The sequence below is a fragment of the Hibiscus syriacus genome, unplaced genomic scaffold (genome assembly GCF_006381635.1).
Source record: "Hibiscus syriacus cultivar Baekdansim isolate YM2019G1 unplaced genomic scaffold, ASM638163v2 tig00110819_pilon, whole genome shotgun sequence".
Taxonomy (NCBI): domain Eukaryota; kingdom Viridiplantae; phylum Streptophyta; class Magnoliopsida; order Malvales; family Malvaceae; genus Hibiscus; species Hibiscus syriacus.
Genome location: NW_024062875.1, coordinates 376,738 through 494,123, shown reverse-complemented (window position 1 = coordinate 494,123; position 117,386 = coordinate 376,738). Strand labels below are relative to the sequence as shown.

Below are 117,386 nucleotides of genomic sequence, written 5' to 3'. Positions count from 1 at the left end.
CCTATTTAGGTTTAATCTTTAGCCACCTTTTTAGGATTTGAAACTTAGAGTATACAAGAAATTATTGAATTATATTTAAATGATCGTTTTAGTTATTAAACTTTTAAATATTATAAAATAATCCCTACAATATTTTAATAATTATTAAAATTTGATAAATTTAATAAATATTTTATAACAATTCGAAAAATTTTAATAATCATCTTATAATAATTTGATAATATATAATGCTTATTTTTATAATTTGAGAAATTTAATTACCATTTTATAACAGTTTGAGAAGTTTAACGCACAGGCAATCATTTTAATATAATTTAGTCGACTTTACCCAAAATTTAAAAATTTGGATAGTCTTGTTTACCTAATTAATAATTAAGAAAAACATCTACTTACATACCTCGTTGCGTGTTTCTATATGCTTCTGTTTGTTAGTTTTTCTTCAATTTTTCAGATCTTATTAGAGTTCATTTTTGCTCTGTGGTTTTCGTTCGTAGATTTAGCTCTGTTGTTGTAGTAGCAGCGGGAAATTAGTTTCTTTTAGAGAATCTTGACCGAATTGCTTTCTGATCTATTATTTTGGACTTTCTCAGTATTCTGGTTCTTGAAAATTATAGGATCTTGAGATTATTTAAGAAATCTTACTGAAAAAGTTCATGTTTTGAGTAAGGCTTTAAGTTGATGACGTCTTAAACTTCTATAGAATTTGTTATTTACTTGAAAAGTAGTTTGCTTTGAGTAGGATCTGGATCTATTTTCTACTTTGCTTTGAGTAGGATTTACTGGATATGTATTTTTCATTGTCCTAGACTCCTAGTATCTTATATCATTATCGATATTTCAAATTGAGTATAACTGTTACAAAGATTTATAAATTTTGTTGTGGTTTTACCACTTGATTTCTAGCTGTTGGCCTAAAGTTAAGTAAAATAATGTTAATTTATCTTGAAATACTATTAAGTCACCAACTAGGCTCTTAGTACCCTCAATTCTCTAGCGTTTTATTGGTGCATCTTCTGTCTTCTTTGGATTCCTTTTTCATAGTTCCTCATAGCTTCGACTACAGATGATTACTTGAGGTCATGTCCTTCTTTAGATCCCATAGGGCGTATAGGTGATAACTCCGTAAAAAGGTCATATTTGGACATTTTCACTTAAGTTATTCACTGACTAAGAGCCCATTTAGGATCATATAGAGCATTTAGGAGCATATAGTTGCATGTGGTGAAATTATATTTGCCGCAGCATTTTATTTTGTAATCAGTGTGCTTTATGGGGAAGGTGTTTTCTAGTGATGTGCAGGATTTGGGAGCAAGGAAAAGCAAAAGGGAAATGTTGTGACATAAGGAGACTGCTGAGCAAAATGCAAATGCCGAACCAGTTGGCATTTCGAGAGTGATTAAAACGAGAGAAAAATATTTTTAGTAAGAGCCAGCTGTCACGGCATAAAAAAGTGCTTTATGCAATCAGCATTAAAGGAGGGTCCAATTACCATCTTTAAAACAAAACCCTAGGTTCATTATCCCCTATAAATAGAAGATGAAGCCTGACTTTTTAAAAGAGATTAGAGATTTTTGACAGCCGCCAAGAGCCTAAAAATTCGGAGAAAAAGTTATCTCTTTCCGTCAATCGTTTTTGCCGTGGCATTCCTCCGTTGACATGCTATAGGGAGGGCGAACTAGGCATCCGATAGGAGCTAGATCGCTGGGACTGTTCGTGGTGGCCGAAGGAAGCTCCGGCAGTGCATGTCGAAGGCTTTTCCTCATTCCCTTTGCTCTTTTTCGTTATTTATTATTTGGGTTGTAAGGAACGAATTAACTTGCTTTGTGCTTGCTTATTTCGAACCCCACCATGAACTAATCCTATTTGGTGGGAGTTTATTTGGATATTTAAGATTTGCTTTAATGAATGATTGTTTTCTATGTTATAATCTGTTGCTTATGAATTTTAATGCCTTAAGGTTGTAGGAGCTATGAGAGTAGCCATTCCTTAGGTGATTACTTAGTGTTCGAGAGAATGCCTAAGTATCATATCCTTAGTATTCGAGAGAAACTAGGGAGGAACCACATAAACAAGGGGTTCTAGATAGTAACTAGGCCTAATCCACCTTAGAGATAAGGCTAGGATTTCATTCGACTAAAAGGAGTGTGATAGCGATAGGTTAGATGTTAATGTGCCGTAAAAAGGTATTGCCGAGACATATCATGTTATCTGGACCAATAGGATCCCTGCAATAGCTAACACCAATTGATTTTCCAAGGCATCTTCAATCTGTCGAGTCCCTTAACTAGAGATAACATAGGGCACCCTTAGTAAACTATGTCAGGCAGTTAAGGCATAGAAGTAAAACTATTCTGAGAAGTGGACTTAGATTTTCCTAGGTAACTCCCATCACTCATTCCCATAGTAGTTTGTCGTGTGAGGAGTCTAAAGTTCTTATAAGCAATCCAGTATTTACAGTTTATTTTGCCTTTACATTTTATTTGATCGTACTACACACAATCCATTTGCCACAACATATTCATCTGCTACCACATTGCCATCGTTCCATTTCCATATCAATTCATTTGCCACATCATCATCATTTGTATATATACCATCTCTAACTTTACTTAGGTGACAGAGTAAAGTGTCGTGACAAACTTATTTGATTTCCCCCAATCCCTGTGGAGAACGAACTCACTCATCACTTATTACTTGTTCGATTGTGCATACTTGCACACATATCCGCACCATTTATAGTACTCACAAACAGCGGACAAGTTTTTAGCGCCGTTGCCGGGGATTGGCAACTGGAAGTTAAATTATTTTTTCATAGCATTATTATTTTACTTGTTTATTTATTTATTTTTTTTTAAAATAGTTTTAATTTTATTTTCCTTATATTTTTTAGGTTTTTTTGCGGTGTATGACCAGAAGACATTTGGACGAGCCATTAGAACCGGTTGAACCTGAGATCGAGAGGCTCTTTAGGAGAATAAGACGTGATCAACGTGCAAATATGTATCAAATCAGAAATCAAGGCATTGGTCATGAGGATGATCAGAATGTCGGGGCAATTCCAAATGATGGGAATGCAGCCAGACCTCGTGCCATTCGTGATCACTTAAACCCGATCTTAGATGATTTAAATCCTGGAATTGTGGCACCAGAAATTCAGGTAGCCCACTTCGAGCTTAAACCTGTCATGTTCAATATGTTGAACTCCATAGGCAATTTGGGGGCATGCCAAATGAAGATGCCAAGCAGACATTCGTAACTTCTTGGAGGTTTGTGATTCCTTTTGCAAACAATGAGTGCACGAAGATGTCTTGAAATTAAAGCTATTTCCGTATTCTCTGCGTGACCGAGCAAGGTCTGGTTGAGTGGCGTTCCAGCGGGTTCAATGGAGTCTTGGACTAATCTGTGCAAAAAATTTTTGCGCGGTATAGTCCTCCGAACATGAACACCCAACTGAGGAACGACATTGCTTCCTTTCGTCAGGCTGATGACGAATCAATGTATGAGTGCTGGGACCGATATAAAGCTTGCTTCGTAAGTGTTTGAATCATGGTTTTCAAGATTGGACGCAAGTGGTGATGTTCTACAATAGAGTTAATGCACCCACGAGGATGATGTTAGATGCCTCGGCAAATGGGACGTTACTTGACAAATCACCAGGCATTTGACATTCTGGATCGGATTACCAAACGATTATCAATTTTCATCCATAAGGCTTGGACTTGGGCGAAACACATAGAGCTTTCGCTAGATTCCAAAGATACGGTGTCCGCCCAACTTGCTGCTATCACGAACATGTTGAAGAATTTGCAAAGGCCAAATAAGGTGAGAGAAGTGAAGGCAACCCATTCAGCATGTTTATTATGCCACGGCAATCACAATGAGAGTGACTGCCTGACCATCAAGAATCCATCAACTTTGTAGGCAACTTGAACCGAGGCAACAATAACCCCTATTCCAACACATATAATCTTGGATGGCGTCAACATCTAAACTTTTCGTGGGGAAATCAAGGAACCATCACTATTCATCAACCAACTCGGCAACCAAATTTCAATGACTCCCAGAGATTTCAATCGAATATGTCATGGCATAATTCTCACAAAGGAGGGCCATCTTCATCAAACACCAGTTCTTTGGAGGCCACAATGCAAGAGTTTAGTGCAACAACAAAGACAATGCTGCAAGATCATACGACCTCCATCAAAAATCAAGGAGCCCTGCTTCAGAGCCATAGTTCGTCATAAGGGCGCTGGAGAGTCAGGTTGGTCAAATTGCCGCGACATTACAAGAACGCAGACCAGGACATCAACTGAGTGACACTGAAGTCACAAAACCTCATGGAAAAGAACAGTGCAGTGCTAACTCTCCTAAGTGATACATAAATTATCGTCGAAGATAAGTTTAGGGGAAGACCGAAGGATGATTCACCCCTGTAATCGTGCAAGTTGAGCAATAAGTGTTGGAAGAAGCACCAGAGAAAGAGTACAAGGCTAAGGATTTGTCAAGTAAGAAACTGAGGGGGCAAATAAAAATGCCAAGGCAACTTCTGTTCGCACCCCGTCAGTACAAGAAGCCCGACCCCCACCTCTTTTTCCGCAAAGACTAAAGAAGCATAACGAAGATATCCAGTTTAATAAGTTCGTTGACATTCTGAGTCAACTTCAAATCAATGTTCCTTTTTTGGAAGCCATGGAACAAATGCCCATTTATGCTAAATTTCTTAAGGAGATTGTTACTAAGAAAAGAAAGGTTGAGCAGTACGAGACAATTGCCACAGCAAAAGAATTTTGCTCTTCCTTAAGCAAGCTGCCACCGAAGAGACATGATCCGAGTAGTTTTCATCCCATGTTCGATAGGAGACAAATTTGTTGGGAAGGCACTCTGGACCTTGGCTCGAGTGTAAACTTGATGCCTAAATCAGTTTTATCATCCCACATCTGTTTTGCAATTAGCCGATCGTTCACATGTGCGTCCTGAAGGGCGAATTAAAGATGTCATCGTGCGGGTTGACAAATTCATTTTTCCTGTCGATTTTTAATTCTGTACTGTGAGGTTGACGCCACAGCACCCATCATCTTGGGGAGACACTTCCTAGCTATCGGTCGTATTCTCATCGACTGTGAGAGGGGCGAGCTGATCATACGAGTGGCCGATCAACATGTCACTGTGAATGTCTTCCGATCTCTCAAGTACATGGATGATTCTGAAGAATACCAGAGCATTTTAGAAGTGGATACAGTAATCACGAAAGAAGCATATCAATTTTGCCAGGACAATTTCATTCAGCTCGAACCTGATGAGGGGCTAATCGAAGACTTAAAGGTTGGAGAACCTAATGATTTTCTATCTGATGACATAAGGCTAGCTTCCTCAAAGCTAACCCAGGTACGCGCTTTGAACCTCTTAATTTTGAAGAGTTTGTTCCTCCCAAACCGTCATTATAGCTGCACCTACCCTAGAACTTAAGAATTTACCACGGCATCTTAAATATGCTTATATGGGTAATAATGAAACTTTGCCTGTGATTATTTTCCTCTGCCCTTACTCCTAACCAAGAATCGAGTTTGTTAAGTGTTTTGTCACAATATAAGAAAGCGTTAGGTTGGACGATGATAGATCTCAAGGGAATAAGTCAACAATTTGCATGCATAAAATCCTGCTGGAAGAATGCCACGGCAATCCATAGAGCCGCAGCGGAGATTAAACCCAATCATGAAACAAGTTATGATGAAAGAGATTCTTAAATGGCTTGACGCTGGAGTGATTTACCCTATTTGGATAGTTCTTGGGCGAGTCCCGTTCAATGTGTGCCTAAAAAGGGAGGCATGACCGTGGTAACAAGCGAGGACAACGAATTGATACCTACTCGCACAGTCACCGGGTGGCGGATTTGCATGGACTACCGCAAGCTCAACAAGGCCACCAAGAAGGATCACTTCCCTTTTCCATTCATCGATCAAATGCTGGATCGACTTGCTGACAATGCATTTATTGTTTCTTGGACGGATACTCGGGGTACAATCAGAATGCCATCGCATCGGAGGACCAAGAGAAGACAACATTCACATGTCCCTATGGCACTTATGCTTTTCGGAGAATGCCTTTTGGACTCTGTAATGCCCCGGCAACTTTTCAGCGCTGCATGCAAGCCATATTTTCAGACATGGTTGAGGACTTTCTGGAAATTTTATGGACGATTTTTCAGTTTCTGGATATGATTTTCAAAAATGCCTTGGCAATTTGACGAAGGTACTGAAGTGATGCGAGGAGGCTGATCTCGTGCTGAACTGGAAAAATACCACTTCATGGTGACCGAGGGCATTGTTCTTAGCCATAAAATTTTTGCAAAGGGCATTGAGGCGGACAAATCAAAGATCGAGGTAATCGAGAAGTTACCCCCACCAAATTATGTCAGGGCATTAGGAGTTTCCTTGGACATGCTGGATTTTATCGGAGATCATCAAGGACTTCTCCACAATATCCAAGCCCTTGTGCACCTGCTGCAACAGAACCAACCCATTCGTGTTCGATCAAAAATGCCATGGCGCATTCAAAGAGCTGAAGCAAATACTTACCTCTATACCGATCGTGGTTCCCCCAGATTGGACGGCACCGTTCAAATTGATGTGTGATGCAAGTGATTTTACCGTGGGAGCTGTACTTGGGCAACGTAGAGGTAAATTTTTTCATGTTATATATTATGCTAGCCGTACCTTGAATGAGGCACAATTGAACTATACTACCACTGAGAAAGAATTACTTGTCGTGGTATTGCATTTGACAAGTTTAGGCCATATTTGATAGGGACCAAAGTCATTGTTCACACTGATCACTCAGCTATAAAATATTTAGTGAAGAAAGATGCCAAGCCTAGACTTATTAGGTGGATATTACTATTGCAGGAATTTGACTTAGAGGTAATAGATAGGAAAGGTACTGATAACCAGGTTGCAGATCATTTATCTAGGCTATAGAACATTTAAGAATGCCATGACATTTTCGATATTAAAGAAGAATTCCCTGATGAGAAAATTTTATATGCCACGACAATTCCGTGGTACGCTGACCTTGTCAATTTTCTTGTTAGTGGTGTTTTTCCTTATGAACTAAACAGCCAGGGCAAGAAGAAGTTTCTGCATGATGCCAAGTTTTATTTTTGGGACAAACCATACCAGTTCAAGCAATGTGCCGATCAAATGATTTGACGATGTGTCCCCGAAGAGGAGCAACGTGATATCTTATATCATTGCCACACCGCAACCTGTGGAGGGCATTTTGGAGGTGCAAGGACTGCTGCAAAGGTCCTCCAATCAGGCTCCTATTGGCCATCACTATTTAAGGATGCCCACGCATTTTGTAAAGCGTGCGACGGATGCCAGTGCACTGGAAACATTTCCAGACGAAACGAAATGCCGCTGCAAAATATTTTGGAGATAAAACTCTTTGATGTTTGGGGCATTGATTTCATAGGACCGTTCCCATCTTCTTTTGGAGACTTATACATTTGCTTGCTGTGGATTACGTCTCAAAGTGGGTTGAAGCGATTGCCACCGAGGAATGACTCTAAGACGGTGCTCAAGTTCCTTCATAAGAATATCTTTACTCGATTTGGAGTTCCGAGAGCTATCATCAGTGATGAGGGCCCACTTTGATAACAAGCTAATTTCAAAGGCATTACAGAAATACGAAGTGCGACATAAAATTACCACAGCATATTACCCATAAACAAATGGGCAAGCTGAAGTGTCCAACCATGAAGTCAAGTAGATTCTCGAGAAGGTGGTGAACCCTCGAAGGAAATATTGGTCCCCAAAACTCGATGAAACGCTCTGGGCATACCAGACGACATTTAAAACACCTTTGGGAATGTCGCCCTGCAAGATGGTATATGGAAAAGCCTGTCACCTGCCAGTTGAGCTAGAACACAAGGCATACTGGGCAATCAAGAAGCTAAACTTCGACGCGCAACTTACTGGGGAAAAACGACTGCTCGATCTGAACGAAATGGAAGAGTTTCGAGCGCAAGCATATGAAAATACCAAGCTCTACAAGGAAAAAACAAAGAAGTGGCATGACAAAATGCTTTTGCCACGGTATTTTCATGTTGGCCAGAAAGTGCTCTTGTTTAACTCTAGGCTCAAACTCTTCCCTGGAAAACTGAAGTTACGATGGTCGGGACCATTCGAAGTCCACCATGTTTACCCGTATGGTGCTGTTGATATCAAGAACATGGACGATGGGTCCATCTTTAAAGTTAATGGCCAGCACCTGAAGGCTTACCAAGAAGTCCCACCATTGCGTGACAAGACTGCACTTCTCTTGCATGAAGTTGATACTGGCCCAACATCTTAAGGATGCCGTGACATTTTAGTTTTACTCCTATGCATAAATAAATGGTTATTTTGTTATTGTTTTTATTCAGTTTCCTTTTAATTTACTATTTTATTTTTCTTTGTAAGGTTAGGTTCCATCCAAATTTCAACCGTACCAGCATCAAATCATGAACAGTCCAGCTCCACACAATTTCAAAAGCGCACACGTCGTACGACCGTCGCACCACCACAAGCGTAAAGTCAAGGTACCTTGCATTGTATTGCATGTCATAACATGTAGTTTAATTTTCAATAGTTTTTTAAGCATTGAGGACAATGCTTCTCTCAAGTTTGGGGGAGGTAGGGTTCTTAAATCATTGCATGATAGTATTAGTAGAATGAATATGCCATGACATTAGTAAGTGGTTGAATGGGTTTCTGGAATAAATTAATGATGTCCGATGATGATGAACTCTTGATGGATAGGATTGAATGTACATGACTGTTGAGGATGACAGAACCAACTCTAAGACTTGTTTCTTGAAACCCTTGAATACACGATTGTATGTTTTTCATGCTTAAGAAACTTAAAATTTTTTATAAGAGAATTCTTGCATGTCTTGGCATAAACGATAAAAACCCACTCTGTTATTAAAAAAAGAAAAAAGAATGAAGTTGTGAATAAATGCTTCGGCATATCTGTAGAAGGACACTCCGCTATGCCATGGCATTGCCTGGAAACTACAAATAAATAAAAGGCTGGGGTATATGAGTGAATGAAAGTAGTCACGGGATGACTCTATCTGACTAACTTGAGGGTGGAAGGTATGCTCCCTTTCACCTAGAGTGTGGGATGGTAGGTGTGATGGGCTAACTCCCTTCGTAGCAGGAATAAAAAAAGAAAAAAAATCAATATGGGAGTAAACTCGTAAATGTCGTGGCAAAACAAAGAAGCGTAGGAATTTTTAGGTTTGTTAAGCATGGACTGGATACAAACACACACACACACACAAAGAATCTTGCCCTAGGGGACAGTACTTGATTTCTCAAACTAGTCTAGCATGTTGAAGCCAAATGTTCTGAGGGCTGAAATTTTATCCCATATAACTATTCTGCTTCTGAACTTGCCATGGTATTTTTATTTTACTTAATACTATCAATTGCTTGAGGATAAGCAATAGCTTAAGTTTGGGGGTGTGATAACTCCGTAAAAAGGTCATATTTGGGACCTTTTCACTTAAGTTATTAACTGACTAAGAGCCCATTTAGGATCATATAGATGCATTTAGGAGCATATAGTTGCATGTGGTGAAATTATGTTTGTCGCGGCATTTTATTTTGTAATCAATGTTGCTTTATTGGGAAGGTGTTTTTCTGGTGATGTGCAGGATTTGGGAGCAAGGAAAAGTAAAAGGGAAATGTCGTGACATAAGGAGACTGCTGAGCAAAATGCAAATGCCGAACCAGATGGCATTTTAAGAACGATTAAAACGAGAGAAAAATATTTTTAGTAAGAGTCAACTGTCACAGTATAAAAAAGTGCTTTCTGCAATCAACATTAAAGGAGGGGCCAATTACCATCTTTAACACAAAACCCTAGGTTCATTATCCCCTATAAATAAAAGATGAAGCCTGACTTTTTAAAAGAGATTTGGAGATTTTAGACAGCCGCCAAGAGCCTAAAAATTCGGAGAAAAGTTCTCTCTTTTTCCCATCAATCATTTTTGCCGTGGCATTCCTCCGTTGACAAGCTAGGGAGTGGCGAACTAGGCATCCGAGAGGAGCTAGATCGCTGGGACTGTTCGTGGTGGCTGAGGGAAGCTCTGGCAGTGGACGTCAAAGGCTTTTCCTCATTCCCTTTGCTCTTTGCTTTCGTTATTTATTATTTGGGTTGTAAGAAATGAATTAACTTGCTTTGTGCTTGCTTATTCGAACCCCATTATGAACTAATCCTATTTGGTGGGAGTTTACTTTGGATATTTAAGATTTACTTTAATGAATGATTGTTTTTCTATGTTATAATCTGTTTTGCTTATGAATTTTAATGCCTTAAGGTTATAGGAGCTATGAAAGTAGCCATTCCTTAGGTAATTACTTAGTGTTCGAGAGAATGCCTAAGTAGCATATCCTTAGTATTCGAGAGAAACTAGGGAGGAACCACATAAGCAAGGGTTCTAGATAGTAACTAGGCCTAATCCACCTTAGAGATAAGGCTAGGATTTCATTCGACTAAAAGGAGTTGTGCATGAGCGATAGGTTAGATGTTAATGCTGCCGCAAAAAGGTATTGCCAAGACATATCCTTATCTGGACCAAAAGGATCCCTGCAGTAGCTAACGCTAATCGGTTTGCCAAGGCATCTTCAATCTGTCGAGTCCCTTAACTAGAGATAGCATAGGGAACCCTTAGTAAACTCTGTCGGGCAGTTAAGGCATAGAAGTAAAACCATTCTGAGAAATGGACTTAGATTTTCCTAGGTAACTCCCATCATCATTCCCATAGTAGCTTGTCGTGTGAGGAGTCTAAAGTTCTTATAAGCAAATCCAGTATTTACAGTTTATTTTGCCTTTACATTTTTATTTGATCGCACTACACACAATCCATTTTGCCACAACATATTCATCTGCTACCACATTGCCATCGTTCCATTTCCATATCATCCATTCATTTTGCCATCATCATCATTTGTATATATACCATCTCTAACTTTACTTAGGTGACAGAGTAAAGTGTCGTGACAAACTTATTTGATTTCCTCCAATCCCTATGGAGAACGATACTCACTTATCACTTTATTACTTGTTCGATTGTGTATACTTGCACACATATATCCACACCATTTATAGTACTCACACACAGCGGACAATAGGGGAGGGCTCGAGAGTGGTGTCAAGGAGACTAGACTTAGAGTTTGTTCGTTGAATGTAGGCACATTAAATGCTAGGGCTGGAGACTGACGTACTTAGTAATAGGAAAACAGATTTGCATGTATTCAGAGACTAAGTGGAAAAGGCTAGTGCCAGAGAGTAGTAATGGGTACAAGTGTGGTATTCAGGCGTAGATAATGCTAGAATTGAGTGGGTATCTTGGTATCCTCTAGGCTCAAGGAAAATGTAGTTGAAGTTTGTAGATCCGGGATAGGATCATGATGATTAAGGTTATTATAGAAGCGAAGTGGTGAATGTTCTTTCAGTGTACGATCCACACATTGGCCTAGGGGAGGGGGAGAAACATTGCTTCTGGTATCAGTTAGCTGATGTACTTAGGAGCATTCGGAGGACCAAGAGTTTTCATAGGGGGAGACTTCAATGGCCATGTAGGTAGTGCAACCGACGGTATAACGATGTTCATGGGGGTTTCGGTTTTGGTAGTAGGAACGAGGAGTGGCGTATGTTGCTTGAATTTGCTACTGTACACGATATGGTGGTCACTAACTCCTGCTTTAACAAGAGAGATGTGAACTTGATTACGTTCCATAGCGAGGGACATTGTACCCAAATCGACTACATCCTGGTTCGAAATCGGGATCGATGGGCTTGCATTGACTGTAAAGTGTTCCCTGAAGAGGCATGTACATCACAACACAAATTTTTGGTTTTGGTGTTCCACGTACGCCACGGGTGGAGCACTCATAGGAGGGTTAAACTTGGTAAACCTAGGATCCTTTGGAAGAACTTACATGGAGCAACAGTTGATGACTTTAGCAGTAAGGTTTTGTCTAATACATGTTTTGGAACTAAAAACTCAAATAATACAGATATGTTATGGAAAATATGGCAAATTCCATCAGAGAGGTGGGCAAAAACACCTTTGGGTTGTCGAAGTCCAAACTAAGGTGAAGACAAAGCAAACTTGCTTCAAGGAGTTTCTACAATGCAATGACGACGAAGAAAGATCGAGAGCTAAACAAAGATACAAGGAGGTAAAGTGGGAAGCCAAGAAAACAATGTCTAAAGCAAAGAATAAGGCATTAGGTTTATTAAGGACAACAATGGTGTTCTTTTAGTGAAAGATCATGATATTAAGAGGGTGTGGGGTAGTTACTTCTTTAGCTTATTTAATGACGGTGTCTCTCCCTATATAGATAGTAACGTTGATGGGTCAGCCAACCATCACACTGCGAACAATAACTGCCCTACAAGTAGGATTGGGTTTGAGGAAGTCAAAATGGCTCTTAGAAAGATGGGGAGGGATAAAGCTGTCGGTCCAGATCAAATTCCTATCACTGTGTGGTTTGCCCTAGGAGAAGAGGGAGTTAAGTGGTTGACCAATATCTTTAATATTATTTTAGAGACTGCCAAGATGCCAGAGGAGTGGAGAGAGTTTATGGTGATATCAATCTATAAGAATAAAGGAGATCCCCAACGTTGTGGCAACTACAGAGGTATTAAACTATTCAGCCATATCATTTTACTAGGTTGAGACATGTTACTAGGGTTTCGGAAAATCAATTTGGCTTTATGCCAGACAGGTCTACTACGGAGGCGATTCATCTACTTCGATGGCTTATGGAGAAATACAAGGGAAAATAGAGATCTTCACATGGCGTTCATTGACATTGAGAAGGCGTATGAAAGCGTTCCCCGCGATACAATCTGAAAGACCTTGGAAACGAGACGGATCTCAGGTGCTTATATCGGGGCGATTCGTGATATTTACTGTAGATCTAATATTTACGTCAGGACTACAATTGGCGACACCGAGGCATTCCCGGTGGAAATCAGACTCCACCATTGGTCGGCTTTTAGCCCTTGCATCTTCGCCTTGATTATGGACGACATCTATTGTGCGACACCAGACGATGTTCCATGGTGTATGCTTTTCGCTGATGACATTGTCCTAGTTGCTGAAACAAAAATTGAGCTGAATAGTAGACTGGCTGCCTGGAAGACTGCTTTGGAAGAAAAAGGTCTAAGGATCAATATTGAAAAGACATAATATTTATGTTCAAACTTCAGTGAGAACCAAAATGATGAAGATGTAGAAGTATGCATAGAAGGCACATTATCCCCTCAAGTAATGTTTCAAGTACCTAGGGTCTATGATACATAAAGATGGGGGTGTAGATGAAGACGTTACACATCGTATAAATACGGGATGGCTAAAGTGGAGGGATGCTACTGGAGTTTTGTGTGACAAAAAGGTGCCTCTAAACCTTAAGGGAAAATTTTATAGAATGGCAATAAGACCAGAGCTACTGTATGGTTCAGAATGTTGGGCAATCAAGAAGGATTACGTAAGGAGGATGGAGGCCGTTGAAATGAGAATGCTTCGATGGGCATGTGGTAGGACTCTGTGGGACATGACACTAAACTCTGCTATTAGGATGTCCTTGGGGGGTGGTGCCTGTATCCGAAAAATTGAGGGAGAGAAGACTACGGTGGTTTGGGCATGTCTTTAGGTGACAACTGTCGGATGCGGTCAGGAGGGTAGATCGATTACAATCGACGGTGCCAGGAGGAGAGGACGACCAAGGCGGAAGTGGGAAGACTGTTTGAGATCTGATTTGAAGGATTTAGCCATTACCGAGGACATGACCACTGATAGGAAAGTATGGAGACTTAAGACCATGGTAGCCGACTAGTGCGGGTCATATACATAGGGTGTAACATCCATGTCTTCTTTTAAAATGACTTTGTAATAATTTTCATGACTTCTACTTTATATACGTTTCTATCATTAGAATTTATAAAGGCTTAGAACTAGAGTAGCGGAGTAGAGTTGCCTTAGGCTTTCACCCATTTAACTTTATTCATTCTCGTAGCTTGCTATCGTTGACTATTGTGTATCCTTCTCTTCAGGTTTTCTCTTTTTAAATTTAGTCGGGTCTTACTTTTCTGTCTATATACAGAGATTTTTACACAGTGATTGATTTGCAGGGATTAATTCCCATTATAGACGCGCATATGAAGACTGCATATGAAGACTGTTCAACTATGTATTTATTTATTTACTTATACATGCATTGCATTTTATCTTTTTTTTTAATTTTCTGACTGCCGGAGGTCTTCCACGGAAGCTGCTCTCAATCCTAGCGTTGGGGGCAACCTACTACCATACCTCCCCTTATCCCATTGCATATGAGAATATGATTTTGTTGTTGTTGTTGTAATGAGAATGAACCAAAACACAATTTAAAAACACAAAATTTTTATTTAGATTAAAATGAAACAATATCTGATGATGATCTGAAACTTTGACATCTAAATACCAAGTTGATAATACGCACGGAAGCTGTTCTTTAAGACATAATATTATTCATAAAAAACAAAGTCAAAAATCTCAAAGATTACTCTGCCTTGGTCGGTTGCCATGATTGGTACCTTGTCCAATCTCTGACCTGGATTAAGTGCATGCCCTTTAGAATGGTAGATAAACTCACTACCCTTCCCAGATAAGTTTTCCTTGTGCTCAACCCATACCTCTTTGGTTTCAACATCAAAGCTGCAAAACACAATTTTTTTAATAATTTAAGCACCTAGTCATAAGGCAACATGGTGAAAACGGACTTGCCTCGTCACCGGTGTGATCGGTTATGCAGTGAAGCCTACCATGCCATTCCGGTGGCACCTGAGAAGCATCATAACGATCTTTTTTTGCATATTCGACCCACCTGTGCCTTCCTACAAATGCCATTAATAGTATGCGTCAGTAATAAACATAAATTAGAGACAATGATACCTTGTAAGGTACATTCATAGAGTCAGTGTTTACTGCTGTGAAGGGGAATTTTTTGTAGATTCCAAGTATTTAAAAGCTTAAGCGCCAAAATTCAAATAATTCAATTTTCCTTCTAGCATTCTCAACATGTACATATAAAAAAGAGAGGAAATATGACCAATTTGTGTATCTCCAAGCTTCTCATAATACTTATTGCCGAATTTATCAACACCCACAAGTGTTGCCCCTATGCCGTGGACTTTGGTTTGCCTGGATCAATCAATCGATCAAATTACTATCACAGATGAAATTGATGATAATGATGAATATATCCAAAATAAATTCAGACTTGTGCATTTTTTAGATGTAAGAAAAAGTGATACAGAACTCCGGAGGTTTGAAGAGCTGGAAGAATAAAAAAAATCCTTATATATATATTGTGTGTGTGTATATATAGAGAGAGTGGTAAAAATAGGAACAATGAAAAAATATATATATATATATATATATACTGCAACTAATCTATAGGAAAGATGCGTGCAAGACCATATGAGAATGAAAGCCCCATATAGCTTGTCCTCGTAATTAGAAATAACACAGTAAGCAGGTTAACTATCAAATATTAAGAGAACATAAGCTTCAAAAAAACAAGTGCATCTTTTTTTTTCCCAAAAAAAAAATGGACTGCAAATATCATTGTACTCCAGTTTGACTACTTCCTGGAACCAATAGAAGATATCTACACTAGATAGCCTTCCCTCACAATTATACACCGTCGTATTCATTTGCTACTGTAAAGGATAAAGAAAGTATTTATCATAAAAATTGCATATGCCATTCATGCCCCACTGGTTACAACTCACAAGCAATGCTTTCTTGACTTTGCATGAACAAACATGTCTTGTGAGATCAGAAAATCAAAGAGATTAATTAGAATTCATGAGTTTTGTCATGAAAATGCCATGCATAACTCTAGAGTCTAGACAGAAAAAAGTGAGACTAAGGTTGATATGAAGAACAATGGACAGCCCAATATGTCCAACTCAAGGACAATGAAACTGCAACAGAAGAAGAATGATGCTAGTTAACTTGCCAATATAGACATGGACAACATAAATGCAGTTGTGTAAAGAGCCAAAAACACCCTAAGATGTCACTTTCTTTGAAACACCACCAGAGCGTTCTAAAATCATAGAAGAACTCAAGGGTTCCAGCTCATGTCCTTGTAATGGGAAAAGTAGAATTGATCTAATTTCTTGAGGCTTCATGGATGGATGAAAGTAACATGTCCTTGCAAGTTATATAAATACAGAAGGTTTATATGAAGATGATTAACAAGAGAATGTGTCTAGCTAAAGGACAATGAAACTGCAACAGAAGAAGAATGATGCCTGTTCTGCAGATTAACATGCCAATATAGATAATATAAATATAATGTAGTATGGGAGCAAAGGCAACATGATATGTCACTTTCAATGAAACACCACCAAAGCAAATGTCTCTAAATACAGCGTGTCAAACTCACAGAAGAGCTAAAGAGTTTCAGCTCATGTCTTTGAGGTGGGGAAGTCAGAATTTGTCTAATTTCTTGATGCTGAACAGGATGGACGAAAACATCATGAGATGTAAGATAAAGTACTGAAGGTTAAAGAGCAGACACTGGAAAATGCTGCAAACATATTTTATCATTCTCACAAGGTTCCAAAGTGCAAAGGGACAAAATAACGTTAAGTGTCTGGACCTGATCGTATTTAATAGTAACAGATGAAATAGTGAATCATAGTTAAAAAGCAGCAAAAACCATGGCAACTTCTGTATTGCCATTGAACAAAGTTCACTAAAAACTGAGCATAACGCTCTTCGCCTAACTTGAATTCAGGTCAGTGTTCAAAACCTCAACATCACCAATAAAACTACAAAGGGAAAAATCATTTCATCCAGTCATAAGTGCAGTACCATCGATTAGACCAAGGGAGCCGGGGTTAATTCTTAATATTCTAAAATCTCCAGAGCTAAAAGAAAATCATCCAGTCATAAGTGCAGTACCATCGATTTATAACAGTTGGATGAGTGAAAATATATAGTTGAGACTGACTCTTTTTTTTTCTTCAGTGAATATCTTCTCATTTCATATTATTAATCTCAGACATCTATTTTCACATATCAAACGGTTCTAAATATGTGTAAAACTAAAAAAGTTTTACATTGTATAACAGAATCATATCCCAATTAATGAGTTAGGATCCACTTACACAATGTAAAACTCTTTAGTTTTACATAAATATAATTAAAAACTTACATAAAATTTATTAAATGAACTCAAAAATTTTATGTTGTTTGTTCTTAAAAAAATTATTATTAAAATCTTGTTAGATGAAGTTTAAATTGAATCTTTTGTATATTTAAAATAAATTAAGAGTTCATTTATCTAGTTATGCAAACGAACCGAACGAACACGAAGCAGGTTACGAGGGTATATTTATGTTCGTTCGTTTAACTTTAATCAAACAGATGAACGAACACGAAGAACTAGACGAACAAAATTTCTTGTGTGTACATTCATTAAGAATTTTAGCTTGTTCATTTTCGTTCGTGAACATGATAAACGAACACAAACGAACGAACATAAAATTAATAGAGTGTATATTTGATACGAGCTTTTTATTTTCGAATAATTTTAGGATTTATATTTTTTTAATTGATTTTAGTATTTTTATTTGATTTTAAAACTATTTGGGTTTAAAAATAGTAATGAGTTTAATGTTAAAATTTATTATGTCTTAATATTTCAAACGTATCTATAGATTGAGTTGAATATAAACAAACAAACATAAATGAACGAATGTAAAAGATCATAAATGAACAAACATGAACAAACGGATTATCGAACGTTCACAAACGTAAATGAACAAACAAATCATTTATTCGTGTTCGTTTATTTAATTAAACGAACAAAATATTATTCAAGCTCGTTCGTTTAATAAGTAAACTAATATATACAACTTTCCGCCAAAACCGTTCAAATGATTCGTTGAACATTCGATTCGTTTACATGCCTACATTTATCTATCATATAGAAAAAAATATTATATATATATTTTAATAGACGAATTTATGAAATACTCATCTTACTAATATATATGTGGTTATTTTACTTTTATAATTAATAAAAATAATTTAAATTATGCAATTAAGACGATTTATCTAACATTAATTAACATATATTTTTTAGTTAAAAAAATTTAGGGGTTGTTTGTTTACTTCAGAATGATTAAACGTTAAATGATTTAAATGCTGAATGATTCAGAGGCTCTGAATGTAATATGTTGTTTGATAACTGATTCTGAATGATTCAGAATGTACTTCTATGATGAATCATTCAACACTATTTTGCTGAATCAGTCAACACTAAATCATTCAGAGGTACAAAACAAACGCACTGAATATTAAACGATTCAGTATTCAACACTGAATGATTCTATTAAAAGACAAACAAACATTCCTTAATCTTTTTACCATGATTTATGAAATTATTTTTTTTACCGGAGTGTATGAAATAATAAACGGTATATAAATAGTAACTGAGGAAGGTGTTGACTCAACTTTAAAATTTGAAACCACATGGACAAGAAACGGCCCACCACGCTATACGTGGATTATACTGATTGGTGAAGATGACAGGCATTACGTCAAACAAATGAGCTAAAAGACGAGTGAAACAGTTGCAAATGATGGGATAAATCCATTAAACATACTGGACAAGTCTCAAATTTGGTTGAAGCTCTGATAAATTTGATTACAAATTCATAGTTAAATCTCTCCTCCTCGAGAAAATAAGACCGAATCAGGTTTCTCTTCTTTTTTTCATTGTCGGTTCCCTTTTCCATCGCCGAGTTTCTTTCAACTCGGTACTGATTCTTCTTCTTTTTCTTATTTTTTTCGTATTCCTCTTATCAAATAAAATTATTGATTTCGGAAGTTCATATTTGATTGTCTTGTTGGAGAGAAAGGAATTTCAGGGGAAATAATTTGAATTCCCCTTTTGTTTTGTGTTGACTGAAATAGGGATTTTTTTTTAGCATGATGTTATGTTTGAATGAACGGAGTTGTATTCTTTTGGATACAGTGATAATTTTACTCTTTTTTTGTGACAACTTCACTTGATCTCAGTGCGTGTATACCTTTTATTTTATTTTATCACAAATTATATGTTTTGCTTTCCTTTTACCTCTTATTAGATAGAAATTATTGATATCGAAAGTTCCTGTATTGGATTTGTTTTGGCTCCGAAGGAAGGAATTTTCATGTAAAACAGTTGATTTTTCCCCTTTCCGTTTTGTACTTTTGTTTTGATTAGAAAATGGGTTATTCATTGAGCATGATGCTATGTTAGAATTAGTAAAGTTCCACTGGTTTGGATATAGAGTATATAATTTTTATGGTAAAATTTCTTTTCTTTTTATAATTTCATTTGTTATGGGTGCTTATGCTTATTTCATACGATCTAAACTCTTTAAAAGAGTAAGACTACTCAATTAGATATAGTTTATTGATTTTCCTCTATTGAATATTGTTGTGTGGTGATCAGGTAGAGCAAAATGATGAGGCTGCGAACATATGCTGGTCTCAGTTTTGTATCGACTCTAGCAGTTATATATCATGCATTCAACAGTAGAGGCCAGTTTTATCCTGCTATGGTTTATTTATCAACCTCTAAGATCAGCTTAGTGTTGCTTCTCACATGGGCCTTGCAGTTATGTGCGTCTTGTGGCAATTAACCAACGAGTATTCCTTGGGTCTCTTCGTGAAGCTGAGGTTGAGAGGTTGAACGAACAGTCATGGAGAGAGGTCATGGAGATCCTCTTCGCAATCACCATCTTTCGGCAGGAATTCTCAGTTTCATTTCTTGCAATGGTTACGGCTTTATTGTTAATCAAGGCTTTGCACTGGCTGGCACAGAAGAGAGTCGAGTACATTGAAACAACCCCTTCTGTTCCGAAGTTAGCTCATGTTCGAATAGTTTCCTTTCTGGGTTTTCTTCTTCTTCTCGATTCACTGTTTTATACAGCTCTATCAAATTTCTGATCCAACTCGACAAGCTTCAGTGTCCATCTTATTTGCTTTTGAGTAAGTTTTTAATTTAAGAACTTCTCTTCTTTTTTGTGATTATCAGTTGAAAGTTTTCTAAATTCATTAGTGCTTGTCATGCTTTATGATTCATCATTCAAAATGATTTTGTGTTTTAGATTATTAAATGGATTGGCTGCAATGAGCTCATGGCTTGAAGTCATACTTTAAATATGTCATTTACATTGGAAGTTAAATGATAAATGAAGTTGACAGTGGAAAGGTCCACTACAAATCGAACTAGTCAAGTTGCTGGAAGAAAAAGGGTTGTTAAAAATCTATTCTTTGTTTTACAGCAATTTACATAAATATTTGATTATCTTTACCCTACCCCCTTGTTCTTTCAACTGATATGTGTTCATCATCATATTTTCTAGTTTATCTATTTTTTTCTCCGGATTCATATTTGCTTTTTCGGTTTTAGGTATATGATATTGGCCACGACAACAGTGTCAACTTTTGTAAAATATGTTTTCTATGTAAGTGACATGCTTATGGAAGGACAATGGGAGAAAAAGGCTGTATATACCTTCTACTTGGAGCTCGTCCGAGATTTGCTTCACTTATCTATGTATTTGTGCTTCTTTCTTGTGATTTTCATGTAAGTAAGCTATTTATTTTTACTTTCTGTGTGATAACATATATGTTATATTATTCTTGTGCTTAATTTTTGACTGCTGGATAATCTCTAAAACGTTTTGGCTCACTTGAAGTGAAGTCTAAATGCATGTTAAAGCTATTTTATAAGCAGTGCTGCTTTTTTACTTTTTGATAGTATGCTGCACTTTGTGTTAGTTGTTATCATGCTTTAGACCTGCTTCAGTTATCTTGATCTTAAAATTAGGTTTTGAAGTTGGAAGGTAGAATTAGACATGTGGTTTCTCTACATATAGAGATGCGTTGGGCTGATTTCACAACAAACTAGGCTAAAATCTTGATAGCGAATTATATTTTTTAAGATAGTTTTACTGATTCTAAACTTGGTCCTGTATGATGGAGAAACAATGCAATCTTATCTTCATCCCATTAGATTTTACATGGTTTCCAGAATTGCTTTAGACTTGACATTTGGTACTCAACATTGTATAGGCAAGTGTTATAGGTTATATCCGCTTTATGATTGTTTTGTATCCTTGAGACAATAGTCTGGTAGAATATAAGCAATTGAGATATTTCCATCTGGCATAAATATATCCAGTTATTTGTTCTGCCTTCCATCCTGAATTTTCTGATACATGAGTGGGGTATTACCAAAACTTGTTTGGCTTCAATTACATTTGGCTGTCATGACACAAAAAACAGTTTCTGATCCTAGTATGTCTAATGTAGTTGTCGTGAGAACCAAGAATGAAGTGCAGGTATTGAGAATGGACATAGAAGGATAAATGTAATAAAAAAAGAGGGACAAAACTTAAAAGAGGGATCCTTTTGTCTTCTCCAAAATCTCAGATCTCTTTAATTCTTTCTCAGATATATTCATGGTATGGATGTTGATCTTGATTGATTTCTGCAGGAACTATGGTGTACCTCTGCACTTAATACGGGAGCTTTATGAGACATTTAGAAATTTTAAAATTCGGGTCGGAGATTACTTGCGTTATAGAAAGATCACCTCAAACATGAATGATAGATTCCCAGATGCAACCCCTGAAGAACTCACTGCGTGAGTCAAATAGTTTTATTTTTACGATTTTTTAAAAATATAATTTTTCAGTTGCAATGAGATTTTCAATTCATGGTTCTTATTCTTACCTGCTTACTGATTTGTATGAACAGAAGTGATGCAACCTGTATTATATGTCGTGAAGAGATGACCTCAGCAAAAAAGTTAATCTGTGGACATCTTTTCCATGTACACTGCCTTCGATCATGGCTTGAGAGGCAGCATACCTGTCCTACCTGCAGAGCACTGGTTGTACCATCCGAAAACGGAACAAGTTCATCTGAAGAGCAACGTGGAGCTCGGTCAGATGCTCGTCAACAAGGTAATCTCATTGTAACATCATCTATGATAAAATGAACTCTTTCTTTAAAGCATTGCTATGTTGATGACAATCTATACTCGTGTATGCCAACTGGTCTGCTATTTGGTTTTGAGATAATAGGGATCATGATGAATAAATTGCCCTACTTTCTGAAAGTTTGTTGCTTTCTTCTAGGTGTCGGATAAAGCTTGAAGCCTTCAAAAATTTCCATCTCTTATCAGTTTGAAATTCAGTTATTTAGTTGCTATAACTTATGCTTTGTTGAACTGCATCTAAGCTAGCTTAGGTATGTTCCTCCTGAAACAATGTGTGAAAATGCAGAATGTGCAATGGTATTGCCCATTCACCCTTAGTGTGTTGCATTACTTGAGGAAAATGAAGGCTTTCCCTCCCAATCCTATCTTGAATATGTTTCCCTGTTTTATCCCAAAATTTTTCTGGATAACCTGTTCCCTATCCCAGTTATTACATGCCACATATACGATTTGTATCACATAAAAGCTCTTAAGGTGATTTGAGTTGCAAAGAATTTTGGATGTGGAGAATAAGTATTACTTTGTTTGGTTGTGGTCTTTCACATTTTTGCAGCTAATGAAACTGACTTCGTGGTCTGAAAAGGAGGCTAATTGTTTAAAGTGGAACAGGGTCCAGCACAAGTTCTGCTACACAAGGTACTGGTGTTGACGTGGCCACTGATAATTTGACCCGCCATCAGGCCAGGCTTCAGGCTGCTGCTGCTGCTGCGTCAATTTATGAAAAATCCTATGTTTATCCCTCTGCAAACGCTATGGTTTGGTAGGTAGTTTTATGCTTGTATTTTTTTATATCTGTCAATGACATTTGCAGTTTCCTTATTTTGCCAGCTTTATAGTCTCACCTCCTTTCCGATGTGATTTTTTATCATGTGCGAATTACTTTGCGTTAATTATCAATTATTGCAATTTCAAAGAATTTATTTAAATCCGAGGACCAGAGAAAAGTTGTGTGTGTGAGATCATTATTGAAGTGGCAACACTTTTCTTTAAATCCTATATTTAAATAAATAAATAATATAAATAATAGATGTTAATCAATTGCATTGAGACCTTTTACGTGAGCTGAAAAGTGAAATGTCTTTTGCTAAGAGAAAGGGAGCACTTTAAATACATGCAGATCACAGAACATTTTGAATATGAGTGCTATGTTTTAGAAGCTTTAAAGTGATTCATTTGTTTATGGGACTCTCTAGACCTTCAAGGTCGGTACACCCATATCTGCTCTGCTCTGCTTTCTTTTCTTTTTCTTTTTGTTTCCAAAATCTGCTCTGCTTTCTAATTCTCATATTGATACACTCTTTTGTTACGTGATCTGCCTTTGGTGCAATTGCATTGGCTTTCCAATACCAACTGGTGATATATGTTACAATTTTGTGCATGGTACATGCAGGTCTCCAGGAAATGCTGTACTTCCCGGGGCTTCTGCTCCATTGGCTGATTCCATGAAGTTGGAATCTAGTGGGGAAAGCACATCCATTGGACAACAACAGTTTGCCATTCCTGGTGGACAGGCAAACTTACCCTTTCCGCAGTTCCCACACTGCGTTTTTGTTCCTATCCAGTTACCTGGTGCCAATGGAAACCCAGAAGGGTCAGGGAGTAATCAAAATATTTCAGATTCCCAGTTGGAGGCTCAGAAAAAGATTATCCAGCAGCAGATTGAGGTATTATTTTTGTAATGTACTAGTACTATTCTTGCTTTCCCTATACAATTGTGTTTAACTATTTTAGAAAACATTCTCTTATTTCTTGTGCCCTACCAACGAATATACACGTATTTTTCTAGCTTGGGACTTCAGTATACTATTTATGTCCATAAAATTTTGGGATCAAGATGAGAGACTTGGAGTGCATGTCTTACATGGAATGCAGCACAACATGACATTTTGATTTATCCATGACTAGTTTGTGAATAACCACCAACTAATTGTAGTAGGATTGAGAGGTTCCATTTTTTAATTGTTTCTTTCTGTTGCATCGAGCGTCTTCTTTTCTAGTCAAAACTACTTTAACATTTAAAACTAAAATTTATGAACCGACTCGCACTGTTCCTATTTATCCTTTTTGTTTTTGAACATTTCCCCCTACCTGAATAGGTGCTCCAACACCAGCTCCAAATACTACAGACGCAAAAGCCAAAAACTGAGGCAAGCTCGGACGTCGGTCTCGTAGCTTCATCAGATTGTAAAGGAAAGGCCGTTGCATCTTCTTCTTCTGAAGAGTGAAGAGGGTACGTGGTTCTTGCACAACTCCAGCTTATTTGAACTAGTGTAGTAGTGATCTTAACCCGCAACATAGAGCTTATTGAATGCTTCGGAAGTTTACTCATAACTTAAGTGCCAAGTTACCTCTTTCTTGTTTTCTTATCTTTCTAGCTTGTCATACCTTCATAACCTTTCTTTTTACATTGCATAATCATTTTAAGACGACCGTTACTATTTATCAAATGATGATTGTAAAAGAGGGAACTTTAGATCTGAAAAAATAGATGTTCAGAACCCAAGGAGCCTTCCTAGTGGTAAAGGGAACCTCATGTGACCCGGGTTCTAGCAGCTTTGTCTTACGTTTGCGTGAGATTTGTCAAATTTTGAAGTTGGGCACAGATACCATCGTGTAAATGCAATCATATTAGAATGATAAAAAGAAAAAAAATTGATAGTAAAAAATGGTGGAGAGTTGTATTGGTGTAAGAAAACAGCTGGTAGTTCCACCACACTAATAGTAAGTAGCATTCGCATCTTCCTTGTCTACGGTTTGATCTCTGCCTTCCTCAATTTGAAAGTAAAATAAAATTGAATATATTCTTCCATTCCCAACAATTTCGAGGGTCTGAGTTCGAGAGAATCAATTATTAGTAGAGTTTATTCTCTACCCTTTTCAGTTAACTTAAGCAAACTTGGCAAATAAACTATAGATAAGGACCAGAACCTAATCAACACTTTAAAAATGTACTACTCACACTTCGGTTGGAAAAAAATAATAGTTAATTAAAAGAAAGAGAAGCTTTAATAATTGTTAGGGTGTAATATGATTTTAGAAAAATTAAAATGAGAAATGTACATACAGTTTTATTTATATATTTAATTCAATAAATTTTAATTATATTACTACTTTATTATATATTAATCAAAACAGGTAAGGAATAGACAAAGAAAAGTAGTTTTTTAGCGTAATAAACGCCATTTTGGTTTTTTCTTCATTAGAAGCTGCCGAATTCAAAAAAAGAAATAAAGTATGGTAAGAAGCAAATGAAGTTATTTTTAGAATTCTCAATATAACATATCAAAGGCAAAAATAAATGAATTTTATTATAAATATTACAATAAAAATGACAAAAGCCTATTATCTTCAATATCCATATAGTATGCGTGTAAAATTTCTTATAAATCTAACCCTTCCCACCACCTCTTCAAGTGAAGTAACCAAAAGAGTTTCAAACAGAGCTTATATGGAAATAATGAAGCAGAGCTCCTGTTTACAACTAGCTCTAACACACACACCCCTCTCCCTCTTATCCACCCACCCATTTATATCCTATTTTGACGAAATCAAAAAGAAAATTACACTACATCTTATTGACTACTAGCATCAGGCGTTACATCATTAAACTTTTGAAAAGAAAGTGTGCAAGAATTTCACATTCCTATGTCAAATTTGTCTAGGCACAAAAAGCGTGGGATGAGAGGAGCAAACCTTAAGCCAGCCAGATTGTTATTTCTGCAAATATCTATCCCTTTTTCTTTTTGTAGCAACTTCCATGTCAAATTAATGTCATCCCTATCTTGCAAACTTGGTCAAATAAATAAATAAAAGCAGGATTAGGGGGTCAACTAATCGCCGTCATCTGTTATCAAGGCAAATGAGAAAGGTCTGAACTTGTATCCATCACCATGGTAGAATTTATTTTGAAATTCTACCCAGTGTAGACGCAAGGCGTGAAGGAAAGTGCTAAGGGTCTCCATCAAGAGTAGGATGAAAGCAGTTGCAAAGGCAAAAACTGCCAGCCCGACTATGATGTTGTCATACCTGTAATAATCAGTACTCAGGTCATTACCAAATTAGCTATCAGAGAGTAAACAAGTATCAGATAAGAGAACAGTGACCGTGCTTATACACATTATGCACATCAAAACATAGCACGTAATATTATTGCGGTTCCAATTCCATGCAAAATAGTATTGCTGTCCAATGATATACTGACCAAGGCTGCAACTAAAGAGTTTATTGTGAAGTTATTCAGCTGAAGCACAAAAACCATGATTGGCTTGACTGAGCAGCAACCAGTGCCAATGTGCAATAGCTTGAAATTTGTTGTATTGTATCGTACAATAAACAACTACTACAGTATCCTGATTCTTTTTAATTTATGGCCCTATACAATAAGAATGTAAATGAGACACGTGTGCTCATGTAGCGTTTTGGCCCGGGAAAGAAGTTGAATTAGGCCCAGAAAAGAATGTAAACCTCGAGCCGAATTTTGAGCCTCAAATTTTAAGACAAACTCAAGCTTCTTACAGCATCAGTTTTGCTCAGTTGTACTATACAGTGGTTTACTTTACTTTCCCTTTGCCTTGGGGTGGGGGATCATAGTGGTTTACTTTAATTGTCATGCATCCAGAACCGGAATATATAAACCATAAACTAGCAAGAGAACAGGAACAAATGGAAAGGAGTTACAACATACACAAGACGCATGCACCATTTAGAAAATTAAAAGAACTCACCCCCAGGAAAGTAGTAGGACTTTATCATAGAAAACTGTCGATAATTCAGAGTGTGCCAAGCCGTAATGTATTAGAAGCAGACATTAACTTGACATTTATTTAAGAAACAGTGGATAACATTTAAACTGAGAAAACCATAGGTCTACCTTAAAGTCCAAAGCCGAAGATATGATGCAGTGTGGAGACGGCACCTAGAACAAACTCAATGGAATGTATCATTTGGTGCACAAAAACCTCACTAAAGTTGAAATCCTCGTGATGTTCCCGTGCAGAATCAGGTTCCACATCAGGATCAAACTCAGAGGAGATAAGCATGCCATAGTTACGAACTTGAAATCTCTAAAACATATTGAAGGAAATATCTCACATAACTAACAAGATACTCATGTGAACTCTTCTAAATTTATTCTAGAAATCTGAGATGAGAGAGAGAACTAAGAACAAAAAGTCGTCTAGTGCAATAACTAAGCACAAGAAGCATCCAAAAATGATTTAAACATGCAAAAAGGAAACTAAGAATTCTTAGTTGTCATCATTGGGCCCCAAATTAGAAGCCTTCCATCATACCTTGGAAAAGAAGAACAGGAAATACCAATTATATAATAGAATAAGAAGAGACTATTACACAATTATTGGTTCCCATGCGATACATGAAAATTTAAAATAAGGCACTTGATTATCCAAAACTCCACATCATAGCCACATAGGCAACTCTAATCAAAGTTGAAGTAAGAGTTATTCAAATAATTTCTTTTCTGAAATAGACTTTTCGATATAATTTATAACTCAGTTAATGTTGGACCAGATGCTAGCACAGCTGGAAAGAGTTACGATAATCCAAATATTTGGCACAAAAAATTATGCTCAAGGAGCATATCGAACCTATGTTACAGCAGATGTAATGTATAGTCTTACAACATGATCCACATAGATTAAAATGTTTACAATTTGATTACCATTCTTATACACAATTCTTCACTCATTTACGTTTAAACCATTATGTAGGGGGAGGATGTAACATCCTAAATACCGGGTAAGTGACCAAATTATAAAATTTTAGAATTTGGGGACAAAAGTAGAAAAGTTGAATAGTTTAATGATTTATGTAGAGATATTTCCTGAAAGTTGTTAGTAATTATTAAATGAAGTGAAGGGTAAAACGGTCATTTGACTTAGAAATTAATTTAAAATGGGATTGATAAGGATATCAGGATAAGATGAAGGAGATATTTTCTCTAAAGCTTCTCTTCATCTTCTTTCTTTCTTCTTCACCGTGAACCCTGAAGGCAAAGGTGAGTTTCTTTGTTAGTTAATTATTTGTTGATTTTATAGTTGGGTTTTGATCATTAGATGATAACTAAGCTTAAGAAAAGCTTAAGTTATCTTAAAATCAAAAGATAAAGGAGTTAGGGAAGATTAAAGATTTGGAGTTTTTGAGTGAAATCTTGAAATAGAGTTGATAAGTTGAATTTGAAGTTAAATTTGATTTGTCATCAACTTAATTAAGAAATATGAAGTGATAGAATTGAATTTAGAGTATATTGAAAATTGGGTATGATTATTGATTTTATATGGAGAATATGATTTGAGGTTTGAGATGTAATGAGTAGAAATTGGTTTAAGTATGTATATTTGAATTAAGAATATGAAAGGGAATGAAACATGAAGAATTGAAGTTGGAAATAGTGAATTTTCGTGCATGAATAGTGATTTCTGGGCAGGTGCATCGATACACTATAAGTATGTACCGATGCACTAAGACAAATTTTGAAGGTGCATCGATACATTAAGGAGTGCATCGATGCATGGGAATTTCGAAGCTATTTTGTATATCGATGCACCCTTAGTGCATCGATACACCCTTAAAGGAAAAATGAAATTTTGGTTCATTAAATTAGCCTAAGTTATTAATACCAAGTTATAAGGTTTAGGCTTTTGATAATTGTCTCGGAAATTATGTTTATGTAGATATTGAGCCTAAACAAGTTCCGGAACAATCAAAGAGTTAAGATCGAATCAAAGTAAGGCTAAGGTAAGTGCATATGCATAGCATGATTATAGTAGTATATTCCGTTCTAGACTTGTGATAAGTCTAGATTTAATACTTTGATATATGATTCATTTCATATTATGAAACATGATATGAGTTCATACCATATAGATTATGTGATATGAATATGCAGGAAAAGTTATATGAGTTATGTGATAAAGGTATGGAAATGATATCTCTATGAGATACACTAGGTGATTCTTATGTATGTATGAATACATGAAAATGGGTATATGTTATTATATGTGACATGACCTATATGATTACATGATATGAAATAAAAGAGTTACGAGTTATATGCATATGAGATATATGTTTACACGTACATGTGATATGTGACAGAAGAAAATGAACATGTGATTATAAGAGAAATAATATGAATACAAAAATGTTATAAATGATAATGCCCATGTTATGTGATATGAGAGCTAGTGGTATAGTTGGCATGCCAAGAGTCGAGGGTTTACCTATGTTCTACGGAACATATGGACAGAATTACCTATGTCTTTTGGGACATATGGACAGTATACCTATGTTCTAAGGAACATATGGACAATTTACCTAGGTTCTTCGGGACCTATGGACAGTTGCCGAGGTTCTGTATGACCTATGGATAGGTCCTTCGGGACATTTGTACGAGCTGTGGTGACAGCATAGTGGTGCACAACCTCAATGTACTCACATAACTTAAGTTCTCAAAGTGTACATGGGCTAATACATAGACTTTAAAGAGAGTAAATAAATCGATTGATATGATATGATGTGTGTTCTGTTGTGAAATGATATATGTATTCCATGATATGTATATAAATGTTTAGTATATGTTTATATGATAAAAAGAATTAGTGACATGTGTACATGGGTTAATAAGAGATAATAACAAATACACTATATGTGATATGTATATGTTTTGGTGATATGAAATATGTTACATGAATTATATGATGGTATATGTATATGTATGCATTTTAATATATGAAATGTTCTAAAATTTTATTATATGTTTTATATGCCTCACTAAGTCAACGACTTAGCGTGTGATTGTTTCACGCGTAGGTTTTGAGAAGAGGAAGATTGATAAAAGTTGTGCAAGACAGGTCATTTCCTCCTTTCCAATGATCAGAAAAGAAATGTATAGTATGTATTTTGTAAGAATGATAATGGTTGGCATGTAAACAAAGTCAATAAATTAAGTATTTATGCTCTGATTGAGTTTTATAATGTTTCTAACATATTTATGTAAATGTAACTGTATAGCGATGAAAGGTTATATTTTTATGAATTTATATGTATTTTTACGAAAGTTACTGTAGCAGTGCATCGATACACAATTTATATTTGAATTTTTTTCACTGTTCATGGTATTGTTCATGGTACTATTCATACCGTATAGTATTGTTCACAAATACGTTTTTTTCTTAAATTTTTATAATAAACCATAATTTAATAGAATACTATTGTATTTTCTCAATATAAGTTCAAATGTTTTGCTATCTTACCAGAATATTGTTTCAAAAAGTCAATGTGACATCTCGGACTCGTATTCGGGATGGATACGGGTTGGGGTGTTACAGAGGATGTACCTATTGAGAAAAAAAATATTACAGGATGAGAAGATAAGTCAAAAGTCCACATGACATGCAAGCCATTCAGTTCGACACTCTGGTTAGCTCATTTTAGAGAGGCTTTTTTCAGGACAACGTAATCTTCAAAATAAACTAGCTGGGTAATAGGTATTATAAAAAATAAATGTTAGTCATAGAGGCTATTACGCACATTAGCAAAATTGCTCTAAGAAAGAAAAATCAGCAACAGAGTACCTCAGAATGAAGCTTCTTCAAAATAAAAGGTTTAGGAAAAAGCATCCACGGAACTGCAACTAATGCCAAAAGTAGCAACACAATCTGTGGTACAAACTGATACCTAACAACAAGATGCAAAGTAAATTTCAGTTCCATCATATAAAGAAAGCAAGTGGAAAACAGGGTATAAGTCGGAGGAAGAAAAACAGACATAATATCCAGGGAGTTGTGAAAAAAGTGTGCATTGAAATAACTTTTTATGATTCCTAGGTTCATCTGGGCCACACCCAGCAAAATTGACATCTTTTTTTTAAGAGAGTTAAGGAAAGGTAACTCTGAACGACTTCCACGCCAACTCGGATCCACACCAAATGGGTATGGATCTCGAAATTTGATTAAACCGGCAGAGTGCGCATCGCTGAAACAAAAAATATAACAGTGCAGTAACAAAATTAATTGAATAAAAAGAATGCTCATCCTTGTACACGAGAGATTGTTATTCGACCCGATGGTTTAAGCTAGTATGTGCAAACCGAACTAGTCTCCCTTTGTTAACACATTAAAGTTACAACCAAGATATATGCACATAACTAAGAAATACCAATGCAGGGTTGAAAAATATAAAAAATACATGAAATAAACCTAATTGATCTTATCATAAATGAACATAAAGAAGATCAGCAAAGGTTGATTCAATTGAGCAGTCCCAAAGTATAAAAAATAAATTTTCTTTCACCTGCACTGCAAAGGTGACTACAAATACTATCAACTCATACTTGCATAAAGAAAGAAATAGAAAACGACTGAGAAATCAAGAAAAGGTTTACATCCAAAATCGCAGTTATGAAAATTAAAAAAGACGTGCTTCCAAAAAAAATGTCAGTACAAAAGAAGACATCAGACGAAATAGAACATATTTTATCTTTCCTAGTTAGTAATGAGATCTAAAAGTAGCAATATGAACCTGCAGGTAGCATCTCAGCACTTGTAAGCAGAACCACCAAATATGTGGAAGGGAACAGTGAATAATTCATTGTAAATCAACCCACAATAATTGAAAAAAGTGATATTAAAAGGAGTACGTAACGCCCCCCAAATAGCATCTCCATAGAGTTTCCAAGTTTCTGTAAGGTATCAAATGCATAAATTAGATTAGTATACGTGCTACAGATAAATTTTGGCCGGGGCTACAGGTGACAAGAGAACTATAACCATTTTGTAGGAAAATCAAAGAGCATGAAATGTTATCCTATTAAGAAATGTAAATTACTGAAAGCATCTATAAATAAACTAAGCATGCCGACAAATGAAAGAAAAAAAGATATAATCATCACACCCGAGTCCACATTAACTTATTAGTGTAATCACATCAATCCCATTCCAATTTCCTTTCTCACTTTGAATCAGATGCTTTGCTATTTCACTAAAGAGTAAAATGAAATCTTATTATCTTCTGTTTTTCCGAGATCCAGACCTAACAGGATTCTTGATAGGTAGTTTGACCGATAGGCAACAATAATAGGAGAAAATGATATTGTGCAAAATCAGTAAAACACTAAACAGAACAGAGGAAAGCAACAGAAATGTGGGAAATCCATTTCGAAGATATTCATAAACCTGTATTTCAGATTTTTTTTTTTACTGATCAGACCAGGTTCTACAATATGACATTATCTATGGGTCAGTTCAACTATTCAAATCGTCACTGAAGTAGGAATTAGTAATTAACTATAAAATGCAAATGTGTGTCAGCGTTAAAGTCTCACTAAAATGCTCCAATAAGAAATCCTACACTAAGAACATTATCCTGTCCAGTATTCCTACCATAACCATAACAGTTTCTGTATTATACACATAAAACATTGCCTGTTAGTTTCAACTCTAAACATGATATGTTTTGCCCACATGCCTGAGTGCTGAGTCGGCTTTCTCGAGCTATGAGGACCAATGCTCCTAATAACAAGCATATTCCGTGACCCCAACCGCCAAACATCACCTCAAAAAGAAATGGAAAAGTAATAACAGTGTAAACTGCAGGATTTGCCTCCTGATATCTAGCAACAGTGTAAAATGTTCTCATGTTAGTATTCTGATTACAAGTAAAAAATTCAACTCTAATACATATAAACAGTTTATCCTAAAAACACTATGGTTTATTAAACTGATCAAGAATAAATGAAGATCAGCAGTCAGGAAACAGAGGAGACACTTCACCTTTGAGATATTAAAGTGCCATTAGATAAATATTTTAACACCTAGCTTTGTGGTTAGGAAGCAAACCATGTTAGCCAAGGAACAGAAGGTGTCATCCACCACCACCCCCCCACCCCCAACAAAAAAAAGAAAAAGAAAAAAGAAAAAGCATCTTATATTTTACCATCTAAAACATTAAAGCAGCAAAGAGTAAAGCTAGAACTCACCCATATGCATCAACAATCTCCTGATATGCATTTGTGAAATGGTTGGTTCTGAAATATGTAGGAGGTGATTCTACAGCGTCCATCACATAAAAAATTATACCAACTTGCGAATTGCTATCAACTGTTGCCCGTTGCAGTGCTTCTTGAACCTGTAAGAAAAAGAAACCTATTTCCTCAATTCTAAGGCCACAAAGCTCTAACAGAAGATCAAGAGGGAAAAGAAAAAAAATGAAAAATGTTAGTTACAAAGAAATTGGATTTAGAATGATGATGCATAAAAGATACCTTAGCTTGTGCAAATATAGGGCACAATCCTTCCCCAACAAGACATTTCTTTGTAACATCGAAATTCAACATATTCAGTGTATCATACACAGCTTTCCCCCTTCGTACCTAATTTAAAACAAAACAGAAATCACAAGGGTCTTAGTTGATAATAATACAATATCAAATTTATCCTACTTATAGGATTTTCATATGCTAGCTAAGTAGTTTTGCATGTCGAGATGTTCATTGTCCCAGCAGAGGAAACAAATATACAAGACATGGTGCACTCACTAGTACATCTTACCATGCTCATCCATCGTGTTAGATGGTATCCAATTGAAGTCAGAGCTTTATTTTTTATGGCGAATACCGGCATCCAATGTGACCTCTAATTCAGAAAGATGTGACAAGACCTGTGACAAAAAAGCAAAATTTTAACCAGAAGAATACAGATTTCTATAATTCCAACTAATAACAAACATGTAAGAGATATTGATAGGCAAGTGAAAAGGTAAAAAGAGCCAAATTAAATTAAAGTTTGCATTTTCTCTTAGATATTCCAGAACAAAAGAATCAATATATTTATATATAACAGTTGGGTCATCTCCTCAAAGGATCAAGAATATTCATTTAAGGCTTGATTGTGAAGATGCATACTTGTGCTTCATATTTTCATCTGGAAAAACAAAATAGTTAACCTCCACGATGCTGTACTTACTTCTTTAGTTATTTGCCTTTGTTTACTGAAGTCATCAGGAACAGGATAGCAATTAGCTCCAAATGCTTCACAAATTTTCAAAATCTTTATTCTTTCCCATTCTCCGGAGAAAAAAAACTACAAACACTGTTTTCTCTACCTGCAAAGATGAATAGAAATGGAAAATTGTAAAGTTGATATCAATAATGCATCAATGTAGCTAGCAAAAAGAAATACAATAAACCTCTTTGGATGTAGAAAATACAGATAAAAAATTTACCAAATAACACAACTTCCAAATGAAAAGATAACTGAAATAAGATTTAGCAACACAATAGGTGATTATGAGTAGGAAAATGAAACCTTTTCAGCTGATAAAGGATCCATGATCTCTTCACCAACCGGTGCCTGATTGAAAAGCATATTGCCTCTGGTAGCTCGAAATAAGATCCTCTCAAATCTAAGAGCCTTGGATTTACAAATAATCCCGCTGATGAATCTCAACCCAGATTGGTCTGCAGTCCTCATTTCCTGTACGATGAATAATCATATAGTAGATGGAACCATAAAATAGGCTTGAAAAAAAAGTAATTAATCACAGGGTCAACAATTACCTGTTCAATTAATGATGATGCCTCATCATAACTATGATTAGAGTGTACATTCTCACTTAATTCCCTTTCCTCAGCAACTGCATGGTTATTACTAGACACAATAAAACTACCTGCCTGGAATTTGAGAAATATGTATCAGAAGGCATTCAATATTCAACACAAAAATTTGGTTACCTAAATCTTCCATAAATATGGCATCCAGAATGTAAACTGAAAAGAGTTTACACATATTTGACAAGGTTACATATAAATAGGATCATCAAAGAGCTTAATTTCTTGTAAACAATGACTTGAGTACAAACATGTTATAAAGTTTACAACTATGCACTGACACACAATGGATTTCGAAATTCAACCATATGGTGGAATAATTAAGATTAAATGGCATATAATAGAGGCAGAAAAGAAAAACCCTCAGATGACTGTTAGCAGTGAAGATGGGATAGAAATCATTAAAAAAAAATTGCAATAATGCTATGTTACTCTGTCAATTGTTTCCTGTTGAAGTACCTATGTTCGAAACCCATTTTGAACATATATATATGTACATGGGTATGGGGATATGACCTTTTAAGTATCCTCCAAATACATGCAAAATTTTATAATGTACTTGAATCTGATGCTCACACCCAAATTCAAGTAACATGAATAATTGGTAACAACAAAAGAAATATAAACATATAAGAAGAAATGAGTCAGAAATTCACCTTTAGCAAAACTATCTTGAACTCCCGGAGCTCATTGTATGTTTGTCGAAGTTTTTCACTGTTGGAGTTCATTTCAATTAGCTCATTTTCATGCTCGGCAAGTTGGATCTGAAATTGTAACAAAAACAAATTTGATAATCCTTATTCCAGAAAAGACCAGTAATACTTGCATTAACTATTATTGCATTCAATAGATTAGCAATTTATGTAACTGCTGGAATAACAGGAAAAAAAACACAAAGCAAGTCAAAGTTGGGAAGGAATAATTATGTAATGGGAGGAGTAGATAAAATGAACCTCTAATTCCTCTAAGTCCACATCCAGCTTCACAACAGGGTGTATTGAGGATGGTAGACCAGCTTTAACAATTTGATCTTTGAAAAACTGTAGCTTCCTTGACATTTCTCCACAACGCTTCACCTGTTAAGACCTCTGAGGAATTAAAGGTGGAAAAAGAGAGAGGGAGTTTATTAAAATAATTTTTTTTCAAGTCAAAGTGTGGTCTTTTGTAATTCTGTTATCTTTAGTAGTGATAGTTAATAGCGAGCGTTTAATTTATTACAAATCGATAACATTAGTAATCGATTATTTAATTTTGAAATTTTAGTAGGAAAAAAAACAATAACTTAAATCAAACATTAATTATCATTTGTATAATTTTTTTTAATTTCGAGTTATTTGAGTTAACTTAAATTAGTGAGTCAATTTTCAAATTTGAACCAATTTTAGATTTTACCAATTGAAAAAATAAATCCAAACTTCAAAATGACGTCGTCTTCATCTTTAGTTCATTAATTTGACTATTTTGTTATTTAATTTCTAGTTTCCTTACTTCTTCAATTACTCGTTCATTTTAAATTCATTTTATCAGATTCAAATCATATGCTCATAAACTATTGTAGAATACTTATGTAGTTTCAATTCTTCTTTCTTAAAACATATTTCCTTTTTTTTTTAATTTAGTCTCACAAATTTGCATGATTTCTTCATTTCTTTAATTTCTCGTTCGTTTTAAGTTCATTTTGACTAAATTTGAGCCTCATGCGCCTCTAAAACTATAGAATATATACGTAACTTCAAGCAATAATTTTTCTCTTTTTCATTTTAGTTCTTTAACTTTGTATTTTTATTCAATTTAGTCCTTCAATTGTAACTTTTTGCAAATTATTTCTTCCTATCAATTTCATGACTCCTTTATTCTCTCATTAATGTTTTGTCCTCTAAATATATTTTTTAATAAAAAATATATTATAAATATATTTTATAATTTTAGATGATATTTGATTTATTAAAAATTACAAATCATACATACACATGTGAAAAAGAATATGAAGAAATCTACGTGCACATCTTATACGGTTAGAGAAAATGATTTAATTTGGAATTAATTAGAATTATAATATTATAAATAGTTATAATTAAATTTGAACAAAAACTCAAAAAAATTCTAGTCGACTCGACTCAGTTTGAAAAATAAAATAAAATTTGAATAATAAAATATGATTCGTCAACTAAACTAACTTAAAAAAATTTTTACTCAACTTGATCAAATATTAACCTCTACCCTCATACGCTAAAATAAAAATAAGATAAAAATATTGGACAATGAAAAAAAATTATAGAAGACTTTAAAAAATAATATTTGTTTTATTTTTTAATGTGATATAAAATACATATGAAGGTGCTTATTTATCGACTTGCAAAAATACTAAATTTTAGGATCAACCAAAGAAGCCTCTTCTAACTAAATTTAAAAATAATGAAGTAAATTTTAATTTATCTAAATATTTAATAATAATAAAATAAATAATAAATCTAATCTTAAACAATCTAAAATTCATAATAAACCATCTTAGATTAAATTTAATTATAAATAAAAAAATTAAAAGTTCATAATATTTAAAAAAAACTCCCTATTATACTCCTTTTTTTTAATTTTTGTATGTATTGTCTTTATTAAAGTAGACATAATTCGAGCTCTCAACGTTGAATTGAGATATTTTAGATATGTTAAAAAAGAAACAATTAATAATCGTTCGATTCATAAAAAGACATTGCTAACCAAAAATACTTGAATCTCAATCAAAATTGTCATAAATTAATTGATATTTCAATCTTAAAAAAATTATCCAAATTTTACCCACTCATGCACCTATCTCATATTCAACCTATAATTATATCGTCATAGACTTGAAAACGACTCATGTCATGCCTACAACTAAGATTTCACAGTGACGATACAAGATTTGACTTTGACAATATGTCAAATTCTTCTCATCATCACACAATTATAGGCCTTAATTAAACCCGACCTAATAATGAGCTTAAAATGTTGTATCGTCATCATTTCTACGAAATTCGAGTGTAGTTATATTCGGATTTGCTCTAAAAAAACTTATTTTAGACATTAATCTAAATTAAAGAGATAATTTGGGTAAAAATCCTATTTTTAGTAACTTAATTAATTAAATTAATATCTTTTAATCGTATAGATCGTCTGGCACGGTAAGTATACAGCCAAAACCCTACAAAAAGAGTCTAAACTATCTCCTTCTTCTTCTTCTTCTATTTTTTAATATAAGTCTTCAAAAGCTAGCCTTCGCCATTGTTGTCAGGATCCGAAGCTGAAAAATTAATGGCTACGGCAACTTGCATTATACGGTCCCCTGCGGTCCTATTCTCCTGTAAAGGGATAGTATCCGATCAGAAAACAGCGTCTCCCTTTCAAATTCCCCAATCTTCAGTGAACCGCCGTAGTTTCACCACTCTTTTCGCTTCCCTCTACGACGGAAACAACATCAACGACGAAAGTAATAAGATCACAGAGGGTGTTGGCTTGGAGAAGCTTTTCGATGATTCCCAGTACGACGGTGTTTCAAAAGACTCCCCATTGCTTCCCAGTATGAAAATCCCCGTTGTCGTTTTTCTTTTTAGTATTTGTATTTTATTTTTAAATTTTGGCATTTCACTTCCTTTTCTTCAGGACCACTTACTTCATCCCAGTCATCCAATACAATCTCTGACCTTCGCGTTGCATCTCAGGTGGTTACTTTTTAGTTTTTCTTTTTAAAGGCAAGTGATCGAAACGAACAAAAATGAGTTTAGATATTATTTAGAAAAAATTAGTCGGTAATTATAAAAATTAAATTACGATAATAATTGAGTGACTAAATGGATACGTTACCGTTTTTATTTATTTAACTATGACGACTACTTCTCTATATTTGATTTTTTAACTTGCAGAATGGGACGTTATATTTTTAATTATAGAATTATAAATTTTATTTCAGTGAAATTGTTTGATTAATTTATGTTGAATCTTGAAAGGGAGTTAGCGGCGCCTACAGCGAAGCAGCTGCTGAGAAGGCCTATCCGAATTGTGAACCTGTTCCTTGGGATCAACTTGATGCTGTTTTTGATGTAATTACTTGAACTCCTTTTTTTTTCCTTTTTTTTTCTCATTGATAAATATTTAGTTTCCATGTTAGAATTTAGAAAACGAGGCTCTTTTTGAAATTGTAGGCATATTTGATTAGTCTTCACTAACAACTGGTTTTAATTAGGCTGTTGAAAAGGGGTTAGTGGATAGAGCAGTATTACCAATCGAGAAATCCTTAGGTGGCAGTATTCATCGAAATTACGACCTTTTGCTCCGCCATAGCTTGCACATTGTTGAGGAAGTTAAGCTTGCAGTCCATCATTGCTTAGTAGCCAATCACGGTGTTAGAGTCGAGGACTTAAAAAGGGTTCTTAGTCATCCTCAAGTATGATTAGAGATGTATCGAGGGGAGCCGACGAGGGTAATGCCCCTGAAAATTTTAAATGTTAATATATTTTAAATATTTTTCTTGTATTTTCTGTTGATAATCTATTTTCGTCCCTTAATATAAAATTATGCTTGTTTGTGTTACTTGTTTACTAAGTTTCTTCTTGTTTTCAATTTTATTTATTTTATCTCCATCGTATTTCAGGCTCTTGCTCAGTGTGAATACACTTTAACAAAGATAGGGTTGAGTAGAGAAGCAATTGAAGGTGAGTTTTGATTTGAGCATAGATATTACTATGACATGATACTATTTTACAGTGATATGTCAGTATTATTGTTAGTATTTTAATAGTGAGTGACCAAAAAAAAAATAAAGATGTAGTTTAGTGACGATTCTAAAAAAATAGTTGGGTGACTAAAATGATACTAAAAATAGTTGGATTACTTTCTGAATTTGACTGGTTTAATGCCTTTATCCGCAGCACGTGGCCTCCGAGAAACTAAAAGATACACAAGCTGTCGCAAGTTCCACGGCTGCATATGGACTGAACATTCTTGCTGAAGATATTGGGGTTTATGTCTTCATATTTGTTTTGTGCTGGATTTGTCAGAACGTTGACATCTGGCGCGCTTCCTTTTTTTGACAGGATGATTCTGATAATGTTACTCGATTTCTGACGCTGGCCAGGGAACCCATTATTCCTGGAGTGGAGAAGCCATTCAAGGTAAGCCTTTGAACAACAATACCATTTGCAGTCGAAGTACTTGGTCATAGTTTTTCCTTTTCCATGCTGCATTTATGAATCATTGTACTCTATGAATTTTCTATTAATGCTATTCATTTGCAGACTAGTATAATTTTCTCACTTGAGGATGTACCCGGTGTTCTTTTCAAGGCACTTGCTGTTTTTGCCCTTCGGCAGATCAACCTTACAAAGGTTTTTTATAAATATAAATTCTCTGTAGAATTTTCAAGTTACTTTGCAAAATTACATTTGAAAGGGTGTATTAAAATACTTTATTTATTTGTTACCATTGTTCAGATTGAAAGCCGTCCCTTGAGAAACCAGCCTTTCAGAGCATCTGATGATAGCAATGATGGTTCAAAGTAATTTTAGTAAAATTGATTAATTATATACATCGTTTTTTTACTTCTTACTACCAACCATTTGGGTTGCTTAAACGGACTTCAAGTTAATTGTGTCAATTTGTTCTATTAGATATTTTGACTACCGTTTATGTGGACTTCGAAGCATCCATGGCTGGAGAGCACAGGATGCCCTAAGACATCTGAAGGTATATTGCTCCGCCTCTTCCATAACCATTCGGAAGCACTAGTTTTTAGATATCTAACAGTATGTTTGAAATCTATAGTTGGTTACCAGTCAAGATTAGGGCCGAAAATGGGACGAGTCGAGCTCGAGTATTATTGAGACTCGAAATCTCGCTAGCTTAAAATTGACGAGTTTGACTTGAACTCAAAATAAAAAATTGAAGCACAATTCGGACCAAAAAAACTTGAACTCGAAACATTCTTAGACTTAGTTGGGTTGAATCTCGAACTCAAACTCGGTTCAAACTTGAGCACGAACATGAACCTTATACTATATTTAAAAATATCACATATAAATGTTTTTATTATCAATGATTTAATTTAAAAAAGTAAATCTTTAATATATTATTTTTTGAGTTATTTGTGAGTTTTTCAAGTCGGGTATTAAATAACTCACTTAAAACAAGATTGTTAGATATTTAATCGAGTCGAGTCGAGTGTTGACCGAACTTAGATCGAATCAAATTCGGATAACTTACGATCTGTCTTGTCTCATTTACGGTCTTAGTCTAGATTCAAGCCTTGGGCAACTTCTTCCTCCTCCCCTTGAAACAAGGTTGTTAGATATCTAACAAAATGTTCCCTGGGCAGGAGTTTGCAACTTTCTTGCGTGTTCTAGGGAGCTATCCAGTGGATACTACCGTGCTATGAAGAAGTAGTGGATCATGGTAAGTTTTCAATGTTAAAAAACAAGTATCGACAGTTAGATTGATGGCAAGCTTCAACTTATTTACAATGATTTTGTGGCAGAATGTTGTTAGATCATTACCATTTTGTATAAGTAACTTTTTAGAATTAATTTCAGAGCTTTAATCAAGTGCCTGACTAAAATTAGGTTGTTTGGATTAATGACGTCAGTAATTAGATAATTGTTAAGGGACGTTTTTCTTACCTTGCAACCCATTGTTAATAATATTAAGTTGAGGTGAAACATTTGCTTTACGTATATATATATATGTAACTAACTGCAAGTTACTTTTTTTTTCCAACAGCAGGAGTGAGTGATTCGTTTCCTTTTAAAATTTGAGAATGTTATTATCAGTGGTCTTGTATTCGAGCAGTTGTGTCTGCAGAGGTATGTGCATTGTTAATAAATTATTTAAACAAATACTACTTTATAATCATCCCAAGATATTAAAAGAAAATTGAGAATTATTTTACTTTTAGTTTTTAGCCGGCTGTATTCATTCCCATATGTTTGGTTCATGTAGATTTAGACAATTTTGAACATGATATAAAATTATGATACGAATATTATTGTAATAAGCATACTGTGTTTCTGAGTAAATATGATTATGATACGAGACAAAATACAGTGCAATGGATCTGAAGTTTTTTTCCCCATTTTTTTTCGATTTCAACAATTAAACCAAATGCAAGCCATCAGTGTCTGAATCTTATAACTAATTCTTAATTCCTAAATTTATCTTCAATGAAGTTCGGACAGCTAATCATGGGTAATTAGGATTGAGTAAACCCCAAATTAATTTAAAAAAATCATTTTTTTATTTAACTCAATGTTAAAAATATTCTCTGTGGCTTGACTAGTAGAAAATTTAAACAAAGTTTGAATTTTAAATTAGATTCGAATAATTTAAAATATTTTATAATTAGTGTTGATTTTTGAGTCGAACGGTTGACTTTATATATATATATATATATATATGATTATAGAAAATCTTTTAAATTTAAATCAAATAGTATCATAACATTATAAATATTTATAAGTAAACTTAAATAAAAATTCAAACAACTTAACTTAAATTTTATAGACTTGAATTACATAAATTTAGTTCTACTAAAATTATCAAATAAAAATTAAATTATAAAATAACATTCTTCAATTAGACTAATTCAAAAAAATTGACTCTATCAAACACTGACGCTTATGCATAAACACTTAGAGCGCACAAAAGCTAGCCAATGAGCCACTCCCGAGATGCTTGCAGATGCAATCATAAGAAAGTTGGATTCGGGTGGGAAGTCGTGGAAAAACTTATCCAACTGCCATTTATGAAACCATATTTGACACACCCGAGTCCGATTAATGACGCTATACCTTACCGTAAATCATTCTTGTTAGCATTTAGCAGGGGATAAAGAGATGGCCATACTTAAGCAGGCAGCTTAATAGAAAAACCATGGAATCCAAATCCAAACTTACATTGTTAAAAGATAAAATGTCTGATCCTATAAGCACAAGTTGAGGCCATGACACTCGCATTTTACATATCCACATAAAAGGAAAAGAAAAAGAAAACATGCCGCCACCGGTGTTCAGACGTTCGTAACTAAACTTTCACGAACATCACAACAAAAAGACGGTTTGAGTACTTGATCTCTGTCCAAATGTGAGAAACCTCAGTTAGAGATATTAAGATAAGAAAACATGGCATCAATGCAATTTTGATAAAATATATATTTGGCATGCCTCTTGGTTGCCTATTTCTGTGGCTTCTTCCACAACACGCCAATCTTCTTCAGCATGTTCCCGTTTTTCTTCTTTATCAACTCGTCATCCGAATCTTCGGTGTAAGGCGAGCTAACCTTTCCCTTAACTGGATTATAATTGTTATCCAGTGAACCAGTTCTCTCCATGAACCTCCCATTATTACCTGCCGAAAACATTGCAGCAGCTGCTTCTGCAGCCTTGCGCCACTGGTCAGATTGCACCTTTAACCTTCTCAGCTCTGCTTCCATCTCGGAATTGGCAGTCTGAGCAGCCTCGAGCTGTTCAGCCACCCTGGCAACTCTCCTGCTATTCTTATCAGACTCCTCCATTGCAAGCCCAAGCTTCATAATTGCTTCTCGCTCGGCAGCCCTTGCCTCATCTAGCTCAGTAGACACTTTATCATTTGTTTTACCTTTGTCCATGTCCCTTTTACTGATTTCCAACCTGAGCATCTCATTCTCCTCTGATATTTGAAGTTCAGTCTCCTTATCCATCATATTTGCCTTCAGATTAACAATAGCTTCATTCAATAACTTCAGCTGGTTTTCAATTTCTGATTTTCGTTGGCGTGACAGGTTTTTATCGAGTTTCATGCGAAGTTCGTCATTTTCCTCTGAGATACACTGCAACTCAGTTTCCTTATCCATCATGTTTGCCTTCAAGTCAGCAATAGCATTGTTTGCTTTCTCTAGTTCAGCTAACAGCTCGGCCTCTTTCGAGCTTGCTTCAGATTTTATCTGCTCAACCAGTTCATGAGCACTTTTTATCTTTGCGGTGCTTTGGGTTTCTTCTGCATGGCATTTAGTCTCAGCAGTTTCGAGAGCAGATGTTAGACGTGCCACCTCAGACTTCAAAGAAAAAATCTCTGCTTCAAGCTGGCGAGATTCCGCGGGTTTCTCATTTTCTCCAGCTTGATGCTCAGCAGCAATACAGTTGACATCAAACTCGGTAGAGAGACTGCCACCAGCACGAATCATTTCTGCCTTCAGTTTGTGAACAAGTCCTTCGAGTGAAAAAACACGTTTCCTCGATTGTTCTAATTCAAAAGCAATGGAGCTGTAAGCTTCAACGGCCTTCATGCCTTCCGACCTAAGTGCTTCAACAGTCTTTTTCGCAGCTTCTAGTTGTAACAGAGTTTCATTTGCGAATGCTTGGGTCTGAGCTTCCGATTCCTGGCTATCCTTCAACTGTTTTTTCATGTTCTCTACAAGAGAATGAGTTTCGACCAGGATTCCTTTCAAGCTCTGGAGCTCCGAATGTGCTGATTCTGCTCGCTTGGTCTGTGCAGCCTCGGATTCAGCCGACATTTCAAGCTGATCCTTAAGTCGTTGAATCTCGTTCACTGCTGAGACCAAAGCAGCTGAGTCAAGAGACTGCTGCCTCTGTATAGCTTCAAGCTCTGACTGCCATGCTTGATCTTGTTCTTGTGAGACCTTATGGAGCTCATCTACATGAGTTTCCTCGGAACCAGATAGCTTGAGAAGCTGCTTTTGGGACTCATCGAGCTTCTCAGACAAGTCCAACAATTGCTTCTTGGACTCTTCAGCATCTTGCTCAACTTGCTTCCTGGATGTTTCAGACGAACTTAGCTGATCCTTTGCCTTCTTTAGTTCTTCTTGAAGCTGTGAATTCTGTTCTTCCAATTCGGATATTCTGCTTAGGCGCTTCTTCCAAAGCAAGAACAGACGATAAGATTAGTTATTAAAAACACCAATGTTTAATGGACGCTAATGCACGTCTCGTCTGCAAGTAATTTGGAAAGAATCACTCTTAAGGAATTATAAAAACCTCTTTCTCAGCCACCAACAATAATTGCCATATCAATCCTAACCATCACCCTAATAGATGCTTAGAGAACAAACTTGATGCAAGATATCGAAGAACAAAGCAAACCATTATTCTTCTTCAAAATGGATTGGAATTTAACGGTAGAACTGATCGGAACTTCAAAAGTAAGGGTTGGTAAGCACTTATGATGCAAAGCTTTCTAAGGTTCAGCAGTGTCAGATAATATTTGTATACCATTCCCTACTTTGCATACCTCAGCGGCCGGGCTTCTAGGTGAACGACGTTCAACAACTTTAGGACTTTTCTCTTTTGAAGTTCTACTGGTTGAACTTGAGTTCAATACAGCTTCGGTCTCTAATGTGGTTGGTTTGAGTTGACGAACAGCTCGATGAGCGCCCCTTTGTGGCAGTTCCGAAGATCCATTTCTGCTAAACAACGGTTACCCCATGATTTGGTACAGATGAAAAAAAACACAATAACACTCGAAGACTTCAATAATAAACTCAACAGGCCTCCAGTTTAGAGGATATATTTCTTTAAGCACTTGTGTAGGAATTTTTATTATTATTTAAATTACACTAATAAGTAATACAAATTCAACATCATATCCCCTGTAATGGCAAAACCTTACTGCATATTAGTTCTAAAATGGGATAGAAGATCCCTTGTTCCAATTTTCAATTATACTCCCCACCTTCTTAAACCTAAACAAAATTACTAAAGCTTTAAATTTACTCTCTTTTGTTCCTTCTGAAACAAGCAGATTACCGAGAATATACTACACAACGGAACAGATTAGGTAATGGTCTCAAACAGATCACGAACCACAAGTTTTCTTTTGGAAGGATGAAGCACTTACAGCATTTTCTAGTCCCATTAAGGAGCTTGACTTATTCTATCATTAAGGTACAAAACAAACAAAACGGTAACCCGACAATATGGCCCTTAATAGTATCTACAAGATAAAAATCCGAAATATCATACAACCGGGAAAGATATTCCCTGAATGTGCATTATATCAATGCATTGCTGTAAAAGATCGAGCCACCGGTTAAGCTTAATTTTCAAGAATAACCGCACAAATGCATCAGCCGAAACTCACTAAGAAGCTTCTAACAAGTGAAGAATGAGCATTCATAAAGACAATAGAATTTAGAAGTTACCTTGCTTTAGGAGTCTGCATAATTTAAAGAATCTTGTCCCTACAGAAAGTTAAAAGGAAAATAAACAAGTGAAGCTTATTTATCCTACACCACTTCAATGCTTCCCTGCCCCACGCCTGCAATGGATCGGAAAATTGTCACGAGCCGAGGCAGAAGAATTCAATGCGAATGTGGGTGAAAAAGAAAAGAAAATTTAATGAGCTCATATGAAAGGCAAGTGCTCCTTATCATCATCATATATGAAACTACAATGGCTAAAAAATATAAGGCAAAGCATGAGCTATCCTCTAATGTACCCGACAGTAATAGCTACCCTTCATCTTTACCGCATTTAATGCTACCCAAAACCCTTACTTTTGTTTATGGTCCATGGGACCCTACAGCTAAAGGGGATGGTAACAGTCAAATTTATCTAGAAGTACCCTTTTTTTAATGATTCTTAACATTAAAAAAGAGGGTTATTATTGTAATCAAGCAAGTGAACTTTCTTCCTCCATTGTTGCCGTGAAATGGGGAGATGAAATGTAAAGACAAAGCGTGGGAGTTGAAATTTTAGAACATAGGAGAAAAATGATTCCAAATGCCAGTCAAACCTTTTTGATTATCTAGCGTCAAAAACACAATAGTGAATATTAACTCGTATGTTTCGCAGGAAAATATTTTCTGGGAAAATTCTTTTTTCAGCTAAGAATAGTTTAAACTGCTTCCAAGCACCCTCAAAACAAGATCTACAGCAGCTTATGGAACAAAGTAAAGTTCACCCATTTTTCTAAATACTAACAAAAGAAAAAAAAAAAGACTGAAAAGACCGAAAAGGAAAACCTTTCTGAGATTCGATTTCCTTTATACAAGTCTTAAGAAAAAAGAATAATGTCTGCAAGGCTGCCATTACAAAGCTCCTGAATTGAACACAGAGCTCAGCTTAGTTACTTTCCAGCCATACAATGAACCTTTTTTCATCAGTTTCAAAGCAAAAAAAAGGCCAAAAGCAACATTATTATCCAAAAGAACGTGAGAAGAAAACAACACAAACAATAAACCCTCACTTGAAACATAAAATGCCGAAAAAAAATGGGGAATTGTCTTTTTCCTTCAAAGCATTTTCTCGGGAACCCGAAGAAGAATAAAACGAGAACATTAAAAGGTAAAGGAAAGCTTACCAAGTGTAGCAAAGTAACAACTAGTAAAAGCAATTGAAATGCCGAAATGGGTTAAGTTTCAAAGCTCTGTTAAAATATTTGTGCTAATAAAGGAGAATGGGAACGGGGTACTTCTGCGGTGCTACGCCTACAAAACAGTTAATATACGGTGTGATCGGTTAAATAAATGATCGGTTAAAATTTAAACCGTTTATGTTATATTATTTAACTGAAAATATTATAAAGTATAATAATATATTAAGTAGCGCTTATATAATGTAATAGGTAACGCTTATATTGACCTGTTTTATAAGTAAATCGGTATATTTATACCGATAATATTATAAATTTATCTATTACATTATAATATATTGAAAGTGTCTATACTTTTTTTATAAAAAGTATCGATACTTTTTTTAAAGTTATGTAATTTATGTTTCAATTTTTTAATAGAATTTCATGTTTTCCACCTACAATATTAATTTAATAATTTCATTTGCACAAAAAATTATTTGATTATTTTGATATTTTATAAAATAATATATAGAATTTAAATTTAACAATATTAACTAAAGATAATAATAAATATGTAATATATATGTTTATTGTTTTTAATTTAATGATAATATATACCGTAACATAAAAAATAAATCATTAGATATATATAATTACTAAATTGATATCTTAAAACTCACTCAAAAGATAACTTTAAATTAATGTTTTCACAGTGAAATAAGTATGAACACTTTTATAAAAATGATAGATACTTTACAATATAAGCACTACCTATTACATTATATAAACGCTACCTATTAGTCTATTACATTATATAAGCGCTACCTATTACATCATATTTTTACCTATTATATTGAAAGTGTTCATACTTTTTATAAAAAGAATCGATACTTTTTTTAAAGTTATGTAATTTATGTTTCAATTTTTTTTAATAGTGTTTCATGCTTTCCACCTACAATATTAATTTAATAATTTCATTTACACAAAAAATTATTTGATTGTTTTGATATTTTATAAAATATTATTTAGATTTTAAATTTAACAATATTAACCAAAGATAATAATAAATATGTAATATATATGTTTATTGTTTTCAATTTAATAATAATATATACTGTAACGTAAAAAATAAATCATTAGACGCCTATAATTACTAAATTAATATCTTAAAACTCACTTAAAAGATAACCTTAAATTAATGTTTTCCACAGTGAAAAAAATATAGACACTTTTATAAAAAGAATAGATACTTTACAATATAAGCACTACCTATTACATTATATAAACGCTACCTATTACATTATATAAGCGCTACCTATTACATCATATTTTTACCTATTATATTGAAAGTGTTCATACTTTTTATAAAAAGGATCGATACTTTTTTTAAATTTATGTAATTTATGTTTCAATTTTTTTTAATAGTGTTTCATGTTTTCCACCTACAATATTAATTTAATAATTTCATTTACACAAAAAATTATTTGATTATTTTGATATTTTATAAAATAATATTAATTTGGGTCGATACTTGTTACATTGTTAATTTACCTATTACATTATAATTATTGGTTTTGATGTTTTTTGGGTCGATACTTGTAGTTATTGTACATACCTAAATATGTACTGCGAATTTAATGTTGTACCCACCCTTTAACTACTGAACGACTGAAACATGTTCAAAATGAACCTTTGCTTACATCTCCATCAACTCCTGGACCACTGAACTTGCACAACAAAATTTTTGCCATGGATAATACTGATGTAGGCAATGTTAAGCCAACCGAGGAATGCCATGAAGTACATAATGTTGATGAATCTGACAGATTGGTTGGTCAGCTCTTCTGTTCACGTGATCAAGCTTGGTACTTTTACAAGGGATTCGCACGAGAACATGGGTTTAGTGCACGTAAGGGAACAACACGGCTTGACATGAAAGGGAATGTGAAGACACAATAATTTTGTTGTTCCAAAGAAGGGTTTCGAGTATCAAAAGTCAATACTGTTGATCGTCAACGTGCTCATACGCCAGTCACAAGAACAGGATGTAAGGTTAGAGTCGTAGTTACAGCAACAAATACAAACGATCAGTGGGTTATAAGTAAGTCTGATCAGAAACATAATCAAGCATTGTGCACACCTGCTATGACACCATTTATGTGTTCTAATAGAGCTGTAAGTAAGGCTGATATCGATGAGGCAACAATATTGAAAGAGGTCGGTGTTGGCACGTCACAAGTAATGAACTATTTAACGCAGCAGGCAGGGGGCTATCATAATGTTGGATTTACACATAAAGACCTCTACAATGCACTTCAAAGAGGTAAAGCAAAGGAAATCGTCGATGGGGATGTGAATGCGCTTATTGCCTACTTTGATTATAAGAAACATGATGATCCCGAGTTTTTTATGACATACTCGGTAGACGAATCGGGGGCATTGTATAATCTTATTTGGTCGGATTCTACATCGAGATCGGATTACACATGATTCGGTGATGTAATTACGTTCGACACAACGTACAAAGATAATTTGTATGGTCGACCAATTATGCCTATTGTTGGTGTCAATCATCACCATAACACAATTGTGTTTGCCACTGCCATAATCGCTGACGAGACGTCTCAATCTTTCGAGTGGGTGCTACAGAATATTTTAGAAGCCATGATGAATAAATCACCTATTTCACTTGTCACCGATGGGGATAGGGCAATTCAGAGGGCTATCAAATCTGTTATCCCTTATGCTAAGCACATATTATGTTCTTGGCATCTTTCTCGCAATGCACAAGCTAACATTGGTGACCTAAAGTTTACAGCAGCATTCTCAAAATGCATGGCTTCCTGGTGGACAACCAAGGAATTTGATATTCAATGGCGTTCGGTTGTTTCAGAATTCAACGTCTAAAAGCATCCATGGGTGATTGAGAAGGGAAATACACGACACTTATGGGCACAAGCATATCTAACCGGTCATTTATTTGCCAATATTCGCTTAACACAAAGGTACGAGTCTATGAATACTTCACTAGCTATTGCACTGAAACACAAGAAGACATATTTAGATGTTGTTCGTGCAATTGAAGATGGAATTAGTAGAATGCGTATGAACGAGTTGAAAGCGGATTACTTAAGTTCCCATACGAAGCCCTTCCAGATCACAAAACTGGTCGACCTTGAAAGCCATACCGCTGCGATTTTTACCCGCGAATCTTTTCGTGTGTTCCAAGATGAACTTATACGGGAGACATTGTATCGGATTGAGACAGAGATTAAGTCCTTATCAGATGAATGTCAACATTATATTTTGTCAAAGTACGCAGAAAAAAAAAGGAAATTTGAAATTAGTTTTGATTCTCGTACGAAAACTCTAATTTGCTCCTTCAAAAAATCGAGACCGTTGGACTTCCGTGTCGCCATCAACTTCACATTTTGAAGCACTTGGACTACACATTTTTGCTCGGGACTTTGATTCAAAATAGGTGGACTAATGATGCGAAGGCTTCTGCACCCAGTTATGTTGATTTGAATGTGTCTCCAGAAGTGATGCAAATGGCAAGGTTCGCTGCTCTACGTTCAACGTCAAGTAGGTTATGCTACATTGCATCAAAGACAGACGAGTCTTTCAAAACTGCAAGAGATGAGATGAAAAAACTAATAGAAGAATTAGAAAACTCGTTTGGTTTAAATGATTCAGTCAACCAGAGCATTGTAGTAAACAACGTTCGTGACCCTCAACGAAAACAACGCAAGCGAAAAGAAGTGCCGAAGAACAAGGTCGAGAAGAAAATTAGGCGATGTGGGTACTGCAACGGTGAGGGACATAACAAACTAACATGTCCTCAAGTCAAGCTCAGTTTGAGTACAAGCACACAGCCTACATCAACTGATTTTTTCGAAGACGGAATGGAATGACAACGATCTCCATCGTAAGTATCAACATGACTCCTATTGTGTATAAGAAATATGTACATATAAATATTTTAAATGAAGGAAGAAAAACCGCGTTACTTAAAATTAGCGACACAATATTAAAAAGTGTCGATATAGGTTGTAGACCTATTCGCTCATAAAATCGGTATATTTATACCAGTTATATTACAAAATTATCTATTACATTATAATTCTGGGTTCCGATGTGTAAATGTCGACACTTTTTGACAAGGTATCGACACATTTTTCTTTCATTCTGGACATAAAGTACCGACACAATATTAAAAAGTATCGACATAGGTTGTAGACCTATTCGCTAATAAAACCGGTATACTTATACCGGTTATATTACAAAATTATCTAGTACATTATAATTCTGGACATAAAGTACCGACACAAAATTAAAAAGTGTCGATATAAGTTGTAGACCTATTCGCTCATAAAACCGGTATATTTATACCGGTTATATTACAAAATTATCTATTACATTATAATTCTGGGTTCCGATGTGTAAATGTCGATACTTTTTGACAAGGTATCGACACATTTTTCTTCCATTCTGGACATAAAGTACCGACACAATATTAAAAAGTGTCGACATAGGTTGTAGACCTATTCGCTAATAAAACAGGTATACTTATACCGGTTATATTACAAAATTATCTAGTACATTATAATTCTGGACATAAAGTACCGACACAATATTAAAAAGTGTCGATATAGGTTGTAGACCTATTCGCTCATAAAACCGATATATTTATACCGGTTATATTACAAAATTATCTATTACATTATAATTATGGGTTCCGATGTGTAAATGTCGATACTTTTTGACAAGGTATCGACACATTTTTCTTCCATTCTGGACATAAAGTACCGACACAATATTAAAAAGTGTCGATATAGGTTGTAGACCTATTCACTCATAAAATCGGTATATTTATACCGGTTATATTACAAAATTATCTATTACATTATAATTCTGGGTTCCGATGTGTAAATATCGACACTTTTTGACAAGATATCGACACATTTTTCTTCCATTCTGGACATAAAGTACCGACACAATATTAAAAAGTGTGAAAACTTTGTTGTGGATATCATGAAAAATAATGATATAGTAATATGTTTCGATACATTTGCAAGCAGATGTAAAATACATTAATAACTAGTATTGATATTTCAACAATCCTCAAATGTATATGTATACAGAGAAGTAAATATGGAATAATTAATGAAAATATACACACAATATAATCACACCAAAATATACATACACAAGAATGTTCAAATAATGTACCGACAAACGAAATTAATCCGATGAAAAAGGGTTATTTCTAACGAAGTCCGGAACATTAGAGGCCTTCAACAAATTTTCCAAATACTCTCGTATGTTTCCGCCTTTTTCTGAGGACATACATAAATAATTTCAATTATCAAACTAATGAGGTGCAATTTTACTAACAATAAACTAAATTCGCATAAGCATGAATAAATTTGTGTCATACCTAGAGCATTGTCGTTCGAATGGGAAGCAGCGTCAAAGGTATGTGGACATATGTAATTGTATTTCTATATAAACACATAAGTTGTTAAAATAATCAATGTCTGAACACCTGTTCAACTGGAAAAACATATTGCATAAATGCAACTTACCGGATTATAAATCATTTTTTCCATTGAATCATCGACCAAAAGTGTATTTAGCTCGTTAAAATCTGGACACGTGTTCCAAACATCATTGAGATCTTTACAGTAGGTAACAGTATCGTATGTTTTGCATTTTGCTTGATCCTGTTCACAAACAGTCGAACATAAATATGTAGGAATCATAGACAACGAAAAGTCAGCAAACTGTAATGACATTCATCTTACCAACACGAATAGAAAATGCTCAGAAAATAAAGGTAGTTTCTCAAGTACACGGTCGACGTTATGCCTGAGATTGTAATCAAGTTTGAATGTTAACATTCAAATATATATTAACGATTTTGACTACAGTAATTCAATTGCTCCAAACATGTTCTAACCTCAACTTTAAAGACCAAAGGGCAACAACAAAATTGTCGACACAAAATTGCATAAATTCAAATAATCCTGTTCTGAGGACAACATCTACAACATGAAGAAAATGAGATTAATGTTCTACGCTTATATGTTAAAATAATGGATACAAAAGAATAGAATTAAAACCTGCAGGCCGTCTTGGGATATAGGCAAGGACACCATTGAGATCAAAAATTAAAAGTTTTCTTGAAGGCGGCGTTGCAGACACGATATACTTGTTTGGATCATCATCATCATTGTCGTCGTCATCGTCATCTTCATCGTTAGCTTTATCTTCATTGACCGCTTGGTTGTCAATATATGTTAAAAGAAAATAAAATACAGTTCAGAACGTGTAAATGTTTAGAAACATAAATAATGAATTACCTAACTCGTTTGATGTCGTTGACGTAATTCGTCACGCAACATGGAGACTTTACGTTGCAATGATGAAATATCATATCGCATTCCACTCACAAGGGAATCAATATGCTCCCGAAAATTGACCATGTATTCCATCACGGTCTTAATTGTGACATCCTCTGTAACTGGAGCTTCTTCCATCATTGCGTCTCCACTTGGTTGCTCTTCTTCATGGCCAATGGGGTCCATTTCCTCCCTCTCTTGATCTAATCCGACATCCTTGACACGCTTCCAACCGAGTTTTTCAACAAAATCATATCCCGCTTTTTTAATAAATACCATGTCAATCTTGCGGGTTAATCGAACAGGGGCGTCATGCGAAAAATCAATTTCCTTCTTCTTCAACAGATGGGTTATGACACATCCATATGGTAGTGCAGTAGAAATTGTTGCTCCCTTTGTGACCATATATACAATTGTATTAAATATGAGTTTTGCAATGTTTGGAGCCGTTTTGGATTTGGATTTATACTTTGCTATCCACCAATAATCGATGTCTCGAAGCGTTGAATGTTTTCCCCCACTAGGCCAGATATACCATGTGAGCATTTTGTGAAACACTCTCAACTCTACATCGAGGTGAATTGGGCTATTTCTAGCAACCCGTTTAATTGTAGACCAATCTACACCATTTTCATCTGAATCCCCTTTATTCGCTACACCTAAACCCTCCGCAATAGTTTCCGGAGATATATATATATATATCCTTCCCCATGACATGTGTATTAATTCCTATTATATTAGTCTTATTAGGCTCCTGCTGTAAGGAAGCATTGTTGTAGAAGACTCTAACTAGGTTGGGATAATATCTTGGTTCTACACCAAGGAATTCAAGCCAACCCCAAAATGTAAATGTGGATTTAAAACTAAATGCATATTTATCATCAAACAAGAAACCCAGGTCAATGACACGTTCGGGACGAATCTTCCATACTTTAAAACTCGTCTGCCATCTTTGTTTCTCTATATCGGATCTAAAGTTCAGAGTTTCGAAGGACCTGATTTCCTCAGAAGAATCGTTTGTTTCAGAAGGAGGTTATGGTTGAGAAGAACTGGGTTGAGAAGAGCTTTGAGAAAGACCGCGCTTCTGACGTTGACGTTTTGGAGCCATTTTGGTTGGATGCTATTACAATGGAACACAAACACATTCAGGAAAAAAAACTCCAATATAGAAATCAATCAAACCCATAAAATATCGATAAATTTACCTGAATATCTGATCGTCACTGTTATGATAACGCTAGTATTCTTTGGAGAGGAAGAGTTATCTTCTGTCTGCTTGTCTTTATGTTTAGGGTTTTTCAATTTTAGAGTACTATATATAATGAATGGTGGAAAAACACTTGATATTTAAATTAGTATCGACAAAACATTAAACAGAGTCGATACATTATTTAGACCTATTCTCTCATAAAACCGGTATACTTGTACCTGTTAGATTGAAAAATTACCTAATATATTATACTTATGGGTTTAGATGTTTATGGGATCGATACTTTTTATATATGGATCGACACTTTATGGTTGCACCCTGTTTGCCATTCAATCTGGACCAAAAATATCGACACAAACTACAAAAGTGTCGACACATTATTTAGACCTATTCTCTCATAAAACCGGTATACTTGTACTGGTTAGATTGAAAAATTACCTATTACATTATACTTATGGGTTTCAATGTTTATGGGATCGACACTTTTTATATATGGATCGACATTTTATTGTTGCCCCCTTTCCATTCATTCTGGGCCAAAAATATCGACACAAACTAAAAAAGTGTCGAAACATTATTTAGACCAATTCTCTCATAAAACCGGTATACTTGTACCGGTTAGATTGAAAAATTACCTATTACATTATACTTATGGGTTTCGATGTTTATCGGATCGACACTTTTTATATATGGATCGACACTTTATTGTTGCACCCTGTTTGCCATTCATTCTTGACCAAAAATATCGACAAAAACTACAAAAGTGTCGATACATTATTTAGACCTATTCTCTCATAAAACTGGTATACTTGTACCGGTTAGATTGAAAAATTACCTATTACATTATACTTATGGGTTTTGATGTTTATCGGATCGACACTTTTTATATATGGATCGACACTTTATTGTTGCACCCTGTTTGCCATTCATTCTGGACCAAAAATATCGACACAAACTACAAAAGTGTCGATACATTATTTAGACTTATTCTCTCATAAAACCGGTATACTTGTACTGATTAGATTGAAAAATTACCTATTACATTATACTTTTGGGTTTCGATGTTTATGGGATCGACACTCTTTATATATGGATCGACACTTTATGGTTGCACCCTGTTTGCCATTCATTCTGGACCAAAAATATCGACACAAACTACAAAAGTGTCGATACATTATTTAGACATATTCTCTCATAAAACCGGTATACTTGTACCGATTAGATTGAAAAATTACCTATTACATTATACTTTTGGGTTTCGATGTTTATGGGATCGACACTCTTTATATATGGATCGACACTTTATGGTTGTACCCTGTTTGCCATATTGTAAATTTACCTTTTACTTTAAAGTGAATTTTGTAGTTATTGTACATACCCTCAATATATATGGAATGACCATTCATTCTCACACATGATGACAATTATGATGACATTTGGTATAATACAGACAACAATCTCCATATATCGTAAGTATCAACATGACCCTTAATGTGTATAAGAAACATGTACAACAACATACTGCTAACTTTTCTCATCTCATTCATAATTATATTCACATACAAAATTATAAATCGTATACAAAATTATAAATCTTATACAAAATTAACCCTACATTTACATCATTGCATCCTTTTGTTATTCTTATGTATCATGACAGCTTTTGTTATCTCCTATCTTCGTTGATTTTGATTGTGGCTTACGAGATCGTTTAAATTCGCGATCGATCCCACTCTCCAACAACCTATATTCAAATTGTCAGAACGTTATGTATTGTAAACTACAGCATTCAATCTACGACTTTTAACAATTTTACCACAAACGAATTTTTCTTTCCGCTTACAAAATCACCAGTTGCCCCTGTAGAACCGATCGATTCCATCCACATTATCACATACATGCCACAATCATGTCTGTTACAAAATTTGAAAACCACACATGTCAATTATGATGAATACTGCATAAATTAAGCTTTCTATTTGTGATAACATCTCATACCCATTCAATTGCTTATTCTTCTTATGCTCTACAAATTTGAAATTTTTCAAGGGATACTTTCCTAGAGATCCACAGGATTCAACCCAAATGCGTTTCTTATTATAAAAATCTAATATTTTAATCTGCATTAAAATAGAAGAAGTTATGATCCAAAAAAATTATGCATTATAATTTACATAATGTCCTTTCATACATACATACATACCAATCTCTTAGCATCCTTCACTCTCTGTTTAGCTGCTTCAGTTGTAAACATACTATCATATATTGTTGCAACACGATCTACCATATCCAACACCAACAGATACCAATGTGAATTATGGTAGTTTATTGTGATCATGATATGCAACAAATTTCACACCCAATTTGACAAAATTCAACATTCTATATCCGAAAACATCATTTGCAATTGGTATGGTGTCTTACCTTCTCACAGTCGGTGAATTTCACATAGTTATTCAATATGGGACCCTAGAAGGTAGCAATACTCTCAACACTTTCTTTGCTGTTGGCATCCAACGCCTGCTGCTGCAATTACGCAACAAACATTATTAATTTACCGTCTATAACACTACTTATCTCCATTTATTAATTTAACTCACCGCTAAGTGGTATGGAAGGTAGCCAATCCTCCGGAGTGACTTCTGAGAATCGTAGCATACTGTCAAGGCGAGCAAATCAATAACCTAACAAAATTAATTACACAATCAGAACATATTCAAAAAGTTTTAACATTTTCTACTTTCTACTTACCACACCGCCAACTCATTCCGTAGGCTTCAACGTTGCAACGTCGTATACACTAGCGAATTGATTTCCCATTGAGATTACAGAATATCTGTATGAATCATTAGGATTAATATTTTATCATGAAATATTTAAATATAACTCACAAAGCAATATATTTCACTTACTCCGATTCTAACTCACTATTCCATAAATAATCACAAATTGCAGCTTCGATGTCATCAATTCCGCTTGGAATATCCGCTTTTTCAACCTACAATTTTGCATACAAATTTTTGTCACAACAACATAATAAAAATCAAATTAAGTTTTCTTTTATTCAACTTACCTTCTGCTTCTTCTTTTGGGGTGCAGGACATTCCGAATCAAATCTGCTGATATAACACTCTCCGGTGTATAAACGACATTGACTTCCTTCCTCCTCATTTCTTCCATCTCTTCTTCTTCCTCCTCCTTCTTTTCTTCTTCATATTTTTTCAGTTCATCGTATTTTTTTTCTACATAGCTCTTCATCTCTTTTATTTCACCCTTCAATTGATCTCCTTCATCCAAGTATTTATCAACCACCCCCTTCACCCCCGTAAGTTCACTCCTCAATTCCACAACCTCCTTCACCACTCCCTCAAATTTTTCACCCGTCACCATCTTAATATCACCCTTTAACACCCCAACTTCTTTCACCACTTCACCCCTCAACACCTCTACTTCCTTCACCACTCCATCTATTTTTCCTTCCACTACCCCCTTATGCCTCTCAAGTGTATCTTCGACTCTCTCACGTTTCTCTTCGACTCTTGATTATCTTTGCATGATATCAAATTGGTTTTTTTTGATATCAGCCAATTCAGACATCAAAATGTCGAAGTTACTATGTTTTCCCTCACCGTCATCCCACTCACCGTCATCCCCTGATACAACCATCTGTCATTTCTTCGCCTCTGCCTCCACTGCTTCCTCTACATCCTTTCCAATAACCTTCAAAATTAAATTACAATATTAAGACATTGATTATATTCTTAATATTATTTAATTACATTTATTACCCTTTCTTGCTTCTTCGCTCTATCCAACTTCAACTTCACCATCACTCTAACCACCTCTTCCTTCCCCCATGCACGGATGCGTGCCACTTCGGTTCTTTCATAAGCCGGCACTGCCTCACAGCCTGACCAAAAATCGAACAGTGCAACCTGCATTTATAATAAAATTTATATTTTTATATAAAAACACAAAAAAGTTCTTCAACTTATTTACCTCTAAGATTGCTATGCACCCTTTGAGGTATCTCTGGCTGCCCTTTTTAAAGGTGATTATTGATTCAATCAATCTCGAATGGATATATTCAGCCCAATTGAATTCACCCTTCAAGCCTTCATCGCAAATGAGCTTCATATGTTCCTTGTTCGTTGACGTATGACCCGTTGGACAAAGAAATATACCGACAAGGTATAATAGAACTTTGGCCTTCAGCTCATTCCCAACGTAAGATCTACTTTTTATTTCCTCTTCAATTTCAGCATATGTCACCTTCTGCTTCAAACTATATTTGGAGGCAAGTGCTTTCCAGTCCTTACTCTTACAGACTTCTACAACACTTTTGCCTTCATTTTCTACCCCCAATACGGCTGCAGCACATGGGATCCCGAGAGGAAATGAAAAATCACCATACTTAGCAATACATTGTCTGACATCAAATTGCGCCATCAAGGATCGACATAATTCCCTCCGAATAGGTCGATCCCTTACTCCTACCAACGATCCAAAACTTATTTCTCCCAGCACATTCAACTGACCATTCTCCTTAAGGTGTTTAATTAATGAATTCACCTTTTTAATGTTGTATCTTGTCGACACTTCCTACATTTTTTAACAATATATAATGTTATATTTCTTATATATTTTGTATCAACGTATTTAGAAGTTTAATGAATACCTTATTTTCATGTGCTTTCCTCCGTTCTTTGTATTCTTTACTATCATTCCTTGACTGTGTGATGTAAGGTTCCTTTTCAACATCACTCATTGAATTCCATTTGGACCTCACATCTTTTGTCACCTAATATTAAACATAAACGTTTCTTAATCTATACATTAACACTAAATACTACTCAATGTCAATTTCATTTTACATACCGAACCGCTCTGTGTGCCATCTTCCTTCATCCTTTTGCATTCGACCATATTGTCAACATTTAAAATTTATAATCAATTTAAAGTTTATCGATACTTTAATCCAATTACCATTTCAACAATAATAACAAAAAGACATTGATACTTACTAGAAGTACATATATCCACCCTTTGGTTGCTTTCGAGTCTTGGCCTCAATTTCAAAGTCATATGCGCCACCAACAATTTTTTCACCCATTGACTCCATTTTTCCTTCATATATCAGTTTACGCAAATCAAATCAAATACTTGTTACATACACTTTATTCAATATAGAAATATAGATAACTACTCTTGTGGTAAAACGGTTTTCTTCAAAAGAATTTGAATGACCACTACAAAATGTGTCAGAACATTTATACAACCTATAATATCATTTTTTACCTATAATATTTAATAAAAGTATTGACATTTATATTTTACCTTGAATATCACTTTCTACCTGTAATCTTTCTCAAATGCTTCTTTACTCTAAAACCCCAAACAACACATAAAAACCCTATTTCCTATTACTGTAATAATTTAAAACTAGGGTTTTGACAACATACTTTTCGATTCGACTGCAGCAACAAACAAACGAACTTCGCTTTAGAAACGCCTTCTGATATGCAGCAACAATTACGCTTCGATTTCAAAAACTTGTCCGTTCTATCTATTTTCAGAGGATATTTAGTTATGGCCTTTATATTTTCATCGGATATGTTATTTATATTTAATCGATACAAATACAAAAGTATCGATACTTTTATGTCAGGTGTCGATACTTTCGAAATGATATTTACCTATTTCTTTGAAAGTGTCGATAATTTATTACACGTACTTACGAAAGTATCGACACTTTCAATATATCTGGTATCGTTTTATCGGTTTTATCATTTTGGTATCGATTTTATCATATTTTTACCTGTTATATCGTTGTGGATCGATATATTTTTTTAAAGTATCGACACATTATAGGCGCTAAAACTGCTTCTCTTTTAAATTCACAAAGTGTCGATCCTTATATAAAGTATCGACACTTTCAATATATCCGGTAACGTTTTACGGGTTTTATCATTTTGATACCGGTTTTATCATATTTTTACCTGATATATCGTTTTGGATCGATACATTTTTTAAAAGTATCGACACTTTATAGGATTTAAAACTGATTCTCTTTTAAATTTACGAAGTGTCGATCCTTATATTAAAGTACCGACACTTTAAATGTATCCGGTAGCGCTTTACCGGTTTTATCATTTCAATACCGGTTTTGTCATAGTTTTACATGTTATATCGTTTTGGATCGACACATTTTTAATTTGGATAGACACGAACCGACAAGTTAAGTTTACCGGTTGCATAATTTTTTAATATTTCTTCATGACTTAGACCTACTACATTATTATTAGTCAACATTTCCGATAACGCTAAACTAAATTTATTAAATATATTTTAATGTATCTAGTAATACTATATATTAATCGTATATTAATCCGTCTTTCCTGAGACAATCAACTGGAAATGGATGTTCAAACTTCAAATCAAAAGGCTGTGTCTTTTTTCCTGTTTTATTTTTCAGGGTTAGTAGAGTGTTGAGTCTTCTTTGCTTTGCTAATTTTCTTCGGCGCGGAACCCGAGGGATCGTTGTTTCACTGCCTTTTAGTTTATTAGTCTATGTTTTTGTTTGTTTGTTTTCGTAGCTGGTAGATCATAGGTGCAGTTTCTTTTTAACAGTGGACGAAAAAAGAGAAGTAGTGGACGTATCAATAAACAAATGGAAAAATTGATGGAGATAGATAGTGTGTGCTCGACGAAAGGATGTAAATAAGATAAAATAAATCATGAGTTCGAATTTGAATTTAGTTAAATTTAAAAATATTTTAAGTTTATTTTTTTTAAAATTTGAGTAGGGTTTTATTTTTTATTTTAAATTTAAAATTTGATAATTTTAAATTTATGAATTTTCGAATCAAATTAAACTTAACTTTAGATCTTTCGAATCGAGTCGAGTTCAATAATCCTTGAACTCGACCCCACTCGTTTTACAACCCTAAAACCCATGTCCCCAAGCAAATTATAGGTGGTATGCTGGTTCTCATATGATTATTTATATAATCATGTATCTCAACGCTTATTGTATGCGTTTGTTTTGAAAATAATTTCTTCTTAATTTTTAATTTTTTTTTCTTTCACTTTAATTCAATTCAACTTTAAAAATTTTGATTTATTTCTACAATATTAGTAGAAGACGTGTTTTATAAAAAGAAAATCTTTTCAAAAGCATTTCATGAAAAATATCTTTATTTTATATAATATAAAAAGATATTAATTCGAGAAATAATTTAAAATGGATATTTAAAAATTTTAAACATTAATTTACTTTAGTTTCAGCGAAACGGATATCGAGCCCGATTCGTTAATTGGTATGTGCAGTTATACGTTTTTGTTCGGTGAAACGGATATCGAGCCCAATGCGTTCTCATATCCCACGATTAAGGTTGTCAATTCTTCAACCCTCTACATTTTACCTTCGTGCACTACTTGATTTCTAAAATATTACAGCATTTTAAATTATAATAGAATTGTGTTTAAGATATAATTTACAAAATGAAATTGATTAATTTATTCTACGATGTATTTTAGATGTTTCAGTGACAATTGTTAGCCCTGCTTTTCTCTTTCTTAAAATACACATATTTTATAGACACGATTATTTCAACAAGTCTTTTGAAAAAATATAATATTACATCGAGATCTTTATTAAATACTATATTTAAATATGATGGAAATCAAAAGCAATTCAAATATAGATATTAAATACTTTTGTTCCTATCGAAATTCGTACGATGTTAAATCTAACACCTGGAATAATTCTCTTCTTAGAAATTTAAGATATCTATAATAGTTTAATCTTATCAACTGGTATTATATATCAAATTATTATGTATAATTAAATAGTTATAAATGTTGATAAGGTTGATCTGTCTAAACAACAGCCGCTCCTATGAAGGGTTGAAGTTTTTGGCAAATGGCCAGCAATCATATAACTGCACATGCCAATTAACGCTAATCAATTCCACTACTACTCACTACCAACTGAACCGTAACACGTAAATTCCACCTGTACAAACAGACAACCCAATCTTTTCAATTTCAAATCTCAGCAATTTCTTCGTTAAGAAGGAATATGATGAATGTATTAAGTGTTAATTCTATTAATTATTATTAACATATTTAAAATTTTCAAAAATTAAATTATCATAATTTAAGAATAAGTAAAAATTTTAATTGAAATATTTATAATAGTTTTTAATATGTGTATCAATGGTAAAATTATTATGTTTATTTATAAATTAACAGATTAGACATATCTGAATATTATATTTTAGATTTTATTTTGATAAATCATGTTCAGCATATGTCTTACTTAGTATTGCAATTAACTAGGAAGCATATATTCAAAAAATGAATGAGAGAGCTCACATGGGCTTTGACAATATCCCATCATCACTCATGCAATTCCCCAGTAACTTTCAAACTGTTCATATTTCAGCTGGTAGCTTCACGAAAACTATACACAGCATAATATAACAACTCCTAAAGTCAAGCAAAAAATCTTCTAATAATTCCATATAATTATATTATAAAATACATGAAAATCTAAGGGTGTTTCTGTGATTCCAAACCATGACGGACACGTGTAAGAAACCCAAAGCGATTAGCATCCTTAAAGACCGTAACATACCCATCAACCCATGTAAGAAAAAAAACACCTGCATCTAGAACAGATCCATTTCATTGCATTAACTCGTAAGCAGCTTCTCTCAGTAGAAAAAAAAATCCCAGAAAAAATGAGGTCAAGCAACCATTTGATAGGGTTACTGAATTTCATGACATTTTTGCTGTCGGTAGTTATATTGGGCGGCGGAATATGGCTGAGCAGCCGAGCCAACAACACCGATTGTCTCAAGTTCCTACAGTGGCCGTTGATAGTGATAGGAGCCTCCATCATGGTGGTTTCCTTGGCGGGTTTCGCCGGCGCGTGTTACAGGAACACCTTCTTGATGTGGTTCTACCTCTTCGTGATGTTCTTCGTCATTGCGGCGCTCATCGGGTTCATAATTTTTGCTTACGCAGTCACTGACAAAGGGTCGGGGCGGCCGGTGATGAACAAAGGATACTTGGAGTATTACCTGCCGGATTACTCGGGTTGGCTCAAAGACCGAGTGGTGGACGAGGGGTATTGGGCTAAGATTAGCTCATGCATAAGGGATTCCAAAACTTGTAGCAAGATGGGAAGATCCTTTAACGGCGTCCCTGAAACTTATGATATGTTTTCCATTAGGAAGCTTTCTCCTATTGAGGTATGCAATTCTTTCCTCGAATTTTATTACATGGTTTACCATATTTACTGGTTTGATCACAAGTAGATCCATTTAAGGGTATGATTTTTTGTTAATAGAATAAAATAAACGGTAACGGATGAATGATTTTATCTTGGTCGAATTTATATAATTTTAAAAAATAATTTATCGAATATATATATTTTATAAAATAAAAAAAAATTATTAATAAAAGTGTGAATCATATATTTAATATATGAAAATTTTAATTATAAAAAACAATCTCCCCATTAATATTCTTCGATTTATTCTAAAAAATAAACTATATCATTTAAAAGAAAATTTAAATTTGAGTCAACTCGGTGTCACTAGCAGTGCCCAGTACAGCTCTGCCAGATTAATCTAGGCGACCTCCACTGCGGTTGATGGGTTGGACCACTCAAAATTTTTTCTCTTTTTTTCTGAAATTGTTTATTTTTTGTAAATTTGTAAATTATTATTATTTGCAATTTTGATAATTGTATAAATAAAATTGGGTGGACCACAATGGACGGTTGCTGATTTGACGAACCCAATAATTATGTCTCTGTATCACAAATGGGCACATCTTATTTTAATTTTGGAATTTCGAAAATAAAAAGTCCCAAAATGGCGTCGGTTCACTTATTATATCTGATAATGCATAAAGGCACGCCGTACTTTACTGCTATTTTATATTAATAATTAAATTAAAAAATTAATATTTATTGTTAAATAATCTAATAAAATTAGAAATTTTGTAAAAGTTGGATGATACAAATCATGTCTTGCTTTATCCTTAATTGATTGCCTTTTGTAGGTTCATCTCCTTTTCTTTTGTTTTTTTATAATTATTTTATTCTTGTCTGCTTCCTGAATCCTAAAGCTAGAAAGATGAAAGAAAAACAAATGTGGGAATTATTTCATTTTCTCGGATGCCAAACAGATTCCTACAATTTAATTAATTGCCGAATATTTTTACCAAAATTTATGGAATGATTCCAGCTATGCTCCTTCAAGACTTCACATGCATACAAAACCTTTTTTTCTATTTTGGTGGTGGTTGGTGAGGGACTATTTATAGGGTGAATATTTGATCTATTTGAGTTAAAATATTTTAAATTAATTAAGTTTACTATTCTTATTTAATGATTTAATTAAAAAACTATTTAAATTTTTATTTAAACTAAATATTTATAATATTATGATACTAATTGATTTTAATTTAAACGGTTTTATATAATTATATATATAGAAAGATAGTTTAAACTCGAGTCTAACTTAAAAATTAATCATCTAATAACTAAAAATTTTAAGTTTAAGTTTTATTTTATAATTAAAAGTTTATTTGAATTTTTTTGGGTCGAATTAAATTTATGAAATTATGAGTCAAGCTTTAATATTGAGTTAAACTGAAAATTTTGATTTTTTCGACTCAAATTTTACTATATGTTACCATTAACGCAAAATATTAGTGTTTAAGTAATTAATGAAAGCCAAAACTTCTTAATTGTAGTCCGGTTGCTGCAAGCCACCTACCGACTGTGGCTATGTCTATGTCAACGAGACGCTGTGGAACCCAGGCGGTGGGCTGGTTGGGTCGGACCTTGACTGCTCACGGTGGAGCAACGACCAACAGATGTTGTGCTACCAATGTGACTCGTGCAAAGCTGGGGTGCTCGGCAGCCTCAGGAAAAGCTGGAGGAAAGTCTCGGTAATCAACATCGTCGTGCTTATCCTCCTTGTCATCTTTTATGTCGTTGGCTGCGCTGCTTTCCGAAACAACAAGAAGATAGATAACGATGAACCGTACGGCCATGCGAGTATGACAAAGGCACAACCAAGTCGGATCCACCTTTAGAAAACATGGTTACAGTTAAAAGACATGTAATGGAAGCTTTACCTCTGTTGAGGATATCTGTACTGTTTTTAGGGTTTTTGCATACCTTTTGTGAATGGAACAATTGCAACTTAAATTTGGTTTTAATTTTTTCTTATCTTTCGGTGCTAGAATACGGGAAAAAATCTAAATTTTGGAGTCATCTTAACGTCATCTTTGGTATTTTTAGGTGATAATTTTTTTATAATTTAATAAAATGTTATATATATAATACATGTTAAGTTAATAATGTTATTGTATAATTTATATGATAAATGATATATTTTAATCACTTTTGATATGAAAATATGTTTACGTGCTTATTCAAATATGAAATATATATTGAAGTTAATGTGTATATGTTTGACATGTCTAAATGATTGAGATGATATTAAATTATAAACTATTAATTTTTTTAAAAGTGATTTAATTATAAGAATAAATGAAGATGATGTAAATTGTACGAGTATGATTATGTAACAATTATATTGTTATTGTACCTAAACGATGTTACAATATTCAAAAAGTTATATTATATTATGACTGAAAATATATTCAATAAATAATTGTAAACTCATATTTATGAGAGATAATTGAATATTTTTTTGATAAAATTATCTAAAATTTTAATAATTATTATTATTTTTAAATTAAACAAGCCCTCATTTAAAAAAAAAAATATTAAATTCTTAAAAACAATTTTAAAAAATCAATCAAAACGTTTATCATGTCATAATTTATTGTGAAACACTATATCATTATAATTACGATGAATGATAATTTATATTGGTCAGAAATTTATATACATGTATATATTAAGCACGAAACAAATGACCTCGGTGGTTAAAAGATTTGTTGTTATCATTTGAGGTTCTGAATTAAATATCGCTTATATTGAGATATAAGTATTCATCGTAAAAAAGTTAAATTTTTTTTAAATAAATATTTTGAGAAAAACGATATGATTTGAACCATTTTTTTATATTAAGCTTTCTTTATTTGGGAAAGGAGCCGTCTGATTCGAAGTTGGCACTGAGAACAAAAATATGTACCTCAAACAAGTAAAATGTACATCAAAATGATCGAACCTTATTTAATCCTAAATATAAAGAATATTATATTAAACAGATATCGTGATTTGAAACATTATTGTTATTATTTATTTAAATACCATGGGATTCTTTTTAGAAAAAAAAGGAAGGTATCATATTTAGATGCAGATCCAGTCCATTAATATACAACATTAAGATTCCAGTCAGTCCACAAATTAAATAAATCACAACGGAAGAAAACTCAAATTAAATAACTTACGTTAATTTCTAAAATATTAGATTCTTTTATATTTTATATTTTATTGGTAATCTATTTTTCCTTTGATAAGGTGGTGATCTCTATCTAATTGGATATTAAATTTATTTAATTGAATTGAAATAAAGACTAAATTGATAGAATGTATAAATATTAAGGAGCAAATGAATAATTATACTATTTTTTAATAGTCACGTCATCAAATGTTAGCGGCAAGTGTTTTGATTGAAACACTTAAATAACCAGATGATCTGATTGATAAAATCTCAAAATCGATGGTTAAAATGAAAAGAATCAACAATAAAGTGGTCGTGTGAATAGTTTACCCTATATAATATTAAACACGTAATCGCAGTTATTTTGAAGAGGTTGAGTGACATAAGCTCCGTCTATCTAGTAAGGCTCTTAATTTACAACACTGTGGTATTTGATTAAAGATTTTAGGTAGGAAGGTGGTATTTGATTCAGAGTTTCCTGCGCTTTGCTCACATTTTCAAAGTTGAACTCATGCTTGTTTCTCTACACAATTAGCCTACCGCGCGTGCCCCACGAGTACAACGCATTGCATTATCCAAAACATGTTCATGACCCTAATTTAAATCTTACTGGGCCTTCAACCGATGTGAATTTACCGTTTTCTGCACTGGTTTGAGTCATTGAAATTTAGGAAAAGGGGCATGAATTTAGACGACGGACAATTGAGGTTGCATTTAGTCAGTGTTTGAATGAAAAAATACTAGTGACACTGGCAGTCTAAGTCTTAATGGAAAACTGGGTTGAAACCAATGACCCCGCTGGTTTGGTTCAACTTCCACTAGTTTTTGTAGGTCATTAAGACCATTTTGTTGATAATCAGTTGGTTTTGCCTTAAAGGAATAGATTGGCTTTGCATTAATAATTACGCAAGTTTCGGGGCATCCCCAAATACGTTGGATAAGGATTTAATAACTTGGGCTTCAATTCAAGAGGCTGCTATGTTGAACCATTCAATGAACCATCAATGCCGTATAACATAAGTGCACTACTTAGTCACAACCATTTATTACTTCATTCTTCTCTGATTGAACATCTAAATTATTATAATAATGAAAGTATATACCAAATTAATACTTATTCGCTAGATAATTTAATGTCTTTTATTTTCTTTCAAAAGATGGAAATAAGCATTTTCCAGCATATATGTGATTACGAAATGACTTCCTTTTTCTTTGCGTGTGGTTTGAAATTAACGAATGACTCCAGGAAAATAGGAGAGGAACTTGGAAAATTTGTTTTCTTTCTAGAAAAATACCGTTTACTCTTAAGTTATGCGGGTCGGTATAGAAATTTTATACCAAGAAAATAAACAAATTTTTCATTAGCTTTTTTTAGGACAGAAGAAATAGTAACATAGTATATTATATATTTCTATAAGAAGTAATATTTTATATAAACTAGGATATTTTTGAACCCTACATAATAATTAAAAAGAAATATGATTAGTTTAGTAATAATTACATTTTTTTAATTACAATAAATTATTTTTGTGGAGGGTTTAACATCGGGTAAGAGTTTTTGATTCGATATATCCCATTTATATCTTTAGATGATTTAAATATAGTGACATATTATAGTTTAAATATAAATTTCAAAAAACTATAAAATTTTAATATAGTTTAGTTAAGGGTCAGGATTGAATTATGAGGGATGTAAATTATTTAATTTTAAAATAAATAGAATCTTAAAAATAAATGAAACCATAAAAATTAAGAGATCAAAGGTTTTATTTCACTAATTTTAGAATTTAAGGTCTTAAAAGTAATTAAATCAAATAAATTTAAGGTCAAGACTTAATTCCACTAATTTTAAAACTGATAGTGTCTTAAGAATCAGTTATACAAAAAAATTAAGAAAAATGAAGATTTAATTGTAATGGTTTCAGGACTATTAGTGACTTAAAAAATAATTATATCATCAAAGTTTGGAGGGATACAACCTCTCAGTTATAATGTGAATCTGATCCTTCATTAAGTAGTTATGTACTAAACTTTTATATACGAAATTTGGTGTTAAAATAACCTTCCAACACTCAAATATCATAAGTTTTTTATTTTAAAATTTAAATGATATCACAAATTAATGTTTTCGTTAAATTTTTAAAGATATATTAATAATGGTTTTTTTATCAGAAGGTTAATTTAATGATTAAAATAAAAAATAAATAAAAATTAATAATTAATGGTATATTTTATCTTCTATTCTTTAGGGGCGTTTGGTTCACGGAATGTAACATTACTATGAGAATGTTGCATTACCTTGTTTGGTTTGTTTAGCATGAATATAAGATTATATTGTTTGATTGTAAGAATATAAGATTCTTTGGTCGTATATTTTATCAAATTATTCTTATGATATATGTTTTTTAAAGTTAAAATTTAATATTAATTTATAAATATTTGAATGAAAATTTATAAAAATATTTTAATCGTTATACTATCTAACTTTTGAGAAAAAATACATTTAATATATAATTAATATAATTAGTATATTAAATTCATATTTTTAAATAATGTTCATAAGTATCATATCTATTTATATAAAATGTAGTATAATATGAAAAAAATACTATGATATTGAGTGGGTAAAGATATTTTTTTTCAATATATAAGATCCATTTTTAATAACTAAAAGTTAAATATTATTTTAAATAATTATATTTTTACTATGATATTTTTTCATCCCATAAAATTATAAATAGTAAAAATATTGAATATTGAATATTAAAAATAAAAAATATTTTAATTATTAAATTTATTAATATTTTAGTAAATCAAACTCTTGGTATATTATTATTACATTTATAATTTCGAGTAAAGTACAAAAAAATAAGAATTGAGAAGGATTATTATAAAAAAGAATCCATTAATCAAAGGGTATTTTTATTCAAAGTGGTATAAATTATATAATACCTAAGAATTTGGAAGTAATGACATTTTCACCATTTGAAAAAAAATATTATTGAGAAAATAATATTTTCTGTGAACTAAACATAAAAATATAATTTCGAAAAAAAATTATCGTGAACCAAACGCACAGGTTATATATATCTTAAGATATGGTTATATATATCTTAAGATATGTAAAGGGGAAAATAATAATTTAACTTTAAAGAATCAAAATATTTGCAATCGGTCAAATTAAAACACGGCAAAGCGGCCAGCAGACAGACAGCAATGTTAAGTTACGTCAGGTTCCATGTAACATGATATCATCGCTTTGCCTAATTCCACTATAAATAATACCCTTTCTATCCGAGAATAAACCCTCCACAAGTATTAATTGACATCCACACCAAATCTCGTCACTTCTATTCATTTCCGAAAAGCCTTAAAACCCTCATGTTTAAGATGGAATATGAACCAACCCCTACATCTTCTCCAGTATCACTTTCTCCGAATTCTTCGATTTCACTGTCATCGTCTCCTCCTCCTCCTCCTCCTCCTCAGGTTGTTATCAGCCCCTGCGCCGCTTGCAAGATTTTGAGGAGAAGGTGTGCTGATAAATGTGTGTTGGCACCTTATTTTCCTCCCACTGAACCAGCCAAATTCACCATTGCTCATCGTGTGTTCGGTGCTAGCAACATTATCAAGTTACTGCAGGTAGTAGTTTCTTTGTCACATAGTGTGAAAATGCTAAGAGGCTTGCTTTTGGTTAACGCGTTGACAAATACGGCAAAAATATAATAATGAAAAAGTTACCATTTTAGTGATTTTTTATTATTTAAATCTTATAAACATCGTATGTCGAATTTAAATTTAAATAACCCCTTTCTCGAGTTTAATTTTTGAGTTTGAATTTCGATACTTAATAGCTTTTATTTCCCACCTACAACCTCACTACTTTGAAACAGCAATTTGGGAAGAAAGTTGAATGTGGAGATGACCCTACTCTCGCAGCATAGTGAAACGGATTGATTTTAGTTGATAGTAATTGTAGACTTCCCATTCATAGTCAACGTTGAAAAATTTTCAGGAACTTCCCGAGTCTCAGAGGACCGACGCGGTAAGCAGCATGGTATATGAGGCGAATGCGAGGATCCGAGATACGGTTTACGGTAGCGCGGGGGCGATTTGCCAACTGCAGAAGCAAATCAACGAGCTCCAAGCACAACTAGCCAAAGCTCAAGCAGAAGTAACCAACATGCAATTGCAACAAGCAAACCTCGCCGCTATGCTCTGCATGGAGATGGCGCAATCGGCGTCTCCTCAACCAAGTTCCCTGCAATCTATGGATATTTTGATCACCAGCACCAACCCCACCCTTATGGAAGACAACAACAACTTTGGGTCACTATGGGAACCACTTTGGGCGTAACTTGCTGCTTAAAATACTAATCTCCCATGAAAACTCTCCTAAGGGGAAGTTGAAGGATTAATAAGTTTAACTTAGTATTAGGGTTAAATATAATTATGGGGAAATTAATGTCATATTAGGGATGTAAAATCTCTTTTGTCAAAGCTAAAATAGGAAACAGAGATATGAGGTGAAATTATGTACTTCAAATTTATTTTTCATTATAAATTGAATATATTTTAATTCACTTAAAAGTTCAAATTCAAGTAATTGTATATGCAGTGTATGTTAGGAAAATAAACCGAGTACAAGTAATTTCCCTATAACCAGATTAGTGAGAATGCGAAATAAAAGCGGAAAAATAATACCCGAAAATTGATAACGGAGTTCAGCCAATTGTGCTTACGTCTCCGGGCTGCTGCAGATCTTTTACTAAGAGAGAAAATTTACAGGTGTTTACAAAACACTCACTACTCACAAGAAAGCTCTCTAGTATAGGAAGAAAGAAATGTTTTGGGATGATTTTGAAGCTAAATGGGTAAGGGTATTTATAGTAGAAACTTAGGGACTAATATTTGAAAATACCCTAAAGTGCAACGACTAAAGTGAATTTACCCATTCCTATTTTCAACAAACATCTACCAAAATTTTACCAAACTTTGAAAAACATTTTTCAAAGAAACATTTACCAAACTTTGAAAAAAAACATTTTCCAAAGTTGGTTGCCAAACTTTGAAACTTTTAACAATCTCCCACTTGAAGACTGATTTTAATATGTCTTCACACATCGATCAATGCAGCAGCATGTCTGGTCTTGTTATTCTAGCATGCCAACTGAAGTTGAACACAACTTCAGTTTGTCCGTAGTCACCGTCTTTGTCAACATGTCTGCCGGATTTTGAGCTCCACTAATCTTTTCAAGTTTCAAAATCCCATCTTCCAGAAGAGACCGGATAAAATGATATCTCAATTGTATGTGCTTTGTCCTGGAATGAAAAGACGGATTCTTTGCTAGATGGATAGCACTTTGACTGTCGCAATACAAGATATTGTTTTCTTGTTTCTTGCCTAACTCTTCCAAGAAACTTTGGAGCCAAACCATCTCCTTGCTGGCTTCCGTAACAGCGACATATTCTGCTTCAGTTGTGGAGAGAGCAACTATCTTCTGTAGTTGAGAAACCCAACTCACTGCAGTTCCTCCTAGAGTATAGACATACCCTGTAGTGCTCCTTCTGATGTCAACATTTCCGGCTAAGTCAGCATCTACATAGCCTGTCAGTATCGTATCTCCACCTTTGAAACAAAGTGCTTTGTTTTGTGGTACCTCGCAGATATCTGAGGATCCATTTGACTGCTTCCCAGTGTATTTTGCCTGGATTATTCATGTACCTGCTAACAGCTCCCACTGCTTGAGCAATATCTGGTCTGGTACAAACCATGGCATACATCAGACTTCCAATTGCTGAGGCATACGGCACCTTCACCATGTGTGCACGTTCTTCCTCCGTCTTTGGTGACTGTTCTTTGGAGAGTCTGAAATGAACACCTAAAGGTGTACTTACTGGTTTAGCATCTTGCATGTTGAACCTGGAGAGTACTTTGTTGATGTACTCAGCCTGTGATAACATCAAAGTCCCCGACTTTGTGTCTCTCTTGATCCTCATCCCAAGAATCTGCTTTGCAGCGCCCAGATCCTTCATAGCAAACTGCTTCGACAATTTTTGCTTTAAGTGTATAATCTCTTGCATGTTTGAGCCTGCAACGAGCATGTCATCAACGTACAATAATAAAATAATGAAGCTGTTGTCAAACCTCTTGATGTAACAACAATGATCTGCTTGGCATCTGGTAAAACCACTACTACCCATGAAACTATCGAACTTCTTGTACCACTGTCTAGGAGCTTGTTTTAAACCATACAAGCTCTTCTTCAACCTGCATACCAAGTTTTTCTTGCCTGCCTCTATGAAGCCTTCTGGCTGCCTCATATAGATTTCTTCCTCCAAATCACCATGAAGGAAAGCTGTCTTTACATCTAAATGCTCAAGATGTAAATTTTCTGCAGCTACAATTTTCAACACCAGTCTGATTGTAGACAGTTTCACGACTGGAGAGAAAATTTCATTGTAATCAATACCTTCTTTTTGCTGAAAGCCTTTGACAACCAATCTTGCTTTGTAACGTTTGCTCCTATCGTGCTCTTCTTTGATCCTGTAAATCCACTTGTTATGGAGCGCTCTCTTGCCTGATGGTAATTCAGCTAATTCCCACGTCTGATTTGACATAAGCGAGTCCATCTCATCTTTCATGGAAGACTCCCACTTGACTGAATCCTCCACTTGCATTGCTTCATCATAACACTCTGGTTCACCATTGTCAGTCAGCAACAAGTAGTGTAAAGAAGGTGAATACCGTTGGGTTGGTTTAGGAATTCTGGAGGAGCGTCTCAGTTCTGGTGTGCCTGGTTCTTCCTCTTGAACTGCTTCAGGACTGATCTGAACATCATTTTTAGAAATCTCCTCGAACTCAGCAAATTCCTTTGTTTCAGCCTCGATATTACTTGATTCTACGGTTGACCTGTCTTTGTACATCACATTTTCATTGAAAATGACGTTTCTGCTTCTGATGATCTTTCGATTTTCGTAGTCCCAAAACCGGTAACCGAACTCATCACCGCCATAACCAACAAAGGCACATTTGTTGGACTTAGCATCAAGCTTACTTCTTTCAGCAGAGTCTATGTGTACATAAGAAATACAACCAAACACTCTTAAGTGTGAAAGGTTTATTTCTTTCTTGCTCCAAACTTTCTCTGGTATTCTGCCATCCAAAGGAACTGAGGGCCCACGGTTGATCAAGTAAGCTGCAGTGTTGATTGCTTCAGCCCATAGAAATTTGGGCAAGCCGGCATGTATCCTTATACTTATGGCACGTTCATTCAGAGTTCTGTTCATGCGCTCTGCTACACCATTATATTGCGGTGTCTTGGGAACTGTTGTCTCCATCTTGATCCCATTGTTTGCGCAGAAATCTCTGAATCTACTGTCTCTGTACTCTCCTCCATTGTCAGACCTCAACCGCTTGACTTTCAAACCAGTCTCATTTTCCACCATGGCCTTCCATTTTCTGAAGATATCGAAGACTTCTGATTTCTTCTTCAGAAAATAAACCCACACCTTCCTTGTTGAATCATCGATGAAGGTGACATAATATAGTGAGCCTGCAAGAGATGGAACTGGGGATGGTCCCCATACATCAGTATGAACCAATTCTAACCTTTCTATCTTGGGTGTCTTGCCAATCTTTGCAAAACTGACTTTCTTTTGTTTGCCAAAGATGCAATCCTCGCATAGTCCGACATCTACATTCTTTAGATCCGGCAGCTTCCCTTTTGACAAAAGTGTCTTCATCCCTTTCTCGCTCATATGGCCAAGCCTTTGGTGCCATAGGTTTGATTTTCCATCAGCATCTGCTACTGCAATGATATTCTCTAAATTTGAGGTTACATAGAGAGTACCAGTCTTCTTACCACGAGCAATGACGAGTGCTCCTTTGGTAATCTTCCATTCACAGCCTGAAAAGGTTGTGCTATATCCTTCTCCATCAAGCTGTCCAACAGAAATCAGATTTCTTTTGAGGCCAGGAATATATCTCACTCCTGTCAGCTTCCAGGTGGTCTGGTTTGGCAACTTTAGTCGGATGTCTCCTTTTCCGACGATCTTTAAGGTTTCATCATCAGCAAGATGAACATTCCCAAAATCACCACTGACATAGTTCTCCATGATTTCTTGGCATGGGGTGGAGTGGAAAGATGCCCCTGAATCCAAGATCCATGATTCAATCGGACTGTTGACGCTTAGAATCATGGCATCACCTGTCTCCTCTGTCACGTTGGCAGATTCCTGTGCACCGGTATCTTTCTTCAGTGCTCGGCAATCTCTTTTAAAGTGACCTTTCTTGCCACAATTATAACAGGTAAAATCTTGCTTTCCCGTTCTAGATTTTTCCCTTCTGGATTTTGATCTGCCACGATTTGAATATCTTTCTGAAGTTCTTCCTCTAGACTCCGTGTGCAAGGCTGAGGAGGTTGATGCTTCACCCGATTCTTTCCGTCGAATTTCTTCACTCAGTACCAGATCCCGAACATCGTCGAATTTTAATTTGCTGTTTCCCGACGAACTGCTGACTGCTGTAACAGTAGCATTCCAACTGTCTGGTAGAGATGATAAGAGAATTAAAGCTCGAACTTCATCATCGAACTCAATTTCCACTGAACTCAACTGGGTTGTGATTGTGTTGAGTTCATTTAGGTGTTGTGCCACCGATGCCCCTTCCGTCATCCGCAAATTGAATAATCGCCTCATCAAATGAACTTTGTTTGAGGCCGATGGCTTCTCATACATACTGGAGAGAGCCGCCATAAGACCCGCCGTGGTCTTTTCCTTTGCTATGTTGAAAGCAACATTTCGGGACAACGTCAGTCGGATGACTCCGAGGGCTTGTCGGTCGAGAAGAGCCCAGTCTTCATTCTTCATGCCCTCTGGTTGCTTTCCTGAGAGAGGTTGATAAAGATTTTTCTGGTACAGAAAATCTTCAATCTGCATCTTCCAAAAGCCAAAGTCCGCACCATCGAACTTTTCAATTTTCACCTTCCCTTCGTCTGCAGCCATCGCTTCCACTCGAATCTGGCTTCTTTTGGATCGTTTCTGACAATTCTTGCGAACCACCGTGTATTAGAACACCACCATCGACAAACTCGTATCGCCGACCGAAATTTCACTATTCACGAAATTCACTATTCACGTGAATAGTAATGAATAGTAACCTCGCAGAAAAATTGACAAAATTCAACCAAAAGCTCTGATTACCAGTTGTTAGGAAAATAAACCGAGTACAAGTAATTTCCCTATAACCAGATTAGTGAGAATGCGAAATAAAAGCGGAAAAATAATACCCGAAAATTGATAACGGAGTTCAGCCAATTGTGCTTACGTCTCCGGGCTGCTGCAGATCTTTTACTAAGAGAGAAAATTTACAGGTGTTTACAAAACACTCACTACTCACAAGAAAGCTCTCTAGTATAGGAAGAAAGAAATGTTTTGGGATGATTTTGAAGCTAAATGGGTAAGGGTATTTATAGTAGAAACTTAGGGACTAATATTTGAAAATACCCTAAAGTGCAACGACTAAAGTGAATTTACCCATTCCTATTTTCAACAAACATCTACCAAAATTTTACCAAACTTTGAAAAACATTTTTCAAAGAAACATTTACCAAACTTTGAAAAAAACATTTTCCAAAGTTGGTTGCCAAACTTTGAAACTTTTAACAGTGTATAAGTATGTTGTATAATCATCTTAGATTTAAAAATATTATTATTTTATCAATCCATTTCTTTACTTTGTTTAATTTTCAGTATACACTTTAAATGACTAAAAACATGGATAGAAAATGTGCGAATTAAATTAATTGATTAACGTTTAATTGGGAGCAATATTAGTAATTTTCTACCATCATTTTTGGCCTTTTTCAATACTATTAAAAGACTAAATAATGGAACTGTCGTCGTCAAGATGTCGTGTTGCTCTTCCATACTTCCAAGTACTTTTTTTCTTCCAAATATTTGAATTGGAAATCGACCTTGATTAATATTAAATTCTTTTATTTAATTGTAGATATATATGAAAAGTTATTGTATAGTAGTTTATTTCATTAAATTATCTTTAATTACGGTAAGATAAATAAACCATTACTTATTCAATAAAATAATATTGAATCAAACATACTAATCCAATATCAAAAAATTAAATTCGATTAATAGTATAAGATTATCGATTAAAGAATATTAAAAGTCTGTCTAATACAGTAAGAAATTTATTTTAATCTCTCTATTATTGAAAGGATATATATTTGTAAAAGAGATATTTTAGTCTAAAATGTTAATCTAGCATTAGTTGAACTGAAATATTGAATATATATATTAAGTGAACTGATTATTCTCGAAAAAAGAATAATATAGTCTATATATATTTTAAAAGTGAAAACATAAAAATTGTTATTAATTATTAAGGATTGATTCAAGTGGTAAGCTGCTTGATATCGTTTAAGCAATATCTCCAGTTTGAGTCATTGTGTATGCAGAAAATCCCTGTTGGGAGGCTCACCCGCCAAAACTAGGTGTGCGATACAGGTCGGTCCGGATTAATCAAAATGAAACCTTTGAACCTGGAAGATAACAAAAAAATTGTGATTAAGATCATTTTAGTGCGTATGCAATTGTGATTATTTTTTTTCAACAATAAATTTAATGTTATAAATTAAAATGTTTTTTTATAAAACATATATAACCTAACATAAATTATTGATATATTACAAAAATTACTAATACAAATTACCCTATTTAAACTCTGCTAACTATTTACACATGCAGCTTAAAAAAACATGGCATACAAAAGATCATTGTTAATCAAGATTAATAGCGAGTTTTGATCATGATTAGATGTGCATTCTGTTTTAAACCTTTTGAACAGTCATAAAGGCAAATGGACAAAGAAGCACATAACAACTCACGTGCTAATGCTTTTGATTTTGCATCGTTCCTCCATATATGGACAAAGAAGTACATCACTACACACGTGCTAATGTTTTATCTTCGCTTTTTTTTGGTTCCAAAATAAGATTTTTTTTATATAAAAAAACACTAAAAACCTACTCATAAATTTAAATTTTACAAAAAAATTTAAGATTAAAATATGTTCCAATCCTCAACAGTATCTATAAATTTAAAAATTAATCATTTTACCTTTTCAAATTAAAAAATACATATTAAAATGTCAAAACCATTAAAATTTATGTGTTAAATTCAGATTCATTTAGCATGAACCAAGTGGTCTCCGTGACAAAAGAATAGTTGTTATTTCTTAAGGATCCAAATTCGAACACCATAGATGTCAGAGGTATGGGCGTTCAATGTCGAGGTTGAGAGCTATCTTTGAACATATATTGTCTTATTCTTAGCCCAAATTAATAAAAAAAAATCAGTTCATTTCACATCATATTGTTTTATTACATGCTTATCAAGTCAGTATTTTTATTTCAAAATATTATATTAACGAGTTTAATAGAAAAAAATCTAAGAATATTATCAACCGGGCTAAATATAGTTAAATATAAAAATAGAGAAACTAAATTAACTAATGTACACAGTAAAAGAACTTAAACCATATTTTATCCTCAATTAATGTACATTTAATGCCAAGAAAATTACTTCCTAGTCAATAAAAAAAACCTCAAAATTTTCATTAAAAAAAAGATAGTAATTGAGCCATCCTTTTTCCTAAACGCGTTTTTGGAATGATAATCCAATTACAAATGATGTGCTTCCCACATGAATTGATGATCGTCAAGGCTACAACACATTTTGTGATTTTGTGTGCAACAAAGGGGAGAAGGAAGAGCTTTATTTTTCACCCCCAACATGCCATTATTTTCAAGGGAACATTGTGTGTTCCTTTTGACTAAAAAATATCCTCTTTTGTTTCAATATCTAACCCTTTTCTTTTCAAACAAGGTGGGAGTGTATGTCAAAGGATAACCCACAAATTCCATGACAACAACTCTTCAAGATGACTACTCGTTTTTGTTCGTATGACAACAAATTTAAGAAGATTGCATGGAGGAAAATACAATGCTATGTGGACCTCTTGTGCTTCTTAGACCCTTTCTACAATAAGCATGTGCTTGTGCTTCCAATCTTTGTTAAATCCATTGCTAGATTATGGACATATTCAATATTTTGAAAGAAAAAAATACATTTGGAGAATTATATACTTATATTTAATTCGAAATGTAATTTCAATATGATTAATGTTAAAAGGTAAATGTTAAATTATGGCTTTGAGCCTTTAGTTTTACTCAATCTTCGATTTGAGCATAGTAGAGGGACCAAAATTAGATAGTAAAACTAAAGAAAAATGGAGTGAGACAATTTGTATCTTATTTTTTAATAATATAAGGTGATTACAAGGTAGTATATGTTCATAATCTTTATTAATCATTAACAACACACATCTTCCAAATACAATTGCTCAAACTAAGGACCTCAAGAGAGATCAACACTTCTTTTAATCATTGAGACCACCCAATTAGTTCACTTTGTATCTTGTTATATATATATTTAAAGACAAATATAATATGCACGTTTCAATAGCATGCATGATGCATGTGATGGAATTTTGAGATTAATTATAGGATGAATGCCCTGCCGAATTAAAGGGCACTTGACCAATGCTCAATGCACAAAAAAGTACACGCACAAAGTTCCAAAGTGATAGAGAGCATATTGTTGTGGTTGGTAATGAGTCATTAGCTTAATTCAATGGGATAATGACATATGTACTTTGACAAGCTACATGTGTAGTTTTCTCGGCTGTTGGTGAACTACCTCACGGCACCAGCACCGGCAAGCCAGCATATACGTTGGCTATATACCCTCGCTAATGTAATACGACAAAAACTAGGTTCGTTATGGGGCGTGCTGCGTGAGCTCTGCCGTGCTCAAAAGGTGCATGCAAAAGGGACCTATTTGAATTTTTATTGGTACTAAAGGTAATCTTTAGGCTAGTTCAAACAAAACTTTATGTTAGGATTATATAACTTTTGACTTTTGAGACACAACTACCCCTGGATATCAAGCCAAATGTTATGGATGCGAGTATGTTTAAATTTGTTGATTAAAAAAATTTGAGTTGTGATAAAAAAATTTTGTTGAATAGTCGTCATGAGATCATGTTTATGGGAGCCCGAGTGAGAGAAGCCAAGTTTCGTCCCCTTTCTCTAACCATGAGTATTGGTTTTCATATTGACTCTTAGTGATGATGTTAGGCTTAGGATTATGATGACTACTTGTATGATGACATGACAAATAGATATAATCCACTAACAGTAGTTTTGACTCCACCAGATCACGTGAACCTATTAAAGGTCATATCAAAGGATTGTAGTTGTTCGTGATATGAGGGCTTCAAGGAACTTCAAGGATATTAAGCTACAAAGGCTATAGAGCTCTGGAGAACATAAAGCTACACAGATTATGGAATTCCAGAGGACATAAAATTTTGGAGGCTTTAAAGAGCTCTAGAGGCCTCAACGCTCAACGAGTGAAGGAATATGACAACGAAAGTGTTCCTTCCGAAATAAGCACAACAAAAATAATTTAAAATATAAACAAAGAACAAACTAAAATTATCATTAATCCTTATAATATTTTACTTAAATTAATCAATTAATAAATCAATGTTAATAATTTATTTGTTCAGAATCCTTTTTGAGAAAAATTCGTCCTTAATCTTTTGAAAACATTCTCTTATTTATAGGCTGACTTTAAGCTTGAATGAGAAAAACATTCTCTTATTTATAGATTGACTTTATATATGTGAATATTTTAGTATATGTTACTGAAATTATAATGATTACTATTGATTTCCATCCGTTTTCTGAGCTAATTACAGTGATTTATTGATTGTTAATTAACTGATTGAAGATAATTGTTGAGTTAATCGATTGACTGAATCGGCCAAGAGGGGGTGAATTGGCAATAAAAATTTAGGTGGAAGCTTTTGCAGAAAATTGAAAGAAATTGCACAGCGATTTAGAGTGGTTCGACTTTATCAACCAAAGTCTACGTCCACTACCTTAGCTATCCACACTAAGGATTTTCCAACAAATTCACTAATTTGTTCTTTCTTTTGAGGCCAAAGAGATAACCTTACAACTCCCTCAAGAATATACCCCAATTCTTGAGAACACTCTTTTCTCAAAGAGAAATACAAATTTACAAACTTACAAGAAAAACCTCACAAGGCAAATATGTTTGCACAATTCTAGAACAAAGAAAGAACACTCAAGAATAAATACAATTGAGCACAATAAGTATTCTTGAAAGGAAAATGAATATTGAATGAAAAATAGGCTTGAAATGCTCAAACTTGAGGTTTGTTGCTTTCTCTTTGATTCTCTCTTGATTCTAATTGCTTGATGTTTCTTGTTGTTGATCAATGGCTTCTAAGCTTGCTTAAATACACCTTGAATCACTTCTGAACGTTGGGGATGATTAGAGAAAATAATATAGCCGTTTTAGTGTGAAAACAATTAATAAAACAATTTGGAGCGTGGGGGGAATCGGTACCCCCTATGGGGAATCGGTTCCCTAAGTGTAAAATTCAAATATTTCGACTGTTATACAAGTGGGGAATCGGTACCCCCTGGGGGGGAATCGGTTCCCTCCGAGCATACTGGAATTCTCGGAGCCAAACCATTCAGGGGGGAATTGGTACCCCCTTGGGGGGGAATCGGTTCCCTCTGAGCAATCTGGAATTTTTGGCTTTGAAATGGTTCGAAATACTTTGTAAAATTATTTTGAAATTGTTTTAAGATTAAAACTTAATTTTACACTTGAGTAAGGATTAAAAATGATTTTTGAAAGATTTGGAGTAATGTTTTGATATTCGAATAGTTATATCGAATATACTTAGAAAATTATTTGGAAAATCTTAAAATTCATTTAACTTAATTTATTATATCAAAATATCAAAATGTTTTCAACAATCTCCCCCTTTTTGATATAACAAAACATTTTAGTAATTTTAAGATTTTGAAATCAAGTTTTGAAATTACTCCCCCTTACAAATTACTCCCCCTTACTTTAACACTTCTCCCATTTATCATTTAAAACACATTTAACACTTCTCCCCCTTTTTGTTAAATCAAAAAGTCATTTTAAAGAATTAAACAAGATTTTGAAATCATTTAGCCAATTGATTATATTTTAAGCTGCTAAGATCACAAGCAAGAGAAACGTTAGCCATTAGTTTCATAATCATTATTCATAGTTAATGTGAAATGGCAAAATTGGTCATATATCTAATCATGAAGTAAATGATGCAATAATGAATAAATTTAATCACACCAAATAGATAATTTCTAACCGTTCATAAATCCAAACAAATTCAAAGCCAATCAATCCATAAATTCAAACATTCCAAAATATTCAAAAAGTTAAAACAATAAGTTTGGAGTTCAAAGCAAAACATAGAATCACATATCAGGATCAGGAGGAGGAAAACAAGCTCGCATAGCGGCCATTTCGTGAGTGAGGTCATTAATATGCGCGTTGGTTGCTTCGTTGTTTGCACGTATCTCCCAAAGAATTTTTAATTGTTGAGCTCCCATTATGGATAAGTGGGACTCTATAGAAGTAAAGCGCGAATCCATGGTAGCATATCGGAAATCGAATGTCTCCATAAAGGATTGAAAATATGGAGGCATTTGATGCGTTTGTTGTGCTTGCTCCTCAGGCTGCTCCTCGAGTTGCTCAGACTCATCTTCGGCTTCATCGATGTCTCGCATTAATTGCTCAAGCTCGAGATCTTCGTCAGCTTCGGGTGGAGCTTGTGAAGAACTAGCTCCCAGAGTATTTGCAGAAGATCGAACCCATTCATTGGTTTCCTTATCCTTAATTCATCCCGCTCTCGTTAAGGAAAGAAGGTTAATTTGTTTCTTAAGGGGAAAAACGACATCTAGACCGACTCTAAGCCCAGCTTTGGAAAACAGATTACTCAAAATACAACCGTAAACAAGAGATGAACATAGTTTCTTGTTAGGAACAAGATTTACGGTTTCAACAATTTTAGCAAAAATAATCTGAGGTAGGTTAATTTTAATATTGTTTTCGAAACAATGTAACCACCAAAGATATAAGGCTCTAAGACTAGAATAACGACCTCCGGATGGTCGAAACCACCAAGAAATCATTAGATGAAGAAAATGTCCATGAAGGTCTAAGACACTTGTACTATCCCTTCTTTTATAACGAGATCCTAAAACTTGTTTTTCATTTGAAATACCATCATTATCTAATCCGAATGTATTGGCTATGTAAGCCGAGTCAATATATAAGAATTGTCCTAGGAGGTAGGAACGAATTCCTATGGTTTCGGTTTCAGTTTGGTTTTTAACACAAACGACATTAGAATAGAAAATACGAATAAGTTGATGGTAAACGATGGGTTCAAGGTCAAAGAGTTTACCAAATTTCCACTTTTGTAAAAGAGGAAGATATTTAAAATTGACAGCTAACATAGCTTGACGAGAAGGAATACGTTCTTCCCGGATTTTGTAAGAGTCGAAATATTGATAATACCAAAAACGATGATTTCTAGGACCAGGATGATTGAAACACGAATTTTGGATAGTCAAGTTAGGATCAATGGGATTAGGATTAGAAATTGGAATAAGAGGAGGATTTGGAGGTGGATTTGGTTGACGGTGTGAGCGACTAGATGATGACCTAGCACGTTTAGGATTGGACATGGTTTAGGAAATCGGAATAGAATTGATAACCTGCAATTTAGAAAACACATGTATGCAATTCAATCAATCCAAAAACTCAATTAAATCCTCAATATTTCAAGGTTCTCTAAATCAATCCTAATGGGCAAAGTTTTTGAAAAACTTTTGAAAAATATGGTTTGAGAAACAATATATGTATAGTTTTCATAATAACAACATAATTTAATCAAAACACAATAATTTGAAAATTAACATTTTTTTTAATTTCAAAAATTTAAAAAAAAAATTGGAAAATTCTTGTGTTTTTGATGAAATTGGTTGTAATATCTAGTTTCTAATCATTAAACAATCAATGCCCGATCTAAATTTCATCCTAGAACTAATTAAAACAAGTCCTATGTTCAAAATCAAGAAAATAGGGAATTTAGAAAATTTTACCTTGAAAGATGAGATTAAGTGGATTTTGATGTTGTTTGCACGATTTTAATGATGATTTCAAGTTTAGGAGATGATATTTGAAGTGAATTCCGATTAAAATTGATGATTTGAGGCAAAAATGGAGATAGGGAGAGAGTTGAGAGGGAACAGCGGAAGAGAAAGGAGAGAATTTTTGAGGATTTTGAAGGGTTCTGCCGTGTATAACCAGAACCCCAGGGGGGGTATCGATTCCCCCTATGGGGGAAATCGATTCCCTATGCACTAAAATGCTAAAATCCGATTTTAAACACTCAAAATGCTAAATTGATTTCCTTTAGTGGTATTGGCAACTCATATATTGAAAATTAATCATGTTCAAACAATTAAATTAATCTTTAAACGATATTTGAACATAAAATTAATTTTTCATCAAGAATCATAAACTCCCCCTAACTAATAGCAAGAACGCAATCAAAGATTATTATTATAAGCAATTTTCAATATTTATTAAAAGTGCTAAAATTATTTTAAACACTAAGTGAAGATAGGTCAGTTAAACCTAATTCTCTCCTAAGTGTCCAAAATCTTTCCTTATCTAAGGGTTTTGTAAAAATATCCGCTAATTGGTGCAAAGTATCAACAAATTCTAGAGCTACATCTTTCTTAGCGACATGGTCTCTAATGAAGTGATGTCTAATTTCAATATGTTTAGTTCTAGAGTGTTGGATGAGATTTTTAGTGAGACAAATAGCACTAGTATTGTCACACTTGATAGGAATAATACTTACTTCAATTCCATAATCTAAAAGTTATTATTTCATCCATAAAACTTGTGCACAACAACTACCAGCTGAAATGTATTCTGCTTTAGTGGTAGATAATGCAACACAATTTTGTTTCTTTAAAAACCAAGAAATTAACATATTTCCAAGGAATTGGCAAGTACCGGAGGTGCTTTTCCTATCTAATTTGCATCCTCCATAATCCGCATCTGAGAAGGCATGCAATCTAAAGCTAGAGTCTCTAGGATACCAAAGTCCTATACTAGGAGTGTCCTTAAGGTATCTAAAGATCCTCTTAACAGCTAGTAAATGTGATTCTTTAGGACATGATTGAAACCTAGCACACAAGCAAACACTAAACATAATATCAGGTCTACTTGCGGTTAGATAAAACAATGAACCAATCATGGATCTATATAATTTAACATCCACACATTTACCTCCTTCATCCAAGTCAAGCTTTATAGAAGAACTCATTGGAGTGGCATAAGGTTTCCCATTTTCCAATCCAAATTTCTTGAGCATATCCTTGACGTACTTAGCTTGATTGATGAAGATGCCATCTTTTCTTTGCTTGATTTGGAGTCCCAAGAAATATGAGAGCTCCCCCATCATGCTCATCTCGAACTCACTTTGCATTAGCTTAGAAAATTCTTGGCAAAGAACATCATTAGTAGAACCAAATATTATATCATCAACATAAATTTGAACTACTAATAAATCTTTACCTTTTCTCTTTAAAAACAATGTAGTGTCAATCTTTCCTTTTGAAAAACCTTTTTCAATTAAAAAATTTGACAATCTTTCATACCAAGCTCTAGGAGCTTGCTTTAAACCATAAAGAGCTTTTGTCAATTTTAAAACATGATCCGAAAAATTTGAATCTTCAAAACCTGGAGGTTGTTCCACATACACTTCTTCTTTTATAAAACCATTTAAAAATGCACTTTTAACATCCATTTGATATAATTTAAATTCATTGAAACATGCAAATGCTAATAACATTCTAATTGCTTCCATCCTAGCTACGGGAGCGTATGTTTCATCATAGTCTATGACTTCTTCTTGAGAATAGCCTTGAGCAACAAGTCTAGCCTTGTTCCTCACTATATTAACACTTTCATCAAGCTTATTTCTAAATACCCATCTAGTACCTACAGTAGTTTTATTACTAGGCCTTTCAACTAATGTCCATACTTTACTTCTCTCAAATTGATTTAATTCTTCTTGCATAACCATAATCCAATGTTCATCTTTTAATGCTTCTTTGATGTTCTTAGGCTCTATGCATGAAATAAATGCAACATAATTACAAATATTTCTAAGAGAAGATCGAGTAGTTACCCCTTTAGATGTATCACCTATAATTTCACCATCCTTGACATAGTTGTACTCTCTTGGATAAGATACTTCCCTTTCTTCAATGATTGGATTCTCAAGAGGATCATGAGTTTCCTCATTTTTCGTTTCTTCCTTTGATGATGGTTCTCCAACGTCATGTCTAACGTCATTTGTATTTATAACACCTACATCATCATTCACACAAGAATCCTTCCTCGAAAGGGGATTATCATCGAAAACAACATGTATAGACTCTTCTGCAACTAAAGTTCTTTTATTAAATACACGATAAGCTTTAGAATTTAAAGAATAACCTAGAAAAATTACTTCATCACTTTTAGCATCAAATTTGCCAAGGTTTTCTTTATCGTTGTTTAAAACAAAACATTTACATCCAAAAGGATGAAAATAACTAATGTTAGGCTTTTTATTTTTGAAAATTTCATATGGAGTTTTCTTTAAAATTGGCCTAATCATTAATCGATTTACAACATAACAAGCGGTATTTGTGGCTTCCGCCCAAAAATATTTTGGCAAATTATTTTCACAAAGCATGGTTCTAGCCATTTCTTCTAAAGTTCGGTTTTTCCTCTCAACAACTCCATTTTGTTGAGGGGTTCTAGGTGCTGAAAAATTATGGCTAATACCGTTAGAGTTACAAAATTCAGTAAATCCAAGATTTTCAAATTCAGTTCCATGATCACTCCTAACACTAGTTATAGAGTAACATTTTTCATTTTGGATTACTTTTGAAAACGTGATGAATTGTTCTAATACTTCATCTTTAGTACTTAAAAATAGAACCCAAGTATATCTAGAATAGTCATCTACCAAGACAAATGCATATTGTTTTCCACCCAAGCTAGTAGTTCTAGTTGGCCCAAAAAGATCTAAATGGATCAATTGTAAAACTCTACTAGTTGATACATCATTAATGGATTTAAAAGAAACTCGCTTTTGTTTTCCTTTAGCACAAGCATCACAGATTTTATCATTATCAAATTTAAGCTTAGGCAACCCTCTTACTAGGTCTCCTTGAATTAATCGTTGCAAAACACTCATACTAGCATGTCCTAGTCTCCTATGCCATAACCAACTATCATGCTCATCCTTAGCAACTAGACATAAATTAGTCATATCAAAAGAATCTAAATGCACCATGTATATGTTTCCTATTCTATGACCAACAAGCATAATCCGATTAGATGCAATGTCTATGACTTTACAACCATTAATTTCAAATAAGACATTGAATCCTTTATCACATAATTGACTAATACTCAATAGATTATGCTTTAATCCATTCACATATAAAACATTTTTAATTTGTATGGAAGAGGTATTGCCTATTGTACCAATACCTTCAATGTGACCTTTTGAATTGTCTCCAAAAGTCACTTCTCCTCCATTTTTGGCGTTAAGCTCAATGAACCGACTTTTGTCTCCGGTCATGTGTCTTGAGCATCCACTATCAAGGTACCATGAATTTGAATTTGTTTCCCGTGCCTTGTAGCAATTCTCATTTCCCTACAAACATAGATTAATTTTTTATTTTTGGTACCCAAATTCTTTTGGGTCCATATTCATTAGTTTCCAAAATCCTAGTCCCCTTAGGTATCCATTTGTGTAGGATATTTTTATCTTTAGTAGTAATGAGTTCTTTAGGAACCCACATACTTCTAACGATTTTTCCATTAGAGTTTCTTTGGGGACCTCTATGATTGTAGTTTCTAAAACTTTTTCTAACAAAGTTTGATTTTGAATTTCCACATTTTTCAAAATGTTTTGTTCCAACTTTATCAAAAGAAGTTTTAAGATCATCAATTTTCTTTTGATGATCATCATTGATCTTTGAAAGTAAATTTTGCAAATCTAAATTTTTCTTTTCAAATTCTTCTAGTTTGATTTGTAAATCTTTGATTTTACTTTCAAGATCGTTGTTGGTTTTGGATATGAGTTTGTTTTCATTTTTCAATTTTGAAACATCATTTTTATATTTTAAAAATAATTTCTCATAATCTGAAGCCAACCCATTATATTCCTCTAATAACTCATCATAGGATAAATCATAAAAATCGGATGAGTTAGAGGTTACCTTAGAATCTTCCCCGAATGCCATCAAGCACAAGTTAGCTACTTCTTGTTCCTCTTCATCGGAACTGTCTTCATCGCTCCATGTAGCCACATGAGCCATGTGCTTATTCTTTGATTGGCCCTTTTTCTTCAATTGTGGGCAATCATATTTGACATGCCCTGGCTTTTTGCATTCATAGCAAATGATTGGGTCATTCTCTTTCGGTTCATTTTTGAGGCATTCATTTCGTTTGAATTTTCTTCCTCGATAAGGTCTCATCATTTTTCTGAACCGTTTGGCAAACAATGCAATTTCCTCATCATCGTCATTTGAATCACTCTCATCTTTTGTGGATTTGAGAGCAACTCCAATGTTTTTCTTCTTCTCATTCTCCTTTGGTGTCTCGTCAATCTTGTCGAGTTCCACCTCATCTTCGAGCATCATTTCATGAGTGAGGAGTGACCCAATTAGCTCTTCAAGAGTTAAGGACGTTAAATCCTTAGACTCGATGATTGCCATCTTCTTTGATTGCCACGATTTTGGGAGAGAGTAGACTAACTTCCTCACAAGCTTTTCATTTGAAATGATCTCTCCATATGATTTGAGACCATTGACAATCGTTGAAAATCTATCCGTCATAGCTTTGATATATTCATTAGGTTTCATCCTGAAATTTTCATAGCTATGCGTTAGAATACTAATTTTAGATTTCTTTACCTTATCGGTACCTTCATTAGTGACTTGAAGTTTGTCACATATTTCTTTGGTGGTTGTACACGATGAAACTCTTCCGTATTCATCTGGTTCAAGAGCACAAAAAATGATATGGATGACTTTGGAGCTGAGCTGGAACATTCTTGTCTCTCCTTCACTCCATAACCTTGGATGAGTGAGAGGTTTGATGTATCATTCTTCTACGGCATTCCATGCTCCCATGTCACTTGCTTGAATGAAGTACATCATTTTTTTCTTCCAATAGGCATAGTTAGCTCCATTGAAGAAAGGATGCTTGTTGACGGGCATCGAATCGAGACCGGAGTCGAAGTTTGAAGCGGAGGCCATTGATGACTTTGATTATCGATATAACTCTTCCCGAATCGACTCAAGAGGTGATTAAACCTTCAAATGAGTTAGGCTCTGATGCCAATTGTTGAGTTAATCGATTGACTGAATCGGCCAAGAGGGGGTGAATTGGCAATAAAATTTAGGTGGAAACTTTTGCAGAAAATTGAAAGAAATTGCACAGCGATTTAGAGTGGTTCGACTTTATCAACCAAAGTCTACGTCCACTACCTTAGCTATCCACACTAAGGATTTTCCAACAAATTCACTAATTGTTCTTTCTTTTGAGGCCAAAGAGATAACCTTACAACTCCCTCAAGAATATACCCCAATTCTTGAGAACACTCTTTTCTCAAAGAGAAATACAAATTTGCAAACTTACAAGAAAAACCTCACAAGGAAAATATGTTTGCACAATTCTAGAACAAAGAAAGAACACTCAAGAATAAATACAATTGAGCACAATAAGTGTTCTTGAAAGCAAAATGAATATTGAATGAAAATAGGCTTAAAATGCTCAAACTTGAGGTTTGATGCTTTCTCTTTGATTCTCTCTTGATTCTAATTGCTTGATGTTTCTTGTTGTTGATCAATGGCTTCTAAGCTTGCTTAAATACACCTTGAATCACTTCTGAACGTTGAAGATGATTAGAGAAAATAATATAGCCGTTTTAGTGTGAAAACAATTAATAAAACAGTTTGGAGCATGGGGGAATCGGTACCCCCTATGGGGAATCGGTTCCCTAAGTGTAAAATTCAAATATTTCGACCGTTATACAAGGGGGAATCGGTACCCCCTGGGGGGGAATCAGTTCCCTCCGAGCATACTGGAATTCTCGGAGCCAAACCATTCAGGGGGAATCGGTACCCCTTGGGGGGAATCGGTTCCCTCTGAGCAATCTGGAATTTTTGGCTTTGAAATGGTTCGAAATACTTTGTAAAATTATTTTGAAATTGTTTTAAGATTAAAACTTAATTTTACACTTGAGTAAGGATTAAAAATGATTTTTGAAAGATTTGAAGTAATGTTTTGATATTCGAATAGTTATATCGAATATACTTAGAAAATTATTTGGAAAATCTTAAAATTCATTTAACTTAATTTTTTATATCGAAATATCAAAATGTTTTCAACAATAATCGATTAATTGTAATTAATGAGAGTTTTTTTTATCATTTTTGCTTTCTTTGCCAACTTATAAATAATGATCATTCGACTCATTTCAATCCATCTAAAACAAATTTTCTTCTCTACAAAGCTTTCTGAAAAGTTTTTCTCATATTCTTTGTTTTCTTAAAAAGTTTCAAGAAGAGCAATATCACTTACTTGTACTTCAGTTTTTTGGTATACAAATTTTAAAAGATCGTGTTAATATCAAAGGACAATGTTCATTCGAAGATCGTGTTAATATCAAAGGACAAATTTTCTACCTTGTTACATCTCGTTGAGTTGTAGAGTTATTGTCCATTAGTTATTGTAATGGCCAAAGGATAAGGGGTAGTCACTTGAATACCATCATCAACCCATTGTGGTGTTAAAAAACTGAGGGTACTACAACTGTCAAACAAAATGTTTAATGGTCAGCCTTGAATGGTTCCATGAATTCTCAATGTATTATGGCCTAAACAACAAGTAATATTATTCATAGATATTTCTATGCTCTCATCTTCTTGTAACAATCGTTGATCTGAATCATTGGGTAAGGTTTCTGAAGGTATATCAGTCTCATCCTCAATCATCATGTTTAAATGTCTTTTCTTACACTGATGGTCTGGAACAAATTTCTCCCCACACTTAAAACATAAGTTATTATGTCTTTATAGTCTATGAGGTTCTGTTTTGGTGGTGGAATACCTGGACCCTTTTATTATAATGGTGGTGGATTTGATTTAGAAGTAGATAGTGGGTTTGGGTAGGGTGGGTTTCTAAAAGATGGTCACACTCGTTTATCTTCAAATTCGACAGATAACTCATACAATTTAGTTTTCCTGTATGCCTCAGAAAATGTCTTAGGGTCTAGAGCCTTAACTCTATGTTTAATGTCTTCTCTTAACCCGCTGATATAAAGAAAGACAACGAATTCTTCACCTAAAGTGGGGTTTTGTAAGAGCATGTGAGGTTGTAGTTCTTCAAATCTCTCCTGGAACTCCTCAATTGACCCCTTCTACACTAATTTTGTAAACTCCTCTACTATATCAGCAAAGGATCTATCACTGAACCTATGAAAAGGTCTGCCTCAAACTCATGCCATGTCACATGATGCTTCTACATGATGTAGCCATTAAACCAAATTTCTACCTTACCAGTAAATACATCGTGGCCACCTCCACTTTTTGATCATCAGAAATACTACAGAGAGAAAATTACTTAAGACATTTTTGTATCCACCCTCATGGATTAACTCCTTCAAAAAAAAGTAGCTCAATCTTGGGTCTATGCCACATCGTTCCCGAGGTGTTAAAAGAACCCCTCGTACCTCTTTTATTCTCATCTAGGCCAATTATATTGGTTCTAACATCACTGTTCTCACCCATTTGATTATCATGTTTAAAACTAGTCATATGAATAGGCAAATCATCCGGTTTAGACTTTAGAATCTCAGGTTCATCAGGTTTATAAATAAACCTGGACTTATCATTAATCACTGTGACCTTTACAGGTTGCTTTCTATCCGTTTTAGAAGTATTAAGAGTCTGTACCTGGTCATTAGCATACTAGTTCTGATCGTCGTTTTTGCCAGACAGAATCTTCAAGAGTTCCTCCACATACCCTTGATTTGTGGCCATTATGGATTCCAACGAAGTAATACGATTTTCCTGGTTCTCCCACTATTTATGAGTTTTAGTTTCATCTTGGGATTGTTTGACCAAGGTCGTTAAATCCTCAAGCTATTTTTGTAGTGCAACAAAGTCAGGTGTTTCAGACATGAATTGATTTTTCTTTGGCATTCCAAACGTTGATTGTCAGGAAAAATTGACTCTGGATACCAATTGTTATGGTTGCAAGAGATTAGAGAAACATAGAAAAAAGAAAGTAGAATGAAGAAGAAGATAAAGAGATGAAGGAATCGGAATTTCATTCAAAATATGCATTCCATTAGTGTCGTTTTATTTGTTAACAATAGTACTAGGAAATCATTATGTGTGTTTTCAACAAGAATTGGGCTTCATGTTTGGGCTAGCTGCATGACTATTGGAATTAAATCTGTCCGTGCTTCTCACGTGCCATATAAGTTTAATTCCCAATTTCCTCTTTCAATACCAAACCCTTGCCTCTCTATCCCCCAATTCTTCATCCCTCGTGCTTCTCCTCCTACTGTGACACTATACTGTCTTCTTCTCTCATATTTTCCGTCACTTTGACGAGAAAATTTATCCCAAGTTAAAGAAAACCTACTTACCCAATGAATAACCCCGACCTATACGAAGCCAAAGGCAAAGGCATCCAAACTGACGACGAAGGCATCCAAACTAACGACGAAGGCTTCCAAACTGACGACGAAGGCATCCAAACTGACGACGAAGGCATCCAAACTGACGACGAAGGCAAAGAAGAGCTCAAATCAGTCCTCAGTCTCCAACATCAACTATTAATGGAGGCCAAAACGTTAAACTCCGACCTCGACTTAGCTTTCCAACTCCAAATGCAAGAAGCCGTGACCGCTTCTCTTTCAGTTCCCGACTCTTCCACTTCCCTCGACGCCACCGTTTCGCCTCCTCCCGAAACGGATTTCGACTACGTGACGCTCATGCTCGAGGACATAGCCAGGTACGAGATGGAACGCAGAGACATGGAAGAAAGCGAGGAAGCGATGAAGAAGTTCAAGAACGACATGAACCGTTCGATTCATGATCAAAACTTCGCGAGATACATCATGAATGTCCCCGAAGAAGAATGGAGAGATTACGGGGACTACTACGAGAGACCGTTCGACGGGAATGTTGATGAAGCTAGGCACGAGGGTTTTAGAGTTTATGTTAAAGGGTTGGTGAGTGAAGAGAGGATGAGGGAAATGAAAGTTATGGTGGGGGGCGTTGGAGTTGCCATTTATGATTTTTGGAACAATTTGGTTTTGGAAGTGAGGAAGAAATTGGAGGGCGCGGAGTTCATGAGCGGTGAAATGGCTGGAGTCGAGGCTGTGATTCATGGGCTTAATGCGGCCTTGAGTTTGGACTTGAAAAGGGTCACTCTTTTTGTTGATGATTTCATGGTTCATCAATATGTAAGTTTCACAATATCATGCTTTTCTTCAAGTTCTCTTCATATGCCTTTGGTGTTTGTTTCATTGCTTCAATGTGCATGCTTCTTTTATAGCATTGTTAATGATTTCTTTTGTTGGTTTCTTATATACAAGATTTCAAAGACATTGGGATGACTAATTGCAAGAATCAAGTAGGCCATAGTACCATTTATAGTCTTCATTTATCTTTTGTTTTGGTTGGTATAGCTTTGATATATCACTTGTTACATTGCTTTTATCGTATGGGTCCTGATATGGTAGCTTTGGTATATCACTTGTTGCATTGATTTTATCGTATGGATCTTCACATGCAAGGACGGACGTTGGATTTTATATTAGGGATGCGAACTTAAAAAGTTATATTAGAGATGTAGGGGGTGCAGAATTAAAAAAATTTAGGGGGTGTGAAATTAGATTATCAATAGAAAATACAAGAAAATACTGCACCCCGTGGTCCATCCCTGCTGATATGGTATGGCTTTGGTATATCACTTGTTGCATTGCTTTTATCGTATGGGTCCTGATATGCTATAGCTTTGGTATATCACTTGTTGCATTGCTTTTATCGTATGGGTCCTGATATGCTATAGCTTTGTTATATCACTTGTTGCATTGCTTTTACCGTATGGGTCTTGATATGCTATAGCTTTGGTATATCACTTGTTGCATTACTTTTATGGTATGGGTCTTGATATGGTATAGCTTTAGCATATCACTTGTTGCATTGCTTTTATGGTATGGATCCTGATATGGTATAGCTTTGGCATATCATTTGTTGCCTTGCTTTTTTATCGTATGGGTCCTGATATGGTATAGCTTTGGTATATCACTAGTTGCATTGCTTTTATCGTATGGGTCCTGATATGGTATAGCTTTGGCATATCACTTGTTGCATTGCTTTTATCGTATGGGTCCTGATATGGTTCAGCTGTGGCATATCACTTGTTGCATTGCTTTTATCATATGAGTCCTGATATGGTATAGCTTTGGTATATCACTTGTTGCATTGCTTTTATCTTATGGGCCTGATATGGTATAGCTTTGGTATATCACTTGTTGCATTGCTTTTAACTTATGGGTCCTGATATGGTATAGCTTTGGTATATCACTTGTTGCATTGCTTTTATCTTATGGGTTCTGATATGGTATAGCATTGGTGTATCACTTGTTGCATTGCTTTTATCTTATGGGTCCTGATATGGTATAGCTTTGGTATATCACTTGATGCATTGCTTTTACTGTTTGGGTACTGATATGGTATAGTTGTGGTATATCACTTGTTGCATTGCTTTTATCGTTTGGGTCCTGATATGGGATTATTGTTGTGATAATGACGTTGCTTCAATTGAGTTTCTTTTCGAACCAGTTGCTTGTAGGCTTGTTTGATTCTCCCATTATTTTCTCCGGCCTTTCGCTTTAATGATTATATTGATTTACCTTTTACGGATGCTAAGTAATAGTAACTGGGTGTTTGTTTTGGCTAGACTAAATTTTAACAATGTCATCACTGGCTTTTCCATAAGAAAACGGTTGTTGCTGCTAAGCAGTAGTGTTCGCGAAGTTTTGGGAATTAAGATCCAATGCCATGCATATTGTACTTATATTTTGGATTTTATAAATTTCTAAATAGTGACGGTTTTCGCCATGGTTTTCTGAATATAGATTACAGGCAGAGTGCAACCAGGACAGAGCAAGATGGGGACAAAAGTCAATGAGGTTGCTCTTCTACAAAAGCGATTTACTTATTTCCAACCATCACTTGTGGCACGTAACGATATGAAATCTGCGGTCGCACTAGCAAGAGATGCTATAGTCTCTCAGATTACTTGGCCTGCAGAAAGTAGCTATGGAAAAGACTTGAAGGAGACTTGTGTGATATGTTTTGAAGATGTCAATGCTACTCAGATGTTTTCAGTCGATGGTTGCTTTCACCGATATTGCTTTTCTTGCATGAAGCAGCATGTAGAAGTCAAATTGCTTAATGCAACGGAGGCTAGTTGCCCACATGAAGGCTGTAATTCCGAGGTGACCATTGATAGCTGTGGGAAATTCTTGGATCCTAAATTAGTCCAGATCATGAGTAATCGCAAGAAGGAAGCTTCCGTTCCTGTTTCAGAGAAAGTTTATTGTGCATTTCCGAGGTGTTCTGCGCTAATGTCGAAAAGCGAGGTCTTACAATATACTAGTACTGTAATTCTTGGTGCTGAACAATCAGGGGCTCGAAAATGTGTAAAATGCCATCACTTTTTCTGCTTCAATTGCAAGGTTCCCTGGCACTATAATATGACCTGCTTCGATTACAAAAGGGAGAACCCTTATCCTGAGAAAGAAGATGAAATGTTCAACTCTCTCGCGAATAAAAAACGATGGCGCGAGTGTATAAAGTGCAAGAATGTGGTTGAACTTGCTGAAGGGTGCTACCATATCACTTGCAGGTATGTAACTTTTCTTCTTTTCCATGGAAAGATTTAGCAACACGAAATAAACACGATTCAAGGAAGGAAAAAAAAAGAAACTATTTGTGTCCAAAATAGTATAAACTAGTTATGCCTGATCTCATAAATGTCAGAAAGCAAGGGTTTGATATTTTCTTGATGGAAGCAAGATCATGGTAAATTAAATTTACCATTTCTTTCCATGCCACCAATTTCATGTATCCTTTTGCAGATGCGGATATGAGTTTTGCTACACTTGTGGAGCTCCGTGGCAAAACAAGAAGCCAACATGTAACTGTCCGATCTGGGATGAGCGGAATATTATACATGGCCAGCGAAGAATGGCATGATCAGAGGTTACTTGCATGAATTCCTGCATTCCCATTTTCTTTCTCAGAGCTAAAACTTTTGGGGGCCTGGATTGTGTTTCTATTTGTTCAAGCTACAATGGACAACTTGATATGAATTGATGCGTATAGAGTTTTTTTTCTGTAAGATGTATATGCTTTTTTTAACGATTAAAAAAGATTTTAAATAAATATTATCTTATAATCATCACAATTTCTATTAGAATAAATCAAAAGTCAATAGTATACCGTTACAAAACAAAGTGTTAGTGTATTTACTCGACAATCTTAAAGTTGTATGTACTTGAAATATATATTTTTAATTATAAAATATATAATTATAATAAAAAAAGTGAGGAAAATATTGAATATGATTACAGAAAATAAAAAACTTACGTCAAATATGGTTTAATTTAAATATATATAATTTAGTTTAGTGATCAAGTATTATGTCTACATTTATATCTTAGATTCAAATCTTCTTAAATTCATTTTTATTTTAAAGAAACACTGTGATTAGAAACGATAAGACTTGTAACACCTATCAGAAATTAATTGATAATTTCGTTAACAATTAATGATGGTGACTTGATACCTAATTAACAAACATACATACTTAACCAGAAATTGATTTAAGTGGTAAATAATTTGATATCGTTTAAATAGGTTTCGAGTTCGAAATCTTTTGTATGTAGAAAATCTTATTAAAAAATTTGTCCACTAAAATTAGATGTATTACATAAATTGATCCGAATTAATCAAAGTAAAACCACGATGAACCAGATGGGCAATTAAAACAACCAAACATATGTACTTGAATGAATGAAAGAGAAAATTCTACAATGCAACACCCTTAATATACAGCTAAAAAAAGACGCTACCGATTTTATTATTTTAATAACAAAACCGATAAAAAATTATCTAAATCATTATTATTTTTACCTAAAACATTAATTTTTTTTAACATTTCCGGTAAAGTGCCCAATAATAACAAAATCGGTAGAAAAAAATAACAAAATCGATAAAACGCCCAATAATAACAAAACCGGTAGAAATAATAATGTTTTCGGTATAATAACAAAACCAGTAGCACTTGTTTAACCATATATTAAGACTGCCGCACATTATCATTTCCCGAAAGAAAACACTAGCTTGAAATGAAACAATTATGCTTGGCTGTAAGCGATGGTCATTTCTTCCTTGTTCAATAACTCTTTCATGTTCACTTCCATCACTAACCCAAACCTGGTTGTCGGAAGAGGAGTATTCCGATCCAGAAGTGGTGGTGAAAGCCATGGTTTCTTGCTTATCAGAGCGACAAAGCCTGCATGTACTTTTAAGGGTTGGCAACATAGGGAGCTGTTTCAAAAAGGGTTGATTTCATGGGACCTAAGGAGTTAAAAGATGAGAAAAATACTGAATTTTCGGCAAATGAAACCATGTATCAAAGTTCTCTATATAATATATGATGTCATGAACTATTAAAATCCGACGGTCAAAGTTGGAAAATTCCGAGTAAATGTTCTACGAAAAAGTAGCAGCACATGACTAGGGAATGGGAGCTACAAAACCATGAAAATTTCCACAGCAAAAGTAATTGCTAATCTTCATTTGCAGTGGCTGCTTTGGAATGCCTGAAGCTATCACAACCAGGGCAATTGTGCAGAATCTCGTGAATGTAAATGTCACAGTCCAGGCAGAAGTACCGTTTGCACTTCGGGCACACGACGGCAAGCCCGGCTTTGTTTCCTGAGACAAAAACCAGCAAGCATCAGTCAGGAGAACTATCGAATAAAATAAAACATGTAGGAGGAAAGAACAATGACAGATTACAACGTAACTACATAATCCGAGTTTAGTTCAGCTAGTTCATGCAGTCAGCCTTAAAACATAACATATAGTATCACACAAGCAATTTCAAACAGTACTAGCAGCACTTAATACATTCTTATTCACCACTCACCTGGATCATGGAAGCTTTGTTGGCACCCGAAACAATTTCTTTGCTGTTTGCGGATTGGATCATTTAAACGAGATGAGGGCACCTCATCAAATGGTGCTATAGGAAAGAGATGATGATATGATCTAGCCAAATGGGGTGAAGACACGAGTGTCAACCCGCAGACGTGATATTCAGTATGGAGCTCACATGCACGGGCTTTGCATCTTGGACAAGTGTAACCTGCACCTACCTTAGCTTCTTTATGACATGAACAAATTGATATAGAACCCTCAGCTGCTCTTTGTGGAGAATCCCATCTTGATCAAATTAGTAACTGCAAATTCCGCTATGGCTGGTGGTGGCAGTGCATGCTCCAATATTAGCTCTTTAAATGGGACTGCACAAAAACAACACAGAAGAAAAAAAAAATCATTTTCCCACTTCATTTATGGATATGAAACGCATTACATGTCCATTGAAAATGCATAAAAAGAACCAAGAACTCCATTTCCCCATGTTCCCAAAACAAAACAAAAAACAACAAATGCAAGGGGAAAAAGAAATTCTCGAAAACAACGTTCAATATATAACATTTAAAAGAAAGTCAGAGGTTGATAACTAGTCAATGAAATTTACTTTGGCTTTTCCAAGACAAAGGTCCATTGGATACTTCTAAAAATAGACTTTACTGATCCTTTAAAGTTAGCCAGTGAATTTGAATTCGTCTAGTTTAAGTCGGTTAAGTTTAATATGGTCAATCATGTGTTCTCTTTTTCTTACCTCATCGAGTGAAACGGAGTATGTTCCTCCAGTTTCCTGGCAGAGATGTTTGCATATAAACATTTCTGCAGCGAGGCCAATAACTGAACATCTTATTTTAGATTTCCTGTATTTTTGAATGGTCTCCATTATATCTCCAGGATCACAGGCACTGAGAGCAGAATAAAGTAAAAGAACTTCACGATGGCCATATGATGGAATGTGATTCAGATAGCCACCTACGAGATCCAATGCATTCTGCAAGGAAGAATCAGCTGAACATTCTAACTTCTTCATCAAAGCGTTGATGAGACTCAGGACTACCACCGAGATCTGTTAAGCAGCTAGCAACCCCATCTTTTATAGTCACAATGCCAACTTGACTAAGAGGATTCTAGTAAAAGAATTCCCGGATGAAAGCCCCAACTTGTTTTGCAATGACAGCAATTCGACTTGGTCGAAAATCCATCTCTGAAGCTGCCTAAATATAGTAAAAAAGAATCAGCTGTTCATATAAAGAACCAATAAATTTCAACTATTTTTAACTTCAAGATGACTGAAACAAACAACCAATTTTCAGGGGAAAACTTGATGGTAGTTACCCTTGTCCAGGGCCTATCTTCAATTCCTCCCTCTTGAAAAAAAAACTAAAATTGCAAGAAGCGTGTTTAACATCGCTTACTTTACCCCTAAGAGGCTAAGATAGAGAAATTGGGACCTTAAGTGATATAATAACTTCAATTCAAGGGCTGTCGACAATCAAGAAAACAAATTAATTAAACCTTACCAAATAACAAATTAACAACAGACATATAAAGCATAAACTAGAATGGTTTTAAGTGAAGAACATTCATAAGAATGTATTGGTCTTAGGAAATCTAAGAGGCAAATTGCTTAACTCATGCAAGTCGTACATGCACGAGAAACTTCAGTGAAAAATCCACAAAAATTATTCTCGGGCTTTTCTCTAGGTGAAAAAAGATGGGTGGAAAAGTTTTGGGATCCAAGACTATTAAACTCAAGCTTGTGATTGATAACTTCGTAGACTAGTGAGGTGAGGTAACTTAAAGCTACAATCTGTTCATCATGATTGTGAAACTCAACTCCCAGAAGTAACCAAATCAAAATTTAGATGAGAATGCTTGTCAAACTTGATTATTCTGCTGCAAAATTTACGCACTCTAAAACAAAATTTGACTCTCTTTATTCGAAAAAAAAAACATATTTAGTCAACACAAGCAAAATCTTAAACTAGAGTGACAATGAGGGTGAAAATGGTACCTTGGAAAGATCGATAACAGTGTAAAGATAACGAATGAGACCCTTTTGTATCCGAGCAGCAGTGGATGAAAGGGAACGAAGGCGCCGGTGATACTGTGAATGATAAAGTGCCTGGTTGTCAATGCCTCAATGGGACGAAACATCCCCGATTCATCCTCTTGCAGAGATTCCCACGATCTCTCATCGGTGTAAGTTCTCTCCCATGCATCAAGATCTCCATTCACATCATCTTCATCATCATCCTCTTCAACTCCACCATTGATCCGTCTTCCTGCTCCGTTGTTCATTCTTCCTTAAACCAACAATGTAAACCCCTCTTACAACTTAGAATAGGTTAGGTTCTACCAATATGCAGCGTCCTAAAAATCACAAAATTTTAGCAATAAATCTTATGATAAAATGGGTCAATTAAAAAAAAAACTATTTAGCAAACTAAAAACTTCAACACCATTATTTTAAAACAACTACACATACAATAAAATCAACCCCCTTTATAATAAAAATAAGGGTAAAGTATAGCAATGGTCACTAAACTTTTCTAAAACTTTCATTTAGGTCCCAATACAGTCCCTAATATTTAGTCTATTTGTAATATGGTCTCCCAACAGTTATGTTGGGGATCATATTGCAAACGGACTAAATGTTGAGGGACCATATTACAAATGACTAAATGTTGGGGATTATATTGCAAATTTTAAAAGTGGGAGACCTAAATGAAAGCTTTAGAAAAATTCAGTGACCATTACTATACTTTACCCTTTTATTTATTATTATATTTGAATATGTGTCGAATATTACTTATTTTTTATAAAAAAATACATGTATTTAGAGAGCTGTCACGTACTCTATGCAGGGATGGCATGGGATCCGAACTCGACGTGTTCCGACCGACCCAATCGATTGGGTCGAATTTTTAAAAAAAATCGAGTTTGAGTCGGGTCAAGTCGGGTTTTTTTAATGTGATGTTCGGGTTTAGTGTGAAAAATACCAACCCGACCCGATCCAAAAAATATATAATTTTACCTTATATATTTATGAATAATTATAATAATATCCCTCTATATATTATTTTTTCAATTAAGTCGTTGTTTTTATTGAATAAAATATTTTTTATTATTTCGGATCGGGTTGGGTTTTTAAGTTATATATCAGATCGGATTCGGGTCGAGTGAAAACTTGTTTTGGTTTGGTTGAGTCAAGTCTCGGGTGGAGGACTCCTTGTTCTCGGGTCAGGTCAGGCCAGGTGGACCAAAAACCCGACCCAACCCGACCAAAGCTCATCCCTAACTCTACGCATAAAAATATTAAATGCATATAATTAGAAGAAAACGAAGAGTAGGAATAATAGGGCAACTTAATTCATAGACGATGTTTGGAGATAGGAACTAAAATAGGGTGCCCTGATTGTATCGAACAAGGTAAAGAGCAGCGATGCAATGGGAAAAGTTAAGACTAAATTGTATTACAGTAATAATAATTATAAGGGTAAAGTATAGTAATGGTCACTAAACTTTTTAAGATTTTATTTAGGTCCTCCAACTTTTAAAATTTACAATATAATCCCCCAACATTTAGTCCATTTGCAATATGGTCCCTCAAAATTTAGTCCGTTTACAATATGGTCCCCGACATAACTGTTGGGGGACCATATTACAAACGGACGAAATGTTGGGGGACTTTATTGCAAGTTTTAAAAGTTAGGGGACCTAAACGAAATCTTTAGAAAAGTTCAGTGACCATTACTATACTTTACCCTAAAAATAATAATAATGTTTAAATCTTCAAAAATATTATTTGTTTGCTGATTTCCAAAAGCAACAAAAAGGGAAATTTGAAGTTTCATGAGAGTGCAAGGCAACTGTTCGACGAAATGAGTGAACTAACAAACAAAAGTTTGGCAGATTTCGATTAAAGACTGGGATTTGAGACAAACCATTAGATAGAATAAAGCTAAAGATCGAATCAAAGGGAGAAAAAGCCAATATTTATATAAGAACAATATTACAACTAGAAAATAGAAACCAAAACATATAAAAGAAAGTTAAACCTTTTCTTTTTCTTAAAGTGAGAGAGGGTAAAGAATAACCAGTACTGTTAATTAGGGTCTGTTGTGAAGCTGAAGTTTAATTAGGGTCTGTTCCTAATGTATTATACTTGGTGGCTGTTAGTTTGTTCCTCCCCCCCAAACCCAAAAAATAAATAAATAAATAAATAAAAACATTGGCACTCGGCCAACTTGTGTTATTTGTTCTTTTGGATTCTATTTTGCTAATGAGATAACCAGTATCTCACTTTTTGTAGCTCATCAGTGGAGAGCATTTAGGAGCCCTTGCTATGAGTGAACCCAATGGTAACTTAAACTTTTTCTTAGCTTATGTCTTACATTTATTAGCATTCCTCGGGCTGAACAATTTTTAATTATTTGTACTGGCTAATCTGTCTTTGCAGTCTCTGCAGCTGGATCAGATGTTGTTAGCATGAAGTGCAAAGCTGATCGGGTTGATGGGGGTTATCTTCTCAATGGAAACAAGATGTGCACTAATGGTCCAGTTGCCCAAACATTGGTATACCTATTGAGAATGCCTTTACACTGTTAGGCATGGCTATGGTTAACTTTCTGTTTCTTAGCTTTACTTATCATTTTTGCTGGGTATATATTCCTTAAGAAATGTGTCTATATCTGTTTTATTTTTATCTTCCTTGAAGCTAAATTAAAAGGCTGTAATCGTATTCCATAGATGCAACATAGGCTGCCGAAGTTGACTTTGTAGTAGAAAGTGTTCTGTCAATGAATGTTTTGTCTGTCTGTTCTTGTTTCTTCCAAGCACCAAATATACCATTGTGCTAAAGCTAAGAATTTATTTTCTTTCTGTTAAACTTTCAAACATTTGGAGAGGTTTCAAGTCCACCGCTGTAGGATTCGAGCAAAAGCTAAAGCACCAAACATGATTGTTGTTTGAATTTCTTCAAACTAATTTTTTCATGATATATTGAGGAGAAGGTTTTATGGTATAATGTTTTTGTAAAATGTCACTTTACTTATATGTGGTTACCTGTGAAGCAAGCGCTTTCTGCTTGCTTTAAGCTGCGTGCAGTATCATTTAGCAGATAAACCAGTTGATCGAGTAGAAAACAGTTTCTACACAGTCCTTCGGTGGAAAATTTCTTTTCCAGAGTATCTGGTCGTAAAAGCCATGCCCAATATGAATCAAGTCGTCCTCTCTGCTTCACTATAAAACTTTTCTTCTGCAATAATTTATTGGTTTGTACTTATTCATCGACTCTTTTAGGTTGTTCATGCAAAGACAGATGTCAAGCCTGGCTCAAAAGGAATCACAGCATTTATTATTGAGAAGGGAATGCCTGGGTATGGCATCACATATATCTAATTATTTATATTCCAAAAAGTGGGAAAGTTGTTGTAAGCTTATAAAAGATATCAGGTGATAGTCGAAGACATGAACTCTTTACTAGGGTCCTGTATGATAGAAATAAACAATTTTGATTATGATAACATGTATTATCCAAGGCACTACACCTTTTGTGGTGCCTGAATCCCAATGAAACTTTTTTTTCTCAGAGAAATATTTCTAGGATCTAGACATAAGGACCTATGTTACCCCTTTCTAAATGGTCAATAGCTTGCTGGTATTAATGAACTTTAAGTATATAAAAGCTTTCTCTTGCACTCGGCCCGTATTTTTTTAGATATACCTTTTCTTGAGTGTCTTCTTTAAGGTAAAATAAGACCTATATATAGAACTGTAATTTGATAGCAAAATGAGATACTGAATATATTCATTAATCTTTTGATTTTTTCACTATGCAGATACTCCACTGCTCAGAAATTGGACAAACTTGGGATGCGAGGAAGTGATACGTATGTTTGCATTGCTGTAAATGAAGTCGTATATTTTGAAATCCAATTCTGCCCCTATCTTTCATATTAACAATGGTGATGGTCTGAGCAGATGTGAGCTTGTCTTTGAGAATTGCTTTGTTCCAGAAGAAAATGTTCTTGGCAAAGAAGGAAAAGGTTTTGCATCTCTGAAAGTTTTTCCCTCTTCTTCAGGGAATAGGAAGGAAATATTGATCAATAGTAGATAGTTTATGATGGTGACAATATGCTGCCTGCCTAATCGAAGAAAACCTGCTTTAGAATCTAACAATATTTATTAAAAAAATGCGAGTCTTAGTTTGTATTCTTAATTATGCCAGTACTAGTAAAGTTGTTGCTCATGTTTCTGCTACAGTTGTGAGGAAATAGTGTGTTTTCTTGTACTATATTCTAATTGAAGGTTTTTTGCTTGTTTCAGGGGTTTATATACTAATGTCAGGACTAGATTTGGAGAGACTTGTTTTGTCTGCGAGGCCTGTCTGTGCAGGCATTTCTTGATGTTGTCCTTCCTTACATACGAGAGAGGTTGCAGTTTGGCTGTCCGATTGGGGAATTTCAGTTTATACAGGTTTGTAATAGAAGCTATCCTGATAATGTCTTGTGGATTCTTGTCTTAGAAACTTGGATTAAATTCTTATTGCAATTACAGGGAAAAGTTGCAGACATGTATACTTCTCTGCAATCATCACGGTATAGTTCATGATATAAAATTTTTAGTCTTTCTGAATTTGACTCTCGTGTGGCAGAAGTTGACAACATTCATTTTTAAGGTCCTATGTCTATTCCGTTGCAAGGGACTGCGACAACCGGAGAATTGGCCCGAAGGTTCCTTTATTTTCCCTTCTGTTCCTGATATGAAAAGATTTCTTGATATTTTTTTAGTTCTTTTTTCATAAAAAAACAGAAGTTTTGCTTATTCTTGTATGAACATTTCCCAACCTGGTCAGTATCATCATTATATGCAATATAGCAAGTTACTTGTATATATATATTGGTTGGGGAAAAAGGGTGTGACAGCTATGGTTCCCTCGCTCTTTCATATAGGCACAGTTACTATGAATTCTCGATGACTTTCATATGGCATGTCTTTTTTTCTTCTTTCTAAATACATGTTTACATGAACATGAATATGTAACTTTTGTGGATGCAACAGTTCAGGACTGTGCTGGAGTTATACTTTCTGCTGCCGAACGAGCCACTCAAGTTGCTCTGCAGGTGAAAGATTTGTGTTTCATTCACACATGGATATCATTTAAGTATATTCTGTAACTTGTGATGAATGTAAATAATCTGTATTTGAGTTTGGGTTTGGGTTTTTGCAGGATATACAATGTTTAGGAGGTAACGGATACTTTAACGAATACACAACCGGCCGTCTGCTTCGAGATGCCAAGCTCTACAAAATCGGAGCAGGGACTAGTGAGATCAGAAGAATGGGTTATTGGTCGTGAACTTTTTAAGGAACAGTGAGAGAGGTTTGGACAATGTTGTTTACAAAACTAAAGTTTTACATGCTTGTAGTCCGTAGACACCATACATAACAGTTATTTGAAATAATTCATCTGTTTCTCAGAAACAGGATATAGTTTTGTAAACAATCCATTTTCGTAATTCGGACTAGTTTAAAATACAACTTGTTAATATAAGACTAACAAACAACATAAATTAGTTATAACTAAAAATCTTATAAAAAGCGTAACATTTTAGGTTAGACGTGATAACATTTTAAGTAGGAACCGAATATATTCTTCATAATATTTTTTATTGTAACTAAAATTATTATAACTTTTATAACCTTTTCAATTACGAACCCTAAACTCAGGCTATATTCCTTGTTTTATTATAATTGAAAATGTTACAAATATGATAATATTTTAAGTTAAATATGATAACATTTTAAGTTAAAATTCATCAGAACTAACCTCGCAATTCATTCCGATTGAAAATCACTTAAAATTTTGATATGAAAGTGAGTCAGTTCAACATTTATCTGGATTTAGAAATGACCCCATTAACACAAAATGCATGTACCATTTGCAAAACACCAAAAGCTTGAATCACCTTCAATCCACTTCCTTTGTCCAAATACCATAATAATCATGCCACAAACCCCACATTTAGCTATATGTTCCAGAATTGACAAATGACAAGTACTTGGTAGATAGAAATCTTCGTCAGAGAATTTAACAACTTGTAGCAGACATAGCAAACACATCGATCACGACGGTGACGATTACAACAACATTAAAACAAACAACAATCTTCACACCCTTGTTACTGTTGGAGAGTAGGAATCCGGCTGCCCCACCGAGGAAGACTTCGATGCTTCCATTATCACTGGTGCTTGTTCCAAACAGCTTTGTGTATCGTCGCTCCCCATTCCTATTGTCATCTTCTCCACTTCTTCTTGGGTATAGATATGGATCTTTGACACCACATCACAGAATTCACTGAAAAATAAAAGGGGAAAACAAGAGAACCAAAACACTCAATCATAGGCGAGTTGCTTGCACGACCCGGAAAGAAACTAGAAAGCAAAAACGAAAATAGTGGAAAGAGATTAATAATCGCTATCGTGCAAGGATAGTGGAGAACAAGTGACACTTACTGCCAAGGGTCATCTCCAACCACCATTACATCATTCTCACTATCGGTGTACAAAACCCGCCATCCTTTATCTGGATCACTTAAAAAGCCTTCCATACTGAATAGACGTTCGAGTTCAGTCATCAAGTCATCATATCCGTACAATTTCGAGAGATCAATAGCTCTTCCAACCAAGCTGCCTTGCTTGTGAACCTTTCAACAAGTGGAATGGAATTTAGTTGGAGAGGAACAGGAAGTAAAGTTAATTCAACTACGACCTGAATATAAACTTACCTTTGTACAACTCCTCTTACCAGAATTTTGGGAGCTCGGAGTAGGCGACTCAACATTCAAGGAGAACCCAAAGAGTTTACATCCAGCAACATTTCTTTTCGAGGAGTCCTCCTGTTGGTTCCTTGAATTGTTTTCGGGAGCAGGACTCGGAATATTCTCCAACAGCTTATGCCCATCCAGCGGGTTTGGTTTCCTGACCCCGTCCACGAGAACCCCTACCCCTGTCTTGATCGAGGCATTGAATGGGACATTACCTCTCAGAATTGGAGATGGATAAGAGCTCACTGTCGGTTCCTGGCCGGTTTTGTAAAATTCACTATAAGGAAAATACATACTTCGTAGGCCTTCCGATGCTAGTGGATAGCAATTGGTTTTCTGTGATTGATGCATGTTGTAAGAATTGCAACCGAGATTGGTTTCCGCCCAAACACCAAGGTTGAGATCGGCCTTTTGTGTCAGGGATCTTAACGGGCAAATTTCTTGACCTTGCAAGACCTTCGGAAACCTATTAGATTCCGCAAAGCCTGCATAAGCAGTGGGGCGAACCCTCATATAATCGCTAATATTACACTTTTCGATCCCTGTTGATGCCAGACTTTGATGACCGACAGGAGATTGCATCTCAAAATCTAGCTGAAGGTTTACAGTATCATGTCCATGTAAGGATGATACGAAACCTACATTTTCTTGACCTTGCAAGACCTTAGAGGATCTTAAAGATTCCTCAAAGTCCAAAAATCTATTCCCCCCTGAAGAAAAGAGCATACATTAATCAAGTATAAATTTGCAACAATATTACCACCTTACACAGATTTTTACCTCTGATGGGGGTGTCAGGAGCAACAGCCTGCGGACATGTTCGCATTTTCTTCAACCTTGGTGAAGATTGAATACCCAAAGGTGGGAGAGAAACAGAAGGATCGATTTCCCAAGGTGAGACTCTCTGGCGATCGATCACAGTCTCTTCATCCCACCGAACCTGTTAAATGTCATAACAAGAGCCTTATAATAAAGTGAGTAGAACAAGATTCACTTAATAGCTTTGAATTAAGGCATTTTCCAAGTTTTGTTCAATCGATTATTTTCCATTCGAAGAACAGTTTATCAGCCTTCATCAATTTACAGCATGAAGTATGTGTATATATATATATATGTACATTGTACAAACGTATTGTATTTTGATAAAGACCATGTGTATGCACTTGCCCGAGAGTTGCAACAAAGAATACATGCATAAAAGCTTGAATACATAAACTAAGATTCGGATCTCACCGATAAGCATCTCCACTTTGAATTGGGCCATTTGTAAGGATCCAAGTCCCCCATTCCTGTCACTACACCACTAAACCTGCATGAAAGTAGTACCATTATAATAATCTTGAAATAAAAACTATAAACAGGTAAAACCAAAGGAAGAAATTAATATTAGTCATAATCTGCTATTAACTAAACGGTACCTTCTCTCGGGTGAATCATCGATTTCAAAAATCATTTTGAATCTTGTTCCAATGCACACTGAATTTGTTATGCTTTTGATATACTTCTGAAAGGGTACAACAAACTCTGCATGACTGGCCCTGCATTACAGCAACATGAACTGGCTTACCATTCCATTCCACAATAACCAAATCACATCCCGAATGAAAAAGTGAAAATCAAACTTTCAGAATCATTCGGTAGGCATTTAAAATAGGTTTAAGAGGCATTTATAAAATCTTGCATTTTTATTTAAATCACATCCCAAATTCTTCCTTTTTTCTTTTATTTTCTTTTTCGAATACCATTCGTTTTACTGAAGCAAGCTGAAAGAAACTTACCTTGGGCTGTAGAAGACATGAAACATGCTTTTAGTGGATAATGCATTCGCCACCAGAGAAAGAACATTTGGATACGAATTCTGTTTCATGATAACTGATTCAGGGAGGCAATTTCTTGGTCGTACAACTCTCCTAATTCCCAACCTAAGCTCGCCGTCTTCACCCCTATGATGTTGAAGAAAAGATAAAGAAAGAGAACTTCAAACAAGGCCATGGGAACACAAGGCAGCCTCGGAACTCTAAAAACTTCCATTATATTTTCACAGGTCGGTAGAGATTTATGATTCTCAAGTTGTATAAAAGCTTTTCATGTTATCATGGCAGTCCTATTAGAATGATGATTCTATTATTCTTTTATAAAGTTTCCTCTTTTGACCAATTCCAAAGTATCAATGAGGAATTGAGCAATCTGCTCAGCAAAAACATAACGAATCGACTAGCCACTTTCAGAAGTACATACCTCAGAAAGAGCACTGCATCCCCAGCAACAAGATTCTTCTGACTCACGAAAATACTCCAGCCTGTAGTAAGGAGATGTCGCCTCGGTTGACCTAAATATTAATAAACATCAAGCTATACCGATGTTTCTTTCAATTGAAAATACACTCTAAACACTACTATCCAAAATATTGAATCCGCTACATTAATTACCCCTATATATATGTCGAAACCTCCACTCAATTCCATGCAGGTCCTTGGCAACAAGTTCTTGTGACGGCCTCGTCTGTTTATAATCCTGAAATCAAGGCAAACACCGTTGCATATGGAAGAAATTTCTAGGACCAATAGGCAGCCAGGTAAATGTTACATAAGTATTAAGAACATGAAATCATACCAGCAGCGGAAAGCAGTCTTCTGCAGCTCTACGAGGAACGGAGAACCCTCCGTGAGTGCTGGTGTCCGACGCGGTTAGCGTCTTGCAGAACATGTGAGGGGTTGATTTTTTAGGAGATCCATCATCTCCTTCATCCGCAGCTAGTTCATCCAGCTGCTTGCTCTCCAAATTAGGCCCTCCTCCCAACTGCACAAAAATTCCAAATTATATCACCAAAAACAATGGAATTTGGACTGCCTCTTACAATGGAAGTGTATGCAGATGCAGATAATTCATTCAAGTCACCAGAACCCTAACAAGGATAGTAAACCTCCGTATGAAAAGTAATAGCAGGGACGAGAAAAAAACTCACAATTTCACTTAGAATCATGCAACATTCAAAAATTGTAAACCAAAATAAGAATTACACATACCTCCGGTTGAGGAAGTAAAGTGACTTGTGTATAGACCTCATCATTCTCCTTATTGGCCTGGGGGAAAAAGGAAACTTCAATTTAGGCAGCCAGTTTTTTTTTCAGAAAAGGATAAAGCTATATAAACTTTATTTGTGGGGGTGTGGGGGGAGCTAATGGCTACTGCAAAGACAATTTAATGCACAAGAAGAAGATTTGAGAGTGCTTACAAGAAGCTGGACGTTCACCACTTTGCAGAAGATTTGAGGGGGGAGATCAAAGGTGCACATTTCCAAAGGAGAGAAAGGAGACACAGTAGCCACTTGTTCCAAGTGACCTTGAGGGAAGTAAACAACAAGATTTCTCATTTTGGGGAGTGAAGTGAGGGGGCCGGCACAAGCATGCCAAAGCTCCAAGTAAATGGAAGAGGATGGACATGGTGGTGATGCTAAGTTTGAAGAACATGAAAAAGATGATGAAAAGGACAAACAGTTCAGTTTGTCACCCTCCCAATCGCAAACTGCAGTCGTCCTCTCCACCTCATTCACTGCATGGTTCAGATCAATTTCCATGAACACCCCGAGTTCTTTTCTTTTTTTCTTAAAAACAAAAGCTTTTCACCTCACTGTAAGCACCCACATAATCAAACAAAACACCAAAGGAGAGTAATCAAAGAAAGGGGTATTCTCAGAAAGCTAAAAACTAGAGAAAATGGAAATTTAAGTGAAATTAGTGCCAATAAAATTGCTTTCTCAACAAAAGAAGAAGAAGAAAGGCATGTTGAATGAAAGAAGGGAAAAGGGTGGTCAAATAATAACAAGGAATTCGAAGTATGATTCCTCCCCCATTTGCAGGTACTGAGAAGAGGGAGCAGCAGACATAAACAAATGGTTAAAGGAAGGAGTAGAGGAAAAACAAAAGGCAAAGAAAATCCAATGCTTTGATGTGTGGTGGCTTTCGGACTTTGAAGAGAAAGTGAGAGGAAATGTGTTGGGTGGGGGGGACAAAGCTATGACACCACATCACCCTCCTCTCTTGTCTCTCTTCTTTTTCCTTTATCTTTTTTTTTTAACTTTTGCCTTTTAATTTTCAATTTTTCTTATTTACTTGCTCACTCTTTAAGATTAATGATGGTATGTCATTTTTAAATTTTAGATAAAAATAATGATAGGACGCGGGGAAGAGGCGAGTAAGGGAGAACGATAGCTGTGATTCCATCGGATGGCCTGCGCCTTTGGCGCTGCTTCACAGCCCCACCATATACATTCCTTACCCAAATTAACCCTCCATTCCCACTTTATTTACTATTTTAGGCCACAAACTATCTACCACAAATTGTTAGGATAATGGCACAAACAGCCCTTAAAGTATAGTAAGTCTTCTAATTTGAACCCATAAGTACTTTAACAATGCTTAATCTAAATTTTGGCCCCCAAAACTATAACCAATTTCTCATTTTGGCCCTTAAAGTTTTTTTTGTCAGGTGTGATCTTAAAGTTGCGTTCCATCAATAATTTTAAGTTATTATATTTAACGTTATTAAAAAAATGGCGTGACACTTTAAACCAATTAACGACTAGTATGCGGAGGATGAAAGTGAAATATAATATAGTTTATAATGGCCAACTTAGAAAAAAAATATACTTGTACAAATTCAGATCTTAGCAAGTTCTAGAATGTTCTAGCACCGACTACTTATTAACCTGATTTTTACTCCCAAATTATCACCATCATCTCATGAACAATATTTTCATTGGATTTTCTTGTATAAAAACTCTTCTTAAAATTCATAAAATCGAAATTATTTTTTATAATTAAAAAACGTTATCATTTACAAAATATTTATAATATAATATAATTTTAAGTGTTACTATATTTTTTTTATAAAAAAATAGATAAATTCATTGAGTGAACTATGTGATTAGAGTTATCTCTTGAGATTCTAGGTTCGAGTAATTATATCTATAGTGTATGTGTTATCAATTAAGAAATATTATGAACAATGTCTTTTAATCACCTCAAATTATTTATAAGAACGTTTAAAAATAAAATTGTATGGCATAAAACAAATTCAGTATTAAAGTGTGAATAATGAATAGTTTTGATATCTGACTTGTTATGGTTTCAAAATATGATCAAAGTATATAGATATGCGAAGTCAATTTTTGTTTTGTTTGGTCATAAAATTAAGTCATTTTCTAAGTCACTTTTATTAGGTTAAAGTATGTATTTGGTCGTCATCTATTCACATGGTTATATTTTGATTGCTTAATTGTTTTTCTTAATTTATATTTAATGTTACATTTTGATTTTATTTTAATCATACATTGTTAAAATTAAATATAATAGTTGACGCATCACAATAAGATAATACCACATCATCATTAGAAAAATTAAAAAAAATACTATATCAATAATTATGTTTATTTTTAATGGAGAATGGCTAAATCGTAACATTAGAAATAGTTTTTAAAAAATAGTTAAATTACTAAAATAAAATCACAATAATAGATATATGTCTAAACTCTCTAAACATATAATTTACTCTTTTATTATTATTACTGTATTTTTGGTTTAAAAAAAAGGGAAGAATGTGGTTCCACGGCCCTAGAAAGCACGTGTGGGGAATGCACGTGCATGTGAAGGAGAAGGCTTTTCATTTGATAAAGGGAAAGGGTTATTGAGATGTCATATCACACCTACATTTCTAAGCTTAAACATATGAAAGGGATAACTCCTCCGTCCACTTTCTTAAGCCCACCCTTGTCCTTTTCATTCACTCTCCCATTAGAACACTTTTTTATATAAAAAAAATTACTCAACCTATTGATTAACTTAAATGGTTAAACCTGATATTATTTTCTCTTAAAATTTTATTTTTAAATAATTAGGTTTTCATAATTATATATTATCAATGATGAATAAAGAATATAAATAAATATTATCTTAAACTATTAAAAAACTACTTATTAAATTGTGAGTTTGATTTTAGTTTTAATCTTTATACTATATTAAAATTTGAAAAGTAATTCTATGTTTTAGTTTGACATAATTTAATTATTATACTTTTATTATGTTATTAGTAAGTCTAATTTGATAATAAAGTTAACTTTTGATTGTTAAAGTAACGACGTTTTTACTATAATTTCGATTATATAATAAAGATCAAGGGAAAAACTAATCAATTGAGTGAAACTTTATGTCAATCGAATTGTTAGGCTTTTAAAAAAAAGCATGTTACTTATATAATGTTACTTATATTTGAGATCAAATTATGTCATATAGTAGAGAGATTAAGAGGATATTTTTACATTTTAGATAAATTTTTTTGAAGTGTTAGATAGTAGACTATATTTTTTTTATGGTTAATAATGTTTTATAGTGCTTATATATTGTTTTAGTTTTGAAATTTTATCACCCGAACTAACCATCAACTTGGTGGTACTTGAAGATTATATTTTAAAATTCATATGATATTTATCTGGGTAATGTTATATTATTAGATATGTTAAAAAAAATCTATAATCGATTATCAGACAGATGATATATAAAAAGATTTATTCAAAATGAGTATGAAATAGTCATACTGAAATAGTCTTATACAAGTATTCAATTTTAATGTAGCAAAGAGAACTAAAACCATAATTAAATTGAATTCATCAAGTGATTTTAATAATTGAAGGAAGTATTTTTTTTAAGAGAACTTGAGTTTAAACATATACATATGTGGAGTGTATGTACGCGCCAATGATTAAAAAAATAAATATTTATTATCTTATAATAACTCGAAATTATTTAAAAAAAAGTATAATTAAACCTAGAATAGGTAGGAAGCATAAATTTAGAAAATAAAGAAAGAAAAAAAGAGGTAAAAGATGAAAGGCCCTCGAGAGTCATGCCGGTAACCTTTGTGTTTGATTCAACTGAATAACCAGTGCTCGACAAAGACAACACATGACAGAAGAACAACTTTTTGCTTTTTACCTTTATTATTTATGTATTTATTTTTGAAATTAATTTTTTATTTTAAAAAATAGATTGAAAGCATTATGTTGTAAAAAGTAAAATTGTCTGAATAGATATGAATTGTTTGGTTGCCGTTATGAAAGCGCCCGGATTCGTCGTACCCTTTACCATCTGTCCGTTTCACTCTCTTTACCCAATGTGTTGTGCGTTTGCTCCTTACAATGACTTCTCATTCCCACGCACTCTTTTTTGTCTCACGTAATTGCTTCCACATACGTCAAATTTTGATCACAAAACTTGGAATAATTCAAGTATTTGTGCTCGTAAGTTTTGGGGTAAATTTATTTATATTTACTCTTATTTTCTTGGTTAAGCTCAATATTCCATGTTTCAAGTTATTTAAAATAAAAAAAAAATTAAACTTGAATCACGATTTGTGAAATTAAGTTTAAACTCATATTTTTATTTTTTTTATCATATGTTATGACTTTAACTCGATTTAAAAACATATTTATTTAAAATAAAAGTTATTTACCATTTTCTTTGAATGTATAAGATATCAATTGTTTTTCTTATAAAATAAAGATAGAAAAAATTATTCTTTTATGAATTAACGAATACATCCACAAATTATTTAATAATGATATAAATTTAAATATGTTAAAGGCTCATGCATAATTTTTTAACTAATTGAATCAAATTACATTTAGTAATTTCACAAATAACTATTGCATCCACTCTTTTTTGCATATATAATGAAAGGAACGAACTGAAATCAAATTATCATAAGAATAGGTCGTCTGGAAAGCACAATGAAACGTAGTAGTAAAATTTGACATTGAATCTGTCGTAAAATTTCCTATCGGAACATAGGATAAAAGTCTAAATTCTAAATTATTTAATATGTGATTGTATTAAAATTTTCTAATTTGTTAATGATTGGACCAAAGTATGGGTTCGTATGTTTCCCAAGTTCGGCCTACTTTGTGGTCGGTACAAAGTGTAAACTTTGTTTTAAGTTGGAAAACAGTATTAGCCAAATGGGCCAACATGTTTTCCAATTTATTCGAATGATGGTTGCTCTTCCAAACTGTGTTTTGTCATTTGCTGGTGTTACCTATCTCGTATCTATACTAAACCTATACACCAATACGTATAGATCCAAAGATAAAATGAAATAATATCAGTATTTCAATGTTTTGTTTTTTCTATCTCGTCCGTTTTATAATTATTTCTTCTAATAATATAACCTTCAGAATTTGAACTTAATTTTTACCTAAAAATATAATTATCTTACTACCATATTTAATATTTGTTGATTATGATCAAATAACTTGAGAACCGATGGTTGATACAAGATTCAATCTTTATCATAACAAATAACTTCTTTAATATTATGTAGAAAGTATATTTGCTGACAAGGATATCATTTCAGTAAAGCGTCTTCCACAAAATGTATTTTCTTATTACGTAATAGAAATGAGTGTTAGATTGAGAATTAATTATCGATGAGTGTTATTTTAGTCATTAATATCTTTTAGTATATTTGCGTAAAAAAGTCGGGAAGGGAATCGATGTTTAACGTCAGCAAAGCTTTGGAATGTAGTAGTAGTAGTAGTACATGGAGTCGTTGTTCATATGCATTGGGTAGGTGGATGGTATTCTTGTGGTCACTGACCTTTGAAAAATTAACAAACAAATTTTTAATAATCTTATTTAGACTAATAAGAGAATAACACATATCACAATTTTATCTAATTAAAATTAAAAAAAAAACTAATAAATTTTAGCTTTAAATGAGCTTAAGCCCAAGATCCCTTATAATTAGTAAAATTTTAACAAAATAAAATATCCCATTAGAGTATAATTGAATTCTGGATAGCAAGATTTTGTATTGCAAGTACTTATTATTATTATTTGGTGAATGAAAGAGAGCTGCTACAGCTCAGTTACTCCGAGCTTAGTCTTCTTGAAGCAAACTTGATACAGCAGGTGGTGGGCTGGGGAGACAGTGCACCTCAAAGTCTTCTGCGGTCGTTTACTTGGCTATGTGATCTCCAATTATCCCTCCACATGCTGTACTGGCATCCACTAGATTCTGACTCGCGTTTGTATTAACTTTGACCATCCTTTGGGTAGGAGGAACCAGCGGGTAGTTACTTCTCTAGATTAGAATTGTTGTCCTTTGTAGTTATCCTCGGGGTGTTGTGCTTGGCCTGACTTGCACTAACACTCCTAGCTTGGAGTCTGCCGCTCTTCTCCAACACCGTCCCATTTTCCTCCATGGGTGAATCGAGGCTATTGCATTCCTATTTATTCACAAATTCTACAGTATTGACTCGAATAAAATTTATCACGTGGTTAGAGTTGTCATCAACTGTTTTGTGTTAGATATGATCAATTACTCGTAAATGTTAAATTACGTTAATACTGAAACTAAAATCAATTCGAGAATAGATATTTCAAGGAAAAGATTAAAATATTCTTACAACACCTAATATTAATATTTTTAAAGTATCTTACGTTGATATATTAAAAGATTCATGTTCTCTTTGTTTTCATTTTCCCTTGCTTTCTTTTCCTTCAATCTTTCTACATAAATTTAAGTTTTATATTTGACTAATATCATTGAATAGTATGGTTTCCATTTTACGTTCCTAAACATTCACTTGTATCTTAGTCGATAACTCTTAAAAAAATCTCCTGCAAAAGGCAAATTGCAAGCTTGAGAGACGTACGTAGATCCTATTTGCTTCATTCGTACGATAAATGAGAGATTAAATACAAAATTTTATATAATTCAAAACTTTTATGGTCATATATGTGTATAAAGTTTTGACATGTATAATGGCTACTAATATATTTTTATACCAGATTACTATTTATTGAATTATAAATGAAATTCATGTAATCACATTTTTGTTTTTTTTTTCAAAGATGATATTTAGGAAAAATAAAGCTTTTTTTTTTGGCAAAGTTCACAAACGGTTTTCTGACTAAAATGTATTACTTTGTTGAGTCTTCTAACTATTAAAAGTTACAAAAGGATCCTTCAATTATAGGGTGTTACTTTGTTGAATCTCTCGACTATTAAAAGTTACAAAGTGGTCACTCGACTATTTA

The 117,386-nt window shown here is 34.4% G+C and overlaps 5 protein-coding genes, 1 long non-coding RNA gene and 6 pseudogenes across 16 annotated transcripts; 6 read left to right on the top strand and 6 right to left on the bottom strand.

Annotated features, from left to right (window-relative positions):
• Positions 1–14,600: 14,600 nt before the first annotated feature.
• LOC120142100 lies at positions 14,601–15,756 on the bottom strand (annotated as a pseudogene).
• A 2,982-nt stretch (positions 15,757–18,738) lies between these two features.
• On the top strand, positions 18,739–24,490 carry LOC120142225 (annotated as a pseudogene).
• A 1,458-nt stretch (positions 24,491–25,948) lies between these two features.
• Positions 25,949–35,801, bottom strand: LOC120142099 (annotated as a pseudogene).
• A 2,183-nt stretch (positions 35,802–37,984) lies between these two features.
• LOC120142077 lies at positions 37,985–41,176 on the top strand (annotated as a pseudogene).
• A 1,417-nt stretch (positions 41,177–42,593) lies between these two features.
• Positions 42,594–47,150, bottom strand: LOC120142075 (interactor of constitutive active ROPs 3-like). Of its 10 annotated transcripts, none has more exons than XM_039156834.1 (4): positions 47,062–47,150; positions 45,902–46,017; positions 44,992–45,166; positions 42,594–44,620 (listed from the first exon to the last, which is right to left on the bottom strand). In XM_039156834.1, exons 2-4 carry the CDS (start codon positions 45,919–45,921, stop codon positions 42,941–42,943), a joined length of 1,875 nt encoding a protein of 624 aa, XP_039012765.1. In that variant the 5' UTR covers positions 45,922–46,017; positions 47,062–47,150; the 3' UTR covers positions 42,594–42,940. The 10 variants fall into 10 exon arrangements, with proteins under 10 accessions (XP_039012765.1, XP_039012774.1, XP_039012770.1 ...); XM_039156843.1 differs by having other exon boundaries at positions 42,594–44,614; XM_039156839.1 differs by having other exon boundaries at positions 44,992–45,163.
• Positions 47,151–50,424: 3,274 nt separating this feature from the next.
• On the bottom strand, positions 50,425–71,245 carry LOC120142080. The gene is made up of 3 exons (XR_005517820.1): positions 71,109–71,245; positions 58,363–58,370; positions 50,425–50,435 (listed from the first exon to the last, which is right to left on the bottom strand). It is a non-coding gene; the product is annotated as an uncharacterized LOC120142080 (long non-coding RNA).
• Positions 63,310–65,923, top strand: LOC120142078 (tetraspanin-3-like). Its single transcript, XM_039156844.1, has 2 exons — positions 63,310–63,929; positions 65,443–65,923. Exons 1-2 carry the CDS (start codon positions 63,417–63,419, stop codon positions 65,785–65,787), a joined length of 858 nt encoding a protein of 285 aa, XP_039012775.1. The 5' UTR covers positions 63,310–63,416; the 3' UTR covers positions 65,788–65,923.
• LOC120142079 (LOB domain-containing protein 1-like) lies at positions 70,437–71,570 on the top strand. The gene is made up of 2 exons (XM_039156846.1): positions 70,437–70,751; positions 71,125–71,570. Exons 1-2 carry the CDS (start codon positions 70,491–70,493, stop codon positions 71,464–71,466), a joined length of 603 nt encoding a protein of 200 aa, XP_039012777.1. The 5' UTR covers positions 70,437–70,490; the 3' UTR covers positions 71,467–71,570.
• Positions 71,571–92,743: 21,173 nt separating this feature from the next.
• Positions 92,744–96,619, top strand: LOC120142050. Its single transcript, XM_039156808.1, has 3 exons — positions 92,744–93,693; positions 95,374–96,146; positions 96,379–96,619. The coding sequence occupies exons 1-3, from the start codon at positions 92,875–92,877 to the stop codon at positions 96,494–96,496; spliced, it is 1,710 nt and encodes a 569-aa protein (XP_039012739.1). The 5' UTR covers positions 92,744–92,874; the 3' UTR covers positions 96,497–96,619.
• Positions 96,620–97,896: 1,277 nt separating this feature from the next.
• Positions 97,897–100,921, bottom strand: LOC120142166 (annotated as a pseudogene).
• Positions 100,922–101,911: 990 nt separating this feature from the next.
• On the top strand, positions 101,912–105,932 carry LOC120142098 (annotated as a pseudogene).
• Positions 105,933–106,386: 454 nt separating this feature from the next.
• LOC120142056 (auxin response factor 4-like) lies at positions 106,387–111,321 on the bottom strand. 2 transcript variants are annotated; one of them, XM_039156814.1, is made up of 12 exons: positions 110,528–110,869; positions 110,319–110,375; positions 109,906–110,091; positions 109,722–109,806; positions 109,531–109,621; positions 109,071–109,235; positions 108,711–108,830; positions 108,526–108,601; positions 108,073–108,232; positions 107,254–108,002; positions 106,982–107,172; positions 106,387–106,823 (listed from the first exon to the last, which is right to left on the bottom strand). In XM_039156814.1, the coding sequence occupies exons 1-12, from the start codon at positions 110,867–110,869 to the stop codon at positions 106,637–106,639; spliced, it is 2,409 nt and encodes an 802-aa protein (XP_039012745.1). In that variant the 3' UTR covers positions 106,387–106,636. The 2 variants fall into 2 exon arrangements, with proteins under 2 accessions (XP_039012745.1, XP_039012746.1); XM_039156815.1 differs by lacking the exon at positions 106,387–106,823 and having other exon boundaries at positions 107,042–107,172; positions 107,274–108,002; positions 110,528–111,321.
• Positions 111,322–117,386: the final 6,065 nt, after the last annotated feature.

What these genes read in the sequence shown, in the direction of transcription:
- LOC120142075 (XM_039156834.1), bottom strand. Translation starts at nt 45,921, where the DNA reads ATGCAGACTCCTAAAGCAAG. An exon ending in ATGCAGACTCCTAAAGCAAG is followed by an intron (nt 45,167 to 45,901) that starts GTAACTTCTAAA and finishes ACCGTTGTTTAG; the next exon opens with CAGAAATGGATCTTCGGAAC. An exon ending in CTAGAAGCCCGGCCGCTGAG is followed by an intron (nt 44,621 to 44,991) that starts GTATGCAAAGTA and finishes TTCTTGCTTTGG; the next exon opens with AAGAAGCGCCTAAGCAGAAT.
- LOC120142078 (XM_039156844.1), top strand. Translation starts at nt 63,417, where the DNA reads ATGAGGTCAAGCAACCATTTGATAGGGTTACTGAATTTCATGACATTT. An exon ending in GGAAGCTTTCTCCTATTGAG is followed by an intron (nt 63,930 to 65,442) that starts GTATGCAATTCT and finishes TCTTAATTGTAG; the next exon opens with TCCGGTTGCTGCAAGCCACC.
- LOC120142079 (XM_039156846.1), top strand. Translation starts at nt 70,491, where the DNA reads ATGTTTAAGATGGAATATGAACCAACCCCTACATCTTCTCCAGTATCA. An exon ending in ACATTATCAAGTTACTGCAG is followed by an intron (nt 70,752 to 71,124) that starts GTAGTAGTTTCT and finishes AAAAATTTTCAG; the next exon opens with GAACTTCCCGAGTCTCAGAG.
- LOC120142050 (XM_039156808.1), top strand. Translation starts at nt 92,875, where the DNA reads ATGAATAACCCCGACCTATACGAAGCCAAAGGCAAAGGCATCCAAACT. An exon ending in ATTTCATGGTTCATCAATAT is followed by an intron (nt 93,694 to 95,373) that starts GTAAGTTTCACA and finishes TTCTGAATATAG; the next exon opens with ATTACAGGCAGAGTGCAACC. An exon ending in TGCTACCATATCACTTGCAG is followed by an intron (nt 96,147 to 96,378) that starts GTATGTAACTTT and finishes ATCCTTTTGCAG; the next exon opens with ATGCGGATATGAGTTTTGCT.
- LOC120142056 (XM_039156814.1), bottom strand. Translation starts at nt 110,869, where the DNA reads ATGGAAATTGATCTGAACCATGCAGTGAATGAGGTGGAGAGGACGACT. An exon ending in GATGATTCACCCGAGAGAAG is followed by an intron (nt 108,602 to 108,710) that starts GTACCGTTTAGT and finishes ACTTTCATGCAG; the next exon opens with GTTTAGTGGTGTAGTGACAG. An exon ending in GTTGGAGATGACCCTTGGCA is followed by an intron (nt 106,824 to 106,981) that starts GTAAGTGTCACT and finishes TTTATTTTTCAG; the next exon opens with TGAATTCTGTGATGTGGTGT.